Genomic DNA, 139,349 nt, shown 5'->3' with positions numbered 1-139,349 from the left:
ATTGTTACAGAAACTCCTATTTCTGCACGAGTCTTGCCCAAATACCTTCATAGAGTCTTACTATGATTACTATAAATGTTATTTTTCATATTTAAAGAATTCAGTAAATAAAATTAAAGAAATTGTACAAAGTTGAACAAATTTAATAACAGTGAAATAATTTTTAAAATCAAATATGTTCAACCTAACTAACTGATTATGTCTCGATTATCTACTAAACTTATTTGAATTTGCTTTGTATATGATTGGGATGGGACATTTATAGAAATTTCTGTATTGTTTGTGAGTAAAATGAGGAAAGTTACGAATCTAACTTCAGCTTTACTTTTAGAAAAACTAAAATGAAGGTTTTGAATTTAGTGGGGTTCGTTCGGCGATTAAAAATTTATCAAAACGATTAATAACAAGCATGCGGAAAGAGGAAAACTATCCGGATCCAGATATGCAGAATATGCCGACTGTAATATATATATATGTCGCATGGATATGATAAAAGTGGGGATTTAATCAATTCAGTAAAGATGTTAAAATGACAATTCTATAGTCATTTTCCTAAAAAATAAGTGATTTGATCAAATCTCTAAACTGGTTTCGTGAAATGACAAAAAACGAATCAACAAAGTAAGAAGTACTTATAAGAAAATATAGAGATTTATTTACGCCAAGTATATTTATTTTTGTAAATCTTCGCCATCGGACGAAGATTTACAAAAATATTTCTAAAGTATCGTCACCAGGGGGTAGCTTTTCTCATCTACATTTTACCAGCGCCTATTTCGTTGTAGATAAAAGCCGAAACGACCCCAAGAAGGTATGATGGAAGAATAGAAGACGTCCGTATATCACCAGTAACTGTTTTTTAAAAATGTTTATATTTTTAATTACTTTATATCTGTGTTTTTAAAGGAATGTTTGGCGGCCAGTAGCCTCAAAAGAAAGGTCAGTCGCCAAAAATGTAATGTCCAGAACACAATAAATGGTGGTTCCTTATTTTGGGAAGGACTTTGTCTTCAAATAATTAATATTTATTTTTATTGAAACGCGTTGTAGATTTGTGGCACCTGGAGTTACAGAGGACGTTATTTTTTTACAGGCACATCTATTTGTTTATCACTGAGTGCAAAACAAATAGATGTGCCTGTAAAAAAAATGTCGTCCTCTGTAACTCCAGGTGCCACAAATCTACAACGTGTTTCAATAAAAATAAATATACTTGGCGTAAATAAATCTCTATCTTTTCTTATAAGTACTTCTTACTTTGTTGATTCGTTTTTTGTCATTTCACGAAACCAGTTTAGAGATTTGATCAAATCACTTATTTTTTAGGGAAATGACACTATAGAATTGTCATTTTAACACGTTCAGTGAATTGATCAAATCCCCACTCGTATCAATCCCTGCGATATATATATAACTACTGTGAGAACTAAGAATATTCTAAAATTTAAATAAAATTATATAATTAATTTAGGCTCATAGCAATATTTTATAACTTGAAGGAAAGACAAAATCGTATTAAACTAAAGCATCTCTCCTTTCTGTAAACCAGCAGGATGATCTATTTTCTTATTATTCTCTCTAATAAAGTTCATACATTTTGGATTTTCTGTTTTCTTCTCTCAATGTTTGATGGCATGTATGATATTCTGCACCGCAATTCTGGGCGAAATGCTTAAATTTTAGGCATTTGAAACATTGATTCGATGGAAGGAAGTCTAAGATTCTACACCAAGTCCACTGTAAGTTCACCTTCACCTCTTTGAGGAGAAAACACCCGAGGTCGGGAGAGACCTCTGCGACAGTGGCGTAGCGTAGTGGGGGCGGCACTTATAGGGGACGGGAAAATTTCACTATAATTACTAATATCTTGTAAAAATACCTAAATAAGGGGGCGGCGAAATTTTCCTCTGCTCCGGGCGGCTGACACCCACGCTACGCCACTGCTCTGCGTCTCAAGAAACGAGAATAGTACTACGCTGTTCAATTGGAAAGAGCACCCAAATCTTCTGCAAAAATGCGTAATTGGAATATAACTCGGAAACCCGGCTGTTCTGCTCATAAATGGCATCCAGGTGCTCGACGGATTTAGGAACCAAGAAAATCTTGATTAGTGGGCACCTTTTTTTTCGAGATACCCTAGAGTAAACCGGAAACCTTACAGACGGCATTGCATAAAATTCCCATATCTTTCACCTTTCCATTTTTGCTTTATGACAAATTAGTAATTCGCGAACAAATGGTCTATTGAATTGAATACGTTCATTTCAGCTTGACTTTCATAAATGTAAAATTTTGTGCAGTTTATGCATAAAAAAACTAATTATTATTTATGTTAGCGTCATAGGATTAAGTTTAAAGTTACAGTTACGTAACTCATCGTGAATGGGCCTTTATTCCGTACCATTAATCCTAAGGCGATACTTACAATATCGTTTTAACTGTGAATGAAACCCAAAGGAAATTTATATCTTAAAAAAATGCGCACGGACATTATTAATATAAATATTCAAATCTAAATTAATTTTCATATACACACATGTATTGTATTTATGTACTAAATAAAAAATATCTTTAAATTAATTTCATTCTAGTTTGCAAATTTCACTTTGCGGTGGTGCTAAGAACTTTGAACGAAGGCGCTTGATATCCACAGAGCAACTTGATTTACATGACATTAAAATTAACGAAAATATGAAATATTTTCATACATTTTTATTTATTTTTGTAAACTATATAAAACTGTCGTAAAACATACCAGTGAATGTCACGAGTTGGCCTGAGTATTTACAATAATGAAACCACAACACAGAGAACAATGCTCTAGCTGAAGTTGAGAGATTATTAAAATGGGTAACCTGTAATATTGTTTTAGGATGTTAAAAATAATTCATGCAAAATTTGGTGAAAATATATTTAATCGTATTTAATGTGTAAATTTGTCGGCAACTTTTGAAAAAAAAATTCTTCTATAAAGAGTTTTCAGAATAAGTCGATTGGTTAAACTAATTAAAGAAAGCTGTTTATTACCGAAATACAAATAAACGAAGAATGTTCTGAGGTTTAAAGATTTTATTATTCGAATGTTCAAACCGAATAATTGTTTATATTTGGATTTTTTTCTAATCTAAGTTTTTAAAAATTCTGTTTGTATCCGATTGAGTTGGAATATTTATCGAAATTGCTCTATTGTTTAAAAGTAAAATTCGAACTTATCGTGATAAAAATTTCAGTATCTAAGTTTTGTTTTCCTAGAAGCAAAGCTAACATCAAGGTTTTTCATTTTAATACGTAGTTGTTTATGAAATAACAATATATCAATACGATTAAAAAAAAATAAAAAAACTGAAAATAATTAATTCCTTATCGGTTTTTTATCTTTCTTTGATTTATTATCATTTCCACGAATTTATTCACTCCTTTTACATGTAAAATTGTACTTTACTGAAGACAAAGAACAATCAGTAATAAAGGAAAATTCCACCGAGTTATAATTATCATTCTCAATGCTTTACTTTATATTTTTACAAATTTTCTTATTTTCTAGCATATTTAAGAGTGCGTTATAAATCGTCACGTTAAGCCAGTGTTTTCATACAGCTTAATATTCATTAAATATTACCTCAATTACTGTTATACTGATAGCTATTTAAGATGAAAAGAATGTTTACTCAGGAAAGTGACCAGTTTTTAAAATTTAAAACTTTTTATATCCTATAAATTTCCTATTTTAAATATTCGTTTAGCTCATAAACACGTCGTTTATTGAAAATAATTTCTTTTATTAAAACATTTTCATTCGTAAAGATTTTTATAAATATTTATTTCTTGCAAACAGAATTCAAATATAAATTACAACATTAATGTACTGTAAGTACTTATAATTCTCGAATAAATCTTGCAAAATCGAGGAAAATTATATATTGCAGTAATCGAAGAAAATAATAGTAGCACTTTACTGCTGCTATTATTTTCTTCGATTACTGCAAAATTGAGGAAAATAATAATTACACTTTAGTTGCTGTAGTGTGATGTTTATTTCGTAAGATTGGCAGACTGTAGATCACGCGCTGTGTAACTCTGATGCTTATTGGCATTTGTCCGTGCCTATTCTTTTAACAGTAATATACACACAGATAGAGCATTATTACGTACCACTTTGAAAAGTGCTGGGCAAAACGAGTATTAATCATGTTTCTGTCAACTTTTCAAATTCTTTTAAGTTTAGTTGTTATTTCTCTTGCGTTGATTTCTACACTAGTGAAGAAATGGAGAAGCGGGAAACAACGGAAAAACGATTCGAGTTTAATATCGTATGGAAAGTCTTCATCTGTGTCTGGAAGTAAGTAAATGTTTGAAAGTTTTCGTTATTATTTTCGTTAACAATCGACAATATTAAAAAGATAAGAACGAATTTTAGTTATAAACATTTTTGCGTATAATCAAAATTTACTTTCACTTTCCCGGCAATATTATATTTAACAGAGAAAAACTATAAAATGCCAAAAAGTGATCCCATAAGGCTTTTACATTTTTCGACTCGGAGCACATTGAAACATAGAGAAATGCATAAACATTCCGGTTTGTTTTTTGTGTGTAAACACTTTAGTGTATGCGCGGGTCTGCGTGGCACGAATTTGTTCATTAGGTTCCAAACTAATAAGTTTCACCAATTCAAAAATTTCAGAATCTTTCAGCTATAAAATTTTTTTGCTTATTGGCGAGTTTCTAAAATTTCGCAGAGAGATTTTCGTGTTTGGTGAATTTATGCTAATGAATTTTAATAGTTACAGGTTGAGAGTATGGAGAGATAAAAACTCGAGTGTCGTATCTGGTCGAACGTAACGAAGGTTTTATTCGTTGTTGGCATTTGAAATTTATTTTTATGAAACTTATCTGTAACCTCATAAAAAGTTTTTGCCGTTTAATAATAATTAAAGAAATAAAACGTTTTTTTGAAAAATAACATATAACAGACGGCGCCGAAGGCACATTTTAAGAGCCGCCGCAAACTACAGGAAGCGAGAGCTAGCGTACGCTCAGTCGCGCTCTCAAGCCCCGCCTTTTTTCCCATGATGCTATGGGCCATTTTTGCTAGGTGAGCTATTCGGGCACGAAGCAGCCGCAAACTACCCAACGTTTGCTCGCGTGACGTAGTCCACATGACCTGGATTCCACAGATGTGGATTGGCTATAGAATAAAGATTTTATTACAACCTATACTTGTAATCAGTCAGTTTTCGTTCCGAACTTTGAAACAGCGTGGGAAAAATATGCCTAGTAGTCAAGCCTAACTAGGCTTAAGCCTATTTATAAATAGCTATTTACTATTTTAATATACAACGTTTATACCATTTTCTTTTCAATACTGAATGTATTGAGGGGTCCGCTATGGGTACCTCTCTATAGTCGAAGTCGGCTAGATCGGTCAATCCGATCGCATCCACGAACAGGGTCGTCGTGACGTTGAGTGGTGTATTCTCGAATCGAAAAAAAAGTCTGAATGCCGTTATTACGTGTTTATTTACAGCTAAGTACAATTATATATACCGAAAGTATAACAATGTCGATCGTGGAGACAATGGTCGGAGCGCACGAGGTGGACGTCCGAACCGAAGCACGTCGAGCCCAAAAGTGGTTAGCCTCGACCCTGACGTCACGCCGGTTGGGGACGGTGGTCAGTCGCAGTGTTGCCGACCTGCCGCAGTATTAATCATGTAATTTACCGTACATCGATAAAATTCTATTATTTTTTTTTCGACGTGTGGCATGTTTATGTAGTCATCCATTTTCCCCTGCTCTCTCTTGCTAGCGTAATGCTCTTGTTGTTGAATTCTGTGAACAACGAGAGTACTCTGGTATCGCTACTCTAGCAAAGGAAAAACCACGTGAGCAAGAATAGAGGGGCGGAGCCTTTGACGTCATCGGTTGTGCTAGGGCACGTTTGCTATCATTTTGCTCTCGCAAAGTGCTAGTTTTGCGGCGGCTCTAACGTTGTTAGGAAAGTTAAGCAACTGGTTGCTTGAGTTTTAACGTTCGGTTTGAGTTTCTAATGCTTAATTCACGATTTTTTTTAGTAATTTTAATGCATCTGAGATTTATCTATGTAAAAGTGGTTTTTATATTCTTATTTTATAAAGTATTAATACTATTATTCTTGTATTTTTTGCATTAAAACCAATTCTTATTGCTTATTCCATAGAGATTTAACACGTGTTTCATACTTGAAAATACAAAAACTTTTTTTTGATTTATTAATTTTTCTGTTGTTTCCTGACATGAAACAGGATTTTAGACTTATTTAAACTAGTTCAGTAACGCTGTATCAGCGTGTAGTCGGAACGAAGCCGCTCGCACCTTTATTTTCTAGATTATGAGGGGAAAAAGAAAGAAAAAATCATTTGTTCTAAACAATATATTTGATTTCTATTGGATCATTTAAAGCTACAAATATAAGGTCAGAATAAGCCATTAATTAATTGCTATACCAACGTCTCCCGAAATTCTGGCTTTCACTATGGGCCTTGGACTTACAGATTGACTCGTAGCGACTTTTATTGTAACTCTCTAAAAATACTGAGTCAGTTATTTTTTTCACTCGACTCAATATAACATAGGTAAGACCGATAGCTGTCCCTTTTTTTCACTATATCTATTTCGATTTTTGGAAGAGTTAATCCTTGTGATTTATGTATAGTCATCGAGTATGCTAAGGTAAGAGAAAACTGTCTACGAGATCGCAATATACTGCCATCGTTCGAAGAGCGTATCATGGGGATTATTGGAAACAGATTACCATAGATAAAAGGTCCCCGATAGCTATCGAATTCCACTAAAATAATCGAAGGAAGAGCTGGAGAGCGAGTATTAGGAGCATATATAATGTAGCGTATAGTTCCTAGTGAACCATTGACGAGACCTCCTTGCACCCATAAGTTGACTCTCGGCATGATTCTGGCGCTAACTGAGAGATTCAAATACTCGGAGAGACCAGGAGCCGAGTCATCTGCGGACGAAGGCGTAGCAATATCTAGAGTGTTTTCAGATGCTATATAACCAAGAGGGCATCCAGTTGACTGCAAGTAGTTTTCGTTGCTTTGTTTAACTCGCTCGTTTGTTGAATATAGCTCTACTGCCGTTTGGAACTGATCAAGTTCATCTCTGGATAAATAGGCTCGATTTCTTGTCGTCAGAATGTTCAGATCTATATCAGAGAAATCACCCGAAGCTAGATGTTGTAACACATCTGTGAAGGAACTGTCTGCGCTATTTTGTCTATGAGAATTACTAAGTTTAATGAACATCTCAAAAGAATCAAATGCGAATGTAATGTAATGTCCCAACAAGGTCCCAACAAGGTAGGGACCTTGTTGGGACATTACATTATAAAAAACACGCTCATCTTTCTCGGGGTTTATCTCTCTCAATCTTCTCTCGATCATGTAAAGCATTCTTGCACCAATCATTGATATTTCATCGATGATGATGAATTTGAGCAACTTCATCTCAATCTGAAATCTCTGCGCAGCTTCTCCATTTAGAGATCGAAATTTCGTACTAACGATAGGAAGACGAAGAAGAGAATGGATCGTAAAGCCATCAATATTGATCGCTGCTGCTCCACGTTTTAAAAAGAAGACTTGTTTAAACTTATTATTCTATAAAGATTCTTTATATTTGTTGTGTATCTATTGTTAGCGATAACATTTACCTTTCAAAATTACCGTTTTAATGCTTGTGATATTTTCCGATCACTAGATAACGCTTCTACACGAGCGTGCAGTAAGTGACTAACACTAGACTTCGTGCATTCATTGTCAACGTTATAACTCTAGAATGAATTTTCCGATTTTGATGAAATCTTCTAAGACGACACACCATCGCTCATGGATGAACTGATAAAATTTCAACTGTCAAAAATGATCCATACTGACGAAAAACGCGATCTTCGTTTTGACCTCTGTCTCCAGTTCTACAAAAACAGATCATTTTTGAGAGTTGAAATTTTAACCAGTTCATCCTTGAGTGATGCCAAGTCGTCCTAGAAGATTACATCAAGATCGGACAACTCATTTTAGAGTTATAATGCTGACAAGGAATGCACGAAGTCAAGTATTAGTCGTCTTTTCGTTCCGACAACTACAAGCCGTATGTTATTTTTCAATTTAGTTAATTTTCTTATATTTGGTTAATGGTTTAACTATGTAGTTGAGTTTCTTTATGTAGTATTTTCCGGAATTAGTTATTTTTGTGATACTGTACTTAGACATTCGTATCCAGCTAATTTTCAGCATTGTTTAGGTGTTATCTGTTATTATTCTCTTCCAACAGGCTCGTTTTTTTCGTTAACACGTATGAAATACTCATAAGTGGAAAAGCAGCAGCACAAATTATTGTTCGAGAATTGTTCATTTTATAAATCATCTCACCATAAGCAAATGATTGGCAGATACTCGTATGCCGCGTGAATGCTGGACAAGTAATAAGCACTTAGCCAAATAATTTGCCGAATACCGAACACGTGGATGCACTTTAATAAATCGTGTAACTGACTTGTCAGTTAACTGGTTTTTATTTCTTTATTTTCTAATGTTACTATCATGCTCATTCGACGTAAATAAAATAGTAATAAATTATAGAGATTTTAACTCGTACAATCCGAGCATTCAAATTACTACAAATTTCTAGCGCAATCTGCCAATTTTTAAAGACTTTTATTATTCTTAATCTTCTTGTTTCATTTACATTACAGTGTTTTTATAACAATACGTTTACTATTAGTCTTAACAAAATGCCCAGCTTCACAGTAATATATTATTTATATGGGATATCATATTCGTACGAGAATGAAGTGGACAAACATTCTTGTGGCAGCCACTCAAAGTAACACGTTGTGATAAGTGACTATTCTGCCGATTTTAACGAAATTTTTCATATTAATAGAAATAATAAAGTGACGGGTTGTGACGGAGGCCGAAGTTTCAAATTCGACGTCGACCGGTACATATAAGAAGTTGAATGCCATTCCCCAGTTAAGTGAAAGAGAAAATTTCGCTTGGTAATAACGCAAAAGAAATATCAGGCGTTGACCCGTGTTCGGAATACGGTGAACCTCGTGCAAATTTTTTTGAACACAATTTTTTTTTCATTTTTTCGAAAAGATAATCATGTATATATTAATTAACCTATAACAGCTTAACGTATTATCTCCAGCACAACATTTATAATGTAATTTAAAGCGGTTTCGGAAGAAAGGTAAAAAGATGCTACTCATGCAGAGTGGCAACTCGCTTAAACTTTTCCCATCCGTTATAATGTAAAACGGGTTCGCGAGCCGTTACTTCGCTTCAATCAAAAACAAAGCGCTTCTAGTTTACTGAAGTGTCTACAATACAAACAAACACAATTTAGCAGTGAACTTATAAAATATCCAGTAATTATTCGAAAATATTCATTATGCATATTCTAACATGGTGAATGAAACTTATTTTAATAAATCGAACATAACAAAAAAAAAAATTTATGAAATACGATACATAGATATTAGGCTGAAATTTTAAATAACAGAAAGCTATAAATTAACATTGTCTTCTCATTTTCTGTCTGTCATCCTTGATTTCGAGAAGAGGGTGAAATATATGAAAGACGAGACCAGAGATGGAAACCGTCGGGCGACCCTGAATAACTATATACAAATATTCGTTCAAAATCAAAAGTCGTGTTACTTCAATTCAAATATTTTCCCCCGAAAAGGTTTTAAGTTGATGACCGGTCCGACTCTAATGTTCAATTGAAAGTATGATGTACGAGAGCAACCCACTACTAATTTGTGACGTATAGCGTATATTTCAATCTAAATAAATTAAGAATATGATGAAAAATTGCAGACCGATATTTTGACCACGTCACAATAAATAATTGCTAGCTATAGTTTAAAAAAATTTTTATAACAAATATTATTCTTCCAGAATGTGAAGACAATGGTCAGGAGCTGAAAATGAATCTTCCCTCTATGTCCTTTTTACCAATTTCGTGGAACATTTTATTCTGTCAACGTAACAAACAATACCACAATTCTGACATGGGCATATGTATGTCATTAATATTTTATTGGGTATTTTGACTGTTTATAAATATCTAAATATTTCTCGTATCTTTACAGTTTTTTTAAATTTAATAGCTGGACTCTCTATGCTATTCCCAAACGAGAAAGTTGCCTGCTTAAACATTTTTGGATATAAAGTAATTTTTTTCTTACATCCAGAATCTGCAAAGGTAATAAAACATACCTAGTTATGCAATATATTCATTACAAATGGAAATATACAGTATTACGTTTTGTAGGAAGTGTTAAGAAGCAACAGTTTAATCAATAAGGATTTTTTTTATGACTATTTAAAGCCACTTCTTGGAGACAACAGTCTTCTGTACAGGTAATGCATTATTTGATATTGAGTTTAAATATCGTTGTTTACAGTTTTCTGAATTTAATTAAGTTCTGGCGATAATTGGAGAAGAAGAAGAAGAATATTTAGCTCCACATTTTCAGCTTCGGAATGTGAAAGATGATCAAAATGTATTTATGGAGCATTCAAACGTCTTAGTGGAAAAACTGAAACAATTGCAGGAAAATGAAATATTCGATGTCCTGGAATGGACGAAATCTTGCACTCTCGATATAATTGCAGGTATTATTGTCTAATGTAAAATATTTAATTGAGAATCATAAATATCAATTTGTTCATACGTAAATATTAAATAAAATATTTATTTTGTTCACTTATTGCTCATCACGTAGAACAAATATGAAATGAATTTAAAAAAATTATATATATATATGTTACTGCTAGAAAAGTAAGCTACTGAACTTCCCTGAACAAAACCAACAACAAACGAAGTCAAGAATTCAAACAGTTTTTTAACACATACACGTTACACGATAAATACGGACTTAGTCGCGTGATATTCTGACACACAGGACGACTTTTCTTCTGGTGTAGCCGCCATTTTTATTAACTGTCCCTGTCTGGCGACAGTAGTTAGAACTAAAGCTGATTATAGGCTAAAAGGAAACAGTACTGTTTTCTTTTCATGTGAATGTAGTGTTTCCTGCGGGGTTTTCCCGAAACTGATTATCATTTTGAAACGACGTATATTTATTTATTTAAAAAATATAAATATCAATTTATTTTTACGTAGACATAGCTGTAGGAGTTTCTCTACATTCTCAGACTAAGAACGATCAAGAATATGTGTCTACAATACACAGGTAAGGAAAATTCGCTTCCAGATATATTTCTTTATTTTTTAAATAATATTTACAAATGTAATATCTATATTAAATAATATAATGCTACTTTTTATCTGATGAAATTTTTAAAATGTACAATTGAACTTCAGTAGAAAGTATATGAAGCATTCTTGGGAGAAGCCGAGGGCTCGGGGGGTAAATGTTTTAAGCCCTTCGTTCGGCATCGAGGATGGTAGATCCTCGATCAGCGTCACTGGATGGCTGGATCCCAGCGACGAGGGAGCGGATTAGCCGACAGGATTCGTTCTCCGAAATAAGACAGGTCGACAGGCTAACAAAGAACAAATATTTAATAAACTAACATAAAACATACAATACAGTAAGCTAATACACTACGAGTTGGTCTACCTTTCATATGTGACATGATGTTCCGATATTATTTCTATTCAGTCTATACGACGGTATCAGATAGACATTTAAGCCTTATATCTACGTCTAACTTAAAATCTAAGTTGACAGAGAGAGAGAGAGTTTATATAATATTAGCAAACAGAATACCCCGTTAGGTGTTTGTCGGATGGCGATGCCTTCGGGACGGTCGGTTGACGTTCCGTGAAGACGACGAGTGTGAGGTCCAGCAGGGAGTCGGTCTTCTTCGGCGATCGGGTGCGAGCCCTTTATATACGCGTTGCGCGTGATGATTGACTCGGATAACATTGATTTGATGTGTTCTAAGTTTGACTGGTGTCCGGGGTTTGCCGATATGAGCTATCAAGAACCGGACGATCGGCGAATTGTGGATATTTTCTATCCGTTATCGTGGCTCGTCGTACCGCATAATTTCGTCAGTTTGACAGTTTCTCATCATTAATAATCGAATGTTTGGACTAAGGTTGTAACAGAAGTACAAACATCGTAATAATCGTTGACTCGAAGGGATATTTGATCGGTTTTATCTATCGGAATATCGAGAGAAAAAGGATGTGTGGGTTGTTCCTACTCCAACATTATAATTAAGTTAACAAGCTAATTAACTCTAACTTTTCTAGATCTTCACAATTCTAAATTTTGATTGTTGATCAATCAACCGAATATTAAAAGTATGTAACTTATGAATGAAGTGTTATTGCTATATGTTCTGATTATAATAATGAGATGTTAGAACAATGTGTAGAAAGAAGCCTAAAGGGAATTACGTTTCTAACGAATCAAATGTGTCAAGCAAGTACGTATTAAAAAGTTTAAAATCAATTTAATTACAATAATAATGTTTTAAAAGTAGACTTCGCATATTTCGTTCACACGGGAGACAATATGTAACATAAACGACTAAAGTGTGACAGATCAACTTTTTGAAATGCATACCGTTGTAATAATAAATAACTAGTATTTATCCATCTTTTTGTTTTTCTCCTGTTGCCTCAATACTAAAGGAGAAGTCTTTATGACAGCAAACACTTAACGTTGAAATATTTAATTAAAATATAAAAATATACAATCGAGCAACTTATTTCTAATAATCCTCAAAAATAAATTAATTACAATATGAAATAACTGCAAAGTTTCCTCGCATTTTTTGAACACGAAAATAAGAAAATAACTGTTACACAAATTTATGACTTAAAGCAGGGATGGGCAACCTTTTTCTATGTAAGGGCAGCATTTTAAGACTTTTGAACTGATGCGGGCCTCATACACGAGAAAGAGAGGAAAAAAAAAATGTTGGTAAATCAGAATTATTTATTCATATATAATTATAAATTAGCATAGGTATACTTAATTTAGCTTCTGGAACTGATGTAAACGTAATATATTGGAAATATTTGGTTAAATATTCGTCACTGCTAGTTTTAAATTAGTTTCCATGTGTCTGTTAGCCGGTTTCTTGTTTTAATTTTTACTAAATTCATTGCGGGAAAAACTATTCACATACATAAGTTGTAAAAATAATGTTTGAATTTTTGCTGCATACTTCCTTAAGCTGGGAAATTCATATATTTATTCACATTTTATGCGTCGCGGGCTGCATGCGGCCCGGGGGCCGCAGGTTGCCCATCCCTGACTTAAAGTAAATTTTATATATTTTAAATTATTTCAATTTAATATATTTCTATTATTATACACGAAACATACTGTGTTAAAATTTATGTAGATTTAATAGTTGACGGTACTTTATTTCTTATCCAAGCTATAAATTTGAATAAACCATTTTTTATATAATAATAATTTCTATTAAAATTTAGAATTCTGAAATATTTTCCTGAATTACTACTAAATCCAATGTACTGGCTTTCCCCAATTTCCTTCATGAGTAAAATGGGGAAAAATTACAAAAAAGACATTGAAATAATTCATCGTTTTGACAAAAAGGTAAACTCAACTGGACAATGGAATTTTTGTTTTTTGATTTAAGTAATTAATGATTTAATTTAATGCGTAGGTGTTCGAAAGAAGAAAAGAAAATTCTGTAAAAGAAATGCGAGAGCAATATTCCTTAAACAAAGAAACACGATATGAAGAGGAACCAAAGACGAAAACAAAACAGCGTATTATCGATTCACTGTTGGATCTTCATTTCAAACAAGGTTTACTGTCGGAAGAAGACGTTATCAGAGATATGGAAGGCGCTATTTTCGCGGTAGGCATAATTTACCAAAGGTATAATCGGAAATAATTATATAACCGTGCACGCATGTATTTCAATGATATTATTTTTATTATTCTGAAGTAACGCTTTTGTAAACAACGTATTGAAATATAAGTAATTCCACAAACAGTTAACTCGGCGACAAAAATTATAACTAAAGTATAACGTAAAACCTATTTCAAGAATAATCATAATTACTTTCTTGTAATTGGAAATTGTATTTAAGACGTTTGTGAAATCATCGCATTTCATTTATAATTAATTATTATAGTTAATATTATTTGTAATTTCGGATTAGTTTATAATTTTTAAACATGGGAAAAATTTGTAGTTTTGAAATCTGAATTTTGTCCTTTTACATTTTTATTATGTGAAATATCATTGGAAGAAATCTCAGATATGAAACAAAAGGTTTATTTATTATTGTATATAACTGTAGGAGAGGTATAATTTTGACGATTCAAAAATGTGTATCTATTAGAGGTTTTTAAACATTCCGAAGCAGATTATTACATATAATTAAAGCTGGAAATTCGGATGAAAAACGACAGTCGTACCTTATCTTTTCGACTTCATATCTGGTCGATATCGAATGCGGTTTTCACTATTTAGTATGTAAAATAGTACTTTGTAAATTTGTAACTCCGTTCTTTGGTAACAATTATCTGTTATCAAATTATCTTCTCGAGTATTAGTTAATCAAATTTCTTTTATAAACACGATTGAAATTATTCGAAGCAAGTATTATCTGAGACGATGACCGAAAAATTTTGTAATCCGGAATAATTCGAATTCGTAATTCCCGAAAACGTCGTAAATATACGTCGTTACATTACGATATGAAGTGGGTTGTCGTTAGTCGAGACAATTCAAGCTGGCCGATGAGTACTTTGATTTTTCGAACGACTAATTTAACGTTTATTTCGTGCATCGATCGAAGACGTTTTGTTCGTGAAATTAATCTGATAATATCGAATGTGGTGAAAAGAATTTTTAGTTTAATCGAAGATCAAAAACTTCGTTTGCAAAGGCGTGCATGTATAGCATTCTATTCTGTTAACTATGTTTAAATTATAAACAGAATTGTTATAATGAATTATTTAGAATTTTATTCACCTTCTTTGCTTGAAACGCTTTTGTAATCTCTTTCTATTTACGTCGAATTTCATATGCTTCTATGTACTGTACAGTAGATTACTAACACTTCACCAGGGCCACCCCTAGCTTTTGCGGGGCCCGGGGCAAATCTGAAATTGCGGAGCTCTTTCTAAAAATAAACTAAGTATTAATAAAAAACACACTAATAATTAAAATACTGTAATTAACGTTAACTGTTCAAAAATTTTATTAAACAAAATTGCGGAAATTATAAACAAAAAACAGAAATTAATATGTTTGTGTTTATTTATCTTTATCTTAATTTTTTATGACCCTTTCGCACTATTTCATGTAATAGTAATTTTGCGGGCTTTTATTTCAGCAAATTCTTTTATTAAATCATCGAAATTTAATTTTTCACGTATTTCCTATTCAATAGATAAAAGTGTGAGATTTGTTAACCGTTCCTGTGACGTTAAAAATTATTTACGAACAACAATCAGTTTTAATTTAGAAAAACTTCGTTCTGCCGATGCTGTTGAAATCGGAATTGTTAATAATATTCTTAAACTAATGGCCAGATTTGGAAAAGAGTCGTGCATATTTCTTAGCATATTCAAGCACTGTACTGGTGTTGTATTTTCACCATTTTTAATCTAAATCCTGCAAAACTTTTTAAGTTGGTCGTCTTCTATTGTTCGTAATAGTGGAATATTGCAAAGAAAACCGAAAATATTAATATGCTTTTCAATTTGTTCAAATCTTCCTTGTAATAAAGATATGGCTTGATCTGCTTGAATTGCTAAGAAATAATTTCTGTAGAAGTTTCTTTCTGGATCATTTACACATTAATCTGCTCTTGCTCCTTCATAATCAAATAAACGTTTACGTTTTCTTATTCTTACGGTTTTTAATTTGTTTGAAATATCAGTTTTTTCGCAAATATTATTTGCTTTCATTTTAGATTTTAAAAAACCATTTCTTCTAAATTCTTCAAAAAAATCTATTAACCTTTTTAAAAGCTTAATTACTAAACTCAAATCACAATTAGGTGATTGTACAGTTTTACTTACTGTATCGACTGTCAATAATAATTCGTATCAAATAATGTAGATAAAACAAATTCAAAATTAATTGCATAATGAATAAGGAATCTGTTTCACTTTTCACACTAGAATCCTCTGTCACGTCATTTAATTCTTCGAATGCTGTTATAATTTTGTCTAAATCAAATCTAACTGTCTTCACAGAATTTATTCGGCATTAAAATAGCCCATTTGTGAGCAGACGTGGAAAATGGTGTATATAGCCTTGAAAGTGTTCCAAAAAATGTCATAGCCATAGGAACCGAAGAAGCCATATCACCTATTAATAAATTTAAATTGTGCGCAGAACATGACACAAAAAATGCTGTCGGATCGTTTCCAAAATCCTTGCTTGCACGCCTTTTCTCTTGCCCACCATGTTAGCCCCATTGTCATAAGCTTGTCCACGGCAATCGTCCAAAGAAATATTTAAAGTTACATAATTCAAATTTAATAATTCGTAATACATAATTTAAAGTGACAAAGTTAATTACATAATTCCTCTGATAAATCAAACCCTGTACTTTTTGGCATAGGAGAAAAACCGATAAAATAATCATTAATTTCAACTTCATTTCGTTTTTGTTCTACAATTCGAACAATGACAGGCAATTGTTCAATACGACTTTTATCGGTAGTACAGTCTAACTGTACTGCATAATATTTACTTTTTTTATTATTTCATTTTTAACTTTGTTTGCCAACAGACTAATTATCTCATTTTGGATTCGCCAACCTAAATAATGATCGATTGTTTCTTTATCTTTGATACGTCTTATATGTTCTGCCATTCTTGCGTCGAATTTTGAAATTAATTCACTTAAACCTAAAAATTTACCATTATTTTTTGTAAAGATTGTCTGATTCGTTCCACGAAGTGCATCGTTGTTTTTAGCTGAATATTGTATACAAAATTTAATCTTTCTAAGAACTTCACGCCAATGTTTTGCATCTGAATTTAATTGTTTTTGATGAAAATCGTTAATTATTTGTTCTTTTCGCAACCTATTTTTAGCTCCGTAAAATCTTTAAGTGATTTTCTGTGTGGCAACGATAATTCACGTTCATTTAAGCGAGTTCCAAGGTGCTTCCAGTCAGAAACGCCTTCATTTACTAATGCTAAAGATGATCTTGACAATTGGTTAGGACATAAATAGCAGTAAAAACAAAATACTTTATCTTTTAGTTTTGAATTGAGAAGCCATTTAAATGTACTTTTGTATAATAAGATACATTAAATTTTCTACCTCGTTCATCTATGGGAAAATCGTAATTTGTTACTTGAACAATTCTTTTATTAATTAATAATAATCTAATTTTCTCAGAAGGATGAGATGGCCATGTTTCAGGATCGTCTTCCAATATAGTTAATAATTCTTTAGTTTCCTTGTTTGCGCTAAGAAAAAATCTTCTTTACCTTCATCATTTATAGCTCCATTTTCATTCAGTAATGAAGGCAATTCTTTGTATGTAGTTTGTAACTCTTTGTTTTGTACACTAGTGCTAGCTATAGCCAGGTCATTTTCTTCGTTATCAGTTTTAAAATATTTTAAAAGACTATCTTTTTGACGACTAAATCTCTTTTATTTTCGGCCCGTTTTCTTTTCTGGTTACCATTTAAATAATTTCTATTTTTATCACGATCTCTACTCGTACTCATTGCTAATGTTCTAAATCTTAGAAAAAATAGAAAATAAAACTTGAAATAAAAAATGAATAGAAACACAGAAATTAAACAAGTAAAACGGAAAAACCGTATTTGGGACAAGACTATGTCTCGGAGACTCACTACTAAGCGGAATCACTTTGATGCTCAAGGTGGGTCTCGTTCTCATTCTCCGATCTTCTTTGGTATCGCTGGTTTTGAGCGCGATCGTTTTAACTTCGTCGGCCACGACCACGATGCATTTTCTGTGAAATTAACCTATCCAATGTCGAAATTTCTCTCCGTTGCGTTGAATTTTTGTCGATGCCTAACGAAAATTTCCCTGTGAACATCACATGAACTATGTATTTGTGTCATGTGCTGAGATTTATATATTCTCTTTTATGTTTTTTGAAAAATTAGCACTGAGGAGGGGTAGGTTGAATATACCAACCCGAAATGCATATGTCATTTTTTAAGAAATAAAGAAAGTTCCTAACTTAAAGTTTGCTGTGAGATCGTCTACCAAAAACCTTTGGATTACAGAGACGAATGATATACATAGAAAATTTCCCGTTTTTGAAAACATAAATGTGGCTATTGTATCGTCAGAAATTATTTTTTTATTTTGCATAAACAATATTCAGTTTAATTCCTATTATAACGTCATCGGATGTAACGACAACTTTAATGTAACGTCTTTAGTGGCGTGGCTACAATCTGTACGCGGCACGTTTCGCTGCTAGGAGGAATTGGTGTGGATTGCGTCCTACATTTTCCGTGATGTCCAGGTTGACCTCGACCACGTGTTCTGCGTTTTTGTTCTGCCGGTAAAAATTAACTGAGAAACTAATCCAGGCAAATAATTTACTTTATTTGGATCGGCTACGCGATATACTCTGAGCCAAATTGCAACTCCTGACATATATATACTCCTTCATACCTCTAAGCTGGTAACACAGGCCGGCAGTATGATTTTATAAACAAGACATAGTCTTGTCAAAAATAATATAATAATTGGAAAATTTGAAAAACTTACTTGTGTCAGTAAAGTTCCAATCCCAAGTTTTAAAGTTATTAAAACTATAACGACGCTTTTCTCTATTGTTTTACAGTAACGGAATGGTGAACACCTTACGGTGCTTAAATTATAACATTTTAGTGAATGTAAAATGTTTTTTAAAATGTTTCCGTATTCACGGTCTAAAATAGTACACAGATTCCTTATAACACAACAACAACAACAACAAATTTGAACTTCAATTTCTCCACTAGCGAGCAACACTCAGGCACCCGACAATTAATTTAATAATTACAACACCGGTACTTTATTAGCCACACAGCTACACACTGGTCAGCATTGACCGGACACACTAAAGGGAATGCACAATTTCTCTCTCTCTAGGCGGAAAGATCTCACCCGAATTCTTAAGTCTACAGTTACATAACACACCTGACACGTGTGACAGAGCTGTGGACTGTACATCAACGCTAGATAATATAAACACACCTGACACGTGCTACAATTCTGTTTAATCGCATATCGAACTTAACAGTAAATTTAAAAAAGTACCATTAAGCAGCATAAATTTGTTCAATTAAAACATTTATTAGCTTACAATACGTGTAGGGATAATGTTGTCATAAATATCTACGGTATCCATCATAATCCTTCTGTTTACGAAACTAGAGAACTAGAAGTAACGATAATGTTCTCGCCTTCGTAACGTCTTTTCGTCCTTTTCTCCTTTCGCGCCGAAACCAACTGTCGTCTTGCCTCACTTCTCCCATTACTTGACCCTCTCTCTCGTTCTCGTCTCTATCGCAACCTCTTGTAAATTTATTGTCTTAACGGTTAAGGAATGTTCCTCGTCTAAACCCCACATTCGGCCATCCTGACAGCTGACATCGTCCTCGATGTCCCCATCTGACCGGTCCTAACCTTAAAACTTAATTTTAAAGTATAATTCTATGTTGAAATACAAGTTGTTACATTTTAATTATAAAGCATTATTCTGCATCCTCTTAAGCGCGGGGCCCGGAGCGGTTGCCCCAGTTGCCCAGCCCTAGGAACGGCCCTGCACTTCACTGCTTTGTAAATTAGGCTTAATCTCAATAATTACGTTTTCCGCGAGAAGTAACAGTTGGATCCATCTTTCCTTCTATTAATATTTTTTTCGATTCCATCCATCAATGCCTGTATTTCGGAAAAAGTGAAATGACGCCTATTTTCCTCTCATCCATTGTCTCATCGAAACTCGTGACAAAAACAATTCGCGCCATTTGAAATTTCCTGCACAATTTTCTTATTGGACGAATCAGCATACTCTCAAAATCAGATAATTGATATTTTGTCGTAAATGATACGAACAGCTACGTGTATTGCAAATGCGATATGTGGCAAATTTTGTCGTATTTCACTATATCTCAAGAATACGACGTTAAAAATAACCCTTTCCTGAATACGGGCCTAGTATTATATTTGGACATTGATGATAATCTACTTTTATATTAACATAAGTAACCTGTCGAAGCTAAATTATACAATTTGTAAATTGAGGATGTTGTGTGTCATTGTGTTTCTTTGTATACAGTTTGAAAGCTTCAAACTTGTTTTTTAAATTTAGCCAGTAGATGCGCGGCAATCACTTTATTTTGGATTGTGAAGTGGTTCACATGAATATGAAAGAAGCGCGGTATTTATGTATGTCGTATCCTAATTTTACAAGTTTATTATGTTTATTTTACTGCAAATGTACATCATATAGAGAGTAATTTCACGTTTAATTTAAATTTTAATATTAGGGTTACGATACAACCGCCCACGCTATGTCATGGACTCTTTATTTCCTAGGAAGATTCCACGAAGTACAAGAGAAAGTGTATCTAGAATTGCAAGAAACTTTCGAAAATGATATGAACAGGGATATTACTATCGATGACCTGACCAAAATGACGTACCTAGAATGCGTAATTAAGGTAACATTTTAATGTTTTTAAATACACTCAAAGATCAGTTTCATATATTAGAATTTTCAGGAGTCGATGAGAATTTATCCTCCTTTCCTTTTATTGGAAGAAAAAATCCTTCGGAAATGAAAATAGGTAAATTCTGAACATCTTGCAGTTTGTTTTCAAATAATAATATTTTATATTTGTTATTGACTCGAAGCATTAAATCGTTGTCATCGAAATAGGTAATTACGTGTTGCCTGCCCATTCGACTCTTGTCATAAATATCTACGGTATCCATCATAATCCTTCTGTTTACGAAAATCCGGAAGTGTTCGATCCAGACCGTTTCTTACCCGAAAACTATAAAAATCTCCATCCTTATGCATTTCTGGCATTTTCTGCCGGTCCCCGAAATTGTCTCGGTAAGTGGTTAATGAATAAATACAACAAGTAAAACGGCAAAGCCGTATTTGGGACAAGACTATGTCTCGGAGACTCGCTACGAAGCGGGATCGCTTTGACGCTCAAAGCGGGTCACGTTCTCATTCTGTAATCTCTTTTTGTCTCGCTAATTTTGAGCGCAATCGTTCAAATTTCGCAGTCCGCGACTACGAGGTCGTCCACGATGCATTTTCGGTGAAATTAACCTATCCAATTTCGGTTCTCGACCCCCAGAGTATCTACAAGTCTGCTTTTTTTCTGCGCGCATGATTTTGGCATTTAATACTTTGTACCAAATTGCAACTCCTGACGTACTTTTTCATACCTCTAAGCCGTGACGGCAGTGCGATTTTATAAACAAGACATAGTCTTGTCAAAAACAAAAGAATTATTTCATTTGAATGATTATTTACAGGAGGTAAACTTGGCATGATTAAAACGAAGATAGTTTTGGCAAATGTTCTTCGAAATTTTAAAGTTTACTCTTTGGACCCTCAAGATAAGATCGTTACTTCTTTTGAAGGTCTTTTGACCCCAATATCAGGTATAAGAATGTATGTAAAAAAAAGATGTATGTTGTAAGATATGAAATAACATGGACGTTGAGGTAATTTTTATGACAAATACATATAAACATAAGCGTATATCATATAATCTAGACGACTGCATTTATAAACTGTATCGAAATGATTCTACCTATTATTGAACTTTACTCATAAATTGTAATTCATATTTTTATAGATAAAAACGATGAGAATAAAAATGTATTATGATTATTGTTATTAAATCTGCTTTACGATAATGCAATAAACAGCAAAAAAATAGTAATTTATTTATTTATCACATTGAACATCTCTCATATTTAATTTTACGTAAATTGAACTGTTGTTAACGATCTGTTGTTCGTATTTACGTGTATTGTATGAAATGGGCCGAACACATCATTAATTCATTAACTGAATCATCTATGTTGGATACAAGATATTTGTATTTCATTTTAATATTTTTCTGATATGCTATAGAATGAAAATTATACGAATCCAAATTTAATAGAGATATTTTAAATATTTGACTAATTAATATGTACCTTTTATTCACAAACACACTATGATTATGTATGGCAGAGAGTTCGATAAACCCTACTCGCCTTTCATATAAAATGTATACAATTGCCAAAGAAAAAGGTTCAAAAACTTAACACTATACTATATCTTAAAGGAGTAAAATTTGTACTCTATAAGTGAGATATAATATTAGTACGAAATTACAAGTACAGAACATCAAATGTATAAATAGATTTGATGTTCTGTACTTCAAAACTAAGTCACAGTGAGAAGAAAAATAAAAACACTGATGTAACGAAGTAAAATTAAAGCAGGAAACTCATTTTTTAGCATTTAGCATTTAGTTTATATGGATCCACAGAGTGAAATGTCTTGATTGTAATAAAGATAGTATCTGTAAAAACGTAAAGAATGTAAGATAATCATCATTATCTTAGCATAAGTTAGGCATCATCACTATTTTTTCCTTCCATCTCATCAGGGATTTTTCCATTAGCTCTTCGATTAAAGGACACTAATTTAAAATAGAACAGTATCTTAATAAAATAATGTAAAAGATAAAAATTACTTCGAAAGAAACTCTTATCTTAAAAACCGATGGAGTCATAAAAATCAGTCTTTTACTTATTTGTACTATACAGGGTGGGCCAGCGAAAACGAAACGGCAGAGTGTTCGTGTTCGTCCAAGCAAATCGCTCGGACAAGTCGATTTTATTCTCGAGGGGACATCTTATGCAAAAAAGTTTTTGCGAATCTGAATATTAACTAAACAAACATTTTTTTTCGAAATAAATGTTTGTTTAGTTAATACAAAATAAATGAGTTTTTAAAATTTTTTGTTGTCTGTTGTATTCAGAATCGCAAAAACTTTATTGCAAAAGATGTCCCCTCGAGAATAAAATCGACCTGTCCGAGCGATTTGCTTGGACGAACACACACACTCTGCCGTTTCGTTTTCGTTGGCCCACCCTGTATATTAGTACACAGAAAATTAATCTCCACTTTTTTCTGACATTTGTAGGGTATTTTCGAATTAAATTAATCTCCACTCTTATCAGACAAGGTATTTTTGAAAAATATCAAAAAATTTTTTGTAATAATTTAACAAAATTAGCTCGATTTAAAAAAACAGGTTATTTGGACTCGTGGCAAGATCTTATGTGAAAAAAGAATTATTGGAAGAGGATGGTGTGGTTTACAGACTTCCATGTACCCGTGAAACTCCTAATTTTTACGTAGGGGAAACGAAAAGGAAACTACAAGTAAGGTTGTCCGAACACCTAGCTTCGATACGTCTTAAAAGTAATACTTCTCCAGTGTCCTTACATTGTCGGGCTAATAGTTGTTCTATCGATATTAATAATATTAAAATATTACATCGGGAAAAAATGTAATCAAGCGGAAATTTAAAGAACATTACGCAATCATTATGCAAACAAGCATAATGAATTTGAATAATGGTGTGATTACCACGGAACGCTGGGACAGCTTAATCGGATATAAAGATTGTACGCGAAGTGTTTGCTGTGTGGATGATGTTTCTGTTGCTGTTGGACGACTTGTATCAAGGTTTTTTTGTGAAAAGCCCTACTGAGCAGGCCGTCAGCGGCAAAAATGCATTTGGGGTAAAGTAACATGAATAAAATTTCTCTCTAAGGTTTACCTGTTTGCCTTACATCTTTTAGTTTTAACTCGTGTTTGTTTTTAAATTAAGTAAACAGATTAGAGTTTTATAAAATTTCTAGCCTCCGTATATCAGAAAAGAGTGGAGATTAATTTTCCGTGTACTAATATATAGTACAAATAAGTAAAAGAATAGTATCTATTTACGTAAATCGACCTCGTATACGAAGTTCCCTGAAAATCAATTACGACCTGCGCATTGTCTGAACAGGCCTGTACTTGAACAAGAAACGCTTATTTTTATATGAGGTTATGCTCGTTGACATATTGCTAGTATGATAAGAGCACTGCTGCAGAAATGGCGTTAAAGTTTTCTGAGCATCCACTGTATTCACCCTACAAATCCTGTCTGTGATTTGGGTTTTTTTCGGGAACTAAAAGAGCCTTTACGTGGTCAATAAATTCCATTGACAAATGTCACTCTTTCTTGCAGTGAAACTCTCTAGAAGGTATCCTGCTGTACTGTACATAAACTGAGACTATGTGAAGGGCCATAATAAGGTCATAAGTGCAAACTAATTCGTTTCTATTTATTTATTAGTTGGTTTTGGATGGTCTGATAAACATTGTAATACAGCAAAGAAAAAAGAAAATAATATGTTTGAACCGGAATTTTTAACGATTTTTCCCTAATTATTTTTCTTCCCATTGTCTAGAAAATTCGAAAAAAACAACATCGCTGGGAAATTTATAGCGCTTTTTTTTTAAATGTAAACATTCACCCATCCAGGCACTCACTCTCATACTGCAAGACTTAAAGTTTACAATTAATGTTGGAATTTATCACTTTATTTTGGTCCAGGGAACACGTTTAACCTCCACACCGGCTACAATACCCTTTACCTCCAATAACACTTAGTCACATGACGTAGATTACCAAGACAAATCTATAAAAGTCCGTTCGTTCCTCCCCTCAGGAGAGTCACTCATCAAAAGCCCATCCACGACATACAAGAACTTCCAGGAGTCTACAAACCGCCGTACCTTTTCCTTTCTATTAGAGAAAGAAAAGAATCATTTTTGTTTTTAGATCTAGCTGCAGAGACTGTATAATATAGTTAATAAAGAAAAATAATTTAGTTTTATACTATACAAATTTATCTTCTTACGTATAGACTTTGTTTTTGTAGTTCTTTCAATACTATGGACGAGTATGTATATGATAGTCACAGTTTTTGATAGTGCCGCATTTATATCCTCGCTAATATAAAAAGTGAAGGTTATTTTTCATCTTAAAATAAATGTCTCGTTCAGAGAATGAGGACTTTATCCGATAAGATTCTATAAACTTGAAAAAACGATAATTCAATTATTTTCTTCTCCGAAGGTTGATTGGTGACTGGTCAGCCAAGCTTGACTATTCGCGTACAAAATATATAAAAAATAATCTTTAAATCGAGGAAAACTTTAACACATATTGTATGAATGCAAATATGCAATATAGCACGAATATAACAAAACTTACGAGGGCCGGCTCAATGGGTGAGGCCACTATCTTAACTGGCAAAATCAAAACGGGCGATTTTCAACCGAGAAATAACAATAAATAACAATAAAACTGATGAGCCGATTCAGATGAGGTCGTATATATCTACTCTAAAGATTATAAATAGTTGATACAATACTGGCAGAGGTAGAAGTGCTGACATTTCTGTACAGCGGAATACTTTGAACATTGCTTGCCTTTTCTTTTGAAACTCTATTTTCCTTGGACAGTGAAAGTGCATAAGTCAGTTACACAAATCGGTTCCTTTCGAAAAACGCAAAATCTTCTAATAAAATATTAGTAGTATGTATATGACAACCTCTGGAATAATTTGTTAAAAGTTTTACTTTTTATAGCTTTTATTCCAGACTTTGTCACCGTTTTGAGGGAAAGACATCGAGCAGGTTCAAAAATACAACGGATTCTGAGATAATTTGCATTCCAGAATCGGTCACATACATTGACACTACATTTATTTTTGATGCCCCTTCGGATATACTTTTCTGCGCGATTTGAACGACCGTTTCCGGAATAAATCGTATTTAAATAAATATATATATATATATATATATACAAGAACTAATATTTTATTTATTTAAAAGATTTTTATATATTTTTAATATTTTTATATATATAAGAGAACTAATATTTATATAACTTTAATATTTTATATATATATATATATTTTTATGAATTATCTTTTATATATTTTTTTTCTTATATAAAATAGAACTAATATTTTTATATAACTTTGTTAAGAGATCGCTGGCGCCATCTGTTAGACACATCGTGATAATGTATGTTTTGTTTAAATAAGCAACAACAACAATCCTCTCTCTCTTTTATTTTGAATAAAGAACATTTAAAATAAAAATTACAATAATATTAAAAATGTATTGAAAAAAATGACTATGAAAAAATAGAATAATGAGCATTAGATTTTTTTTTTTTTTTTAACTCTTTCTGCCCTGTGGGCACTAAGAGGGCCTTCTTTTAGTAGGCCGATTATGGGTTCGGCCAGGCCTACAATGGGGCGACCGGGTGGTGAGGGACGGGGCCCGACATATCCGAACGGACCACCCCCCGAAAAATACGTGGGGATTATTCGACCCGTTCGGATTCGATCCCGGGTCCCCCAGAGCGGTAGGCTGCCACCTTTACCGCTCGGCCATCCGGCCGTCTAGTGAGCATTAGATAAAGTATCTATTCTATTACTTAAAATATATTTATCATCATAAAATGGTGAAATAGAGATTTTATTTTGAAATTGGGTCGTGATTACGTGATTTTTACTTATGATCTGAGTTTGAATACGAAGTTGTTTTTTAAATAGAATAGCTTTATAAAGGTCATGATGAAAAGTCGATTTAACAACCGATTTATTTATGCCTTTTGCCGTTTTTTCCTCATAGCACTCTCCAGAAATCGAATACTTTTTAGCTTTTAAACCTACAAATTCTGATCTTGCTAATGATTTTGCTTCATCTTTGAGGAATCTGAATTCGTTTTTATTGTTTTCGCTGTATAACGAATGGTCTAGAGCAGGGATAAGCAACCTGCGGCCCGCATTAGTATATTGTGCGGCCCGCGTCGCACAAAACATTACAAAACAATAAAATGGTCTATAAAAGACATTAAAATACCGACATCTGCTTGTCTGTAATCGTACTAAATACCAAGAACCCGCTTCGTGTATATATTTGACACAGCTAGAGACAGCCCTTGGGTTGATTCATTTTTGCGTTTTTAAGGGGTGCTAGAATTGTTTACAAATGCAGATGTATTGTACTTTCGTAGACTGTCCATAAGCCCTTGACTCTTTTTCGAGACAAAATGAAACTCGAGGGAGTAATGTGCATTCGTAAACAATTCTATTACTCCTTAAAGACGCAAAAATAAGCCAATCCAAGGGCCAACTCTAATTGTAAGGTATCTGGCAATTTAACCCCGACTTCACTCGATACTTCATATTGAGCTGTAAAGTTTTACCAACGCGAAGTGGAATTACAACTGACGGGGCCCAGTCTTTCAGAGGAGAGCGACGCCTTTTAATTGGTATTCTCTCGAATAAATTAGCACAAAACAAAAATTCAAATGATTTATTTAGCCTATTTTCCATTGTGTTTTGCACGTGGAAAATTTATGTGCTAAGAAAATTAATATGAAACATGTTACGGATATAGTAGTATCCACAGTGAACTTTCTGAGAGGTGGCGCATTGAACCATTGTCAGTTTAAAGAATTTTTGTCTGATATTGATACTGAATATAATGACGTTGTTTATTTTACTGACGTCAGATGATTAAGCAAATCTTCACTTTTACAAAGATTTTACAATCTCTTACCGGAAATAAAATTATTTATGGAAATGAAAGGAAAACCTGTTAAAGAACCTTCAGACTGCAAATGGCTGACAGATCTTGTGTTTTTCGTTGATATTACAACGCATTTGTCAGAATTAAATATAAAAAAGCAAGGAAAAAAAATCTTATTATATCTGAATTTATAACGTTTATAAAAGCGTTTATATCCAAGCCCAAATTATGGAGCACGCAATTGCGTAACAAAAATTGTCACTTTCTCCCTACTTTATTACAACGCACCGAACCTACAAATTATTTTAAATATGTAGTGAAAGTCGAAGAACTAGAACAAGAATATAAAAAAAGATTCGAAAAATTTCTTAGTCGAGAAGACGAAATACGGATAATTACGGCACCTTTTTCAGTAAAGATAGAAAACGTACCAAATGAACTGCAATTGGAGTAAATAGACTCGCAAAGTAATTTACATTTGAAAGATACTTTTAAAGAAAAAATTTGGTAGATTTTTATAAAACTTTTATCAAAGAAAATCAACTTTTTAACTTTAAAAAGGTTGCCCATCCCTGGTCAAGTAGACGACCTTTTCCCCTTCGGATTTGTGCGGCACTTCCAAAAGTGACCTTTTTACTCTTTCGACTAAGTCGCGAACGTCAGAGTCGGTTCTCCCCTCGCGACCGGGTATCATTTGTTCATTTCCACCTCGTCGTGATCTACCGCGCATGCCAATTAGCGTGAGACTGAATTTGTTACTCGATGTAGTGTAATGAGAAGGTCACCTTAACGCAGGGGTCCGAACCGAACCAACCCACGCACATCCTTTTTTACCGATTTTGTCACTGATAAAGCCGATCAGATTATTCACCGACAGATCAATTACCGTATTACTAAGGTTGCGAGACAAATCTTGATTTTAAGTCATCTCCAACCATTTATTCCGAATGTTTGACAGTTGTTATCAATTTTATGAGGTAAAATGAGTAACAATACCGGAAAGACAAAGTAATAAATTTGACGAAATGTTCGATTTCTGACACTTAGTATAAACAACACTCGGACGAAGCGAACTTAGAAGATAGTACATTACGAATTGCATCAGAATTTCCCCGGACAAACTGGTATATAAAGGGGTCGGATACGGACCTCATATAAATTAGGTATATTATAATATGTAATTATTTTATTTAATTAATCTTATATATTAATAATATATAAATTGCAGATTATTAGCAATATTATAATTTTTTTAAACTTTTATTTGTATTAAATTCATTTATATGTTTTATTTAATATGTTATTATATTAGTTTATTATTAAATTGAAAATTTTATTTTATTACAGAAAGTTTTAAAATTATAACGGTTTGTTTGGAATTTCCTTTGTACTTTTAAATGAGAGATTTAAACGTTATTGGTCAGACAAGTTATGACGTGGAAGAAGTTATGTTCACGTGACTGGGGAGAGGTCGAATCTCGTTCACGTCATTATAAAGATATTATATTCTTTCGTAAATGTTTCAAATGATTTATTTTTTAACAAACGAATAAGCTATTATGTGTTTGTATTAAAGTATATCAAAAACGTGTTGATTTATTATATTTTCGATATAAATGTTGTTTTTGATATAAATACTTTAATTATTTAAACATGAAATTAGCTCTATAATTATGATAACTTTGTTTTATTGTTATTTTGTAAGAATGTAAGCAAATTTCTTATAAAAAATAAATTTTATTTAAGACTTTTCGAAATACGTTTAAATAATTCAAAATTTTTGCGATAGATGGCGGTCATTAAACTCACAGAAAGATTCAAAAAGTACTTTTATAAATTCTATTTTAAACGAAAGATGGCGTTGCACTTTGAACCAAAAAAATTCAAGCTTGCATATGAAATATTATTTTCGTGCAACGTAGTTTTAGTCAAATATTTGATGTTATATTAATTGAAATACATTTTTAACATTTATTAATTATTTTTATTATATATATACAGTCAAACCTGTTTTTATGCGCTCTTTTTATGTGCGATTTTTATTTGTGCGATTTTTTTAATGCGAATTTTTAATTTATGCGGTTTTTTTTGTGCGATTTTTAATTTGTGCGGTATAGTTGGCGACTAGTCTCGTGCGATTCGTCATGTCTCACGTTGACTTATTATAGCTAAATAAACTTATTATAGCATAAATGCACTTATTATAGTAATATTATTGCACGAATATGCGAAAAATGAAATAATTTACTTTTTAAGTCAACAAAACACCACCTGGACAAAAATATGTAAAACAGACGATAGACCAGACGATGCAGTCAAGTGCTGACATCTATTGTCAATAAATTCTATTTCGTACGGTTTTGAGTTATTTTCTACGTGAGACTTTTTTTATGCGGTCCCTGTTGACCGCATAAAAAAAATATTTTTTAATTGTGTTGCGAAAACTATTATTTACAGCCATTCGTGAAGTTTCGTGAGATTTTTTTAATGCGTTTTTTTTAATGCGGTCCCTATCCCCCGCATAAAAACAGGTTTGACTGTATATATATATATATAATTGTTTAAATATAAAAATACCATCAGATGAGCCCGGTGTTGCTCTGGAAAAAAATAACAATAGCAGAGATTACGATTATTAGATTATTTTATACTTCTAATTTTTTTACTATATTATATTATAGTATTTGATTTATATTTACGAACGTTGTCTTACGCAAGGGTATATCACACAGAGTGCCCAATCTAACACATTAAAAATTCTGTAAATTGTGTACAGTGGAGGAATAAAGAATTTTTAAAATGTGTAACATTGGTCATTCGGTGTGATAAACTCTTATGTAAGATAACCTTTATAGTTATATAGCCGATGCTACCCGTTTTCATCGGATGCAAAACTTATGTCTTCTCGTTTCCGAGACTGATTAAAGAATTTTTAAATGGGCCTGAAAATATATTCGGTTCTTTGCAAAACGCAAAAAAAAAAAAAAACGCATCTAAAATAGTACAGTAAAGCCGAGTTGTTCAAGATAATCCACTCTCCCTCTCCCCCGGGGGGGGGGAAATTTCAAAAAATCCTTTCTTAGTGTACGTTTTCATGATGTACCCTAACTGTGTACCGCATTTCAACTTTCAAATTATAATCGTTTGGGCTCTGCGCTTATTAATATTATTATTTGTAACCCATCTGTATTATATCATAAGATTACGTCCTGTTACCTACAAATCTTACCAGCTTTGCAACTCATTTCTATCGTTATTTTATCTACCCTGTTTTAATAGCAGGATAAGCATCATCACATTTAATCATTTTCAATGACTCCATTTAGTCTTTGCGAAGGACTGTGAATTTTTATTTAATATTTTTCGCCCTCGTATTATTTGAGTGTTGAGCAATGGTGAAGTCGTTGAGAGAAGTTGGTTGATTTATTCCGTTACAAACGACGCTGTTTTTTGCTATTGTTGTATTTTATTTGATAATTTGTCCGGTGTTAGTGACTGGCCCAAAAAAGGCTATTCTGACTGGGGAAATCTTCCAAGACTTTTCGAGCATTGTGCACGAGAAGTCTGTAAATCATAGAAATGCTTTTAAAGAGCATGGAAAGAATTGAATATACGATTAAAACAGGGGAAAAAAAACTATTGACGCTGAATATCGACGAATTATGGATATAGAAATTTAGCATCGGAAAGTAGTCAAGTATAGATGCGTTAAAACCTTTACGATTTTAACTTTGCGAAATCTATGATGCATTATTCCAAATAATATTGATAGAAGACGTCAACAGAAATGCAGAAACTAAAGTTAAAGCAAAAAAGTTAGCAAAAAAATTAATAAAAACAAAAAATTGCAAGATTATGTGCGGTGTAATTCTCTGGCATGGTATTTTATTTGAAATAAATTCAGACTCGAAGCTATTGCAATCTGTATCTATAAATTTGTCAGATTGTGTAAGGATGTTATCAGAAACCATACAAAAAGTGAAAAGTTATTGACAACCTGGATACAATCGGATGGAAATTGCTGCTGATGAGATTGCAGAGGATCTCGAATGCAGTACAGAATTTCCTGCCGAAACTGAAGTTAGAGCCAGAAGGAAAAAAGCATCAATTTGACTATGAAGAAGCAAATGGCTATAGTAATATTAATAATTTAAGTTAATTTGGTACTAGAGTTAGGCGTTATGCGCCATCTCTTACTATAGCCATTTGCTAGCCCGATAATTCGGCAGTTGTTGGTCTTTATATATAACGGGTTAGTTGTTGTTTATTTATATGAAGAAGCTGTCGATGAACCCGTAACAGAAGAGAGTAAATTTAAAATAAATTTTTCAATTATAGTCTGGACATTATCCTTAATTCTCTGAATAAACGATTCTTCTGGAAACCCATAGCGAAAATTTTCAGTATTTATATGACATTTTAAAACTCAACGATTTAGATGAGAAAACGCTAGAAAATTATTGTACCAGTCGCCAGTCGATACTTTCGGTCGAAAATGAATCAGATATAAATGCAGATGATTTTCAAAAAGAATTACGTGATATATCCCGAATACTACCATATTCTATGAAACCTTTGGATGTTTAAATAATTTGTGCCAAAATGACTTGATTACTTTGTATCCGAATACTGTCGTAGCTCTGAGAACTTTATTAACACTCCCTGTCTCTGTAGCTAGTGGGGATAGAAGTTTTTTCCAAATTAAGATTAATAAAACACTATTTAAAAAGTTCAATAAGCCAAGCAAAACTTAGAAATCTACTGTTAATTTCAATTGAATCTACATCATTGGCTCTACTCTAGATTACACATCGCTAATTAACAAATTCGCTAAATTTAAAGGCAAAAGGGTAAAACTATAGTAGATTGTTATGGTTGGTTGATACTTGATATCATTATTTTAAAGTAGTTTATATTTTCAAAATAAAAATTGTATTCGTACAATTCATGCAGATTCTTTAAATCACAATCGTAGGTTATTTTAAGAAAATCTATGGCACGACCCTGAGAGCCGGTTCAGGTAAATCCCAAGGGTCGCCGATAATGGTTGTTATTGTCAATCAGTGGCGTGCCGTCATTGGAAGCAGTGGAAGCGCCGCATCCACCTTCCAATGACCTTCCCTTGTATTTTTTAAAATATAAATTTTGATATTTTAACGTAATTTGAATTAATTAAAATTAATACAGTAGAGCATCGATTATCCGACTTAATTGGGGACTGGAGTTGGTCGGATAACAGAAATGTCGGATAACTGAAAAGTCGGATAACCGAAAAATATGAAAAAATACATTATTAGTATAGTGTATTAGACCTGGTTTAAATACTAGCATCCCTTTCATGGTCGAGCCAGTGCTGTCAGCTAAAACACGCAAAAATTTAACAAATATAATATTAAAGCAGCCAAGACATAACCAAATATTGTAGTGCCACATCACTAGCGGACATTTGAATTTGCCGACTAGAACGCGGTCGGTTAATCGGGAGTCGGATAATCGATGCTCTACTGTATTTTATATAACTGCATTATGTATCTTATTAAAAAATTTTATACTATATGTGAAAAAAACGATAAGATTGCTATTGTATATTCGAATGTCAGTGGCGGAATGGAAGCGCTTCCGAGACAGCTTCCACGGCGAGAATAACCGAATGGTGTAAAGCAGCCAGAGAGCATTGGCGCATGCGCTTTACAGAGCACCGACCTTAGCCGGTTTAGCTGGTGGAAACTACACACGCGTAACGCTTCCAACGATTCTATCCCTTAGCCACTGGGTAGGGAACTATCTGACCAAGTGAATTGTTTAAGATATAAAAAATAAGAGTATTCAATGTTATTTTTATGTACGTTTTATTGCAAAGTTATATTTGATTATAATTTTCTTTTAATTATACTGTAATTATATTGACAGATTTTCAGACATAAAATCTTTAGAATTTTTATCACTTTTAGATGTTTTTCATAATATTAAAATTATTAACAATTTTTCTGAGCGTGTTTTAATTCTTTAAGTTAAATAAATTTTATGGGAAATTTTTTGATTTATGTAAATTACGTAGCGAATCGCAATATTAATATTCGTGTCCGGACTATATCGACGAGTAACTCTTAGACATAAAACATATAATTAATGTCGATCCGAACAAAGACGTACTAAAAGAATTATATCATTTAATATCATTAATTTTTACGGTACCATCTACCGGTGGGTCTGTCGAGCGCAGTTTTTCGACCACGGAGCGAATTCATACATTGGCCAGGAACACTCGATCGGAGGACAAATTGTGGTCGCTAGCGTTGCTTTCGATATAAAAAGTGCTTTTAAATACGTCGATGAAGTCGACGGCCAGCGACTTTTATGATAAAGTAATTAACGACTTTGCGGAAAAAATCGCCGAATAGAGTTAACTTTTTAAAATTTTTTATAAACTTTTCTGTCATTGTTTGTATCGTATCAATTTCTATTATGCATGTATTATTTGTATTTTAGAACTAAAATACATAAATTGTTTATTTTTGTCATTTCCAGTAACCGTTTAAAACTTTTATGGAAATGTGATGACCCGTCACGAAAAACACAAAAAAACGGTTAATTTAAAGAAAAATTTATTAGTTTAAAAAAACATAGGTAAAAGTCGCTTTTAATCGGACACCTATTGTTTATATCAAATTGCCAGGCAGAAACCATAAATCGCGGAAGGAAGTCGTCCTGTGATCGGTGGAAGATCGAATTCGTCTTCGATTTTGACTTTTCTCACTTTCCAGGTAAGAGTCTCGTTACTAAACGTAACGAGGGACCAACCACTCGGGAAGCGTGATTGAGGGAAACGACCAATCAAAATGGATGAAAGAAAGAACGGAGATTGATACAATCTCCGACAATCGAGGACACCTGGCTTTCGGTTAACGTTCCGAATAACCAAAACGCCGTGTATCAACGCGCAAAAAAAGAAAAAAAAACAATTTCTCGTCTATTGTGCCAACCCATGCCACTTCGGACTTAGACCGTGTCCCCGACTCCAACGGACGAAGTCTTCCCGTGCCTTACAGACTCGTCAACGCCACTGTCCCGGGGCCACCAAAGATCCACCATCAAACGATCCACCATCATCGATCGACCATCAAAAAACCACATCGACGCTCAGGACGTCCGAACGGCCGATTGTCCTAAAGCAAACTATTTTGTACATAGTGTATGTTTATTTTATGTTAAAATAAACGGTTTTTGTCAGATACTTGTCGTCTTTGTCTCTACAGCCACCACCCATGTACGAATGGACCCTAGACCATTACTGACGCGCAATTAACTGATTGCCCCTGGAAGTCGGCTTCTTACAGAAACACAGCTTCCCTATCATCAAATGTCACGGCACGCCACTTTTAAAGCTAATTTTCTTTAAACCGCATGGCAACCCTCTTATTCGTCTCGCCATAATTTTAAGTTTTATTCAGCTAATGCATGCAAGTAAAAATATCAAAAATTGGTAAACTTTAACGAAAATATAACAAGTCTGTTCTGTTACAATACAATTGTAACGAACTGACAATATTGCTTCTGACGCACTTTGTATATAAAACGCGCAATATCATCGAATTGCTTAGCGGTTTGTCACTCGGGCGGATGGTGGAAATCCGGATCCAATCCGGACTGGTCGAAAACCCCAGGAATTTTTAAGGGTTAATCCGTTCGGATATGTAGTATTTCGTTTCTCATCATTCGTATCTCTTTATGGACCCGGCCGAATTCGTAATTGGCTTGCTCAAAACAGATCAGTGCCCATAGAATGAAAATAATTTACTTTTTTAAAAAAATTAATTGTTATTTAGAAGCTCGCAAATAATTTATTATTATCATTATTTATTTTATTAGTATTAGTAAGCTTTTATTTAAAAAATATTTTTAAATATAATAAAAAAATTTTTTTAATGTTTTGCAGAACAGTTGGCAACACTGATGATAACACGTTTACTTACGAAAAGATTCTGTTTAGTGTTTGATGTGGAATATGCCACGTTAATGTTAAAGAATTGAAATATTTTTATTCGTATTTAAAGACATTTTATCAATAGCAATTTTAAATATCAGATAGAGGAATTTTATAAATATTTATAAAAATAAGAATATGTTGTCGAGTGGAAAGTTAGTATTATGTGTTGAGATGATATGAATCAATTTGCTTGTTCTGTGAGTAAACATGCCAAAGTAAGAATATTTTATTATTTTCAAATATAAATTTTACTTTTTTATTTCTATAGAGCTGGCATAATCTTCTGACTAAAATGTGTTTTCTGTGTACATAAATGGGGTGAGAAACACTGAGTGATTTCATCCTTCTAAATGAATTTATTATGCACTTTATGGTATGTGGAATTTACATACAAATAAAGCTATGTAATTTTGTATAAAATAGAATGTTTTGAAATATTTGACAACTGCGGGAAACTGATATTTTGATAAACAGGTTATCTACTGTTTTTTAGTTACTTAGAAGGTAATTAGGTGAAATGTGATGAGTGGAGGTGATTCCGGAGCAGTCTGGGTGGGAGGAACAGTTGGCATCACTTTGAAGCTTTGTACACTGAGAGAAAAACTTTTTGATTTGCAAGCTGTGAGTTTTGTCTTTTTGGTTAATGTTACCTTAGATAGCCAAGATGGCGGCTCGTCTCTAATTCCAGCAAGGAAGCAATGGGACGCACGTTCTAACCTAACCTATTCTAATAATTTGGTTGCTAATAATGATGGTAATTTATTAGAATAGGTTAGGTTAGGTTAGAATGTGTGTCCCATTGCTTCCTTGCTGGAATTAGAAATGAGCCGCCATCTTGGCTACCTAAGGTAACATTAACCAAAAAGACAAAACTCACAGCTTGCAAATCAAAAAGTTTTTCTCTCAGTGTACAAAGCTTCAAAGTGATGCCAACTGTTCCTCCCCACCCAGACTGCTCCGGAATTAGTTCTTGCTGGAATTAGAGACGAGCCACTATGGAGAGCCTTGACGTTCAATCCACGTATAGTTGTGCACTTTGGTGCCCACTGTTGCTCACGCCTCAGTGCACGGGTGGCAGGTAAGCACCCTGCTCCTGATTATGTGACCTCGAAGCCGGCGTAATCGCGTGGGCTTGACGGGAAAGTGGAAATGCTAATTTTGTCGGGGGGGGGAAAAATGTGCAAAAGTGCACTTCCCCATCTGAATTGCTCTGGAATCTCCATCATTTGTCACATTTCACCTAATTACTCCCTAAGTAAGTAAAAAAACGGTAGATATCCTTTCCTTAACTCGTACCAATATTTCTGTAAATTTGTTGTTTAATGTACTGTATGTTAATCAACAAGACCTGAGCTATATGATTGTGCTTAATTATTGCCAATTTTGGTTTTGTCAGACTCACAATTGAAACATTAAAATAAAAAAAAATTGTTCTTTTCCAAACTGTATTGAACCTAATGTAATTTAATTTTAATAACTCTGTTAATGGTTGTAATATTTTCAGATTATCTGTCTTCTGATTTTCCATACAGAATTTATAGGCTATGTTTTGTTTCTTCAGATGGTTTGCAACATTTCATATGAGTAATTGCTGCACCATTGATCAGGTTGTGGATGTGTGACTTTTTTGGGTCATTGAAATGTTTATATTTGAGGATTGTGTTATCTTGAAAATGGGTTTTTAGGACAATACAGTCTTCAAATCTCTCAAATACTTTCTTTCAAGGAACATCTTCAACCTATATACTACCCTTGGTATATTGTGAGAGTCTGACTCATTCAAATCTAGATTCCAATACAGTAAAACCTTGTCAGATAATTAAAAACATTGTGTAATTCGAAGTCAAGTCTAGTCCCTAGCCAAGAGAATAGGATTTTACATATATTTTAGTTTGGATAATTAGAAATATGCATACAATGAAATTCCAAGTCATTATCTGGTGATTTGCAAAAATACTGTTTAATTCAAAAACTTCCACTTGTTTATGAGGAAAGTTTCCATGTCCAAGTGGCATTTTTCACTTTCAGTTTTACCAATTATACATTGTTGATTTATTAAATGCCTATTCAAGGTTGTTTGGACATCATATAGTGCTACCAATGAAGAGAGAATTTTTTTATGGAAGAAATCTGTTTAGCATTTGATTATTTTGGACATTTTTCACAAAAATCTGTTGTTTCAATAATTCCAAAGTCAATTAAATACATGTGCGTATTTATGATAGAATTCATACTTATAGCATTAGTCCTTAATAGAGCTTGTTTTCATTAGTTCACATGATTTTCGTAATCTCAAAGTCAAGGTGGTGAATTCTTCACAGAACTAGCCATGGGTCCTCTAGATGAAATTTGTAGGTAATTCTTATTGAAACACTTAAGCTTCTTTCATACATTATTTTCAGGTCTTTGTTTGAATGTAGTTTGGTTACGTTTTCATCAAGTATACGCCAACTGATGGTTTTTTCAAAATAATTTAAATTACTAAGTAATAACTTGTAATATTAACACATTTTTAACTAAATGACTGAAATTATATGAGATAATGTATAACTTTATTCAAGAATTACAAAAATTTTAAAATTTTATCAAACTCATCAACATTTTTTAATTTTCCATCTACTTTAAAATTCAGATCAGTTTTTATATTTACAAAGGGACTGTAATCATAACAAGGGAGGCTAAAATCATAAAAAACATAATAAACAGCTTTTCCTTTAAAGAAAATATAATGTCAATCAAGTTATTTCAAATAAGTATCCATCTGCTTGTACTGGTTCCATTACAGCCATGACACACTAGGTGATTTTTGTGGGAGACACGTTGCTGTACAACAGAAAAATCTTGGCCAGTGGGAGAGCAGTGGTCAGGGAGTCAAATTGCTTTAACTTTTGGGAGACAGAAAGTCTCCCATTGCTGGCTGTAACCAATAAGTGTGCATAGATTTTGTTTATGACACAAAAATAAAAATGGAAGACGGTCACTCGTCGATGGTTGATAGGACACAATGTTTAATTTCATTAATTCAGTTGTGAGAACCAATTTACGGTATAATCACACAATTAAAGAATAACACGACAAGGTACTCAAAGATACATGCTTTTGTGCCAATAGCAAAAATTTACGATTACCGGGTAAGATATGTCAATTATATGACTCTGGCAAGTTGTCTCCTCATGTGTCTGGACATTGCTGAACGTCAACAGGTTTTTATCGCTCGGAGACACATCTCTGGGGCAAGAAATCGCCTAGTGTGTCACAGCCTTTACTTGAGTAGAAAGCTATTTGCTGTTCATCTAACCTCCTCTTATTTCATGCACTGTAGTGAGGATCTATCCTTATTTTGTATCTTGTTTGCATTTTAGTAAAATTTTGAAAAGAATTATTGTAGAAAAACCATTATAAGATTTAGATATTTTGTTTTCATTATCAATATTGTTGTGTTGTTGGAAGCATTTTATAGAAAATCTGATAAAATAGCCTTTTGTAAAGTTGCTTATCATGAAATGATCACCACTTGTTTAAGAAGTAATATTTTACAGGTACTTTTCTGTTGACTATATCATTTATAATAATTTATTTTTTTTAACTGAATAGAAAAATTTATATATTGAATAAAAAAATTGTCGTTTGTAGTTGATCTTTTTGATAATTAGTACAATATAAGATGTAGAATAATAGTTTCTTTTTTTAAGTCAAACAAGTAAAATCAATTGCCATAACTTAAATATAATTAGTCAAAGTATATAGTTACAACATTTTAATTAAACATGTAATTATAGCTAATGATGATTATATTTATAGTTTTAATAGGAGCATTTTACTAGGTTATACTGTATGTTATAATAATTATCATTATACTAGAGCTATTATACTAGATAATATTTTGCTTCAGATTTCCTTTGCAATCCAATGCCAGTATTCCACTTAATAACAGTAAACTCTGTTTATTATAATCATAAATATTGTGGGCTGTAACAAGGTTTAAAAATTAATTTTTTCAGTCCAGAAGTATGGAAAAATACTTACATTCAGAGTCAAGTTTGTTCAAAGCAAGTTTAACAGGAATGTGTCCATAAATGTTGAAAATCATTTTAATAGAATAAGAGTTAAAAGTACCTACAGGGAGGACCAGGATGAGCAATTACTCCTATTGAGATTTGTTTTATTCTTTCATTTTTCTTTGCTTTTTCAAATTATAGTCTGTGCATAATGAGATTGCTTGACTAGTTTTCCTTTAAGCCCTATATAGGTGCTATATTATTTGGAAGACCATGTTTTATGGGGTAGTTTGAGTTTTGCTTGTTCTTCACGTATATTTATTATTTAGTCGTAGATGAATGTAAGCAGAAGCAAACTTGTTTAAGGAACATGATTTTAATGAATCAATTGATTGACTATTTGATATAAATTGTGTATATGATACAAAATCCTAACAGATACTTGTGTTGAGTAATTGGAATGTGAATTGTTAATAATAAATGTTAGTTTTAGAAATGTTTGTAAATAAATACTTTCATGAATTTACTATCTGATATTAAAAAGAAACTATATATCATATAGTTTCTCAAAAATAAGTGTATCATATTAATGCAAGATGATTAAGTTTCTATATATCCTTCACTTCAATATATACAAATGATTCTCAGCAATAAGGTGTATGTGTTTCTATATATCATTGCTAGTTAGATCACAACATGTATAAATTTTGGGGATACTATAGATTACCACCTATGAAATTTTGGGACTATGAGTATATATCTGAACTGAGGGGACCAAGATGAGTTCAACAATACCCTACTTTTGGACCGGAGACGAAAAATAAGAAAGTTATTCTTTTTTCAGTGATTGTGCAATGATTGGGAGTCACGTCGCTCTCTCTGCTAATCCTATTGCGTGTTTGACAGGCAGTCCGGCAAGTCAGCCATATATACCTTCAGCAGAGGCAGATGTTGATCCATGAGCATACCGATCGTCTGCAGTTGGAGTTAAGTCTTTTTTGCACACCCTCGGGGCCATAGGCCCCGAGGGTGTGTGAAGTCGGCTAGTGCGGACACCTTAGTCGCAGTCAGCTAGTGCTACGCGCTGCTTTCACAGCTTGTCCAACAAACCTACCCCCGGCGGGAGATGACCGTAGTCAGATGTCATGGTTTGCAGACTTTACCGCAAGATGGTGGTACTAGCAACTACGGTGCCGTCTGCATAATAGCATTAAAAAAGTATGATGACTTTTTTATTTTTGTCTCTGGTCCAAAAGTAGGGTACCGTCGAACTCGTCTCAGTCCCCTGAGTTCAAATATATACTCAAAGTCCCGAAATTACATAGGTGGTAATCTATAGTACAGCTTAAATTTTAATATGTACTTTTATATTAGAAAATATCAAATTCTCTACAGAAATATTTTTGAGAATGTTAGCAAAATTATTATAACTGTACTATCTAAATCAGTGATTTCTGAAATGGACACTACCGCCACTTTGAGGGCATTAGAAGACTCGAGGGACTCTGGAAGACAAGAAGCATTAGTGATGTTGGAAGGCAAGGGGCAGTAGTTCCTTGTCTTCCAACACCACTGTCGCTTCTTTACCTTTATATAAACCGAACAAAATACTCTAGAGAAAAAATTTACATACTAGCTATATAATAATTGCTTTCTTAAGTGCAGTATATTCCATTAAAGCAACATTAACTTGTCAGTACTTATAATTGTATAAATATATAATTTCAAGCTGTAGTGTTGTTTATCCCAGTTGTACAGGATCAATTGCAAAAATGAGAATGTCAGGAGTTAATTACAGTCTTTGTCATTTAATACTTGCTACTGAATTACTAGTAGATCATATCAAAACTGTTAAAGATGGGTGAAGGCAGATTTAAATTGTAGAATAGGTCTTTTGTATATATCCATATGTTTTAAGACACTATAAGTTAAAAATCATGTTTCTAATATAATATATAAAGTATAAATATTTATATTGTTTTAATTAAATGTTTAAAATATAAATTTTTTTAAATTTCAGATTTGTTATGATCTTTTGAATTATTATGGAAGATAAAAAGGAAATGTAATTATTTATTTATTTACGTCTATTTGTTGATAGTTATTTAGTTTAAATTGCATCTTTTCATAAATATCTAACTTAATTCAAAGAATTCCATTCACTAAATTTTACAAACATAAACATACAGTAACAGTTCAAAGTTAATTAATATACGAAAATTATCAAAGTAGTCCAGTGTATTTTGACAGTACTGTAATGCTGTGCTGTCAAAATAAGAAGTACTATAGTTTCAAAAACTTAGCAAGAGGTATTAGGCACCATTTCTTATTAAAATTTAATAAAAGATGGTTCCCTAATGCTTACATCTAGTTTCAAATTATTAGAATTTAATAATTAATAGTAGCAGTGAAGTTGCCCTATTTAAATTCAGTAATCATTTGATTTCATTATAAAATATCAGGCTTTGAGATTGTCTGTGTGTGTATATATATACACCGTACTGGGCTGAAGCTATGGTAGGCCAAATGTGCAACATTGATAAGATGCATTTATCAAATCATGAAAAAGGACCTCCCATGGTGTTTTATCATGGTTGAAGCATTATTTTTTGGCTGCAATTCAAATTTCACTTACCAGTAGACAGTGTTTCTATTATCTCTTGTTTTTGGTAACATGGATATTGGCCAGCCTGTCATCAGTAAGGTGTGAATTATGTCTTTTTACAACATTGAGACAATTCAATTCAGTAATTGTTCACGTGGAAAAAAAGTCTAGCACTCGCTGCATCTACCAATATAACTCAAAAGAACATGATAATGAACATAACATTGAATTGTAAAAACTAACATATTTAGTAGCTTTTGTTCTTAACCTATCCTGTGTTGAAATTTTTCTCCGTTGCATGTGGCCACCATGTTGAATTTTCGTCAATGTTAAGCCTAGCAAAAATTTTACGTTTTTTTAAAAAATAATCATGGCTTTGTATCATCTGAAATTATTTTTTTATCTTTCACAAACAAAATAGATATATTAATAAATGTAATATCCAAAAAAATTATATTTTGGAAGTTAGTTTTAATATAAAAATTATAACGATTAGTGACATCTAGTTCCAAAAACGTACCGATACTGTAACGGGATATCTCGGGTCAAACACTCGAGGTCAGAGGTCGTGGCTCTGAGAATTATCAGGAATAACACAAGACAGGTTAAGGAGTGAGGATGCATCGGAATGACATTATTTTGTCACACACAATGAGTGCTATATGCCTACATGCCAAGAACTTAAATTGGCTTATTGCATTTGAAAATTTTCTGTTCTTAACATTTCCTATTTCAGCAGCTATTCAAAATGCTCCCTGTGTGGTTATAACTTCAAAAAGTAACTAAACGTTTGCTTATTCGAACGTTATTCTTAAAATTTAGTAGATTTACCTGCATTTAAAGGAAAATAATTATTTATTAAATTACAATTTTAAAGTAGAAAAATATTTTAATCTACTTTGTAAAACTAAATATTAAAGAAAAAGTTTGCCGTTTCATCAAAGTAGAATGGCAAGTCACGCAAATACAATCCCACCGTACATCTGTTAAGTTTTTTTTAACGTTAATAACTTACTGAATAACGTTAATAAATTTGCAAAGAATACAAAATTAAGTCTAATCTAACATGCCAAATTTAAAATATCCTAATGCAATTTGAGATGTAATGAATTAATACATTTTGTGGGTAACTAATGCCATCTTGGAACAAAACAAATGCAAAAACAATTAAAGTAATCCGGGACTTCCGAAAGAAAAGAAGAGGCCCGGAGCAGGACCTGAACCCACAAGTCCTGTAGGAGTTGCAGGTTATTTAGATCCATTATTTTTCGAGACAATGCTATCGTCAGATCTAATACTCAAATATTAATATTTTTGAACGAAAACATGAAATCAAGGAAAACTTTGAAACAATTTCAAAAAAATACTTTTCCTAGAAGTTTTTAAACTGTTTTATGACATGACAAATTTTTTTAAATTGTAAATATAGAAGAATTATCATATACGTCACAGAACATTTCCTTACCATTTTTCTCTATTTACAGTGTTATTTGTCTGTTTGGCAATTTTTAAATAGTAAATTTTGTTGTATTCTTGAACCATTTTACTGTTAATATTATAAAATACGTATGAAGCATAGAAAAACAATAAAGGAAATAAATGTCTTATGAGAAATTAAATGAATTGAAATTTTCCAAATGTTCCTTTTTGTTAATTTTTTCAATCATTTTTCTCTGTTTAGGGTGTCATTCGTCCATTTGGCAAGACAAATTTGCCATTTTTTTCTTCTGTGCTATATGAAATGAAACCAATTTTAAAACAAATGAAAGTAAGTAGAAATTTTATTTTTTCATAAATAGAATTTATTTTTATTCTTTTTTTATTATGAAATGAGTTTTACATAGATATGTTGAATTTTTAGTGGTTTTTTAGGATTAATTTCAAGATTATCTGTGTGAATTTTCTAATCTTGTAAAAATCAGCAAAAAAAAAACACAAAAAACTAATGATTACAGTCCTAGAAAACTAAAAAAGCATGTAACTAAAATATGTGATCTACGTGTGATTTTCTTTTAATTTGGAGCATTGACAAATAAAATTTATTAATGCAAGTTCAAATATATATGGTGGCAGTTTTTGCTGTATAATCTTTAATGTTTTCTTATAAATCCCATCTAGAATGAATAATTTTAATTAATTGCATATGAGAATGAAACTATGCACATGATTTGTATACAAAGATTGAGTCAAATGACATGACAAAACAATGTGCTTGCTAAGTTATGGTTTCTTGATTGCATTGACATTTGTTTAATTGCTGTTTGAGAGATATTACATGTAACTGAATATAATTTGGGTACATACAACAATTTAGATAACTAAATTGCAATGGCAGAGTTTTTCATATAAAAAAATATGCATAAATTTTCCAAAATATAATTCTACTGAGACTAATAACCTAAGTTTTGTCTTACACAGTCTGTTTTAATCAGGATACAAAGATTAATTTGTTCAAAATGCTTTAATCACACTTGTTATTGCAGCAGTGCATTTCAGGATTGAAAAAACCCATAGCCTGAAGAAGAATGGGTTAGATTCCTTGATAAATAAAACAATGTTGTTCTGTGAAAATTGTTCTTTTTGGGACCAAAATCACCTGTCATTGATTAACTATTTAGTTGTACAGAATAAATTATAGGCAGTCATGCATATGTACTTTGCATATAAGTATTGTAACACACCAAAATAGAGGTAAAATTTATTTTGTAAAAAATGAAACTTGTTTAGGTTACAATGAGACACTTTTTTGTATAACCAACATCTCCTCCTTCAGTTCTAACTGAAGAATGCTCCCAAACTCTGGCCTTTTGTAGTCATACTATTTAGTCTTCTGGCTGAAAGGATTGATATCTGTCTTTCTAACCAGAGGACTAAATAGTAAGTACTTTGAATCTTTTAGCTTTAAAATACTGATGCTTAGAATGGGTTACAAATACTGTACATTTAGAACTCCAATTATCTTAACTGATTAATCAAATATCCAGTTATCAGTACCATATTACCATTACTTCCTTTTCTCTTTCCCTCTGATGTCACATTTCAATTCTCTGTTTTGCTGTGACAGATTCAAAAGATCAGTAAGATGCTAATTACACATTGATACATACATAAATAAATAAATACAGTACATATACAGTACTGTGTTACTATTCTGTAATTTCATTTTTTACATGTTAATCCACTTATCAGAATCACCTACAGAACAAATTTGGGTAATTGGATTTCTTCTGTATTTTGAAATGGCTGAACTCATGACACTTATAAAAAGTATTCACTGAAACTACAACATTAGTTTTATTCATAATCATTATTTATATAAAATAAATGCTGTAATTATCAATCATTGTTGCCTTCTTAATGTTTTATAATTAATTTATTTAAAATCCTATGTGTATATATCTTTCAGGGAAAAAGAATAACATGGCTTGGTATTTTTAATCTTATCTGTGCAGGAGTTCTCTTAATGTGGTGCAAGTCTACAAACAGTATGGGTAAGAAATTTTATGATTTGATTATAGCAGGGGGGTCACAAAACTACGGCTTGCCGGCTGGATCTGGGCCACCGCCGCACTGTTCCACAAATGAGCTAAAATATAATTATTTCTATGGAAATATCATAGATTGTAGATGAACTTGCTATGTAGAAAAAATTAAAATAAGTGTAAGTAAAAGTGCCAAAATTGATCCAATCTAATTTTTGCATTTGACAGTAATATAATTTTTAAGAAAATCAGTGAAATGAAAAATTTGGCAATGTTTTCAACTATGGATATCAGAGCTCTTTTGTGTAAGTACCTGCAATGAAGTTTTTAGAAGTAGCAATTACGAGGTTGCTGCAGCGATCGTCTTTGTGTATTGGTAAATAAATATGTAGGTTGTTGTTATTTTGTATGTATTCAGTATACTATATTGAACAAAATGGTTATGCGGTCCACACTCCTCATTCTCTCAGTTATCCGGCCCGCCGTGCAAAAAGTTTGGTGACCCCTGGATTATAGGAAAAATAAAATAAATTTCTTACACTAATTCAGTTAATACTATATTTTTATTTTATAATTGTTTGTAAATTTATAATGGATTTCTTAAAATTAAAAAAGTGTGCACTGAATTAGTAGGCATAATTCAAATTTCAATTTTTATCTATTTTATTTTGAATGACTTTAAATGAGAATTTATAATGATGAACCAACAAGCTGCTAAATTTGAGATTATCAATAGTGTATTTAGTTGAAATGTTAATCTTGATTTAGATCATCTTTAACTAGTACAATAAATAGAATATAATAATTATTAATTTAAAAATTAATTCTAAAAATACTCATTAGCATTACATCTTGATTATGTTATAATGCTGGGCAGATGTCAAAGGAAGATGGCTCATTTATTAGTCAAGAATGGGGAATAATACATTTTTCTAAACTTTGTAAAATAAATGGAATAGTATTAATGAATATTTTTAGAAATGAATTAATTTTTAAATTAAAAACTGTTTTATTCTCTTTATTCTAGTTGAAGGTGACCTAATTCAAGGTTTAAAACATTTAGAATTAAATATATTTTTTTGGTAATTTCAAATTTAGCAGTTTAGTTACACATATCTAAAAGCCTTTTACCGGTGTGCGTATCATCACTCTAAACCAATTAGTTACAAACGTTTAAGAACCTTAACAGTTCTTCTTCAGGTAATGATCCCCTAACGGAATGCGCTTCGATTCTACGTTGTGAAGAAATAATGCTATTAATGAAGGTAATTGCGTTAACTACAAGGACGAGATAACTCTATCGACGGCATGGCAGGCCCTACTAGGTAAAACAATAAATTAGAGCATGGCAAGCGTAGCGCACAAGTCCAGTTTGACGTCATCAGGACGGGACAGTGTTCCGGTTCGTATTTCTTCACAACGTAGAATCGAAGCGCATTCCATTAGGGGATCATTACCTGAAGAAGAACCGTTAAGGTTCGAAAATGTTTGTAACTAATTGGTTTAGAGTGATGATACGCACACCGGTAAAAGGCTTTTAGATACGTGTAACTGTACTGTTCTCTGGTGTAGTTATTATAACATTTAGCAGTTTGTTTATTTTGTTGTTACAATGATGCCAAGTGACAGTGAACAGTGAGAAAGGGGGACACCTGGGATTTTTCAATCACTCAGATTTGATCTTGAGATCTCCATAGTGGTAGGCTGATGCCTTAACTACCTGGACCATTATGTACACCCAATTTCAAAAGATTATAATATAGGTATATAGGTGTAAGGCTGTGCATCATTCAATCATCTACATACAACCTTATGCAGCAGCAAAAAAGTTTACTTCCTTGGGTATTACATGACCCACTATACTACAGTCTAGCCACTTTCAAAGCCTTTATTAGAAGGGCACACACTCCCACTGTAAAGTACTATTTTTAGTATCTTAGGAAACCGACACTAATTGCGGTCGGTAAAACTTCTGTTAACCTAATGGGTACTTTACGCGGATTCGAGATTAGTTTGCTAGGCCTGGGCTTTTAAGCGTGCACCGAAAAATTTACTAATAATAACGATAAATATCAAGTCAAAGCAAAAAGTTCAAATATATTTAATTAGTAACAAGAATTTACTATGTACAAATGTCTATAATTCAAACAAAATTTATTAACGAAATTCAACAAGTCAACCCGACAATAAACTCAGCTACTTAACTTAACTGAATATTAATTTCCCTTTGAAAATTTGACAAATCAAATACTTAGAAACTATGAACAAAATCTCTTACTAATTAAACGTCTATCCGTCACCTCACTATACGAAGAACCTATTTCCTCAATCCTTTCGATGTCGTCAAATCGAACTCCTCTTTAACACCTTGGATCGTCCAATTATCAATATGGACTTCTATCAGAAAACACTTCGCTTTCGAATTCACCTCGATTTGGAATTCACCTCCCCCTTTCTTCAGTTAACGTATGGGTTTTATGCTGTGAGGTGACTTCACACTTCAGCTGGGTTACTCCCGTTATTTACATACTTAGTTCGTTAACATTAATTTTTTTCCTGGAAGCTTTAATTTTCCGACAAAAGCTTATAAACCGTTTACAAAGTATTTATCATAATTTTCTGGGATGTTAAGATGGTTTAGTAAGTATTTCCTTACTAGCGAGTGTGGGGACTCCCCCCTCCATTTTTTTTCTGTGGACCATTTACTTCCGCTGGGCAGCGCAAGTGCACGAGATTTTTCCTACGGCGCTTATTTTTTTTTCGTGAGTTGTTTTGTAAAGTACTTTTTTTTTAGTAGCTTAGGAAACCGACTATAATTACGGTCGATGAAACTTTCGTTAACCTAACGAGTACTTTACGCGGATTCGAGATTAGTTTGCCAGGCCTGGGCTTTTAAGCGTGCACCGAAAAATTAGTAATAATAACGATAAATATCAAGTCAGATCAAGTCAAATCAAGTCAAGTCAAATATATTTAATTAGCAACTAGAACGTACTACGTACAAATGTCAATACGCCAAACAAAATTTATTAACGAAAATCAACAAGTCAACCCAACAATAAACTCAGCTACTTAGCTTAACTTAATAGTAATTCCCCTTGAAATTCGACAGATCAAATACTTAGAAACTATGAACAAAATCTCTTACTAATTAAACGTCTATCTGTCACCTCACTATACGAAGAAAACTATTTCCTCAATCCTTTCGATATCGTCAAATCGTCAATCGAACTCCTCTTTAACACCTTGGATCGTCCAATTATCAATCTGGACTTCTATCAGAAAATACTTCGCTTTCGAATCTACCTCGCTCTCACAGTCGCCTCGATTTGGAATTCACTCGGTTTGGAAATCACCTCTCCTTCTTCGGTTAACGTACGGGTTTTATACTGTGAGGTGACGTCACACTTGAGCTGGGTTACTCCTCTTATTTACATACTTAGTTGCTAACATTAACTTTCTGTTCTGGCAGCTTTAAGGTTCCGACAAAGCTTATAAACCGTTTACAAAATATTTATCATAATTTTCTGGGATGTTTAAGACAGTTTATCAAGTATTTCTCTACTAGTGATTGTGGGGACTCCCCCTCCATTTTTTTTTCTGCGCACTGTTACTTCCACTGGGCAGCGCAAGTGCGCAAGATTTTTCCTACGGCGCTTATTTCTCCGTGAGTTGTTTTATCTTCATTTTTCATTACTAACAAGAGACTGGTGGGGAACCTTCGTACTAAATAAACATAAACCCCAAACAAAAGATAATAAAACGGAAAAATAATAATAAAATAAAAATAATGCTCTGACTCAGTTTCTTACACCACTGCCTTGATATCATCAGGAAACACTTGGGAAGAATCTTGGTTATTATCATAGAATTAAATAATCATTCATTGACAACTACTGGAACATTCTAGCAGACTATAGTGTGTCTGAATTTATCAACTACTATAGGAAAAGAATCCTACAGTTGATAAACTTTTGTGGAATGGTAAAGACAGTAAATTCTTTGAGAATTCAGAGCATCTACACTGTACCCATCACAGATGACAGGATAGCACACAACTTGGTATATTGCACAATCCTTTACTTCATGGTTAAAGGAACATAAGTATGCTGTTAAGAAATCACTCTTTTCTATACAGCCCTGGCTGCTTATGGACAGTTTAGTCAGGTTTTGTTGGGAAGAAGCTAAGGTCTCCATGCATATCAGAAACAAAGACTAAAGAAAAAACTGAAATTCATTATATATTTAGTGGTTATGATCTGTATCTACAATTATAATAGAGCATGCTGTAATCAATTTAGCATGTAAACAGCTTCATACCTTTTATCTTGCACCTTAATGCTCATTCCTGAATTATTATAATTTTTGAAAATGGGTTTATGTTGGTTGAATAATTTCTTAAAATGCACAGTATTTTTCCTTAAATTTAGTGCTAGTTTTACATTTGCCTGTTGTTTTTTAACCAGGTGCAGAGAAAACAGGATTATGTTAAAATAATAATAATATCTAAAATCAGCATCACAATATTACATTGATTCTATGTAAATCACGTCTTCTTAAAAGTGACTGACTAAAAAATTTGAGATAACAAAGTTAAATGTAATGATTCATGCATTTAAACTAAAGATAATAGAATGAAAAGCTAATAGGCCCCAAACCAGTTCTGGCCAGAAAATAAATTTAACAATAAGAGTTAACAATAACAATAAGAGTTTGTTTCATTGGACAGATTTGAATATGTGGTGATTATATTTTTAAGTTAAATTTATTTGTTTAGTAAAAGTATTTATTTAGTAAAATTGTTTAGTAAAAGTAATTGTTTAGTAAAAGTATTTATTTGTTTAGTAAAAGTTTGTTTCATTTGTGATTATATTTTTAAGTTAAATTTGTTTTCTGGCCAGAACTGGTACTATACTGGCCAAAACTGGTACATCTACCCTAGTATTTGTTAGGATTGGGTATAAGAAAGCTGATAAACTAATATCCAATAATTAATTTGAATTGTTAGATGTGATCTTACTAAATCGCAGCCATTAATACAAAAATTGGGAGAAATCAAGATTTGACCAACACCATATCATGCTTTAGCTGACTGTTTTCTAGAATCATTTCCATTTATTCATTTGACAAAATTTGGTGGAGTCGAGAATTAGACAGAAATTTATATCCACAGTTGCCAGACTGGCTTGCGAGTCTCATGTGGCTCTCTAGATCCTTATTGCAGCTCCCACATACTTATACAATTTCTTTTTATGAAATAGGTACATACTACTTACACATATATAATATTTCGTAAGTTTTCTCTAGTAAACTCTAGCTGCTATGTATAGTAGTAAGAGTGGTTTGTGCAGTAAGTTTTGAATTTTTAACTTAGGAAAGTAATTATTAAAAAGATCTCAAGATTTTTAGTTAGTTGTTATTTAATTTTAGTTTACAAAAGCCATCATATATACCTAAAGAGAATTTTTAAACTGCTGCTGTAAATATACGACTTTCAATTATAAAGCTGAAGTTTGTTAAATTAGTTTTTGAATATAAACATTAAACATTATTGCATCAGTTAATATAATTATTTTATTACATGTAGTTTTAATATAATAATTTTTGTTTCTTTTTAGGGCTTGAAGCTTATACATATCTAATATTATTTGACTTATTAAGGTATGTTGGCAACTTTTATTAATAAAAATTATAACAATATCGATAAATTTTAATAAATTAGATAATATCAATTAACTTATTTACGTTATTAAACATTAATACTTTTACAAATATTGCACTTTAAAAATTTGAAGTGCAACCTAAATTATGTTTTGGTTTAATGATTACAATTCTGCTAATATAGCAAAAGTCTACAAAGGACACTTTGAAACCAAAAAACTCTGTTGTAGAGAGGTGTATGCTTGAGAGGTTTCCTGAAAAGTACCTTTAAATAAAGCATTCTTTAAATGTAGATGTATTTTTATTTATAAACATATAATATGCATACCACACAGAAAATAGTAATATGACACATTACGGTAAAAATGAATTATCATAAGAGGGTCGGTATTAATTTTTTTTTTAAGTTTAGTTATGTTTGTTTTTTAGATTGATTATAGCAATCTGCTACGTGGCCAAAATTACACTTACCACAGAGCTATCAAGAGCACTTAGATATACTGAGCAGGCTTATCAGCCATTTTGGATTCATTTATTGTATTAGTCACCATAGAGAATGCACATGCTATTGTAATTTTTGGTCAAATTGTATTATAAAGCATTTAGTTTATTTAAATATGCATTGCATGCTGTATATTTATAGCAATAGATCTACTGGAATAGATAGAAAGCATTATTTTCGATATTTAAAAGGAAAATTAGAAAGCTTGGAAGATAGTGAGTTGTTTAGTCAGGGTTTTGAGAAATGTCCCACAATATACATTTATGATTGTGCTTTGTACTGTTTGTATTTGATTTGAAATTTTGAATTATACCTTGATCCAAAAATTAAAAGAGTAAAGTGACATTTAGAGGCAGAAACAAAATTTTTACATTTATTAGCTGGATATATACAACATTGTCAAAGAACAAAAGCACTTCTATTTTGATGCAACATTCTTCTGTTTAGGTATATTCCAGCCGCTCTGTCATAATTTCTCTTGCCATCTCAGCCTTCATTTGATTTCCATTTACTTTCAAATTTTGTGATGTTTGTACTTTTTGAAACATTTTGTTCTGGCAGTATTTCCAATTACCAGGTGTTCCTTGCATTCTCCATTCATACTTGCACAACTGTTAGTCATTACTTTGCTACCATAACATAATTCATTATTGAAATACAAGGTTTTTTAAGGGAGAACATGAAACACCAGTTTTGTTTTGTCTGCATCCAAAATATTTTCTGAAGACTGACTAATGATAATGGAAGAAAGCTTAGTTCATTGCCTTTCACTGTACATTCAACTTCCAACAATTCACAAAAAGAATTGAATTTGATATGTTGCTTTTGAAATTTTTTAAGCTTTCCATTGGAGGCTTTTCAGTCTATGGTACCTAATTTAGATGTAAATTGTAATGCTGGCTTGTATGATTAGCTTTGATACAAGAACATCCTGGTTTCTGGCTTCCAGAACCATTCTATGATCACTTTGTCAATGTGACCTTTATTTCTATAATGCAAATTTTGGATTTTCTGCTTGTCATTACAGGGCCATAATGAAGAGCTCTTTAGTTGGGTGTAACTAGCTGAAGCTGGTCAATATAGGCCAGGGGTGGCCAACTTTTGTGCACATAAGATCTACTTTTTATCGTAAAAGTGTGTCGCGATCGACTTGTTGTCATAGGCATAGTCTAAGTGGGAGGGGAAGTGTGAAATACATACTATGTTTATACACTGTGTTTCAGTACGAAGTGCACTCACTGCTTATGAGTCGAGTCATAACTGCATGCATACAGTTGAGTTCGGTTACAAATATAATACATTAAGTCAAGACATCGCTAGCGATCGACCAAAATTGGCTTGGCGATCGACCGGTCGATCGCAATCGACTTGTTGGCCACCCCTGATATAGGCTATAGGCCAGAAGTGTTCCTAATATGTTTTTATTTTTGGCTGTCGTAACAAGTAGTTTGAGTTCCCCTTTATTTAAATATGGTACCAAATTTCATTTGTTTTCAAGAAAAATGGATTCATTAATGTATAATTCTAATGGCTAGAATTACAGAATTTTTAAAAATATATTTCAATTAAGTTTTGTGAGCTGTTAATTAGCTTATATCATCTTTAATATCAATTTAAAAGAGGTATTAATAACACTGACATTCTTCTAGTCTTAATACCTGTAAAATTGATTAAGATTTAAAAATGTTAATGTTGCATTATTATATATGATGTTATATTATTAAATCTGTGTGTATTAAGTGGTTTTATTTAAATTCAGTCTTTGAATAATGATAATAATGAACAATTTTATATGTTTTGAGTGTTTAATTTTTTTTAAGCATATATTGTTCGGTAAATGCTACTTTTCTATTAGTAAATAACATTTCTAGCTCACAACATAAATTGAGTATAATTGATTAGCCTAATGAATGCGGCTATAATAAATTAAAGGACTTATCATTACCTGATATGATAAGCTCTTCAATTTATTATAGCCATATTCATTAGGCTAATCAATTTATACTCTATACTTTTCTATTTCTAAAAAAACTAAATTTATGCAAAACACTACCTTTCAGTGGCTTTAAAGCATCTCCAAATAACAATCCCCATTAAAATTTGGCAAACTCAAACATCATATTTGAAACGGGATTCAAATACATGATTTGTGAAATAGAAACAGTTAAGTTTACTTTAACATTTCTGTCTGCCAGATCAAATGATGAGCACAAACTTTAACAAAATCCATTTGTGCATTTTAGTAAAGGATCAATATAAAGAAAAAACGGAAAAGTTTTAAAGAAATTGTCTTTATTTTATTATTTATTGTAACTGAATTCATTATTTTAAAAAATCAAAAATAATTTATTTGAAACAACAATTAAAATGGTTTTTGTTTTTTAGTCTTTTTACAAGTCTACTCAGTCTTTGGTCAGAAGAACAGAAACCAAATTCTATATTCACTTTTGGGTAATAATTTAAAATTTCTCTCAACTTTTGTCAAATTATTCTTTATTTTAATTAAATTTTAAAATATTTTTAGTTATGAAAGGTTTGAAGTACTTGCCGTGTTTGCATCAACTATACTTGCCCAATTAAGTTCTTTATTTATTATAAAACAGAGGTAAGAGTTTCTGTTTTGAGAGAGGTCTTTTTATTTTCTTCTCTCTAAACTTTAATTAAATTTATTTATTTTCTTATACCACAGTATAGAAAGATTACTTCAACCACCAGAGATCCATACGTAAGTATTTTTTACACATCAATTTATACTCTATACTTTTCTATTTTTAAACAAACTGAATTTATGCGAAACACTACCTTTCTGTGGCTTCAAAGCATCCCCAAATAACAATCCCTATTGAATATCTTCCGGCAATTATTGTTGCATTTATTTGTCATCTGATTGTAATGTACGGAATTTATTACATTTGAATTGAATTATTACAAATGTATATTGTATATATACACTATTTGTAACTACATGTAAATTATTTTATAATTATTTGTATATAATTACAAAATAGCTTATATTTGGACAATGTACAATTTATTTATTTACTCTAAACTTTAGCAATCAGTTTATTCATTGAAATAATAATTTTCAGTTCTGATTCTCAAGTATTATTTTAAATGACAAGTTTTATTTTTGAAATTGTGTGATGTAAGGTTACTTCTTCTCGCACTAATTAATTCAATTTAAGTTCAAATGTTGAGAAAACTGAACATTTCTGCTAACACAAAACTTTTGCGGCAGATTGTATACAATATAGTAATATAAATACTAATGACTTATTAAACACTAGTTTTATAGTGTATTTCGAAGACTCGTGGCAAGTTTTTCACCAATTATCTTTATTTAGTTGAGTTGATCAACTCAACTAAATAACGATAATTGGTGAAAAACTTGCCACGAGTCTTCGAAATACACTATAAAACTAGTGTTTAATAAGTCAGAAATACGGAAAAGGACACGGTTTCATAAAATAAAATAAATATTAATATCAAAAGTTCTCTCTCTCCAACCTTTGCATAAGCTTTAAATGTAAATTGGATTTGAGATTATAATAATAAATATAACTTATCAATTCAGAATTAATTAAATGCCAAAAATTGTCAAAAATATCAAGATTAATTGGACAAATTAATAGCTTAATAATTATAATGGGTTATGAAATGAAAATCTTGTTGTTACAGCCCTGTTATGTATTGCAAGAAATACTTTATAGTTAATAAACATCCAAGATTTGACTTGAATAATATTCAAAACTCCTTGTTGGTATCACCAACTGAATTCATTTGACCATCCTGTAGAATCTGACTTAAAGGCATGTTATGTCTATAATGTTGAAAAGTTTAATGATTAGTAAATTGAAATTAGTTTCGTTAAATTTTTAATAAGTTTGAAAAAATATTCGAGTAGAAATTGAACTTGTAACTTTTGCCTAATGTGCAAGTGTGTTGCCAGTTACCACATACTTGAATGCTATAACTGGTAATGCAAATTTTAAGAGTTTTTATTTAAACACTATTAATAAGTGAATTTCTATTCAAATGCTTTTCAGGGGAAGATATCTTCCAGCAATTATTGTTGCATTTATTTGTCATCTGATTGTAACATACGGAATGAACAATCGTGCTTTCAACGATACTATTGGAGCTTCAACTTCGAGCTGGTTGCAGGAACACGTAGCTGAAATTAGTCAAAGGTATTTATATAAATTTTATGAATGAATTATTTTTATACTATAAAAATCGCTTAAAAAATATTAAATTAACAGCATTGTTTAATTGTTGATTGTGGTCATTTTGTAATATGTGTGTATCCAAATGGCCAATTGCCGACACATGGTTAGTCGTGGGTTCACACCTTGCCAACAGGCTGGCCATTTGGAGTTTTCCAGGCTTTCTTCACATTAGTAACACCTTAATAGGTGCCATCTTCTAATAGAAAGTCCTCCGAGGAGACATCCTCCCTCGATAATTGCTCATGTATTGCCAAACAAACAAACATAATGTATGCATTATGAATATTACATTAAGTGTATTCTTGATGAATTTTTAGATGCATAGGAACAAACTTTGTCATGGTATTATTTAAATGACTTTCAAGATATAAAAAGAACAAATATTTTAGTTGCTGTAAAGAACAGATATTTAGAAGTCATAATTCTGTTTTATTTAAAAATAAAATGATAAATTACAAGTAATTTAATATATGTACAAAAATGTACTTATAAAGGGAGGAGGATCAGAAGTGGAAATGCACTTAAAATGTAGGGTTCAGTGTTTAATAAACCCTGGATTACTAGATGTAGATGGGCTTTTGTTTCTTTGTAATATGAACATAAATGTTAGAACATATGGTATATACTGTTAATTGTAATCCCTAGCATATACAAAATATTAATAATTTATACTTTTCAAAATTTTTTCATAAATATAATTAATAAAGTCAAAAAAATACTGAACTCAATACTCAAATACTGACCCTTCCATGAAAATCCTTCCGACTTGACTCATGGCTAGTGCAAATGTTAGAAACAGATTACAGTGGTATATATCATATGTTCTAATGTTTAAATCTATTTTACAAAGAAATGAAAAGCCATCTACACCTAGCAATGTAGGATTTTATTACATTTGCCAAATGGTACATTTTAAGCTCCATTCTGTCTGTAAAGAGTACTTCTAATCTTCCCCTTGTTAGTTTTTTTTTTTTTTTTTTGCAATATATAGTGAAACATCTATATAGTGCCTTCCTAAATAAGGTCCCTCTCATAAAGCACCAATGAGTACTTGTGAATGGATCTTCATATTAGAAAACTTTAGTATTAAGTTTATAATTTTTCATTGCATATGGTGTTATCATCAAATATGCCACTTGCATAAGTTTGAATTTAAGAGTTTGAATCATTCCTATTGTTTGAAGTTATTCAGTTTTGGAGATGGTGCCAAATAAAGTTTTGGCTATTTGCTCGAGAAGATTGCAAAGATAATTAATATTATTTCACTAATAAAATCAAGAATAAAGAATTACAAATTCTGAAATGACAATTTCAAAACAAAATCAGTCAGTCAGTCTAGCAGAGAAGATGGTTCTTTGAAATTTATTGAGGTTGTTTTTCGGTCTATGGTGTTCAGCAATATATAATTTTCATTGCATAAATGTTATAATCTTATCAAATAGTTACTTTTTAATATTAAATTTTAACCTTTTTCTTCATATACTTGAGATTTTGGTTTATTTTCCTAGAAATAAGACAGAAGTTTCTCATTATTTTTTGTTTTACACACAATGCGTAATAATAATCATCCTTTAACAATACGGTAGAGCATCGATTATCCGACTTAATTGGGGACTGGGGTTGGTCGGATAACCGAAAAGTATGAAAAAATACATTATTAGTATAGTGTATTAAGCCTGGTTTAAATACTAACCTCCCTTTCATGGTCGAGCCAGTGCTGCCAGCCAAAACATGCAAAAATTTAACAAAAATAATAATAAAGTAGCCAAGACATAACCAAACATTGTAGCGCCACATCACTAGCAGACATTTAAATTTGCCGATTAGAACGCGGTCGGATAATCGATGTTTTACTGTAATTCAATACGAACAAAAAGTTTTGCTAATTTTAAAATCTGAAATGCTGCATCATCATTTTTTTAAATCATGTGAATCATAATATTGTTCATATTGAAGTATTGAAAATCATTTTGATTATTGCCATTAATGATTTTATGCAACTAGCAGCATTCATTTGGCGATAATTTTAATATAATTAGCCATTCATTTTTGATGTAATTATGTAAATAAGAATAATTCAAATTTTGATTATTTAATAATATATACTATGGCTACATTAATAAAAATTTAACTATTTTAGTATGTGTCATATTTTACCTGGACTCAGCACAATGTTGTTACCAAGAGTTAATCCTTTTGTGTTGCTTGGATGGGCGAGTGCCATAGTACTGTTTACAGCACTTCTGCTTATCGAATTATAGTAAGTTTTTTGATATTTGAATGTTTGATGTAATGAATACTGTAAAGTTAGAAATAGATATATTATTGTTTCTATTCAAAGATGTAATTGATAAATTTCAACAAATGCTTCCTATTAATTCCTATTAACAATTTTTTTCAAATATATTTTAGTGGTGTATCAAATTCTACATATTTAATATATTAAATACAAGACAAATTGAGAAAATTAGTGTGTAATCACTATTTACTTCACATTATTTCTGGGTAGAGTTAGTTAATCCAGTTTAATTGTTTTATTCTAGAATAATAATTGAAATTCACTTGAATGAACCTGTCTTTATTACAATATCATTAACATTTATGAATATTTTTTGTTGAAAATTAGATTGTAATAGGCAAATAATGTGATAATTATAGGGTAAAAGAATTCTGATTATCTTAAAATTGTTACTGTTTTGACTTTTCCTAGGTAAAAATAGTTTGTTAGTAATTATATTCTACAGACTTAATTATCAAAAGACATACTAAAAGTATATTTTTTGACAAATTTGTAGATAATAAATTATATTTTCCCCCTTGTTTCCATTAATTTTTAGAGTACTGTATAAATTTATATACAGTGTACATTTTAAAGTATATTCTGTTTAGAGTTATTTTAATAGTTTCTTTTCAACTATTTACAATTGTTAATTAGCTTAGTTACAGAATATTTTTTGTAAAAGTATAATGCACTGGAAATCTGATCTGTCAGGCAAACTTTATGAAAAATCAATTTCTTTTAATTCAGATGTTTGAGATTTTTAAAATTTGTTTTTCTTTTCGTAAAAGAAAAAGTGTGTCTAATTCTCTCAACTGTTTTCAGAAATATAGTTTCTGAACAAATTCTTTCATCTAAATTCAGAAAATATACCTATATCATGCATGATCATAAATCAATGGCCATTTAATCTGTGTATTAGTTTTTTATGGCTAAAAGTAAGAAGTTTTCCTTAGCCTAAGAGTAAGCACATGCCCTGATGGATGGACATGACAGACAGAGTGAACAGAAAAATCCACTTGCATTATAAGCTGTGGACATGCATGCACTAAATGGGAGGATGGATGTGTTGTGGGTGGAAATTAGTCTCACATTTTTGGAGGCAACATTTCTGCTTGTTTGCCTCAAATTGTCAAGTCACTAATCAAAATGCCAGCTGTCAAAATCTGCACTCTATTTATTAACAGAAATCACTTTTTTTTTTTAGAGAGAAATGCTGTCATTTGTGTCCATTTCTTTTATTAGTTTCAGTTTTATTTGTTGAAAAAACAATGTAGATATACAACTTTCATTTCCTAGGGCAAAAGTACAAAGAATTATTACAGCATCCTCTTTCAATAATAGGCAACTCTCTACCGCTAATTTTTCGTGGACATTACTCATATCCAAAAAAAAAATCTTGTTTGAATACTTTCAGTCTTACTCTACATTCTGTTTGGTCAGTTTAGTCCATTCGCCCGAGTACATGCTTACCTTAATAGTCCAAATATGTCTTGAACAAATAATAAATGCGACAGTGTCAATGAGTTATACATATATCAAAATTAAAAACAAATTTAATACTACTAAAAACACTATCTGTAAGTAATTTTGATATTATTCAAACATCAAAATAGTAATATATATTTTAGTGTTGTTGATCTAAGATCCGATATTAAGGACTTTTGTAGATAAATGAAAATCAGGTAACAAGAAACTAGTTTGTTTCTAGTATCATTTATTAATATTTGTAACAAGACAGTCCTGAATATTATAATTTTAACATTAGCCTGCTTAAATACAGAGGAAAAGTCCTCTTGGGAGTGAATGTCAGGTACATTCAATGTATAATTTTTTCTTATTGAGATCCTAAGAAACAAAAGGGCTGATTGTTGACAATCGTTATCTTAATTTCATCACTCTTACAGGATAGTCTTTAAAAGACCAATGACACAATTGGGAAATTAACAATTGTTTGCCATATAATTTTAAAAATACTGTATTGATGTTGCTGATTTCAAAGTTTGTTAATCATTCAAGATCTAGTTTCATTAAAAAATTCTATATTATCCTTGAACAGTTTTAAAAATTGCTTTGTTTTTATCATTTCATTATGAAACAAATGATGGAATTTGTTTAAAAATAGTAATTTCACTTATAAACTGAATTTTTAATTATTATTAGGAAAAGAATAATGTCATAAATTATAACAGTTAATTTTTATTTTCACATTCAAAATTTTAGTCAATGTATTATCATTGCATTGATATTTGTTCCTCTGAATAGTTATATGTTTGAAGATTAAGACTGATTTAAGAAAACTATTTTTCAAAAGATCTTTGATATAGTTTTAACATTGCATTACAATAATATATTTTTAAAATAAAAGTATTTTCGAAAAGGTTTGAGTGAAGAATTATAGTAAAGCATATCATCATCTTGCTTACTTTTCTAGTATTAGAATAAGTCCTTAGTTGATAAAATTACTCAAAGTCTATTTTTACGTTATTCATAGTACATCCTTTATCAGAAAAGTTCCAGAACAAAGCTTGTAAAAAATAGAAAATTGCAATTATGAAGTAATGATCCTTGCTCCTGACAAAGTAGCCCCCTCAGCTATCTGTACACAATTGCCAATGTTTCTAGATGTCTTGGAAGTAAGCAGAGAAAGCTTCAAGTCTGATGTTTGTTAGCTCATTTGTCTCAGTCTGGATATCTTGACTAAACATCCCTTTCAGTTGCAACCCTTTGTCAGAAAAGTGTGATCTTTCTTGTTTCCACAAGTAAAAAAAGCAACTGACATTTTGTCAAGATATTGCAGACATCCAATGGACTGTCACAAATGAGCTAACAAGCATCATATCTGAAGCTTTCTCTGCTTGCTTCCAAGACCTCCAGAAACGTTGGCAATTGTGTATTAGATAGCTGAGGGGACTACTTTGCCAGGACTGAGACTCATTATTTGGTAATTGCAATTTTCTATTTTTTACAAGCTTTGTTCTGAAACTTTTCTGACAAAGGGTGTAATAACAATGCACTATATGATAAAAATTAAAGATTTAGAAAAAAGAAAAACAAATGGTGATTTAGACACTGTAATTAGTAGTTTTTGTCTAAGGTATAAGCAAAACTCTGCATAAGTCAGAAAGTGTTTTGTCTGTGATTGAAGTTTAAAGCAATCACAAGGTACCAAATGTGATTTTTTGCAAGTATGTACCTCCCGGCAAGGCCGACATTATGACGAAGTCGGAAATTTGATCTATGCACCGAGATATTCGAGGTCAAAGTTTACCATGTAAAGTCTAAGGGTCAATTGCTAGTTGTAAGCTGGTTGCGTGTTACATGTCAAACGAGTTTCTGATTGCTGTCAATTTATATCAAACTCTACAACAATTTTTGTTTAGAATTAGATAAGTTTTTTCTCACAGTTTTCCTCTTCTAAGCCACAGAATTCCATGTTATTTTCCTAGAAAACACCTAGTTTTCTATCATAAAATGACACCAGAAATGTAGATTGAGTCTAAAATTTTTGTAGCCTGGTGATGAAATCTCTTGGTACTATTAGAGAAGTGAATTTTTAATTTTCAAAGATCTATTATTTCCTACTTTATCTCATGGACAGGTCTTCATCAAATGGTATAGTATTGTCTAAAGTATTCTATAAACTAAGCATTTAAATATTTGTTACAATATTTTCATTTTAAAACAAATATTAATCTTAAAAATATCCCAATTATTCTATTGTTTATATATTTACAGTAGTTATCATCTTGCCGATGCTGTTGCTGCTATTTTTATCGCTATTATGGTTGTTGTAACTATGTTTCCTATGAGTATATATAGTGGAAGAACTTTATTGCAGGTAAAGACATTATATTTTATAGTACAGTATTTTCAGGTATTAATTAATAAATAATTAAATATTTATATATTTACTTTGTTACAGACAACTCCACCTCATATTGTTGGACAGTTAGACAAATGTCTTAGAGAAGCATCAACTCTAGATGGCGTTTTGGAATTTAGAAATGAACACTTCTGGACAATTGCATTTGGGAACCTGGTAAGAAATAAACTAAACTTTTCTAAAGGTAGGAGGTTAAGCTGCCATCTCATGATAATTTTAATTTAGAATTTCTGGAAGAAAAGAATTGGCCTGGAATGGGATTCTTACAGCTACCTGGATCTCTGTCCAATCTTTGTTTCCAGAACTATTAATTCAGATATAACCATACAGATCACTCATGACACCATCTAGGGATGACTTAAAGCCCACAGCCTTTCTCCATGGCATTCAACCAGCTATTGCTTTTACCTGGTGTGTTTGTGTGTATACAAATATACTCCACAAACCCAAAGCAATAGCTGGCTGACATCATGGAAGAGGACCTTGGGTGTGTAAGTCATTCCCAGTCAGTGCCATGTAGCAACCTATATAGTTATATCTAAATTAATAGTTCTGAAAGCAAAGATCAGATGAAGGTCAGGGCAACACAACTACACGATAAGCAGAAGTTGTGGGTTAAAATACCACTGCTGGCCAATTCTTTCGTCTAAGAATTATAAATTAAAATTATTTTCAGTCTAATGAGAATTAGAGAATTATTTTTGAATTAATGTCGTAAAGAGAAATTTAAAAAATTTTTTTACTTTTAACTTTTACTCTAGAAAAATAGTGTGAATAAATTTCAAAGTGGTCAAGGCTTATTTAATTATGAAATATTTGAAAAATACAATATGTTTAAAAAAATTAAATTATGCATTTGCATATCTACTGAAAATGTTTTAATGACCTTGACTTCTTTCAAGCTGTGTTGGGATTGTGTCTGAAATTTTGTCGTGAATTAAATTATCTTTTCCCATTCAAGTGATGACATTTTACACTTTAAAAGTAATATAAAAGTGGCCTCAGCATTCAGAGTTTTCAATGTTTTATGATAAGTGGGTGTATAATTTGCTATTTAAAAAAAATTTAATATGCAATGATTGATATGAAAATTTTTTCATATAATTATGTGAAAAAATCTTGTTCATTTGTGTCATTCTTCATTAATAACCAAAAGGAATCAATTCAAGACATTATGATAACATTTAAAATGCATTATCTACACCAGTGTTTCTCAAACTTTTTGGTCCGCGACCCCCCTTTTGCACTTAAAAATTTCAAAGGACCCCCGAAGAATGAGTAAGTGTAGAAAAACATCCCGGAAGGAGGGGGTTAATTTAAATTCAGGAGGAGTGAATTTCTTTTGTTTAATTAATGTATCCCATGTTGAATTTTTTCTCCATTGCATGTCATTTTGGGTTGAATTTTCGTCAATGTTAAGACTAACGAAATTTTTTTAAAAAATTATTTCTTTATTTTTCACAAACAAAATAAATATATTGAAAAATATAAAAACAAAAAAATTATATTTCGGAAGTTAATCTAGTCTCAAAATGTTTCGATTCAGCACAACACAGTCCTCAGAAAAATAAGCAAAACTTACCACTCACAATGGGGAAAAAATTCATTCAAATACTGGCGCGTCCTTAAGTACCCTCTCATGGTCGCTCCAGCGCTGCCAGCTAAAAACACATATCAACTAAAATAATATTGGAGTAGCCCAAGACATAGCCAAATATTGCAGCACCACAGCACTAGCAGAAATTTGAATTTGCCGACTGAAAAGCTTTCGGTTGATCGGTTTTTGAATAATCGACGCTCTACTGTATTTCTAACTTGACTTGCCACTTGCGTACAGATGCAACGCTGATAGCAAACACTGTTCCAAATGACAACGTTGTTCTATCATAGTTTAGGCTGAGAGTGGAACTCGGGGGGGATTCCCCAATAGCGCACAAATTTACAGTTGAATCTGATGTGGTCAACCAATTAAATTTTGTGAAAAATGGACCAATATTTAACTTGGCACTCTTGAATACCCTTAAAATCATATTTTGTGCTTGCTGGTAACATCGTATTAAGTAATTTTTTTCTATTCAAATGCCACCATTTCACTGGTCAGATAGAAATGGAGGCCTGTTGCAGCAAGGGGTTGATTTGACTGAGAGAATAGTTGTTCACCTCCTCCTGAATGAAATGATGGTCCCTGAAAAGTTTCATTGCATTCACTCAATGTTGAAATTTGTAAACAATAAACTAATATCTAATATATGAAGAAGGAAGCATGAAGTATAACTATTATTCAAATAGTTATCATCAGACTTTTACAAATGTAGTTCTTAAATTAATTTTAGAATTTAAAAAAACAATCAAACTATAAAAATGTTGAAAAACTGGGAATTTAAGATAATTAAAATTTCCAGTTTTTCAGAATTTGTATGGATATGGTTAAAAATTTTAATTTTGTTTGTACCTTTTCAAAAGAGAGTCTATATATATATGAATAATTTTATTTTCAGAGTGGTTCTGTTCATGTTCGGATAAGAAGAGATGCCAACGAACAATTAGTATTGGCACATTTGGTCGATAGACTTTCCAATCTTGTGTCAGATCTAACAATTCAGGTAAGTGTAGTATTAGTTTTGAAAATATACTAAAACAATGGATAATATAAAGTGCTAATTTTCCTTATAGAATAGTAGGAAACTTCTACTAAAATTCCCTACAATTTCCACTCACTTTGCCCACTACAGTTTATTCATGACAAAAATTTTAATAATATGTCTTCATCTGTCTAATTCCAAATGAGGATTCTGTAACAAATTAAGCTCAGATCACATTTGAAATGCATTTCCATACTCAAATTAATTGGGTGAAGAAACTGTTTGATTCAAATTGCATAAAAACTTTGCTACCAGGTTTTCTGCATCAAAATCAAGGGACAGTCTCTCTTGGATCAACCTGCGCTTGCTTTACTCCCTCTTCACTTCCTTCCTCACTCCACCTCCCGCCCCTGCTTGCTTTGCTTCACCTTGCTCACTTGTTCAAAAATTCTGTGACCATTCATTGGTTTCTCATGTAATTTCTGTTTTTTTGTGATGAAAAAGTGTCGTGATGATTTTAAGCTTTTTATTTGAGATGCTCATCTACAGTGCCGTAACTAGCCATTCTGTGCCCTGTGCAAGAATCTGCATTTAGGCCCCTTAATTAATTAGGTTTGGGAAATTAATAAAACAAATATATGCATTTTGGGCCCCCTTTCCAAGTGGGTCCTGTGCGGGTGCATCTGTTTCACCTGACTAGTTACAGCACTGCTCATCTACCAAAGTAACTTATTAATCTTAATAAATTACTTTTGGTAGATGAACATTTCAATTTTAATAAAACTGCACACTTCCATTTAAAATATCAGATCTCAACCATTTTTTTCAATTAGTTCCAGGAAGAATACATTTATGTGTTTGATAAATGTAGGAAATCTTGAAGATGTTAGGGGTTAGGGAAAAGAACATAGCAGAAGAAAAATCTTTTATCGGACTAATAATTTATAATTCAACAGCTACACACTGATGAGTAGAAGTGAAGACTAGCAAGCTGTATCAGTTTGATGATGATCTTTTTATATATTGTTGACTTGCACACTGCACATGTAAGAAATAAGGTTTTGCTTAACTTGGTGTGTCTACCAAATCTGTCTGTAAGGATAAATAGAAAATTATTTAGGATTTATTAGTGGGATGTGATTTCCAAAATTGGTACTAATGCCCCTGGGAGCAGTAGAAGACTCAATGGAATTCTGGGAGACAGGGGGGGATAAAAATTTATGACATTCAAACAGATGTTTCAAAAATTGATTTTTATAGTGTTTGACTTTATAGGGGGGTGTCAAAATAAAGTACACACTGCAACTGTATGAATTGAATGAATTAAACACATACAGTGTTTGTGCAATGCAGCGAGTCTCATGCCCAGTTACATAGTCTCGTTGTATGTATATCCTTTCATGAAGACCCGAGTCAGTCATTGTGCACTTGTTGGTTTTGTATGCACAGATCTTTTTTGTTTGTTTTTGATGTGTGTGCATGCAATTACTATTTCTATTATGAACTTGTAGTGCTCTCCAAGTGGTATGGCTGCAATATCCTAACATGTTAGTTTGCTATGCATTGTAATTTAATTTTGGTATTATTACTTCATATTTTCTTCTTTTTGTGTAGAATTTTGGCACTGAGTATTGGAGAAATTAATTTAAATATTATGTTAGCACAGCTTTCAGATGATGACAGTATTAAAAGGAACTACTAATTATTCTAATAATATCATAATGAACTGATCAAAGTTGTCAAAATGAAAGAAAAAGCTGAAATATTTCAGCTCTTTCTTTCATTTTGACATGTTTAAAGTTTTGTGAATACAGTGAAAACTGCTTATGCGACTACCTACTTTTGACAGGCACCTGTCAAAACGGGCAAAAATTTCTGCACAGAATAGTTTATACATAGAGACCTCATATAAGTTACCCATATTAAATGACCACCTGTGTAATGCGACTGCGGGCAGCAATTTTTGGACAAAACAACATACAACAACTGCAATAAACGACCACTTCTGCGAATATATCTATTCTAAACCCTTGTTCAAACCCATCTTGGGCACTTCTCCCACTCTTGAAATTAGTTGCAGGTGTTAATTGATTAGTCTAGCTACAAAGAAAACTCATTTCTGTTTTTCGTTTTTCCAACATTTTCAAACAGAGATGTGAAGTGCTGTCGTTTGAAGGTCATACTAAAGTTATTAGAGAAAGTGAAAATGGCTTATCACAGTGGAGATTAGCAGAGAAATTTAACTGTGGGAAAATGCAAATTTTCAAAATTTGCAACAGAAATCAATACTGGAAGAATGGGAAAGCAATGGAAACAAGGATAGCAAACAAAAAAGAAAGCAGCAAATGAAGAGATAAGAAAATTGATATGAAAGTGGTTTCAAAAGGCAAGTGCTAAACGGATTCCTTTGAGTGGACCAATTGTTCAGGCAAATGGACGCAAATTTGCAGAAAAATTAGGCATTTCGTCGTTTTGCTCCAGCAATGAATGGCTGGAAAGTTTCCAGAAGTGTCATAACATTGTTTATCGTACCTTGTATGGTGAAAGTGGTGATGTCAATCAAGTTAATGTAGAAGATTGGAAACAGCGTGTTCTTTCAATGATAGATGGATATGATTTTTGCTGTGTCTATAACACAGACGAAACAGGACTTTTTTCATGCCATTCTGGCTAAAACTTTAATCGAAAAGGGAAAGAAGTGTTCGGGAGGCAAGATGGTGAAAGAACGCCAGCCAGTAATGTTTTGCTATAATGAATTAGGAGAGAAAGAAGCAGCATTGGTCATTTCTAAGTCACTTCAACCTAGATGCTTTAAAAGGTATTGACATCGCAACTTTGGGCATGACCTGGAAAGCCAACTCCAGAACTTGAATGACAGCAGACATTTTTCAAGAATGGATAGAAAAATTAAATAAAAAAATGAGGAACCAAAACAGGAAAATTTTACTTTTTCTGCACACCCCAAGATTTCACTTTTGAATGTTGAATTGAAATTCCTTCCGCCGGTGGCTCGTAGTGAGCCACCTTCAACCATTGGATCAGGACATTTAAGATACTATACAGAAAAGAACTTGTAAAATTTTTGCTTGTTTGGATGGAAAGTGCTGAAAGTGCAACACAACTTGCTAAACAACTGACTGTTTTGTATGCATTTAAATGGATTAAAAATGTCTGAAAGGAAGTAAATTCTGAAACAATCAGCAAATGTTTTAGAAGGTGTGGCTTTTTTTCCCGATGCTGCAGATGCTCTGGATGCTGAAAATATTTTAGAATCAGAACTTCAAGTGCTTTATGCTGCTGCACAAATTAATGACATTATAGCTATTGAAGATGTTCAGTGTTTTGAAGGTTTGGATGATGACTGGGATCAACTTATGGTTGGGGAAAAGACTAATCTACAACAGTTACAAACAACAGAAGACGATGACGACGCTGTTGATAATGAAGAACAAAGTGATGTTTGTATTGAACCTTTTCCACTATCAGAGATGCTTTTCACAATTTCAAGATTGAAAGCAACATTTGTCAATCTTGAAAGACCACGTCTTTTGGAAAGCATAGATTTAATTGAAAATGAGCTTGATGAAGTTATCCTAAAGCAAAAGTTGAAACAGTTTAGACAGACTAAGGTAACGGAATTTTTTAATATGCATATGTAAATATGTATTGTCTAGCCCAGGGGTGGCCAACGGTTTTTGCCCCCAGGCCCAATTGAAGAGAGAAATTTTTTCACGGGCCGAACGAAATATTAAAATTAAATCGTGTTAAATACAAATACGCCGACCCGGGCGGCAGGTCAGGTTTGTTCGAACAGAAGTTCCTGACGCATGCGCAATGTCATTTTACAATGCGAAGAAACGTACAAGCAAAAACAGGTCGACAGGCAAGCGGCGCTCGCTGTGCATCACACGTCAGCATAAACAGAGTAACATGGCAGAATAGCAGAAGAGTTTCAGTCAGTGTGGGGTCTTTCGTTCTTCAAATAGTGTAAATTTATAGCAGATGAATACAAAAGTTGTAAGTCTCTACAATGGAATTTTTTTTTAAATGAAGTATTGCGAATCATCCATTCGACCAATTATTGCAAGTTAAGTAGCTAATATTGAAAAATTAATCGCAGGCCGTATGTTGGCCACCCCTGGTCTAGCCTGTAAATTTAATTTATTAAATTTTCTGTTCTAAATTAATTGTATGGTGTTGTATTTTACACAAATTTAAATACAGGTACAGTACATGCACCTACATACAAGAGTACATACTGTATCCTTACTGTCAACGTATTGTACTGTAGACATATATTTCTTGATGTATAAAATATTGTACACGGTACAATTAATCAGCCGATCTCATCGTTAAATAAATAAATAAATTTTATCAATTTATTTATTTATTTTTGAAGCTCATATACAGTACATGTGCAATAAATAGTTTCTGTATCAACCTACCTTATTTCCACAATATTTTTAGAAAAATAATATCCAAGTAATTTTTGCATGCAAAATATTCAAAAAACAATAAATGCATTAACACAAAAATCGGTTTTACAGGCAACCTTCCTTTTTCAATTCCGCCATTGTCATTGGACAATCACGGAATGTAATGAAATCTTATTATGAGAAAAAATATTAATTAATAATAAAATGATTTTATTAATTTTTCTTATTGTACTTAAGAAAATATTTAAAAAATACAGTATTTTTGAAGTTAAAATAAGATTAAACGAACGAAAACCAAAAGTAAAGTAATGGAGAGAGACCCTGCAGTTGTATATCGATGACAATAATACACGTAACTGAGGAGCAAACGAAGAGAAACAACTTGATTTATAATACACATTTTCTTTTTTCCAAGATAATTAATTCGAGAAGATGCAAGTACTGTATTAATTTTTAAAATATTGGTATTAAATCTGTCATAAAATTACGACGACTCCTGCAAATCGAGTTATTCGATAAGAAAAAATACAATACCAATATAGCTGTATTGTTGAAAAAAAATCGCTTATAAATGCTCACCTCGAGTTTTGTTTAGTAGAAATGGCTGAAAAGTGTGCAAAATACGTATGGAAATACGATATTACACCACTACCTGTACTGGACGACCACCTGTCTAAAAGACCACTTTTTGAAGAAACCGTGGGTGGTCGCTATAGACAGGGTTTACTGTATTTTGTTTCAGTATAATAATTAAATTGTTGCTAATTGCTTCTTCGCATAGTAAGGTGCTGGTTGAAAGAATCTAACAATATAATAATTAGAGGAATAAGAGTTTATTGTCTTATCCCAACTGCAAATAGTCAAATGGCACAATTTAAGGATACTGCTTTGTTGGACAAGTTGGGTGTGGAAAAATCACTCTCAGTGCATTAGATTCATACTTAATTTTCCAGAAACTTCTTAATGTAATTTTTTGTTCATAAAATTAAATTTTAAGTGTCTAACTACTATCTCAACATTTCCCAACTAAAACATTATTTGAATAGTACATAGCTTCCCATAAAATCAGTCAGTCAAGATTTAACATGGCTCAATCCCAAAACTCAAAATTTTAAGTATAAATCAAAAGTTCTCTCTTGCTTCTTCACTCTCCTTACACAGTGAAACAAGAGAAATATTTCTTATTTTCAAGTATAATTTTCCTACCTGTAATATAGAAAATATTAAAAATGGAGTTACTGATGTCTTAAATATTACTTTTAATACAAATGGAAAAGCTTTAGGGAGTGCTAGGTTCAGCCTACTCACTTAATAACCCTAGTATCCCAGGCAGCACTAATATTTGACTTCATATACAAAAAATATTTAGTAGTAACTAACTTTTAGATTCCATTAACAAACTTTATAAATTGTTATAAATATTAATTTAACAATTATAAAAAGGTGCCTTTATAACTGTACATTATTCACAGTTCCTGGCTTCACCAGACTTTTTACAGCACAAATAAGTACTGCTGACTATATATATCAAACACATTGTTTTCTGATGTTTTCAATGCCCAGCCTCAGGCACTTCCAAATAAAACATCATAAATAGAATGGCATAACCTCACAACTAAAAAATACAAGTTACTTTCTTGATCTTGTTTATGGATCCAAAATATAAACACCTAGTAACTCACCAATGTTATTAATTTCTATACTCTTCATCATTTCGGCAGGTTTTCTTTCTTCTAGTATGAAGCTAAAAATAGCAATATTTGTCGGATATAATCATTCACTTTTATAACCGCTTGAAAAGGGTTTTTCGGACGAATAAACCAAAATGTTATGCCCTTTGAATCCGACGTTTACCCTAGTTCGGGAATTATTCAGAAGACGATTTAATTCTCAGATGTTTTATTTAAATGCATTTTGGATCGGAATTCTTGCCGATCCCTGTTCGGTAAAAGGTATCATCTGTGACGGAGCCTATGCAGATATTTTGGACTCTTCAAAATCAATCACAGTAACACGAAGGGGACAACATTTTGATTTACTTGTCCGAAAAACCCTTTTAAGTAGTTATAAAAGTGAAATCTTTTGTTCTGTTTTTATTGCTTGACATACTTGACTAGTAACAGTAATCAGCTAGTCATCTTTGGGTTTTCTGAATACACAAGTGTCTTGCTGTATAGAATGATTGTGTAATTCTTCTGTTATGGCTTCTTGCAATGTGTCAAGGATCACAATTTGATAATCTTCCAGCTAATTCAGATTCTTGATTTAATAAATAACGTTATTCTGTACGTAGTGTTTTGACTTACCAATTATTTCAGTTGTCAGTGTTGGATTATTTGGTAATTCACCATCTTTAAAATACTTGTATAAATATCTGAAAGTTTCTACGACTCCCTTTCTTAGTGGACTTTTCTTCCAGTAAACAACCAGTAATAGTCCGATTGAACGCTAACATAGTAACACATATTTAGTTTCTAATTTATAATTAGTAGAATATCCTACTGATTAAATGGAATTTGAAAATTCACAGACATACACTGGTCTCTAGTTTTCTTCTTAGTAGGTGGGTCTTGAAGAATTATCATGATAAAGTTATTCTTGAACTGATATTTAGGTCTTCTAAATATTTCATTAATAATGTTAGACCAAGTTTATCACTGAGAACATTGTAATATTTTAGTGGAAGTTCTTTTTTATCTAACTTGCTACCTCTTAGTGACATCTTTATCTGAAGTAAATAACTTGAAGGAAAACCCTCCAAATGTTATTAAGATTTTTGAATTTTTCAGACTTCTTTAATAAGAATTGATTTTATTATAAACAAATGTCTACAAATGTCTGGTTTTCAAACTTTGTATAACTGTATAGTTTCCCCACATAAATTCTTCTGTATTCTCATTACTATGATATTTTCTGCCAAAAAGTTCTTGGCTACTTTTACCTTGTTAAGACAGTAGAATAAATCTAATCAAATCTCAAAATTTAATTCATGACCAAAAATTGATGACTTGATTGAGCCATCGAAGTACAATACGGCAATGTTTATCTAATACCACTCTGACTATTGTAAACATAAAAATGTCATTCCAAAACATGTATAAAGCCACTGACATTAAAATCTGGCTTACCCGAGATCACCTGTTCTTTACGAATACATTACTGGGATCATGTGCTTGGAGGAGATTTATGGAATTTCTTCCCAACAGATGTTGATTCTCCGACGACAACGATAGTATTTGGTCTCGATCAAATGACCCGTTTGTTACGGCCGAGATAAACATTCGTTTGGCAGTTGATGCCGTTTTTCTTCGAGACCGAAGTACAGAGGAAAACTTGGCATCTGCACAGGGACCAGGATTCCTATAGCATTGGTACTAACTTACATGGCCTAAATGTAAAGTAGAGCTTGCACCAGAATTTTATAAGGCCTGATTTGTAGTCAGAAAATTCAATCTAAATATATTAGAGTTGTCATCTTCGTCTTTGTTTTGAGCATATCGTGTGAAATTGCACCAGTTACATCAAAGAATTTGGCCGTAATGACAGAACATTTGTATTAAAATATTTTTCCTAATTTGAGTGTTCAAAAATCATTATAGATACTGGAAAATGGACTTTTCCATGCATTCCTCATAAAATTCTGGCCTAAATTGAGAATGTTCAATGGGAAGCGCAATGGCACATAAAATTAGCCATCTTGGATTTGTCTCAAGATGGCCGACAGACACAGACATAAGGTACATTCGAAAAGTTAACAAAATAAGAATAACGATGATTTATTCTTGTTTAACTCGTTCGACTTTACGAACTTACCCTATGTCGAACAAGAATAGTGTCATCGTTATTCTTATTTCATTAGTTATAAACGAATCGTTCGAAAAGTCTAAATGGCTATTTCTAAAATTGAAGATACGAATGTTGCTAGTGCAGCCTTATCCAAAATATTATTCTCAGATTGCTTCGGGTGACCAGTTATTTCAATCATTTCACCTTTTAATTCACAATTTAAACACTCGAGTAGATTTTAAAACATCGATATCATCAGGTGCCATTTTCTTAACGAAGTAAACCAACACTTTCCTTTGTGAGCTTCGTTAAGGTTTCGTTCAAAACGTCATCAGCGCAGAGCATGTGCACTGAGCAAAACTACTACTTTTTGAATGATTCGTTACTAACGCATTTAACTCGTTTGACTTTACGAACATACCCATAGTAAGTTCTTCCCTCCTCATCTGAGTATTATACAAAGTCTCCAAAAAGTTTTTATTTTAACTAAAATTATTTTCTACTAAAAACTAATATAGTTTGAATTAAATAATAAAATGTTCTTTTATCTTCTTGTTTAGGTATTTAAAGACGAGTGGGCCTGGAGTACGACGACGCTGCAGATCTTAAATGAATCGGCATTGAAATTTCCGCCGCTGTCGTCGTCCGCCCAATCGACCGTTTCTCTTAACGGTCGGGCCACCGATCCGTCGGCCGGCAATGCTCTCCGGCCCGCCCGTGCCGCCTCTACTCTCGGACGTTTCGACTAATAGGATATTCGGCTCCGACCCCCGTCTCGGACAGTTTTCCCCGCCCTATTATCCTTCGACGGGTCTGGCGTCGAATCTGGCGGAGACTTACAGAACTCCAAATGGTACGTATCTGGGTTCGGTGGCCAGATCATCTCCGTTGCCCGGCATCGTTCCGTCTTACGTACCAGAAAAGAATGCCGTCGGTGCCACTGCCACCAAGATTATTAGTTGATGAGTTCCCAGACTAATTAGTTAAGATGGGAGTAAATTTAGTCAAAGGGAACGGTTAACTATGAAAGTTGTAAAGAGCGGAAATTAAATTTTTCTCTTTATTTTGGAAGGCGTATTTAGAATTTCCAGAAATTTTTTTGATGAAACACTGAAGCTGGTACTTGTCTCAATTGGAAGAATTTGAAACTTTTGCCGTCAAAAGACGGGAACATTATCTGTAACTCGATTGCTTCCGCATTAAGAACGAGAGAAAAATCTTGGAAGAGATTTTTATAAAATTAATGTTTTGATATGTACATTTATTATGTAAAGGAATAATTAAAATGATTTATGTTCTTAAGGCTTGTTGAGGCTTCAATTATTTTGTATTCAAAATGGCAATTACAAGAATTAGGTTAGTGTCAGATTAAGCATTTATTATACATAACGAATGCGACAGGTCTGGCCAACCACGTCTGGTTAAAACCAGTTTGAGTTACTCTGTCTCTGTATAGCTAATATAATTTTATTTAGAAATTTGTGAATTGTCACAGGCATAACATAGAATGTGCCATTTTAAAATTTGTATATCATTTGCATTTAACAGGTAAGGATCTGAATAAGGGTCACTAATGCCAATAAAAAAAAATCCAGCAACGTTGAGAGTTAAGCAGTGAGTTGCTTAACTTTGCAGCATTTAAAACTGTGAGGTATCGCCTGTTATGATATTTTATTATTAAAAACTTTTAACACTTTTATTATAAACTGACAAAAAAGCTTAATTTTGAGGGTAGGGACGGGTTTTATAAAAAGTCGTAAATGCTAACGACGAGTAAAATTGTCATTAAGTCCGACCCTACTTGGATACGACACATGACTCCCGTCTATCTCCCCACCATTGACCTTTAACCACTGAAATTTAATAGCATCAATCCCCTAATACACAAACCTCCCTGCAAAATTTTCAGAAATTTTTGACAAAAAGCATGGAAGTTATTAAGCTTCAGACAGGGTGAACAAAATCGTGCCCCCCACTAACATCCGCGCGCACAGAAATTACCCCAAAATGTTTCTGCATTTCTGGTATACCTAAAATCGACCACATTGCTTCCGTCAATTTGTTTCTCACAGATGTCCAATGTGTGTTGGTTCACCATAAGTTGTTTTTTTACTTTCCCTGGGCTACATATACAACACGTACTATAAATTGGAATTGTGTCGCTGAGTTTTTTATTGCAAATCTTTACATTTCGAGATAACCCAAAAAAAAAAAAAGAAAAAAATTGTGTGTGTCTCTAGTTGTTTAATATCTCTGCATGGGGTAAAAATTAAGAAATGAAATTTGGTATTGTAGCTTGTGTATGACAGGTATTGATACTATTAAATTTTGGTGATTAGAGCTCAAGGGGTGAGTGGATACAATACGTGACCCACCTTTATCTCGGACTTAATGAAAATTTTGCTCGTTAGCATGTACAATATTTTATAAAACATCTCTACCCTCAAAATTAAACATTTGCCATTTTATTTAAAATATTTGTTATAACATATGGCACTATGCACAATTTTAACTTTGTGATGGTGTGTCTTTGTGTTCTTTGCTAGAAAAATGACTTTACTCAGAATTTTTTAGCAACATAACTACAATATACATCAAGAATGCCCAGTATTTAAGAGGAAAGTAAACTTTTATAAAGATGTTATGCTGAGTTGTTAAATTTGGAAAAAAATTGCCATTGTAATTTAGAGTATTTAATTAATTAGGTTCCAAAAAATTTATCAAATTATCATGGGTTATACCTAGGCCCACAACAGCCAGGCAGTGAGAGAGCCCAACATATTCAGATAATCCACCAATGAAAGTTTAATGAACTGTTGAAAGAAAAAAACAATTTTTAGTCTTCCAAGGATTTTTTAAAATGAGTTATAAAATTTGCCATGTGACTTCACTTTATTACATTTGTCTACATAACACAACCATAAGTACTAGAAGAGACATGTATATTAAGCTAACAAACCTAGTAAAATTTGAGAATTTTCTTCATGTGAAAGACCCAAACCTTTGTCAGAAGTCAATGCAAGGGCTGTTAGTCTACAACTCCTAGACAAAAAATTAGAATATTCACCTAACTGAAAGTTTAGTGTACATTTTCTCACGAACAACACACGGTACGAAACTTTTTTCGACACTACATAAACAGTGCTTATGTATATTTATTATATCCATTAATCAGACAAATTAACTTATGTTTTTTTGTTACAAATGGAAATGAAATGACAAAAAAATAGAATAACCGTTTGACCACGACAGAAAATTAGAACATTAGCTAAATGTGGGTTAAATATAGGAAATACAACAAAATAAACTTAATATTTTGTGATGTTGCCATTTGCCATAATTACTGTTTGCAATCTGTTGGGCATGATGCAGGTTAATACTTCACATTTATTTCCAGTGATGCAGTTCCAAATGTGTCAAACGAACATCACTAGTTCCTCTTTAAAAGTTGGACACTGTTCATTAAGTTGTCCTTTTGTGACTCCCCACAAATTTTCAATGGGGTTTAAGTCTGGGGAATTGCTTGACCAAGGTAGGAATGCAATCTTTCGTTCTTGTAACCAACGTATCATTGACTTTGTGGTATGAAAGGACGCCAACGTTCTCTGTGCTTGTTGAAATAGAAATGTTTCCTCAACTACAATCCTCTAGCAATTGGTATCAGTAAACATGTCTCTAAGATGTCTTGATATGTCTCTAACATGCATTGACACATTCCCAAAGATTGCACAGCTCTCCTACACCGTTAGTATTTGTGCATCCCCAGATCGTGATGGATGATGCAAACTTCACAACTCTCTACAGTGCTTTTTGAAGGTTCTTTGATTGTTCTCCATACACGTGGGCCTTGGTCACCACAGGAGAGATTAAACGGATTCGTTGCCGAGGAGAACGTTATTCCAATAGTCTTCTCCCCGTATGAGCCTCTCTCTGCACCATCCGACGTGCACTTGTTGTTGCTTTTTAGTTAGATGGCTTTGTCTCGAGAACAGACAGTTAAAGTGCAAGTCGTGCAACCTTTGGCATGTGGTTTGGCTACTAACATTCACTCCAGTTGCTCTCCATTTTACATGCAAGTGTTTAAAGCTTTTAAAGTGATTTTGCATGACAATCCTTCTCAAGTTTCTCTCATTCCTCACAGTCGTTGCTTGTTTACATCCACATTTCTGGCATTTGTTAGTTAAAACTTGAACATGGTTTTGTTGTTTCAGTATTCTAGAGACTGTTAGCTGAGAGCACTACATAATTTGCAATTTCTTTTTGTGTTCTTCCTGCTTTGTGCAAGGCTATGATAGTGTTTTTAGTTCTGTCACTGATGTTGCACTTACGCCCCATGTTGTACCGTTATACTGCTCTGCTCAGCAATATGCAAATTTGCATTGCAATTTAGTTTTTTTTATGGCTGTTTTTTCTAACATTCTAATTTTTTGTCTAGGAGTTGTAGAAGAATAGGTAACTCAAGCATTACATAAGAAATATTACAAAAAATTATGATGGATCTTTTCCAACCAGAAACAAATGCCGGAGGAAAGCTTACAGATGCGAATTGTTTATTTGAACAATATCACTGCACTGGAACACCTGGTTCAAGCATTTAAGTATGGCCCCATGTTTGCCCCAAAGTCAAGAAGAATTAGTCCAGATATCCTCGTACCAAACATTGAAAAATTATTAACAGGTGTGAAGGAAGCTCAGAGACTTCTTCAGATGGTGGGTGGTTTTCAACACGATAAGCAATGGATACAATAACAGATCAACTATGGAAAACCATGTATAAAAGCAAAGAGGAAACGTCTCGCACTTATTAAGTTGGATAAAAACATAAATATAATTTTATTGAAAAGATTCACTTATGTGTCATTACTAGAACAGTATATAGGATCCACAGAGTTGCAGACAGATAGAAGATGGGTTTGTGGTCTCAAAATAGAGTTGCCACATTTACCTGCACAAGCCTGGCTAGATACTTGAATTTAAACTATGCCACAGTGTTTTCTCCACAAATACCAAGGCTTTTTACCTTCACCAAAATGGACAAACCAGGCAAACAATTATGCCCTATTCTAGACAATATATAGATATGTCTATGAATTGTTTAGAATATGGGTAAGCTCTAAGAATCAATTCACATAAGTCCCCTTTCAGGCAACTTATGTGAATTGATTCTTAGAGCTTTAGAATGAAAAGTATTGGACAATTTAGGGCTGTAAGTTATACTAAATACACAGTACATAGATGATGTCTTAATTATTTGGAGATCCAAACCTAACATAAATAATGTATTAAGGGAATTCAGTCACAATCAATACTGTCCAACTAGGAAAGGTTGAGAAGTAAAAGACAATTGTAGATAATCAGCCAAACTTGTGGAACTTTTAATCATTTATTCAATTTTCATTCTCTTTATCACAATAATATCAATAGATTTATATTACTTTATTGGCTTTTTCTATTAGACAGATTACTAGTAGTAAAAAAGTAAAACACAGATTACATTGAACAGTATATAATAAGTATTATATAAAAAGTTTATCTATAGAAAACATTATAAAAAGTTGTCAAGGGCTTTTGCTCAACTTTCCTGGCATTCTAACAGGAGGTTAAGGAGACCTTTTTTTTTTTTTTTTTTTTTTTTGTAACTCTTTCCGCCCAGTGGGCACTAAGAGGGCCTCATATAGCAAGCCCATTATGAGTTCGGCCAGGCCCACAATGGGGTGGCCGGGTGGTGAGGGACGGGGACCGACATATCCGGACGGACCACCCCCCGAAAATTTCCTGGGGATAATTCGACCCGTCCGGCTTCGATCCCGGGTCCCCCTGGGCGGCAGGCTGCTAACCTTGACCGCTCGGCCATCCGGCCACAAGGAGACCCTTAGAAAGTCCAATAATTTTCAATTATACTATGATATAAAATATAAGTAATAACAATAGCTTAAAGTGGCTATTGAATTATGATAAAAATTTCCATTTAAAAAAAAAAAAAAAAAAAATAAAATGGAGATTTTTAAGTTTAAAGAACACTATGACATTAGCTCGAAGTTAAAACTGTATGGCACCATCCATTATGAGATGTTATTAAAAGATAAATTTATATTATTACCAAAGGCAAAAACAAGCTTATTTTTGAGGGTAGAGACAAGTTTTCAAATGCCAATAATGTGTAAAATTTTCATTAAGTTTGACCCCACTTGAAATATGACAGGATCTCCTCTATCTCCTCACACTCTCGACCTTTAACCACCAAAATTTAACAGCATCGATGCTCCTTATATACAGTTTATTGTGCCAAATTTCATTTTTTAATCTTTACCCCAATCCGAGATATTAAATGAAACAGATTCCAACACACACACACGGAAACGTTCCTCCCTTCTTTTTGAATCATTTGGGTTCAGGGGGTCTCAAATCATTGAGATTTGCAAAAAACTCAGAGGGTCAAATCTCACTTCATTACAATACTTTCCTGTGTTATGTTATAACAGCTAGGAGAGTAAAAGGCAAAAATTTCTAGCCCAAGCTGACAACTGCTTCCAAAGAAGGATTCTCCAGAAGGCTGGGATTTAAGGGGAAATAGTTCTGGAGATTAATTGACAGATCTACCGAATAAATTTCTTAACTGAATAGTCTAAAAATCAAAAATTTGTATAACTTTTAAATTATGTAATACAATTCCAAATCTGAAGAAATCATAATTGAGTCCAGAGACAAAGTTTTGAAGCCCGAAGGGGTGGCAGTCTACCTATGTGAAGTCTTCACAGGGAGAACAATTAGATGGACTTTAAACAAAAATTTTATAAATTATGCAATATTTTTCGATTTATTTATTGTGTCATATATCATACCAATATTTTCCTGAAAACTATTGGTATGAATTTCTAAAGTATTGATAGGGTTTTGAACGTATTGAAGTAACAACAGCGACCAGAATTGTCCATTCAACAAACTCATTTACAAAGTTTAACATTTTATTACAACCGAAGGAAATCCTACTTAAATAACATTTAGATCGGCATTTGAAGCTGTTTCTATTAAAATTATTTCAATACGTTTGATCTCAATTTCAATAATCTTTGCATAATGAAAAGCACTACGGAATAGAAACAGATGGTTTGCATATTCTCTAAATCCGAATCTTAGAAAGTTCTTTTTATGGAGACATCTTGATGACATCAATCAACTCGAGACTTCAGAGGAACTTCAAGTTGTCAAGTGTAAAATCTTTGTTATTCCAAATATCCTCCTTAAAGTGTGATTTCACTTGAAGACTTTGAGATAAGATTGAGGATGAACATAGCTTTTGAAGCCATGTTTATTACAAATTTGTATATTTGAGTGTTGTATTGTTCAATTGTAATAAAGCATCTCCCAGAGGAGAACTCGGGATCGAATCAGGTTTTAAACGCCTTTGAACTGTGCCAGACGGCTGGGTAGCCAGAGCGTTTAAGGCTTCGGTCATCCGTCCATCAAATCCAGTACAATTTAAGGAATTGATGCAACACATGGGCAATTTTCCAAAAGGGGAATTGTTTATGGGAAATGGGCATGCGGTGTTAGGCGTGTGAATAAAATGCAGAAAAACTACGCTGGTGAGGTACGACCAACTACAGGTACCAGTTCAATTGTTGCGACTGGTTTTGATCACTTTCGTAAATACATTTTGTCAACCGAAACTTTGCTTGCCGACTCCATTGTGGGTCGGATCTATTTATAACGGGCAAAACAGCTTAAACGTGTTTGTCCCACATTCAAAAACCATACAGCTTACCGTTAAATTATGTTTTCCAAACAATTTTATAGTAGTAACTTTATGTAAGTATATAATTCGACGAAACAAATAAACAACACATAAATACACATATAAATAATAGTAAATGATTGAAAAATTAATTTTCTTTTGTTTACTACAAAGAGTGCAGATTTATATTCTGGCATCATACTACACTTATTACACGAGAATTATCTATTGTATGTGTTAATGGATTCTAGGAACTGTGACGTATACACCAGCCACAAAACGTGACATACATGGGAGATCTTACTGCATACATTAAATTTAAACTAAATTAAATTAAAACTAGAATCGTCCGTTTATAGTCGCCATTTTGATCCTTGCTCGGAGCATTTGTTGATATAACTAATTTTAACTTTAAAGATTCCCAAAATTTGAAAATCAAGAAGAATCATATTCTATTATGATAAATCAACTGCGCAGCTCTCAATTGATAGAGCAGTTTTCGTAAGATATTTTGAAACGTGCACTCTTAAATTAATTAGTTTTGCTAACAGAAAGGAAAATAACAAAAGATATGAGGTCTGTTAATAAATGAAAAGCAATTTTTTCTATATTATATTTTCAGAAAGCAACAATCGAAGAGAGAAAGTGCGTGCTCGAGTGCCATTAATCACTTTGTACAAGTACGGCCAATTTTAGTTCGATAAGGACTACGCCAGTTATATAATTTACTTTATTCTTAAAATTGAGTTAATCATTCTTGCACGATAGTACTTTTTCAGCAAATAAATTTAACGCAATTAAGATAATTTGACACAAACAATGAATATAACTGCATATTTAACAGAAGATCTCATTTTTATAGTAATAAATCCATTTTTAGCCGTTGAATTCGTCTCTAAATTGATGTATTTTCAACATTCTTCATCCATGCTGAGTGATCATCTACCCTTCAACATTTACGAGATTTGTCATCATGCACGAAGGACGAGCAATACGCCAAACGAATTGATATTTGAATCCGATTCGAATTTGAACCCGGATCCTTACGAGTAACTTAATAAAATTGTTAAGTAAGCAGTGTATAAATGATGAGGAATTTCTTCTTTCAGCAATTAATTTATATTGTTTCCAAGCAATTCACTCGTATAATTCCTCGAGCTTTTGCACAGCTCCTCAAATAATTCATTTGTATTATCGTATTTTATTGCATATCGTTCAGCCGAAGACGCTTCAGCACAGCCTTTGGTAACCGAACCCAAAGTTTTTATTACTATATTACGAGTTTTAGAAAGCAAAAACTAGAATACACGAGGGAAAATAAAGGAATTTAAAAGAAGCAATTTACCATTAAAATATGCAGCATGAGTACATGCAAACTCTGCTTAGCTATATCAAAATTATATGTCGTACAATACGATTTTCCTGAGCACTTTACTATTGTTTCCTTATTAATTGATTCTTCGACATTAAATATGAATGTTTTTTAAATGTAAATGCTCGCCTGTAGGCTGTACCTTGAAGAAATTACTACCCAATTTCTATACACAATGATTGCCGGTTCTTCGGTGAGAATTACATTTGCAACGATCTTTCTGCCCGATTCTTTCAGTAACAATTATTATTTAATGTTACTCTTCTGATTACTATAAACAGGCCCTGTCATAGAGGAACTAGCGAGACCATTTAGCACGAGACTTACATTTACGAGGGCCTTAAATACACGTGTTTTAAATTAGCTATTTCATTTCATTTCATTTAAATTAGCTATTTCATTTCATTTGTGTTTTCAAGGGGCCCCCAAAGGTAAGTGGTCCGGATCTCTTGACAAAATACAATGATCCTAAACAATACTTTTACAAATTTACGTGTCTAGAAATTTAAAAATTACTGTTTTTATAATGCAGATACTTCGAAATGGGTTGCCCAAAATTTAGTTATCCGCGTTTATTTGTGAATACGAATGGTAAAGCGAGCTCAGAACAGTATTCTTTAAAGATTTGTGTGGAATGTGTTCATTGCAAAAATATACTGCCGTTGAACTACCAGAAATTTAGTCTTGGACCTCCCTGTAAACACCCGAAAGGTTCACTAGAGCCTCGTCGTTTCCAGCGGCATCAAAAATTGCTTACAAAAAGATATGCCTCTAAAAATTTAGTGAACGTTTAAAAAGTGTATATTATAAAGAAAAAACTTATTTGAGGATCTTATTGTCTTTTTAATATAAAATAACACTTTTGCATAAAAGGCCTCATAAGAAATTTGCACCAGGACCTCAAAGAAACATAATCCGCTACTGCCCGTATATTGCAGCCAAAGTAAGTTGATTGATAAACATTTTAAAAGACGGCCGGATGGCCGAGCGGTAAAGGTAAATGGCCGAGCGGGTCCCCCAGAGCGGTAGGCTGCCGCCTACCGCTCTGGGGGACCCGGGATCAAATCCGAGCGGGTCGAATAATCCCCAGGAATTTTTCGGGGGGTGGTCCGTTCGGATATATCGGGCCTCGTCCCTCACCACCCGGTCGCCCCATTGTGGGCCTGGCCGAACCCATAATGGGCCTACTAAAAGAGGCCCTCTTAGTGCCCACAGGGCGGAAAGAGTTAAAAAAAAAAAAAACATTTTAAAAACAATTCTTTCGAGCGAACACGCGGAATATTATTTCGAAATATTGATTCGTATCAGTATGAATCACTAAAGAATCCATAAATTGCAATACTGATGATGTCGAGTTTTTGAATCATTTAAAAAATATGACTACATCAATGACGAAATTCCCGTATTGCTTTCCTCTTTGCAAGTGTCTTCATTTTGTAAATTCAGTTTAAAATTTTTAAACGTATTATATTTAAGTGAAATATATTAAAAATTAAATTTCGAAGTGAAACGTGATCGGAAATAAATTAAAATAGCTCAATACCATATTTTATACAAGTAATTCACTAATGCAGTAATTAGTTTCAAAGTGTGCCGAATGAAAAAACCATCTCAACAATTAATTGAAGGATTTTCCGCAATTTTGAATGGTTCTTTGGGCAACCCTAAGTAATGAGTTAATATTTTAACTTATAAAAATCACGTTTCACACGACGAATTACCTTTAAATTCCATTATTGCAGACATCGAATCCTCCTCAGCTTCATTACTCTTGACATCTTCTGAGAATAAAATGGTACAACAGAGAACTGATAATTAATTTTAAAAATAAAATGGAAGAAAATGTATTTAAGTGTATTAAATAAATGTCCTTAACGAAGACGAAACAAAACATGCTTAATGCTATTAACGTAGATACCAAACAAATTTAATGTTATTTCAATAATTAAAATAGACTTATTAACTTTTGATTAAAATTTGAAACTTTAATCGTAATTTTAATGAAGTTAAGTCGTTTATTATTTTAATAAGGTTAAAACTTCATTAAATTTAAATAATAAGAGATAGATACGAACATATATGCAAATTAGAGATTTGCTATTGTGAACGATCAGGATATTTTATGGATTAATATTTCGAAACAATTGAAAACAGTATCAACTACATGCTTCGTCAGCTCCACTGTCTTATATATATATATATTATATATATATATGGTTAATGTTACCTATGGTAGCGAACATGGCGGCTCGTCTCTGAAACAGCGGGGACGCACGTTCTAACCTAACCTATTCTAATAAATTTACCATAATTATTAACAACCAAATTATTATAATAGGGTAATTTATTAGAATAGGTCAGGTTAGGTTAGAACGTGCGTCCCCGCTGTTTCTGAGACGAGCCGCCACGTTCGCTACCATAGGTAACATTAACCATATATACATATAGTACCCACAAAAGATCCTTGTGAGAAGTTATTCTGTATGTTCCCTTCCTTACCATTCCTCGCACAAATTTTAAATTAAAGTTCTTCTAGACATCATCTTCCATGTCGATAGTTGGAAATCACTGAAAACATGTCGAGGATTGCTTTGTATTCAACTGTTAAGAGCTGAGAAAAATTTTTCAACTCTCGCTACAATGATAAAACCCTCATACATTGTTTACTTTATTAAACAAAAACAAACAAGATCTTCGCTCCAGGATCTTCTCGATCCAGTTAGAGAAAAACTCGAAGACAGATGGAAAATAAAAGTCGATTCACACGACGACAATAGCCTGTTTCACAATTCTTTCGAGACAACTGAAAATACTAGGGCACGTCACGCTTAGGTGTCCCGGGGTTATAATGCCCCTACGCAAATCCACGTGTTAAAACAGTATGAAGTTTGCATACGTAAAGAAAATCGTGTGTGTCCAGTGTCAATACGAAAGGCTGCAGCCCGTGGATCCGCCCCTGTAAATCAATTTTATTGTTCTATCGAATGCGGTACATTTACTAGTCACACCACTTCTTTCCAGAAATACAGTAGGTGGCTTAACTGAAGAGATGCAAACATCTTTGCCCTAAATTTCTGAATGCCCTCGAATAGGAGTTATAGTATAAAACATTTAATTTCTACACACTCGTCTCCTGTTGCAAAGTAATAAACCCCAGCCTTGAAAATCCTCGGGTCTTCGGATAAACCCGTTTTAAAAATTACCCGGGTCACAGATTAGTAACGCATCTGTGACCCGTTTAATCGGGAAATCGATATATAATTATTTTAAATTGTAATCTCTATTGGTCGAATGAATTGGCTTTGTAAACGTATACAAAAATTTGACCAATAGGATGATTTCGTCACAAAATCGAAGAACCAATCGGTTGAGAGATAGAAAATTTAAAATCTAACCACGTGGTATTTGTTTTGGTTTCGTATATCATATTTATTTATTTATTGTAATTATTCTTTAAAATACAAGTATTTAAAATTTCGATACTTTTTTCCATAAATTTGATATTTTAATTAGAAAACTTTATTTTAAGTACGAGATGAGAATAATTCTCTTTAGTACAGAGCTCGTTAACCTTTTTTGTTGTTAAAAAAGGATATTTATGGAAAGTTTCACTTGGTAAATGTAGCAGTTTGCAGCAATATTTACTTAATGTATAACAACAACATGATGTACAGTACACTAAATAAGTCTTCGTTGCTTGAACTTAAATGAATTTCTATTCTACTTTATTATTTTTTAATTCCGCATTAATTAATATTAAAATTAAAATATTCTAATTAATTAATTAATTAAACATTATTTTAAAATATCTAGGTTTTATCATTATTTAAATAGAACTGATTCAATGAATGTCCACTCCCAAAACTGGACAATGGAGTTGACTATAATTAGTACACTGTATAGGGTCAATACCTGAAACACTTAATATTTCCACCATTTTTTCTTCTCTTCACTTATATATTCAATAGAGGTATCTTATCTAAATACAAAAAGCAGCAATTAAATGTTGACTTAAAACATATTTTTATTTAATTTACATCTATAATTGCAAATTAAACATTCTTTTGTGATAAATTTGTCTGCTAAATCTCCTAAGAGTTGTTTTTATATATGTATATATAATAAAAGCATAGTATACAGTGGAGTGATGCTGCGCATAAAAAAATATATGTAAAATATTTAAAATTTCAGTTTAAATTGAATTTGAACAGAATTTTTTACATTTACTCCTAAATAAGTTAAATTTTATGTTGCACTCTCGTGTTCTTTACTCTCTGCTTCTAGACTATACAAAAAATGAAGAAGACGACTCCCAAAATGAATTTTCGTCTGTTAAGTGTGGCCTCTGAGGAGATCGCACCGTATTAGATCTGCATTTAATCCATCATCCAATGAATTTATCATCAAAATATTCTATAACAGAAAGATTTGGAATACAATCTCATGCATAGCAAATCTATAGTCTCTGTACAGGTACATACAAATAATTATAGTATCGTCTCTTTAAATATGTATATTCTACAGTATATAAATTACTAAACAGATTAAATATAATATATATATATATATATAAATAGCTTAATTCATCAATTAATCAAATTGTTTTGATATAAAGTAATTTTTTGGCTAGAATTAATACCCAAAGCACTGGAAATACCCATGTTTTTGCAAATAGGCCAAATGATCTGCTGGACTTGTCAGGCTATATTAAGGCTAGTTTAATAATTAGATATAAAGTAATTTGATGATTAGAGGTAGGTGGTTAGGCTGCCATCGTGTGTCAAATTACCTTATATCTAATTAATAAACTAGCCTTAGTATAGCTCAAAGAATCCAGTGATCATTTGGCATTAATTAATAATCGGGTTATTGGATTTGTTTTTCACATTTGTTTAAACTGTAAATAAAATAAATTCAAGTAACATTCACCATGGAAGTCAGCCTACTTGATCTGAGGAACACAAGATTGAATCTGGGTGATTGAAGAACCCCCAGGAAGTTTTCGAGACGGCCTGTTCCAAATATATTAGATCCTTTTCCTCGTCACCTGGCCACTCCCATTGTGGGTCTAACCGGATCCACGACGAACACGATTACGGCGGTCTCTTATGCAGAAAGGGTAGAAAGAGACAGAAATAAAAACAAACAATTGTTCCAGTGTTAGTACTTTAAATGTTTATAAGATGTTCAATGAGGTATATAGACTCAAATCCAGAAAAGCTTTCAAATCTCTTGCCCCTCAGAAAGCTCAACAGATCCTCAAGGACGGCAAGATCAAAAAGGTAAGTCACAGGACTGATCAAAATTGGTAATATTGTAACTTTTAAATTTTGTTTTCAACTACAAAGTTATATTAATAATAATTTTAGAGCTTTAAATGTTATTTCATAGAGGATCCATAAAGTCTCTACACATGAGATTGTGTCCTTGTCTCCCAATTAGAAACATTCAGTGATAGACTGGACTTAAAGGATACTATTCTATATCAAGTCTAAGTCCACACTTGATAATTTGTTTTAAGCATTGCAATATTTTTTATCATGTAATAATTTACAAGATAAAAATTGGAATCAGGACTGTCTAATGACTTCCAACTATAAAAATAGAAGATGATGCCCAGAAGAATACAGAAATTTGTATGGAAAATAAAGAGCAGTATAGAGATAATTTCTAATTTGTATGTACAGGGAATTTGCTAGTCATTCTATATAAAATAAACGTTCAAAAGTTAAAGTTATAGAAAAATTCAATATTTAATTCTTCAATGTTTTTTGCAGAAATAAATAAATACTAAAGCCAACCGTTCTAAGTAACCCGATAGCATACGGCAATGGTTGGCTTTAGTAGAGTTGTTTGTGAATAAATAAATTACGTGTTACTTTAATTAATTTTTATAAAAATCCATTTGTTAATTAAAAAAAAATATATTTAAATAATGTAAAAGAAAATTTAACTATTCTAATTTATATACTTTGAATGAATTAAAAGATTCTCTCACCAATAAATATTAGTTCATATTAAAAAAAATTCCAAAAAATACATAAAATATATTTAAATATACAAGTTTTTTTACACCAAAAATTTTAATACAATTTATGTACATTAAAATTTAAAAACATTTTTATATACTTTATTGCTTATTAAAATTACCAAATGTTTCTGCCGAATCAATACGCAGACAATTAAAATTTCAAACTTTGGATTTCCCTAACAAATATTTGTTTATACAAATTTGAATTTTTATCATTTTCAATTTTAAAGTATTTTGTGAATAAAATTAAATATTGATATATTTAAATATAAATTTAATTTATAAAATAGTTTCTAGTTCTACCGAATAAACGGAAATTTCGAATTAGAGACTAATTTTTTTGTTTTAATTAAATTTTTACGTATTATAAATTAAAACATTTAATTTAATTTTAATATTTTTATTTTTATAATAATGTCTATAACATTTTATAAATTGGATATTTCAAAGATTGTTTTTTGTTCAAGTACATTAGAACCTCCCTATAACACGGTAGATAAGTTCCGTGTTATACGAATCCGTGTTATACGAATCCGTGTTGTACGAGTCACTTAAATACACGAGCCAATCACAGCCCGTGTGCCGGGCTGTGATTGGCTCGTGTATTTAAGTGACTCGTACAACACGGATTCGTATAACACGGAACTTATCTACCGTGTTATAGGGGGGGTCTACTGTATAAAAAATGATTCCATTCAATCATATCGAAAATCATTTTTTATATTAAAACTGACAAACCAATTTTTAATGAATCAAAAACACAAAAAAATACACATTTTGGCTCAATATTTTCAACTAAAGGAATGTTTGTAGCTGTTTTCGGGAATTTACTATATTTGTAACATCTACAAAAGGATTTAATTCTTCAGATTAAAGATATGCAGTTTAAAATATAATAATTGTATTTTAACCTGCTTAATGTAGTTTAAAATATTATATATATATATAATAGGATAGCAAATTATTATTATTAAAAAATAATAATAATTATGTAGCAAAATAGTACTTCGGAGTGGTCGGAAAATCTTTATGCTCTAAAAATTGGTTTGAGTTATTGTTATTATGTTCTTTCTTTGTGTTTTAATAGTTAAATGGAACGATAAATTACACTATTTTGTTTATTGCACGTTTTGATATTGGTTAAGAATTTTTAATCGTGATATAAATGTTGAAATAAAACAATATTTACCATATTTATAGTTTGATAGAGCTTTTTAATGGAAGCTTTTGGAGAATTATACAATGCTAAGCATTCTTTTACTTTAATATATAAATATACAGTGTGAATTTGTGTCATCCATTACTAGAAGTAATAAATAATCATACCATAACCCATACATTTCAGTTCAGGGTTTTGTTCATACATTACAATATTTCCACTTTCATCGTCATCAGATATTCATCTAACAAGTATTTATAACATCCGTCGTCCTGATGTACTCAACAACAATCTAGAGCTAACTGAGCATCGTACCCTATTTACACAACAACAAACAACAATAACAAAAGCACCAAAAGTACACATTCTTCTTTCAGGGCTTCACCATTTACAAATTAACTCCTTGCATTCAGTTTTCTCGGTACTTTTTTTGTTTTCAACATCGTTTTGTAGAAATTTTCAACTAAAATTTTATCGTGAATTAATTATTTTAATATTAAAAAGTATAATCGTAAAATTTGTAAATAAATCGTACATATATACATATGTATGTATAGACGACTATCTCCTAATTAGTTGTCTCTTAAGAAGTAAACAGCAATAAGGCTATACGTTAGAAAAAAGATGGAAAAATTTCCAATGTGTTTGCTTATTTTTACTTTTTTCCCTTTTTAAAAATACTTATATCTTTTCTTTTTATTGAAATGCCATACTCAATTTACTCTACAAGGCAACAATACTAGCCAGATACTGGTCAAATCACTGCTTGTTTCTGTAAAAATGTACATTTTTAATGAATGAATAATTCTCTGCATCTATTTACATATCATATGTAGCACAGTTAAAATAAAATTTTCACTTTATACATAATAGCAATAATAAAAATATGATGATACAATAACAAAAAAAAATAAAGAAACATTCCAAATGTCAATTTTTTTAAATTGATGGGCAGCAGGTATTTTGAAGACGATAATTGTTCTCATAGAGAATATTCACCTTTTATTTTTTTGACTTGGCACATAAGTACACATGCAAGCATATTTCTGATTAGTGGATCATGATGTGATTTAATGAGTATTTGGTAATTATGAATTAAAAATGTGTATAAAGGAAGCATTAGTTATAAGCATTGTTAATGGCAGAACATTTTAATTGCTTTGAAGAAAGAAAACTCCCTATATTTAGTAATATTTTACTCCGAATTTTAGGAACAAAATGTACATCAACGAAAGCTTGAAACGTGGACAGAATTTCGAGGAATTTCACGACAAAGTTACGCCATTTCTGCGATATAATGCTTCGAATAGTCCGACGATAACATTCGTTAACTCGGTATCTAGCAATGATTCGAATTGTTGCATCATTTCTATAGTTTGCATTATAAATAACCATACAGTTTTGTTATTTCTGTCTTAAGAAAATTATATTTGTACCGCAAGTTATATAATTATATATAAACAATGATTAATTGTTAAAAAATTCAACAACATTACATAGTCTTTTAATATTTTATTTCTGAAATGGCAATTCTTTATCGTGCAATTCTCTAGAAACGTCCACTTTTTGAGCTCGATCAAACGATGCGCAATTTTATCCTATGACTCGGGTTATGTCTTTTTAAAATTTATGCAAATTAGCATCTCGATCGTAAACAATAGTTGAATTTTATCTATTCCTAATCAAGATTTTGCAAAGGAAGATAACTTCTAAGCTTGTTAAAAAAATTATTTGAAGATAAATTTAGGTTTCCCCCCTTTTTTGGATTGCTGCCCTTTTAAAATAGCTGTAACGGGAACACAGTAAATAAAAAATATGATAGAGACCAGTATAAAACATTAAGCAAAACACCAATTTATAAGTATAATTCCATGAATATAAACTGATAGTACTAATATACAATTATTTTTGTTTACTTCATTTTATGCCATTTTCAAGCATTCTTTTTTTAAAAGTCCATTTTCTTTTCTTTTTTTTTTAATGATGTAATTACATACAAAACGAGGCATGCGATAATGATTTTAAATGAGCATTTTGATCCATTTACATTTTTTTTGAACAATTTTTGAACTTTATTTACGAAAATAAGGTAAGATTTTCGAACTCAATACATATATCACAATAGTAATAAATAGACTTTAAAGAAAGAATATTCAAAAATTACAATTCTGTACACTCGTGTGTTTATGTAATGATTTCAATATTATGACTGGTTGCTGCTGCCATTTTGTGAGCAAACTTATAAATTAAATGAGAATATACAAATTATAACAAACTGTAATGTTTTCTTTGGCATTTTATATATATAATATATATATAAATACATATATTTATATATATATTTTTACACTATAAAATATTTATTTTCAATTTTGGGAATATAATAATAATAATAATATAATATAATAATAATAATAATAATAATATTAATAATAATAATAATAATAACAGAAAAATAAGCAGAACTATTTACAAAAACATCTCGTGACTTTTTTGTGTGACCGGCAAACTCACAGTTATTTTGTTTAATTCTTGCAACGTTGGCAAGATATGCTCCTTATATGTGTGTGTGTATGTATATATATATATATATTTATATATAGGAATTATAAAAAATAATGTTTCTGATAGGAAACTTCTGCATTAATTTACTCTTCTGATTATACTACAAAATTGTATATATTCATATATAGATGTATAGTATAACCAGAATGATGTATTTCTTTAATAAAATTAAGGGAATTTTGTCGATACAACAAATTTGTAACAAAAATTTTAAAGGCAATTTTGATCTATGTTGTTTTCTTTATATATATATATATATATATACTTTATATTGGCAGTATTTACGATTTTTTTTTTTTTGGAGATCAAAGAAATTTCGCTAGCCGAGTTCTATTGAAACTAAATCTGTTCTGTACTTTCCGTCAATGTTTTCTATCAACGTAATTAGTTTTTATTAATTTTTTAATTGAATATCCTTCCATTAAATGTAAAATTAGGAAAATTAAAATCATCTATTACTTTGAAATTTTTTTTTAAACTTAGAAGAAGGTTTCCTTCAGAATTTTTAATTATGGGATTTTTGACAACTGAATTCAGCACAGGAGGTGTATGCTTGGACATTAATAATGATTATACAAGTACATTGCTGCACAGTGTTGACCTTGACAGACACTGACTGCATTTATTATTTTTTGTTTAAAAACTTTATCGATTCTGTGCAAATTGGGACAGCACCATAACAAAATAGTTAACTTTGCTAATGTAATGGTAGACATTTGCCTATATGTTTAAAGAAATACAATAAAGGGGGAATCCTGCTGTTTGATGTAGAATATGTACAGTATACAAGATGTATATGTACAATTTATGGATATATTGTATTCTGAAACTAACTAGTTCAAATAAGATTAGTGTTCTCACAAAAGATCGTATTAATCTTTTGTCCTTTCGCTTATCGGCAACACATTTGCTGATACTAGTTTGTTGCGTGACAGTATGAACCCAATTGTTAATAGTATGCTACTATAAAATAAATATACAATTCCACTAGACTCACAAACAGTTGTCATTATGTACATTTTACACATCATTGCCATTTTGGTTGACTTCTTTGGCTCATTTTTAAGTATTGCAATACTGCATTCCACTCCGTGATATAACTTTTAACAGAAGCTCGTCGGTTGCTTCGGAATAATCTTCGTTGGATTTAGTAATTGCACTAAATAGGCAGCGAGAGCCTGCTTTCTCTTGCAGACGTGTCGTGAGCTATTTTTATTTAACTGGAAAAACTTAAGAAATTTATCTTTTCCGTCGAATCACACATACATCGGAAAGAATGATTTCGTAGATATCAACTCCTATGGTTTTGTGCTAGAGATGCACATTAACAGAGCATTTTTAAAAATAGTAATAGAAAACCAGTGATAGGTAGAGCAGGAAATTGTGCAGCTTGCTTCCAACAAGTCGAAGCAAACAGGTACTTTGAAGATGGCCAAAAATTTTTTATAACTTCTGACATTGGAATTTAAGACCATAATCCTTGAAGATATATGTATTTATTTCGAGGAAAACATAAATAACAAAATGTTTGTGTAAGGATTGTTTTCTATTGGTCCCATTAGCCTTATCTGATATTTACCGACATATTTGACAGCAGACCCATTGACAGTCGAAATTTTTGCAAATAGTTTTACTTCTCAAATATCATATAAACAAGTCTCCTATTATTACATTATATATTACATTTTATTTATTTATTTTTAATTTTAATAATTTTAAATAGATTCTTCAAGAAAATAGACTCATCTCTTTGAAAATTTATATTAAATTTTTTGTTTTTTTTAAGTTTAAAAATGCCAAAAGAAAAGAAAAAATGCTTCGTTTTCAATGAGGAAATCCAAATGAATATATAATAAATAAACGGCTGAACATCTTAAATTATGAAACTTCAATTCCTGTCAGTAACTCATCTGTATTGAATAACATTAGTGTTTTTTTTTCTTTTCATTATTATTTTCATTTTTTATGTGGTGGTTTTAAATATATTTCAAACAGTTAACTTGTTTCAAAGGATTAAAAATACCTTTAGTCTTAAAAATGGATGATATCACAATTTTTTTCAGTTTTCAAATAACAAATTTTTATGAAAATGATTTTTTATTTATATATTTATGGTTGCGTTGATGTGAGAAAGTGTGTTTCACAACCGTTGTAAAAGTTGTGAAGTTGGGCATTTCTGATACTGTCATCACCTGAGACAATTGACTGGAGTTTCAGTCAGATGACCACTTAAATCTAGTATAATATAAATTTTTGTTTTTTGCATTACAAAAAGAGCAGTCAGGACATAACTGGTGTCACGTGTTCTCTTTCCTCACTAAAATAATCACTTTTATAGTAGTTACCAGTCTGACATGATTGGATGGAATCGGATGTATTAGAAGAAAGTGACCTCATCAATTCTTCCGCACTCACGGGAGCCATTTTTACGCTGGGTGGCGAAAGTGGAGATAATAAATCAAAGTCATATAAGGATAGGTCGATATCTCCGAATATTTCGTCTTCGCTATTCCCTGATGATGACAAGCTACCAGAAGTAGGACTTGTACTGCCAGAAACAGGAACAGAAATAGGGTTTGCACTCTGATTCTGTGCATTGACTGATATAGCTGTTGTAGGAAGAGGAGTAAGGGTGTGCAATGTCTCTTGATTCAATATTGGATCTCCCGAAAAACAACCATTATGGCCAGTATCGAATTGATTTTCGGATGTTTGAGTCCCGTTGTAAGTTACACCCGAACCGTTGTTTATGACGTTATTTGCAGACGAATTAAAATTCAGCACTGAACTCCAGTTCAAACTCGTTAATCTGTCACCTTCTTCATTCCAGGAGGCACCAGAATCAACGCGGTCATACAAAGTTCTCACAAATGGTGTCATCCTACCAGATGACGAGTCTACGTTCACTAGGTAACGATCGTAGTCCGAACAATAAGGATTACTATTGTTGCTATTGTAATTATTTTCCGTAACCATGCTCATAGACATAACCGAGGGCAGGATGAGAGAGGATGTGCATTTGTTGTACGCATTGCAATCATGAGTTACTGAAACAGTTCCCTGACTGCCACCTCCTTCAGGTACTCCATTCAGCATACCCAAAGGGGAATTAAGAGAGATGGGCGGAAGAAACAAGGAACTACTAGGGCCATACGTAAACTTAACTCCATCTTTCTCCATTTCTTTTTCAATGCAACGAATTGTGTTTCGAATGAGCACAGACCTCAGCAAGTCGGGATCGGGCATCTGACGGAATCTGTTGAGCTTACAGACACTAATATTAAAAATTGACTGCCTTTGTACAGTAGGATGGTTTTCTTGTGTTTCAGCCTCAGAATCTTCATCTTGGTCAAACTTTCGTTTGATGCCGCGCATCTGAGGATCACAAAGCATGGCCCCTACATCAATACAGATAGGTTCGTAATTCTGAAAAAATAAATAAATAAATTATAAATGTATGTATATATAAATACACGTAGAATAAATAGACGAATGCATGAAATAAATGTTACGAATGCATTTCATACATGCATCTGTTTAATCTACATTACATTAAAGTTCAAAATGATTCATAAAGCATTGAAGACTTTTTTAATTGAATTTAAGAAGCAGTTAAGCGACTACATCAACTTGAACATACACGTATCGTGTATTGAAATTTTCACTTTTTTCAATGTATTCAGAAACACGAGTTCATTTCCCTATTTATATACAAATAGTATATATGGATATTATGAAACTGTACTATATGAACTATTTCTGCTTAAAAAAACTTTTTTGTCAATATTAATTGGATATGTAGTGTCCAAAAAGTCTGGAATCATATGTCGCCAATGCTAATTTTGCATATTTTATGGGTCCTAGACAAGTTGGTGAACTCAATCCTTTTCAATAGAAGGTGTTAATAATATTACAAATTAATTCTTTAACCAATTTTGACTAAAGAATTTCTAAAACAACTACTAGAAGATAAAACTCTGCTATTTTTTGGACACAGTAAATTTCAATTTATTATGATTCTTGTTAAAGAATATTGTAATCAGAAAAAAAATTATATCAATTAAAAAAAAGTATTTGAAGGAATTAAATAATCTACAATTAATAAGAAAATAATCTAAAAATACAAAACTGGTTTTAACGTAGAAGACAAATGTGTGTTTACATGAAATATACTTAAACAATTTTGAAACTTTGTATTAATTTCTTTCTTAGAAGCAACACATCTGAATACAAATACAGAATGTTTGTTCTGTCAATTTTAATAGTAATTATTGTTTTATTGGAGGACTTCCAAATAAAAACCTATTAACACTACATAAAATTCTGTTCAAGTAGTTTAATAATTGTTTTGTTACAATGTTGCTCATAATGATAATGTAATGAATTTATTAAAACAAAAGAAATTTGTAATTTAAAATGAATGATGAAATCCTTTTGCTCGAATGCTGATAGCATTACAGTTTTATAGAAGTTTTAAAGTTCTTGAGCTATATCTCTAGCTTTGATTTTTTCAATACGGACATATAAATTACAATGGAGATGGTTAGTACAGTTGAGCATAAAGATTTCTGTTAAAAATCAAAAGAATCTACATGAGACTGAAGCTAAATCACTCTGGCTTATTAATTACAGGCTACCCATTTCATGTAACTGTATTTAAAATAATAATTTATGGGTTAATGTTACCTATGGTTCCAAGATGGCGGCTCGTCTGATTCCAGCAAGGAAACAATGGGGACGCACGTTCTAACCTAACCTATTCTAATAATTTTGTTGGTAGTAATTATGGTAATTTATTAGAATAGGTTAGATTAGGTTAGAACGTGCATCCCCACTGTTTCCCTTCTTCTATTTGCTGGAATCAGAGATGAGCCACCATCTTGGAACCATAGGTACCATTAACCAATTTATGTAGTTTTACTTAAGGAATGAAATAAACTTAAAATATAGGTAATAAAAAATGGATTTTTTACAGCTAAAATTTCATAATTGTTACGTATTTCAATTCCATCAAACATTATCTGAATAAAATTTGTTATCACAACATATGAATACATGTAAAAATAGTTTATGTTTAAGCTGCATGATCTCCTTTGACTGTTTAGCTCTATTAATTCTTAAAGCAGATAGCCGTAAGGATCTAACGATATAGTCGTAACAAGGGCATCCATGTAAAAATAAATTATACAGGAAGAATAATGACTTTTATGTAGAAAATAGAATAAAAATATTTACTATGAGCATTAAAATCAAGGAATGAAATGCTTATTGAGAAAATATTATGAGTAACAATCCATAATAGATTTGATAATTAACAGAAAGCAATTATGAATACAAATGTACAGAATGGCCATAAAGTTTCTTTGCATATTAGTAAAAAATAAAGTTTATTCGCCATATAAAAAATTAAAAATTTGTATGGCATTTTTTTTAAAAGCTCTTTCTCCATGCCTATCATAGATTCAACCAGGCCTACAATCGGGATTGCTAAGTGCCAAGGGATGGAATTCAACAACTAGATCAAAACAGCTTTGAAAATTTTGTGAGTCTCGTCGGGGATCAAACATAGATCCGTTAGTGTACCTAATACCTCTGCTATTGAACTTTCATACTTTTTCTTAGAGTTCTTTTTGCAAAAATAGCCAAAATTCTGAAGTTGCACAAAAACAAGATTAATGAAATAAAATATATTTATCTATATGTTTGATTTCATAAAATGCAAAGTAAATGTGTTCGTTTACTCTTTATAAAAATACCAGATAATGAAGATTAGTTGTCCAAAACATTCATTCATTACAACTGAATATACGTGGATAATCCTAATATTTGAAGGAACTCGGCGATCCAATAGCAGAGCTGCGACAAACAGTTTTGGCTCTCGAGGCAAACCTTATACCCGGTGACCTAAGCACATGTCCATTTTTGCCTCCCTTACTTGTGCTGCTGTCCAATAGATATTGATTGATTGCTTCCAATAGAAATTTTTTTTTATTTCAATTATGATTCTGCTCAGAATTACAAATTCATAGACTATCAAAATTTATTTATAGCAAGATTTCAATAAAACACTTAGATCATATGTAGATTATATTTGATACTTAATAGGAAAATAATGTAATTTAAATTATAATTAATATAATTGTATCATATAAAAATAGAGTATAGTTCAAAATATAATTATGTATCTCTACTGATTCACAGAATAGCATCATGTGTTATCAATATTTTAGCTAATTGCAAATAATTTTTTGTGTTAACTTCATAATTATTAACTTTTCACAGCTATTAAGTTATCAAGAATGAGCATAGATAACGTTGAATGTTTCATTTATTTTACAAAGAATAATCAATTTAAAAATCTTTTTCTTTAATTATTTTCTATTTTTTTATTCATTAAATGACCTCCAGATGTCAGCACTTTTATTTTCAGCATGTATCAAGCTTAGTGGCAAGTTAAAGAGCTAAATGACATTGAGTTAAATCCAAGAATAAAATTTTGTGCAAGTTCTTTAATAGTGTAGAAAAAATGTTTATGTTTTGGCGAAATTTATCTAAAATTTTTACACTGAACATATTTTTTTTGTTTATTTAAAAATTATTATTCAAATAACTAATACTTTATCAAATTATCTTGCTTTCATTATAGAATTCAGAGGAACATATGCATATAGGGTTGCCAGATGTCCCGGTTTTCCAGGATTGTCTCGGATAGTTTCCAACTGCCATCTAGTGACGGGATAAATTTATTCTAAAAAATGTCCCTACAATGATGTAACTTTTTCTTTTTTTCCACATTTTAAACATATTTCTATCACTGGCTGAGTAAAAACACTCATCTATTGCATTTCCTGCAAATGAAGTGTTTGGTATCTTTCAGGAAGAACTCATTTTGTCCTCGATTTTATCCCAAATATCTAGCAGTCCTATATGACAATGTTAAATTTGTGAGAACCCGAACGGGGGTCGACTGGGAGATCCGAATGTGGGGTATCGATTGAGAAATTAAAGATCTTCTTTTCAGACAGAAATAGGAGGAATTGAATGTCTCGATTGAACAATGGAAGTTTTTTTTGTAAACTATTTAAACAACAGAAAAGACTAAAGTCATGGAAAACGCAGCTGGAGAGGAGTCGTATTCAGTTGCAATGTTGACCTCTCCTGCATCCTTCATTGGGTTTCGAATCGTCACCAGGTGACGATGAGAGACCAATAGGGACTTTGGATGAGAAACTTATAAAACCCTGCGTTTCGAGGACATTTGGAGTTCTTAGTTTCCAGTTGTTGATGCTCGTCATCAGGATTTGCCACCATGTGGACCAACATTGACCAACTAGTCGATGCCCGAAACTAATCATCACTCCTGGAGACATCGTATTTCTCCTAGATTCACTCTTCTCCTGAACTTTCGATTCGAAACTGTGCCACACACCCAGGGGCCATCCACCGAAACGTACATCGTCGAGGGACAGAGAAAATTTCAGACCGAACGTTGGACACTCAACCAAAAAGAAGGAAAAAATAACTTTTTATTCGCTCCCAGAGTTAGGTTTTATCCAAACTTTGAAGAAAATTGTAAGAAACTTCTATTTTTATTTAACGGTTTTAAGATGGAAAACCTGTCTTAGTGAGTCTTTCCACTCCTACACGACTGTGCGACCACTCGACCGTCGTGACATCTTTCCACCCAATCGGCTAAACCTCGCAAATTTGTTCACATTTTTATATATTCATTCACTCCATTTAAACATTAATTAATTAAAAACAGGAATACAAATAAGAGAACTCTGTTTCAAATCTTGTGTTACTCACTAATGGGCACATCAACAATAAGTTTCTTATAAGCAAATGATATGACATGTTACTGATACACACAAAATTTGTGTGTGTATCAAATATTGTGTATGCCAAATCATACTAGGAATGAGAATAAGCTTGCTTTGGAAGCTCTAATATAAATCCAGTTTAAACTGCTTCAGTTGGAATGAAAATAGTACAGAAGGGTCAAGCACTTTCATGGTTTACAACCATCATCAGATGCTTAGTCTCCTGTTATGCCAATAGCAACAGGAATACGTTATGCATTTCGTGTGATAAAACTCAATAAGACCATTCATTAAACAAGTTCGTATCATATGACATCATCAATATGTATGTGTCGCTACTAGCATAACTCGAGACTAAATACCAAATAGTCAATAAGAGAAAATTACTTATTGACTCCTCATGATGAATATAAAGTCAAAGTGATTGAATTTTCAGCAAAGCTTTTGTTTTCATAATAAGCAGTTTGAATTAGAATGATAGTAAATTCAAGTAACCATGTTCAAGTTTTATATTTAATACTTAAAGATGGATAATATATCATTTCATTCAATTAATTATTAAAAATTTCCAGATTAGAATTGTGCAAATTAAATTAATTACCGAACCCCAATTTTGAAAATCGATAATAAAAAAACCGAGGACGTGAAAAATAATCGTCACGAAGAATTCAGGTGCACGGCATTTACATTATTTTGTTGGGCAATCTTTCCTCTATATTTATAAATCTCGTTGCTTTAAAAAGTTTCAATTTGATGCCGTATTTTACACGAGAGTCGGAAAGAAGTTTAATTTTATTATTTAATCTTTCAATTATATGCAATTAACAAATTAGGAACTAAAATGTAATAAAAAGTTTTTAATAATGAATGTTAAGATGATAATTTTATTATGATATAAATAATTTTTAATTATATTAATTAAATATTAATATAATATATAACCTACTCTATTAAAACATAATTATTTATACGATGAAAATAACATTTAATTATAATTTGTGTCTTAATTTAATCACGAGTGTTTTAACTTTTACGAATTAAACTGTTTTTTTGTTCTTAAAAATCTAGTTTTTTAGTGTAATTTTAAAAAATTAACATTTAATGAATATCGGTTATCTTAACATTACATTGACCCGAAACTTCCACGTGTATTATATTTTATTATCTAATTTATACTATGAAAAATATTTTATTAGAGATCAGATTTGATAATTAAATTTATCATTCTAGTTCGAAACCTTTTTAAAGTTAAAAATTTTTTCTGAGCAGTCTAGACTCTCGCAAATCACTCGCTATAATTTCTTACATTTGTATGTCGATTATTAAATAGTTCATCTATTATTTATCTTTCTTACACAAGTTTTTTAGTGCCATAGGATGGAAGGAGAAACTCTAGCATGTGGAATTTACTATTCATGACATAATGGGTTCAGCAAACTCACAATGAGCAGTGAAAATGGTTGAGTAGAGAGAAATTCACTATGGCCAAGCCATCAGAAAGGTTCAATCAGACTCAAATATAGGTCCCTTCGAGCAATGGAATAGTGTCTTAGCACCTCGGACATTCAACTATCTCTTATTCAAATTAAAATATTTTAAGTTATACAGAAATTATTTTTACTGCAATACAGAGCTATATTAAATTGTATGTGGATAAACAACAAAAAAAAAACACATACTTAAATGATAAAAATAAAAATAGAGAATGCAGTAACTAGTTATTATCTTTTGTCATGTTTTTCTCAAAAATAATAGTAATAATAATTTTAAATTATAAGTATATAATTATTTTCTTTTAAAATAAATGAAATGCATCTAAAGTAATGTAATCTTCATTCTAAAATTTATTCTAAATTGTAAAATTAACATCAAACATTGAACTTATTAACAACTAAAAGTTATGTACAGTATATATATATATGTATGCATATATAAATAATGTTTTTGAAGGACATCCTGTATAACTATTACTCAGTTTAGCTGAATGAATTTTCTCCAAATTTAATTTTAAATAATTTTTAATAAAATTAATAATCATTATCCAATTTATTTTACAAATCAGATATATAATACGCAAAGAATGAGTTTTTAAAGAAGCGAAATATCTCCCAAGTAATCACCGACGCTCATTAAATACAGATATAATCTTAATACGATAATAAGCGAGTGAAAAACGAGAGTCGAAAAATGCTAACTTAATCCGAATACAAAAAATTATGTACACAAAAATGCGTATGCTTTTTTTTTATTAAAAACCTGAAAACTAAATCGTCTTTAATGCCATTTTAACCAACCGAAACAGAATTTTAAGTATTGGCAGAATCAATGTTCTTTTTACTGACTATTCCCCGCGTAGAATATATAAAGCATTAACACCAAAGTTTAGAAGTATTAAAACAACATACTAATTTATTGCATTATAATATATGCAATTTTATGAACTACACTGCTTAACAAACTTTACTGATTAATCAAAACATTAAGAATATTACAATTTTTTCTGAATATAACATATAACAGTAAAATAATGCATTTTATAATTATAACAAACTTAATATTTTATGATTAGTAATACTAAAATGAAAGGATATGTAGAAATGCATTCTCTATTATCAAATGGAAGTATCATTAATATCAAGCTCGTCACGAAAATCCAATGAAAGTCTATATCTTATCGGACGTTGTAATTATGCGTTGTTTTAAAAAATTAACCATAAATCTTACATTTTTATTATCAAAAAATTTTGTAGTTCAATTTTTTTAATTTAAAGCTTTAATTTTAAGTATATATTACAGACGCAAATAGAGTATTTATCACTAATAGTACATAGAAACATCAATTCCTCAGAAATTAATTATGGCATATTGCAATTCTCGTTTATCAGAGGCGATTCATTTTTTATTTGAGTAGCCTATGGCCAATGTCACTTATTCTTTGTCCTAGTTATTGACTCTGGAAAGTCAAACAGAATGATTTCCTACTTCAAAACTCATTTCATTTAATTTTCTTTTCTGTTTATAAATATCACTAGTTTTAATTTCAATTTTTGAAAATAGAGAAGAACTTTGACATCTGCAAGAGATACCAATAAATTAAACTTGCGCCGCCTTAAATTTGGATTCGGAAAAGAATCGTAAATATTTTTATTACAGAAAATATTTATTAATTAATTAAAATATTTTCGTACGTAGGATCATAAGTAAAATTTTAAAAGGTATGTATTGACAAGTAAATGTATAAGTTGACAAAAATTCTATCATAGTGAACAGCTGTAAAAAAATTAATAATAATATACAGTTTTAAAATATTTTATTTAATGATAAGTTTATCATAAAATAGATTAAACTTTATGTTCTTGTAAGAAACACATTCACTTCTAGTCGATGCGATTTTTGCATCGCGACCTTCATTACGATGTGCCGACGATGCGATTTTGCATCGTCCTTATGCTGGAATTTTTCAGTAAATGGTGCACACGTTATTCTTCTGATGTTATTTATTACTATCTGGAAGTATGAGAAACATTTTTATTACCTGTTTCTTAGTTTTCCAGTGAAATATTTAATTATAGTAGTTTTTTTTACTTATTACATTTGAACGCATAGATACAGATTTTTATTTAATTTCTAGGACTATTTTCTGTAATTTTGTATGTTTTATTTGCTTATATAAAATATATTTCGAGTTGAGTAAATATATTTTCATTTGCTTTTTTAAGTCAATGCTATTGTTATTATCACCCAATTCAATACTGAGTGTGTGTCTCACTATAAAGTTATTTTAGAGTAAGTAGAAACATAAGATAAAATGTTAAATTCTGCATTATAATATCAAACGAGTAACAATGTATGTACTGTATATTGTACGTTTTTTTAAAATACTGCGTAAAATAATGTGTTTTGACTTCTTTACAGTATTTAAACGACGGATAAAATAAATTAAGAAACCTTATGAGATTTTTCAAATTCAAATGCGTTTATATTTTAAATTTGAATTTACAATATAACAGCATCCAAAAGCAAAGTGCCGGATTGTTGTTTTTATATACGGAATACCAGAACAGAGCACTCCAAACAACAATTCCACTAAAATCTGACAAATTCGGCCACGAAACTAGATTCAAACCTATAATCTAGCAAACTAGAAACGATACTTAAAATTATCCTGCTGCTAGATTCTGTGTCGTATTTGAAAACATTAATGATAAATAATATTCCTTAATTTGTTAAATTTTATTCTATTTTTGTTATTTAATAATTGATACGTTTGAATATTAACAGTTTCTTAAATATTCATTTAAATAACAAAAAGTTACTTTAATATTTATAGATATGAATATGTATTTTACTGCTTATGACAACAGATTTTAAAATTTCTAGAGTAGGTAATGGTTTACGCATATTTAAAAATACACAAATTATTGATCCATTACTTAGTTGTTTTATACTTTAAACTAAACATTAATCCTTCTGTAAGTATAAATCTGCTTTTACAATTTACTTTCATGTGAAGAAAAATTCATTTTTAAAATTAATGCTTATGCTGAATAAGTGCCAAGTTGTAAAAATAGGATTCATATCTCATATTTTTAAAGAAAAAACTAGAAAAAACTTTTTTTTATATATATTCTAAACTCTTCTGTTTATCAAAATATTGATTATTTAAACAAATAATTATCAATTTATACAAAATTAAGTTGTCGTATGCTAAATAAATAAGTTAATTCGTTATAATTTTATTTAAAAAAAAACTAATATTAATGTCTTTATTGATGTTTTAAGTAATAATTTTTGTAATATATCCAATGCCAATGCACAATATAAAGCACAAATATAGATTATTTGATATTTTTGTATCAGTTAACGGCAATGTTAATTAATAGTCCTCGTTAAAAAAGTCATTTTACGTCATTATGAATGACACAAAAACCTAGAACAAAAAAATTATATTAAATTACTTTCTTATAAATTGAATATTTTTAAGAAATTTATATATAATTTTATATTTTAACTTAAAAAAAAAATTAAGATAATGTAACTATATACAGTATATTTTATAAAAATAAAAAAAAACAGTTTGCATATTAAGAAAGGTCAAACAAATCTGGCAAGTTTTCGAGGCATTATTATAATTCTATACTTTTTTTACTGAAAATATTTCTGTACAAATATAGAATTGGTTATAATATGGAATCATAACTAACTTTGGTAATGAACTGTTGTGAAATGTTATAATAAACTTAGTAATTATGATACAGCCTGTAGTTATCTTATCAGTGGATTAGTCAGCGTCGGACAAAGAATTATTATTTAGAACGTTCTCACTATACGATTACACAAATCTATAAAAATTATAAATGCTTTCGTTACAATAAAATTCAATATACAAATAATTAAATAAGATATACTTTATGCTTTTCCCGAAAGTTATCATTCTAATTACTTACATAAATTTATAAACGTTTTTCTAAATAAACCGATACAGATTTGCCGACAAGATACTTATCGATAATTCTCGGGCTAAATAAACGATCGAAATCGAAAATTAAACAGTCATTTGCATGCTTTTGATATCGCGTTTAAAAACTTTATATAAAATAAAGTCGCTTGTTAGACTTAAAACATAGTTAAACAATTAATCTATTTAGTATTCTTTGTTATCGAAACATTGAAAATAGAATAATTAACTGTTTTATATGTTAAAACTGTAAATATTAGCCTTTGTGAAGCAATTCTGATACTTTGTATTTTATTAAAACAATGTCAATATTCATTCAATCCACTATTGACAAAACAGGCCTTCAGTATGTCACTCAGGCAGAAACTTAGAATTGGGTCAACCCATACATTGTACTACCTATACAGAATTCTGCTAGAATATATTAGAATATAGAATTTCTCTTAATTCTTTACACTGAAAATCTGTTTATATACGAATACATTTCTAATATAAAAAAAAAAGGAAATAGCAATAATCGACGGATAAATAATGTAATTAATTAATCTATAATTATTTCGTATTTACCGTCGTGTCATACTTTATGTTTAATTATTTAAAAATCAATTATTTTTTTTTATAAGTAGGAAAATATCGGATCAAGATTAATTTGATTCACGTAAAACCGCTTCGTCCACTTGAAAATAATTTTTTATATCTACAGTTTAATTGATTAAAGTAGTCTAAAATCCTTCAGAAACGAATGATAGATGGCATAAAGTTTTATTTTTTATTTTTATATTTCATTTTTTTTATGATCCATTTATTTTGTTTCTATTTTATATTGTTCTTTACTTTTTTTTATATTTTATTTTGAAATTTTTCAATTATAATTTTTCTTCTTTATTGTGATCATTTTGCATTATCCCTTCTATTATTTTTTAATGTTTCCTTTACAATACTTTAATTTATAATATATATCTAACAAAAATAAATATTTTCTATTAAACTTTTATTATTTTAGTTTGCATCTTTGATTTCCTTATGTGATTGGAAACCATTTTAACTCAATCATATGTGAAGATATAATCTTAAAAGAAATATGGATATATCTTTAATCAAGAAATTTTATTTTATTAATCTCCAAAATAAAGTGATATTAAAGTAAAATTGCTATTTTTTTTATTATGCAATAAATATGTAATTAATCATATTGCAAAGATTATGTGATAAGATTAAAAAAGTTAAAATTCTATACTGATAAAATTTCTTTTCTACTTTTTTTTAAATTTTAATCCTGCAAACATTAAAAGGGCCTTTTCTTTTTCGTGCCCATCGTGGCTTGGTATGAAATCACTCACCATCCACTCTGCCCATTGGTTGATTAGGCATTTTGCACCCATTGGCAATGTGGAAAATGAATAGTGACGGATGGGGCTTGATATATCTGGGGCAAACCATCTGTGAAAATTTTTGAGGATCTGAGCCAACTCAAAGCGGATTCTTCAGAATGACAGACTGAGCACCTTCACTATCTCAAGCATCTGGTCAGCTGATAAAGACCAAAAATTTATTAACTAAAATAATAAAGGAGTGATGAGGGATAATGCCTGGATATAAGTTTTAGTCAAATCATAGACAAAAATTTTTGAAGATTCAGGTCCTTCAGTATGGCTGGTTGACACTTTTGCCATCAATATGTAAACTGATGAAGTTAAAATCCAACTTTATTACTTTTACAAAAGGAATTAGGACGTGAATGAAATACATTTAAACCTAATTTTCCTTTCAATACAAAATAAGTTAAAATAATATTGGAATCATTAGTAGCTCTTTATTATTAAAGTATGAAACTGTACTGTATATAACATTTTCTAAAACTTATTTGCAAAGAGCAAACTCTAATTTAAATGAAAAGAGCTGAAAAACAATAGAACCTCGATTATCCAAAGTAATGTGAACTGATGCTACCTTGGATAACTGAAATTTTGGATAAAACAGGCAGCCATAGCCAATTCAGATTGGAAATTACAAATTTAAAAGATTTATACGGCATACCACTTTTAAGTCTCTTTTTATACCTTAATGCATTTAATCATATATAAGAATAACAATTTTTACATCATTTATTATACAGCTAATACACATACATTTATACTAGGAAGAGATATTATTTTCTTAGTCTTCCTAAGAACGGTAGGAGTTGGGTCAGATTGTAGGACTACAACCTCTCCCACACGGTAGTCCTACAACATACATTTATTCTTAAAACTATTGTATGCCACATTTTAATGTGAATGGTTTATCTCATATTGAAGTTAAATGATAAAAGATAATAGAAAAAAATCATTTTGTAAAGAAGAGAGACTAACAAATCCAGATCAAATAACCCATAAAAACTTTTGAAGATCTCACCAAGCTCAAATCTAATCTCCCAGAACAGCAGGCTAGTGCCATTTGGATGGTTGGCTGGCTGAATCAGTAATCATCTTGGCCATGTGTTTTCAGTATTCACACATTTTAGAATTGCCTTCTAATTACAGAAATGGCTATATACAATATATATATGTATATGTATAAAAAGCACTTTGTTTTAATTAAATGCAAGTTTATTTTATATGATACTAAATCTTATATTAAACAATTCACAGAATAAGTTATATTCTTTTTGAGACAAGATAAATCAATTATCCAAATCAGGAAATACTACCGTCATAAATCTTTCCAAAAACAATTTTAAACAGCAATTGGCCAGTAATCAATGTAATAAAATTGTAATAAAATCATAATAAATGAAATTTTTTGGCTTACTTATGGAGCCTTCAGGTTTATCTGCTGAAAGTAGAATAAAATCACTACCATTCATTGAAATGAATTTTTTCTTCTTTAAAGATTTGGGGCCGTCCATAAATTACGTAAGGTATTTTGGGGTGGGTGGGGAGGTCAAGGATTTCTTACGATTTCTTATTCGGGGTAGGGGGTAATAGATCTCATCTTACGTAATATTCTTACTTTTTGATCTCTTGGGGGATGGAGTTTTGAATTTGGCTTCAATTTGGCGATTTCTATTAACAATGCTCGTTGTACTAATGCCATCAGGTATGACATGATAGAATAATAAAACACTAGCAGACACATTTTTTTTATCATGGGAGAAAGGCCGTGTAGTGGTTTCTCTCTGTTTTTTATATTAGAATAAGTGCACCACTCCTATGGGTGTATAACATTAAGAATACGTAAACCAAAATACATTATACAAAGTAAACATAAAATTAGTATTCAGTTTTTAGTGAAAACTAAAATGTAAAACTAGAAATTAGAAATAGTCTTATCTTCCATTTTTTTAACATAATTGTAAAAAGCATCAAACAGTGGCTTCTGAACATTCTTATCGAGTGGATATGGCCAACCGAAACAAAGCGTAAAGATTTCTAATTTCAGAATAAGTCTATCTTGATCATAAATTGGAAATGATAGATCATATGGTCGACGGAGTCTAGGTTTTCTGTAGAGCAAAAGCAAGAGGCAGTTTCTGCCGGGTTATACATGCTCAGTAAGTAGTTGAGCAGTAGCAAACGTTAAATCTCTAAATGATGATGAGAACCCGCATTCAACACTAGGGAAATAAAGTCTTGTTATTCTACCAGTTTTACTGCTCAACCATTGTTGATTCCACTTTTGCATAACGTTGTCATGAATATAATTTTTAAGGCTACTGCATGAGAGAGGGATGCGAGTGTAGTCCAAGTCAGTGTCCTTTGCAACTGACTTAGCCTCAAAGTTGGCTTTTTCATTTCCTAGTATGTCAGTATGGCCATGAACATACATAAAAGTTATCTTATTTACAAGATTTTTTAATATGGTGCCAGATATATGCAATTTTATTGCTATTGAATTGGGATTTAGTAGAGCTTTCAGGACAGACTGAGAATCACTGTAAATGTTGATAGACAGAGTTTTGTTTGGTAGGGAAGTGGCCCACTGAACAGTTTGGTAGACAGCATCTTCTTCAGCTTGATATGTGGGGGTATCTTCTAACATATTTTGGGCAAAATATATCAGTTTGGAGGAAGATACAGATATTTTAGCAGACATGAAGGGACCCATCTGTGTAGATATTAATGTCTGCATGGTTATCCATGGAGGAAGCAGATGACACCCAATGTACCCTGGAGATAACCTTGTTTACAGGGTGATGATCAGAGATAGGGTAATTGCAATATGGTAGCATATGAACAGCCATAGATAGGAGTAGAGACTGTTGTTGAGCTTTGATGTTTGTAGTTTTGATGTGGTCATTCAGAACCTTTTCTACAATACATAGTGGCAAAGGAAGGAGCTCTGCTAGAATCAGAGAGGCATAAGTAGAAACAGTTCTGCAGCACTTTGAAATTCTGATGGGAAACTGTCTTTGAAGAGAGAGTAATTTACTTGCTACTGAATTTTCACTAGTTACATGACCCCAGCTAAAGGCCGCATAAAGTAGCATTGGTTGTACTGTCTCATTATATAGAGTTTTATAAGCTTTATGATTTAGTCCCCAGGTGCACCTAGCACATTTTAGCAGCATGTAGTTTATTTTCTTGGCCTTAGCCAAGATGTAATCAATATGGCAATGGAATATGGTCTCTCTCTATTCTCTCTTGTTTTATTTTGTATGACATTTCTGTTTACACGTGCACTAGCTAGTCGATCTGTCAAAGTTTTTTGCGTCCTTTTGTGAAAATTAAAATTAATATAATTATATATTTTGGACCTAAGGTTTTCAGGATTTCATTAAAAATATTTATTTTTGTTAAAATCTTTCTATAAAATTATGCCTAAATATTACATAAGATAGGGAAGGGAAGGGGAATCAAAGAAACTATTACGGTTCCTTACACGAGGGTGGGTGGGGGTCTATAATGGCCGAAACCCCCCTTATGTAATTTATGGATGGCCCCTTCCTTGAATTTATTCTAAACATATAAATTACATAATTCACTTAATATAAATTATTATAAACATGACTGTTTAACATAGTTAACATATCCTATATTAAATCTTATCTAAAATTCACATCAAGATCATCTATCTAATCTAAAAATGTGGTCTAAATATCTTAAGGAGAGTTATCTGCATAAATTATACATGATACAATTATTTCTAAGGAATTTAAAACACTCAAATTTATGAGATGCAAAATTAGTTGTATTTAAAAACTTCTTTTAATGCAAAATATATATAAATAATAATCTTATCTTACATATATGAAGTTTAATATTTCATATCTCATTCTTCCATAGTTTATTTCTTAAGGATCAAAACAGGGTCTGGCAATCTCACAAATAAGTTTCAAGTAGTATATGATATAGTAGTATATATGTTCCTTTCAAAAGTTACAATGTTACATGAAATTATGCAAGAGAAATTGTAATAGAATAATCCAAAAAAATTTCATTTTTCTAGTTTAATATCGACATTTCTTCTGTAGTAGAAATGATAACTGCAATGGTTTATCTATAAATAATTGTTTTATATATAATATAGTTTCAAATTATTAACTATTTAATATAAATGTCATAGTTATACTAATGAATCTTTAAAATATACAGTTTGTAGTTTTAAATACTGAAAGTTTAGAACTGAAGATAAGCTAATTTTAAATAAGAAATACAAAATATGTTTAAGAATTTTAAAAATAAACTGATTTACTATACATTGCATAAGAATGAATGCCTTAGAAGGCTTAGATGATGACTGAAACTATATATAATAGCAATTATTTCTGTATAATTTATAATAGTTTATTTCTGTAGCATTTTACATATACTCATAGTTTAAAAAAAATCTTCAAAAGATGATAAACAGGAAGAAATAATGTTTAATTGTTTTAATCTAATCATCAATTAATGAAATACTAAAATTCAATTCAATTTATATTATGAGACATGCTTGAGTTGATCTAATCACATACATTTATATAAAAAACAAACCATAAATGGACTGAAATTATAAATTTGCAATTAATGTATACATTAAGTTTGTTTTTGCAAATATTATCAAAGTTATGATTTTATAACAAAGGTTATACATATAATTCCTTGCATTTCTTTTGTTCAATTAACTCTGAAATAAAGTTTTATTATAGTACTCTTAATGCACTTATTTCTTTAATTTTAAAACTTTTTTTATAAAATTATTCTGAAAAAAATGTTTTTCAGTAAATAACTCAGTGTTTTTCGACCAGGTTGCGTGTCACGGCACCACGATTGGGGTGTCACAAAGTTTAGGGCCGATAATAAAAGTAGATTTAAAAAACAATAGCGAGACTATTATTTTACATGTAGGTAATTCGACAAAATTCAATGGACTTAAATTTTGATTTTTAACACGTAGAAATGCATTTTTTGCATTAAAATGCTACTTCAAACTGCCGATTTTTAAAATCTTTCTTCTCGGGGAGAGAGTCCCCTCCCCGGACCCCACCCCAGCATTGCGCGTAATATTCGTTTTTGCAAAAGGTTCATCTGGCCCATTAACCTCCCCTTATTTAGATTCTAGATCCGCCACTGGTCAAGGGTGTCGCGATTTTTTATTTTTCAATCAGGGGTGCCACTCAATGAAAAAGGTTGAAAAACACTGAAATAACTCAAAAGAACTTTTCATCATCTAATACTGGAATGTGACTTTTGCAGCATTCCCAATATAAAGGCTGTTTTCATATTTAAATAATGAAATTTACAATGAAATATCTTTAATTTATACTAATTTCATGTTGTATCTATTCAGTCAAATGAATTTATTCTGAATACCTGAATTACTTTTTCACTTAAAAGTGTGAAATTAATATAATTTGTTTTCACATGGATACTGAAATGAAACCTCCAATGAAAATATTTTAGTACCATGATAAAACTTTGTTCACATTTTGTGCCTTCAAATACCATATTTAATTTTCAAAAAATACTACTTGCATTTTGTTTTGTTGGAATAACTATGAAGTATGTTTCCTATTCTTATCGAAAATTCTCTAAGTTATAACATGACATTCCAACATTTTTTAATGTGACTCAAAGATATGGTTCATAATCCTTATAGATTATGAATCATATTCCTGAATAGAAAATATTACTATAGTGAATCATGATTGTCATTCTTTCTAATATTCACTAGTGTAACTAGACTTCATACAACCTTGCAATGTGAGGGTTTAGGTGGTCCAAAAACCCTGCACTGCTTGAATGTTCTTAAAAATTATATTAATATTTTAAAATTTACATATATTATTATCAAGAAAAGGCATTAATTAATGTGTTTTTTATTCATTATAAAGAAAGACTTGAAAAATTTCTGATTAATTGTATTTTTATGTTTATAACCATGATAGTGTATAATCCATAGTATGTTCCTAGAACAAAAAAAAAGCTGGCAATGTTGTTGCTAGACTTTCCCAGCAATCTTTGTTCTCATCTCTAATAATTGCTACCATTACCTTCATATGTCTTCAGATTGGTTAGGGAAATATTGAGAGAGTTGGGACCATATATCCTAAACCAATGGTGTAATTTTCCTATAAATTTCTATATTTTCTTCTTATATACAAGTCTCCTTGTAAAATTTCATAAGTTTTTGACAAAAGGCACAGGAGTTATTAAGCTGTTACTGCATGTGTGGGGTGCATCTGCACAGTAACATCTGTATATACAGAAAAAACCCCAACTTTTTTTTTTGCCTTCTCAACATTTCAAGGTTCCAAGTCTATAAATGTAAAAATCTTGAGGGAGTCATTTTTTGATCAGTTGCCATATTTTTCCTCTTATATAACAGCCAGGAAAATAATAAAACCTCTACATACCCTGCCTCACTGTCTGTGGGAGAATCTGTTGTTCCATAGGTGTGAATTTGTAATCACGATTTAAAATCAGTATATAAACTGTCTCTTTGCATAATTCACATACTCTCTTTAAAATTGTCTTTTAAATAGCTAAATTACAGGTTATTTGCACAAAAATACAGTACATTTCTTGTTTAAGAGAGCTATAGAAGAAAGATCATTCAGTAAAGTTGAAATTAATTAAAAGTTATATGCAAAACAGTATAAAACAAAGAATGAAAGATACGCTAGCTATTGAAAATGTAACAGCTCAGACAGAGTTAGATAAAATAGTATCTAATTTTGTTCACCGAAAGGTTAAACTGAAATTTGGTTGTATTTTATTAGCTTTTTGTTTAATGTTATTGTAATAAAGTTTGAAAACAATAATAAATATATTCATCAATTTGTTATTGTAAAAATTATTATTGGTCTAGTTGTATATTGATATCATTTTACCTTTATTAACTTATTTTTTAACTCAAATTGTTTGAATTGTAGTAATTTTTGGGAAATTTATTAGTTTTTTTGGAGAATATTGTGTGTAATATTCTCCAATAAGGATGTATAGAAAGCTTATAAAGTCAAACCAAACTGTGACTAAAAGATTTTGCAGGGAGTGTCAAAATTATAGTTATACCACCGCTACGTAAGCCAGATACTATTGTTTTATGATAATTTATATAAAATTTTGCCGACCAAAACATTTTTATTTTCATTAGTTTGATTATATTGACATCAATTTTGAAAGTTGAATTATTCTGAAAAATGACAATAATTTAGATAAAATAATAACATAAAAAACACACTGTTTTTAGAATTATTTTCCAGTTCATTAAAAAATTAATTAAATTCATTATTTTATGTTAATTTTTGATAAAGACAGTTATTTCTTTATGGAAATTTAATATATGTAGCTTCAGTTATGAGTGATAATTCTAAATATAGAAGTAAATCTCAACTAAAGAGGAGTATAACTGATGACTATACAAAAATATATAATTATTAAAAAGCAAAAATCTTAATAGATTTCTATTTCTTATACAAATTAAAAAATTTTATAACACCGCATTTCGTGCATTGAAAATTTTTTATATTAATAATAATTTCTATTCAATGAGTTAAAGATGACCTTTAATATAGAAAAATATTTGTCTGCAAATAAAATAGTTTTACTGATAAGAGACAGGTATTTGATATTTATCTAAAAACCAGTTTGAAATAACAGAAAATTTATCTTGTCTCAGTTAAGAAAGTATAATTTCATTTATAATACAATGTCTGGAATGAATTTCTTTGAGTATTAGCACTAATGTAAATGATGCTTCCTAGTAATAATACAATAAAAACAAGATTATGGGATTTAAGCTGTTATTCTTTATAGAAATACAACAGTTCTCTTATCAGTTTGCAATCAGTAGAAACTAGTTGGATGTGATTTGAAAATCAAGAATATGATCAATCATATATTAACAACATCTTTATTGCAAACAACAATGAAGTATTTTATGAGTCATATAATGAGACATATCTATTATGTTGTTTGAAAGAATTTTTCTAATATAGATATTAGTTTTCTTGTGTCTTAATATAAGTTTCCATATACAATGATTATTGATACCAGGAGCTTGCTAATTTAATGGTGCCATAAAGTACATCCACCGCATACTTTCACTGGTGTGATGATTATTGGCATAGTTAAGTAACATCACCTAAATTTGCATGTTTCCACATGCAAATAAACTGACACCAATATTCAATGCATGTGGAGGAAGTAGGGAGGAGTAATAACAATCTATTATTATGAAACAGATTACCTGATGAGATATATATTATGATGCATGTGTACAGTACATATGAACATGCAAGCATAAGTGAAAAAGTGTTTACAAATACATTCAACTGAATGACATTTACATACTGTCTATCATATTCTGTAGCTTTTTAATCCTGTATGTGTTGATAAAAGCAAAATATAAATGGTTAAGTCAGTACTGTTAATAAAATGTTAACAATTAAATATTGCAGTGGAGATACTCTATTCTATAATTAATTTTTTTTTAATTTTTGATGACCAAAAGAAGGAATCATCATTGTCAGAATAGTTTCTTCTGTACCAATAGTTTTTGGAGGAAGACTTTCTTACTTGTTCCCTTATTACTATTTTTAGAAAATAGTTTTAATAAAATTGTATCCTCCTGATCTTCCTCCTCCTTGTCAATAAGATAATTAACAACATAGCTAAGGTAAAACTGCCAAACAGCTTTAACGTAACAATGTATCTAAAAAACAATTGGTTTTCTGCCATATTGTCATTCAGCTTGATGCGAAAACTAGAGGATGCACTAAAATGTACTGCTAGCACCGAGCACTCGAAGTAGTTTGTCATCTCGAACGTGCTATTAGTACGAGCCTTATCTTACCTTTATTGGCTTTAGACGTAAATAAGGAATTATACAATGAAGACAATTTAATAGATTATTATTCTAGTCAAAAAATACAGCATAGTTATATTTAATTCTCAGAAAAATATACTGATTAATGACGAAGAATGAGTCCGTTTTGGAAGTATAAAATATTCTTGATATTGATTTGAATCGAGAAATGTAAGCACATTTATTTCTGCTTTACTTTAATTAATTTATTAGAAGTTTTATAAGTGTAAATGAGAAATTAGTAAATTTACATATAAATGACATAGTGAAAATTGTAATTAACTATTAGATAAATTTCTATTCATTCATATAGTTAAAAATGTTATTTAATACCTTATGTTAATTTTGAAATACTTTTACCGTTTTACACGAACTTAGATGTATCATTTAGAGAGACGTATGAAAATTTTAATCGTTTCTTTAATTAAAATTAATTCTCGACAGACTGTATTTAAAGAATAAAAATAAACTTTTATCTCAACACAAATTCATAAATACTACAGTTGTTGATTGTATTTAATATAAAGAAAAAAAATATTTTAATTATTAAACTTTTTATTTTTCATTCAAATAAAAATTATAACTATTATATTTTATAGATTATATATTTATTGTATGCCTATGTTTGTATATAAAAATATTTGATAATTAAATAACCTACTTCTTTCAGTTACAAAAATAGTGGCACAATTTACACAATATATAAATAGAGTTACACTTCAGAGCTTTTCCAAGTCTGAAGATTTTTACTTACAAATTTTAGTCGTTAGAAATTTTTGAACTAATATTCATTCAAAAATTCTAATAATTTGAGAAAATACTGATTTATTTTATACTTAAATATATTTCGATAATTTTCTTTATATAATGAGGATTAATTTAGTATTTAATATGCAAAACCCATTCGTCGAAACTATTCTAATTAAATTTTTAAATTATTTTAAACACTTAAATCCAAATGCTTTCAAAGCCTCTCTGACTCATCTTCAAAGGGTCAGAAAGGCTCCTTTTTTTAGAAGCAATTAATTTTATAAAGAAACAAATTAGTAATTAAATTAATTAATTAATCCCTAAAGATAAACCAGAATGGCTCGAAAGTATTTTGATTTTAATTATTTAAATGTTATTCCAGTTCTTGTATAGTTTAAGTTTGAATTAGTTATGTAAGTTTTGTAAAGAGTGAATTTTAGATATATGAGCTGGGTAGCTATAAAATATTGTCGTTGATTCAATAAGTGTTTATATTAAACAGTATTTATCTACTTATTGAATGGATGTAGACATTGATAGGTGTATGGATATTAATATGTGGATTTCATTTTGGATCTTCAATCCAAAAGTAAGATCTAGACTCTAGAACAATTCAACTTTTTGAAGAATTAACTAATTATTATTTAAGTACAGTGATTATTCATAACAGGATTTTTATGCCCAGAACTTGAATAATAAGCTGTGAGCATAAGCTAAGCTTTTACAATAATTATAATATTAAGAAAAATTACAATTATATGCATTAGAATAAAGTGTGTATGGTTAGAAAAGAACATGGCATTAATGTGCTCAATTTCAACCCATTAATTTTGGGTATTGGCTTCATGCAAACTAATTTGACAATTTCAATCTGAGAAACCAAAACATTGAAGCAATTGCATCAAAAATATTTATTACTAAAAATAAAGCCAAAGAATATAATATAAAATTTGCATTTGTTATATAATATAGCTCCAAAATAAATTGTATGTAATATTCATATGTATATTTGCTTGTAGTCAGTGCATATACTTTGCAGATCAGATTGCTTGAATCATATGCTAATATGTTTTTTTGTTTTAGAGAATAAAGATACTAGAAATCTAATCTTAAAAAAACCAAACATGTACCAATTATGTTTTGATGCAGCAATATAGTGCATTGACTTGGCATTTAACCATTCTTTCCTAATATAAAGTTGGCCAATTTCTATAAATATAACTGCTGGCATATAAAATAAATTAAGAGACATGCAAAAATATTTTTTGTATTGAAGAAAATATATTTAAAGACAAAAGAGAAGGAACATGGTATAAGTTTTATAAAAACTTTCATGATATTTCAAACAAATTAGTTTAAAAATGCCAAATTACAAAATTTCCTCTTGTTACAAAAACACGTGATCTTAAAAAATACATGAATATTTTTGACACATTTTATAATAAATTTTAAATTCACAAATTCTCAACAGTGGTCCTTGAAGTTTAATATAATAAGTAGTGCATTAATTTAAAGGGAATAAATTAATAATTTAAAATATGTCAGCAGCGAGTTAGCTATTTATTGGTTGATTGAAAAACAAAACAAGGTTTTTCAATTGCAATTCTTAATTTAAACAAAGAAGTATGGATTTAAATAAAAAAACATAACAGATATAGTTCAGTTTTGCAGACAAAAATAAATACTTCATTTAGAAATGTAAGCAATACTCGATATATGTAAAATACCAAAGTGAAAACTGTCTTTTCAATTTAACTTTAATATTTTAGAATACCCGAGGCCACACTCACATCTGTCTTCGCAAAGATGGTTGAAAGACAATTGTCATAGTAATCAGATATTGCTACAGAAAATGTTTAGCCTAAAGTAGAAGAATTTACTACGTTTCAATTCTGAAGTCACTACATATATTGGGCTGACGTCATTATTATGTGGACCAATGATGTATACTAAGATAACAGACATTTGTCATCTTACATTCTGATTGTAATGGTGCGCTAAATTGTTGAATCCATTTGAGACCATCTTTACCACAGCGCCGTAACTAGCCTTTTATGCGCCCGGTGCAAGCATCTGTAACTACGCCCCAAAACTATGACCCAAAACTTGGTCCAGGTCGTTTCTGCACTGCCCAGGGTCTACACCCTGTGCCTGGGCACCGCTGGCACCACCCTAGTTATGGCACTGACCGCAAATTCTGAACATAACAGGATTTGTAGTTAAGGATGTTTGTTGCAAACATTACTTAAATTTTCTCTTTAAAGTTTTTCTTTTATTTTAATGATTTACTTTATAAATTAGGGGTATTTTTGTCTAAAAAAAATTAAAATATAACTGAAGTTGAAATACAGTAACAAAACATTAATATTTTATACTATCAAAGTTGTACCTAACTAGCTACACACTCACTCCATCCATAAAACACACAACCATTTTCAAAATGGTTATTAAACCAAAGGTGGCAAATTATGGCTTGTATTCCAATAGTGGTACATTTGAAGAATTCATCAGGCAAACAATACGTCATATGATTTCACTTATTTTTCACTACATACAATAATAATAATAGATTATTATAATTATCAACTTTTCATTAAGAAATATTCCAAAGAATTCAAAGAAGTCATTCCAATGAAATAGCATAAATGACATCAAAACTATTTGACTTCTAAGTTTATTATTAAGTTTCTTAACTAAGTTTCAACTTATGTTTACTTCAGCTTTTTTTATTCCGATTTTATATTCTGTTTGATTTATTATTCAATTTTTTTAATTTATTCTAATTAAATTTATTTTATTTGTTCAAATTATGACTAATCACAAATTTTTCAAACTTATCTTCACTCTGCTTTATTGGAAAACCTCATACAGCAACAATTAACATATCGAACTTCAGCTCTAGTACTTTTGAGCTTTACTAGTACTTAGCTCATCTTCAGGAGTAAAAGATTACTTCAGATGTGAAATAATACATTTAAAATATTCTTCTATTCCTGAAGATTAGCTAAGAAAAGCTTGACTACTGTAATAAGGAAAAAGTTTATAATATGTTAAATATGACATGAAATTCTTTAGCAAAGCAGAATAAAAATATATTTATTCAACATCTATGCTTCAACATACATACATTTTCATTAAAGGTAAATATGCTTTTTTTAATGCATATCCACAAAAGTTCATCATCCTTGCAACAATGTATTGATATCATTTATATGCAATATAAAAATAATAAATAATTTTCATACTGACTCAATTAAAACTTATCACAGTCTATTCAGAGAGATGGAAAAGATCATTAATGTTCTTTAAAGAATTTAAATTTGGAAGTTTAAATACTTTTAATTTAAAATGCCACTATAGGATATGCCACCTATCAACATAAAAACAACATTATCTTTTATTACTTCTGATATTAAAGTTGATATTTTTATCAGCAAATGCTTAAACATAAGATATTGAATTTAACTTGTTCTCTTTTTTAAAATAATTTATGCTGTTGTTTTAATTTGGAAATAAATTTAGACAAAATATACAAGTATAATAAAATAAATCTAAAATTTATTTATTTTTTATCAAGCTTTTGGATCTTATATAAAATGCAAACTAATCAAATTTTAATCACATTTATTGATCACTAATCAATACTGATAGTCTAGAAGTGAATAACTTGGGAATTCCAAGAATCTTATGCAAATCGGTATAAATTTTGATTTTCTCTTGTCTGGAAGAAAATTATTTTCAACTATGTCAATGACATGCATAAAATTACATAATAGCATGTAATATGTCTCATGCTGTAGTGATATTTCTATTTTGCGTAGTATTTTCCCACACTAAGTATGGACAAGAACACACATTAACCCATGGCCAGGTCCTTAGGCTTTCAGGTATTTTGGATCTCCTCTGGCATTTCAATCTGTAGTCCAATCAGTGATCTGGCTACAGATCGGCCCAAATCTGCACCCCCATGCAGAGATGCAGATTGGGCAAAGACAGATTGACATCACAACCCTGACACGTGCACTATGGGTCCAGTCTTTGCCCCATTGTCTAAAAACAAACTTCAACAGACTACAAGCATGCCTTGCAACTTTTCAGTTTTTTTTTACATAATGACTGCTTCTTTAGCATATGACTATACAAAAGGGATTGTAGGGATTACATTATAGAATCCCTACAATCCCTTTTCACCTACCATTTATAAAAACATTTAATGATTTTTGTATATTTTTGTATATATATTTTTTTATATATGACTCACAATTTCATCTTCCCAGGCTGCAGGTCCACTTGTTTCTCAGGCCCTACCTAGGCACATGCCTACTGTACCTAATGGTTAAAACAGTCTGTGCTAATGTGCTGGATCTTAATTGTATATCACTTTGCAACAAAACTACAACAGCAGTAGGCAATAAAACAAAACAGAATAAATTGTTAGAAAATTCAAACATTCCATCCTCTGTTGTCTGACATTTTTTTTTCTTATAATCTCAAATTTTATGGCTATACATCCACAAAGCCAAATATTATCGGACTAGAAAATACTACTAATTTAATAGATAATTTGGCATTAGAAGTAGGCATTAGGTGCCATCTCTTGTTAAATTGTTAGTAAAGATGTTTGTTTAATCTCAAATTTTCCCAAAAAAATGTCAGAAATTTCAAATAGATTATAACAGTTCAAATATAGAATTTTCTAATAAATGTTCTGCTTCATTCCTTTATATATGGAGACTAATAAACATGGCTCTATTCTTATTCTGCAAAAGTCTATAATTCTATAAATTCTACTGAAGCACCACAGGCAGGTGCAACAGGTGCAGAGGAACAGAACCCAGGACAAAAAGGGCCCTGAAATGGGATGAAAAAATTTATCAGTATTATATTTTCATTTTCAAATTTTAAATTTTGCTTTTGTGGAACCGATTCCATAACACTTTTAGTCAAAGCTAAAAATGAAAATCGTGCAAGAAGCACATGAAAAGTTAGTTATGGTACTGTCTATAGGTATTATGTTATATCTTCAAAGAGTAGAATCTAGACCATTATGAATAGTTAAAATGATTTTTTTAAGCTTAAATGTAAACTCCAGAGCAATTTTGAACATAGACCATCTCTAAAGTGAACACAAGTAAAATAGCGAAGCCAGTTTTAGGACGAGACTACGTCTCGGAAAACGTGAGCAATGCATGCACAAATCTCGCACTCGCACCTGTTTGTAGAAACAGTCTCAGCATTTCGTATTTTCTTTTGACCCAGTTCTCGGTCCCCCGACAACTTACAAGTCTGGTTTATTTTACGTGCGCATGATTTTGGCATCAAATACTCTGTCCCAAATTGCAACTCCTGACATGTACTCCTTCAAACCTCTAAGGTGTGCAGCCATTGACAGCAGTGTGGTTTTGGAGATGAGACAGTCTCATCAAAAACATGAAATACAAAATTTGTGTCAGCACGTATTATTTAAATGTGCAGAAAAATTCAGATTTAAACGGTTTCAAGCCAGAAATGATTACACAACAATGTTTTTTCCAGAAATGATTTAAAACCATTTAAAACTTTAAGCTGTTATAAGTCATTCTGTAGAATGAAACTGTTCAAATTAAAATTTTTTTTACCATTTTCTGTTAAAATAATTTTTGATTTTGCATGGTTTTTCTATTGGAAAGAAGCTGTGATGCTTGAATCATACAGGAACTTTATGCATTTTAACTCTGATAAAGCATTTTAATTATTCATTACAGTTAGTTCCTTGCAATTTAAGAAAATCTGACAGATCCAAGTAGGCCTATATGGACATTCTTCATAATTATTACATATTACTTCTTTTTGTCAAGCAAGAAACATATACAGCTTAAAGTTCTCTCAAAATTTATTGCATATTATGTCAATATTTTTTTCTTAAGTTATCATTATGCTTTTAATATATCAAACCATCTCACACAGGAAATAAAAAAATTTCTATAAAAAAATTAGCACCAAATTCACCCCTATGGTATTTTAGACCTGATTTCTAGATCTTAAAAAGTATGTTTTATTGAGGAAATGTTACTTATTTTGCAGTCTTGAAAGACAGTATCAAACTGCATGTGGGAAGTATCATAGTGTATCAATTATAATTCTATTAACTTTCATACTATTGCCTTCAGGTTTTACACCTTCATATCGAGTAGTATCCCTGTATCCAGGACTGGCTCAATGGGATATGACACTCCTAGAGCCTGATCATTTTTTTATTTTAAATTTTTAAGCTTTATAAATTTTACAAAAAGAGCATATTTAAAAAATCTTACAAAAAATTAAATTTACAAACTTTCATTTGCAAAATTTTTTATGATATTGGTGCCTCAAACCATTTCTAAGCAGTGCCTCATGCCTAAGCCTGTCTGTATTGTTAAGGTCTTTATATAGCACGAGTGTCTTGTGCAAATAAAATGTTTGTGGCTTACAGTGCCTAAAGTGCCAGATTAGTAAATTTTGGTACTCATTTTTTTCACGTAAGTGTCTTCTGTGTGTCCTAAAATGTTACCAAACCAGATTTGGTTGCATTTGGATGGACTGTTAAGTAATCCTTTCCTATCAACGACGTCTAGAGAGAGACTGCTAAATATCTCTCTAGACATCGCTGATGGGGATATTTTAATTACAGTCACTCAGTATTTACAATTTTAAATAATTACAGCTTTGAAGGAACTGTAGGTTCATACAAATAAGTTGTATTCTTTCCCACTTGTGTTTAATACCTTTAATTAAATTTCCAAGGAGGAGATTGTTGTTTTAAGAAGTATTAAAAGTAATCAATATTCATTTTTTGTAGGCCTATATATTTTTATTTTATTTTTTAACAGCCATAATTATTAAATATCTTTATAAAATTGTGACATTGATATATCAAAAATAAGAGAGATCTTAGTCTTTGCTATCTTAACATAATAGCGTAGAGAAATTTATAAACGTTGTTGGATAATTTATAGAAGCAAAACTACTCTTCTGAGAATTGTTAACAAAAAAAGTTGAAGACTTGGATGCATTAAGTCATTCAAGCTGAAAATGATATACTAGTTGATCGTAATTAAAAGTTGTCCAATTTAGTGTTTCTGCAATGGAAATCATTTATCAGGAAGTAATTTGGTTATTTGTAAAAGAGAAAAATATTTAAAAAATTTTTCTTTCTCTTATAAATTCTAAAACTCGTATGATGAGAAATAACACATTATTACAGTCCGAGCTGAGTTTTTAAAATGTATAAAGAATAGAGAATAGATAATAAAATCGTTATTTTCATTTAATATTCTATTCAACTGCACAAAATTTTGCCAGTAATCATGTAATTTATAAATATAAAAGCTTGCACTCTCACTATAACCAGCTGTTATAATAATAGATATTTAATTATCACTGTGATATTATTATTTAATAGATCTTATCCTAATAATAATATTAATTCAAGTTACTTTCTAAAAGGTGTCGAATGAGTCACATCTGCAAAGTGCATACATAAAACACTGCTGAAGTTTACTGTATTTAAACTAGTTTGCAAAGTATTAAACTTGCTTAGAAAATTATAACTTCATCAAGCAAACTGTTTCACAGAAGTATGATTTTCATAAAAAAAAAAGGATTTAATAATGAATGTAATGGAGATAATAAAATACTGTAAATCATGACCTGTAGTATCCATTTGATAACAGAGATTTCTGCAGAATTTCTTATATTATTTGCCATTAACTTAAGTACTCAGAAAATGCTCTCTAATGAACTTACTTTTCAAGGGACATGAAGTTCCTTCAAAATTCAGGCAGTTGAAAAACCTAACATTTTGGGAAAAATCAAATTACCTGCTCAAAAATTAGATATAAGTGAATTTATTGGTTCATTAGTCTTTTCATTACTGAAAGAAATACAGAAGTTCTCATTATAAATTCAGTTTCTGATCCCCAACAAAATGACCATATTGATACAACAACAATTGTACAGTACATGATAACGTTCCTCCATATCTTTCCATTACATTAAAGAAATACTTCATGCTTCACATTTTACACAGTTAAAATTTTGTTCATCATTTCATACATTACTGTTATGATCATTTACATATTTTATTAAATAATTTATGAAATCATAAACCATATAGCAGACATTACTCTCTTTTGACAGGTTCAAGCTATTTTTTATTTTGCAGAACATTAGAAATTGTTTTTCTTCATAAATAAATGTATTTTTCATCACGGTCACAAAAATTCTTCATACGAAATGACATCAAAACAACATTATACTTTTTGTTTTGGAACAGAACATAAAATATTCTATGTTCTGTTCCAAAGCAAAAAGTCATTCTGTGATTTCAATGCACGAAGAAGTCCATTAGACAGAGGAAAGTACTAGCAAATTCTAATTAAAAATTGAAAATTTATAGAGAAACATTGATTAGCAATGTTCTGGTAGTTTCCCATTATTTTTCATCAGCTCCATTACAATTTTATATGAAATTTGAATAAATGACTTTTGTTGTTTTAAGCTTTTCTAACTGTTCTTCAAACTTTCTGCTGATTACATCTATTGCATTATATAATTTTAGCTATACTGAACTTGACATTATCAGTTAAGTTTCAATTACATTTGATGTAATAACCTCAAAAATCTTTTATCTGATGGCACTTCTCTGTGAAATAAACTGCTAAAGTAAAACCCCTCATTTGACCTAGTATTGATATATAATACATAAATCAGCTGTTCTTTTGTGCAATTCTTATCATTCTTTTGGATTATTATCCAGAACAATGGTAAGAACCACAGCATGATTTAGCATCATAAAATAAATATAAAAATATAGATTTTAAACTTATTTTTCAATGTTCTAGAGAATGTTTTTCATGCTAAAACTTTTCTTAATGCAATAAGAGCATTAAGAGTTTTGTAGAATAAGCAAGGACAAAGCTACCGGGTTCTTGCCTCCACAATGTCAGCAAATTTCGGTGAATAGTCGGCAAAATCTCAACACACAAAAAAATAATAAGAGAAATATGGCTGTGTAAAGAAGCGGCACGAAGACTGGTAAGAATGGAGAGGAAAACCAGGTTTCTTGACTGGCTTTTTGTATGAACTATTGATATTAGGCAGCAAAATCAGCCACCATGCCACCTCAATGATAAATGTCTAAATACAGCCCTGAAAATAAGAATACCAAACTGGCTATCAGAAACAGAAAAATCTAAGATTCTAATAATTTTTTCATCATACAGTGATTACTCTCAGCTTTAAATTGAAATTTCGACATTCATAAAGTAATGCATTATAGTACTGAAAGAATAAAATACTTTTTACTTATTTATTTAATTTTGATACAAAATCATCATATTTGTGGTTTCTATATATTATCAACATCCAATAATTTATGAAATTATGAATAAATGAAAACTTACTTATGTATCCTTTACTTAATTTCTGAAATTTCTAGTAGAGATCAATTTAATGTAAAATTTATATCATTAACACTAGTATCATTCTTTAAGAATAAGTTAAAATTTATTGTTATATTCAATAAAGCTTACTGTTAAGCTCTATAGTAAAAAATAACTAATTATCATATTAAAACTTATAATTTCAAAGTTGTTATATACTAAATCAAAGATAATTATTCTGAAAGTTTTTACTTAGTGATGCTTTTAAAAGAATTTCAGTTTGAAAAATGTTAGGAATTTAGAATTATTTGAATCTATTGAAAACAGATACCTTACATTCTTTAATGAAAGATTTCACTTATATCATAATCAAGTCTAAATTCTCTATTGTCATGGAAACATATTAGTCTCAACAGGGAAAGGAACGTCATGTAAGATTTAGTTCGGCGAGTCCTTATCTGCCGAATATCAATTCCATGTTAAGAAACGAACTTAATAATTTGTTATTTGAATTAATATATTGTATTATATAATGCATTTAAAAAAGTACAAAATTAAAATATATGTTTATAAATGAGTACAAAGAAAAGATTGCGAACCGGGACGACATAAAATATACTAAATATAAACTGTCATTGAGCAGATAACATACATAAAGTGTGTCAATTGAAAAGAGATTTTAATACTACATGAGAACAACTCTTTAGATTCATATAGCTTTGGTTACCATATAAAATTATATTACAATTTCAGTAGTTGATACCTATCAATAAATCCTTCAAATGAACATAAGGAATAATAATAATAATATAACAGGTCTGTAATTTGAAAATTAAAGACCTGTTGAGTTATTATATGCATTATATGCAGACCTGTAAATTCCTCTGTTGTCCATCTATTTGTCCTTTTTTAATCTTAAGAACAGAATTAGACAGATGAAAATAGAGTCCGGATATGGAAAGCTGGAACTGGAGGCCCTGATTAATTTTTAAATTAAAATATGATTAAAAAATTGAAGCCTGGCATTGTGACAATGTCACAATAAATAATTAAGATTTTTTCCTTTTGAAACCATAGAAATCTCTTCATTTATAACTGAATTAGAAGATACACAGCTGAAACTTATGACTATTTCTACATTGTAATTTAAGAATCTTCATAACAATTACACAGAAATTAGTATTAATTTAAGAAATTAAATGCCAAACAAGCAAAACCATAAAGTTTTGAAATTTCTATCTACACAGATTTTTATATGAAGTTACATATATTATTTTTTATTATTGCATATAAAATTAAAACTAAAATTACCTATTTTCCATGTTTATACTCTATTTGCTTTCAAAATATGATCATGAGCATCCAGTATTTTTATGAAAGCATCAATGATCTTAATAATAAAACACTTGTTAAGAAAACTCCTCAAACATAAATCCAATTTAAACTGCTCTAGGCACAAAAGCATTTTAAAAAACCCAATACTCTTGGACTTTATTTACTTATCATGAGTCAAACACTCCTGATAAGTAAATATATAAGTAAGACAATGATTGCATCTAGTAATGATCCATATTTATTTATTTTTTTATTTAATTTACAAACATCACTTCTTAAATGAAAAAGTTTGAATAAACTATTGTTTCTGTCATTTAAAAATTGGTTTAAACTAATGGATAGCTTGAAAAGAGAAGTACGTCCGATTGTAGCATGTTTATCAGATATTTCTACTTAGAATGGTATCAATATGGTATCCAAATGGAAAACTTAAAGTCAACCAGGTTGTCTAAGGAGAAATGAATCAGCCCAGGATGAAACCCCAATAGAAATTCTTGAAATTAGGTAAGATTTTCACATAACGAAATATAGAAGAATTAAGGAATGTTAATTATATACCATAACTTATATGTTAAACACGTTCCAGAAAGTAATATTTCCCAACTTCTTTACGCAGTATTCTTCATGAAATTTAAGATGGGCTTAGAAGATGCATTATAGTGTAATATTACTAAATTATAGTTATTTAAAGATTTTTTTTAATAATAACAGTTATAGCATAAGATGAGAATGTTAATGTTCAAATCTTTGAGAGTACTTTATGTCAACTTAAATTACTTTTCCAGCATCATTTATTTAATATTGTAAATGATTCTTGTAGCATGTATGAAATAATGGAAATGAATTGTGTTAGCATCAAATTAATGTATATTAATTCAACAATATTAGAGGAAAATAAAAAAGAAAATAATTAAAGAAAATTATGAGGTAAATTCAGATTCATTCAATAATTATAACCATCATAAAAATCATATTTCACAAAATTAATATAAAAGCAGAACAAAAATAAATTCTTACATAAGATTTACAGGATCAAAAATGCACATACTTTAAGTTGCAAAAATCAACTTATAAAACACAATATCAAAAACTTTAATTGAAATATTTCAAAGCAATAATTTCCTAGTAAATTCTACCTAATGGCAACATAAAAACAACTAGAAAATTTCAAACTGGATTAATTACATAGCTTGTTCACATTTTTTCACATACAGTAAAATTTCATTGCATATACTGTACAGGGGAAAGGTCATTAGATCAAGGCTATGAGCAAATTGTTCAGATAGATATACAAAAAGACAATATTTTTAAACATTTTTTCTATTACACATAAATTTAACATCTTTGTGAAACAAAAGTAGCAGATTTATATGATTTAGAACTGCAATTACATTATGGGTGAGTTTAATGCAAGTGAATTGTTGCATCGTTCTATAAAAATCAATAATTATTATTAATTTTTTTATTAATAAAAATTTCTGTTTTGATAAATTTATTTAAAACTTTATGCAAAAATTTCACACTTTAATAGGTAATATATCAATTAAATGGAACAAATTAATCTTTTCTTAGTGTTTAATTATAGAACAAATATTTTGTGTAGCCCCATAGGTACTTTCTTATTTCTTGTTTTGGATTTAATGTCAGTTGTTAAATGATACCATTTATTAACCATGTTTTAACTTTCCCTTTCAAAATATCATTAACACTTCTCTATGCCTTGTTTCTTGACAAGAAAATAATGGGTATAGATGATTATTAGACAGTATTGCCCATTCATCTAAAGATAACCTTTGATGAAAGGGAGTCCCCATCCCATCTGCTTTTTACATCAGCTCCAATTGGCCTATGGCATTCATTGTGGTCAATAGTGTGGCCCAATTCATTTTGCTTGTTTTTAGTGTGCCAGACTTCCACCTGAACATATAGAATTTTTCTTACTGAGCAACAGCCTGTACTAGATATGAAAACTTTTTATGCTCTCTGCCAGTATGGCATATTTGCACATTCTGACTGAAAAATAGCCTTGGGCTTACATATACAATAGGTCTTTCCTGCTTCCATATTTGTAATTTGATACAAAATGAATGAGCCATGAAATTTCATGGCTGTGTTGCTCATTCAAATTGTTTCTAGTTAGCTAGTATTTTGTTTAGTTATATTAATTAATATACTAATATATACTACATTAAAATGATTAATATGCAAGCACTTAGAACAATGAACCAATTTTATATTACAAATTTATATTTCATTAAAGAATTAAATTTACTGTGAGACATAAAAGATCTGTTTGTTTATTTTGCTGAAAAGCTAAAAAATTCAAATCTTTTGATTAGATCACAAAAATAAGCATTACAGGTGATATGACTAATCATAATATTTTGCCCATAACGGGCAGATCTAACCTGCAATGGACTGCAACAGAAGAATGGGAAAATAAGGTCTTGACTTGTACTATCCATCAAAGAGGTCTTATTTAGATAAGAATTCAAATCTGCAAACTAATTATCATAAAGATGTCTTAGAGAGGTATTAACAGGCAGATTATAGACACTAACAAGTGCCCAATTCACATACAACAGGTCAAGAACTGTCTTATAGATTCAAAAATATCTTAAAAATCACTTTAATAAGTCTCAATCTTGTTTAAATGTCCAAGCATACTCACCCACAGGAAACACAGAGAACACGTGTCAGGGGTCCATGATCTTGGGGGTCATGGCAAAGGCCCATAATGTAAAAACCACTATGAAATCAAAATTTGTCAAGGGCCCATAATTCTTAAGGATATAAGAATTATGGACCCCTGACAAATTTTATACCCAAGGATCTCATAATGCAACACATTACTAGCCATATCTCAAAACATCTTCATTAAATCTATTAATATAATGTCAACTTTACTCTTTAATTAAAATCTTTACAAACTAATTGCTTTAACAGAATAAATTTTACCATTATAAAATTTGGTATCTAAGCAAAATTTTTCAGACAATGAAATAAATATTTTATAAAACTTTGATTTTTTATTATATAGTTTATATATATTCTGTAAAAATAAAAATATTACATTTTCATTATAAACTATAAGTATGCATATATATATTATTAAATGAAAATTAATTTTTTCAAAGTAATGGAAGTGTCTCAACTATTAATTAATTTAATAAATACAATGCTGAACCAATAAAATAAATATTTGTAATAGCTACCATTTTCTGCAATTCTAGTTCATTACAATAATTGTGAAATATATCGAAAGATTGCTATTCTAGCATAATTTATAAATTTTATTATTGATAAGAATTATCATCATCATCATAAATGAATTTTTATTATGTATAATGTTATGTTTTTCCAGTTGAGACTTCCATTAAATTATATTCATTTACATATCAATATTTTATGTTTAAAATATTTAAGATTCAATATCAATATAGAACAAAAGTTACACTTAAATGTAATCTTACAACTTTTCATTCTTAATAATGATAACGTAATAGTTATATAACAACGGATTAACAACTAAATAGTCTGAATTTCTTCCTATACTGTATTTCTGTTTTTTGATTAACAATTTCAGATAAAATTTATTTATAAATATTTACTTTAAATATCTAAATTTAAAATATTTCAAACATTCTAATTTTTCATTAATTAAATGTTTTCATTTCCTTATACAAAGTTTTGCAATGAAACACCAACTAAATATACAGTTATATCTATGTCTACACATTTCCATATATTCCTCTTTACTCCTAAACAGGTTAACATTGTTTAATTTAGGGGGAGGTGGCCCTAGTGGTCTATTCGATTATCATATTGACATCATCTGTAGCGGTGACATCCAGTCAACATAGTACACGTATTTCGTACCTGAAGCTGTCCATTAATTCTTGATACCAGTTTATTAAAGTTTGTTATTAAAATGCTTTTATTTAATTACTCAATTTTTATTTCCATATCTGATTTAAACAAACATTTTAAACTTATTTAATTTTGAAAAATACACTCCATAATTAAATGTACAGTACTCCTTTATCAAACAACTTCCACATAGTAATAGATTTAGTCATAACTTGTCCATAAATTTATAATTTATCCAATATAAAGTTTTAGTTATAACTTTGACTTTAATATATGTTATTATGATATAAAATATATTCAGTTTATTCAAAAATTAATTATAATTTTACTTTCAAACTTCAATTCTCTTCTAATTTTACAACTAAGATTTGACCTACTACTGCAACAAGACTTATTAGTATACAATGCTTCAATTAATATAAAACTCACAAAGAATGTTTTTTACTTCATGGAAAATTTTGTAATAAATGTATAACTTACAAATGATATTAACTACTTTTAATTTAAACATTTTTAAATATATAATCAATAAGGTATAGAAAGAGATCAAACTATTTGTAATTCTTGAAAATGTTTCTAATATAACAGATAAAGTCTACAACAAACCTCTTCAATATGCTAATTTAATGAGAAAGGAAAAGCGCAATCAAATCTTAATGAAATTAATACTTTATTAATTAATTCACAGATATTATAATTCCCATTATGAATACTTCATGCAGTCAATAATTTATTTACCACAATAATCATTAATAATTAACTTTTTCTGTAAGGACAGCAGAGCATTCCCAAAATTGGATATTTATTTATATTAACACATAGCTCAACATAACAACTAGAAAGATTCCATTTGTCCATAAAATAAAACTAAATTCTCCATCGCCAATAAACAAACATTTGAATATACAGTATTTTCAACTAGAAATTTCTTGATTTTTACGACTAAGGCCTACGCTTGTGGAAGGTTATGTTAGACGTCATGAAGACCAACCCAAAACAACACCAAAGAGTTGTTTACACTTCATGCTCGTCCTTAAAGATATGTATACTCCAATGCATTTCGGTGATCTGATATTTAGTAGTCCTGCCTTAATTTCTAAGTGATAAGATGCAACGTTTCGATATCAAAGTTTTGTTAAGAGACATTAAGTTTATCTCTTATCGAGTAACTTTTGTTATTGCCATTAATCGTGTGACATTTAAACATCAGGAATCGAAAGTTAGTAAACAAGAATTTAACTGTATTGTTTAAAAGTTTGTTTTTCTTCTTCATAACGCAGCATATTCTGTAGAGGAATATCTAAAAATCAATAACGTCTAATTAATGATATATAAGGTTTTTTCAAGTTAACTGTACACAAGTTGTAATTGAACATGGTATGGATTTATATACGATAAATATAGGTTATGATAATTTTTCTTATTTTTTTCCCCACTTGGAAATGATGTAGAGTATGATAACTGTACTCTACCATACTGTATTACGTTATAGTTTACTGTACTTTGTTATACAGTGACATACTTTTAGTGTTTCACTATAAAACTACCATACCATGCAATGCCAAAAGCATGCTGTAGTATTTTAAATCTGCGTTTAAAAGTTGCCAGACGGCCCGTATTCTTATAAATTTTTTTTGTTTTTATTTTCTAATTTATATTATGTCGCTTAACTGCTTCATATTAAAATAGCTTCATTATCATCAAAGATAATTTTTTTTAAAAAAAAAGAAAACATTTTTAATAATAATATATTAATTTTGTATAAAATTATAAAAGTTTTAAATGTTGCCATAGTCTACCCTTTTTTTAAAAAAACAAAACTTGGCAACACTTTCAATAATAATAAATTAGTTAATCAACTGAAATGATTAAAAATTATGTATATAAATAAATAAACTACTTTGTCATTTTTTAAATTATAAATTAATTTTAACTTTTTATTTAAAATAATAATAATAATAATAGAAATAATTTTGTATGTTTTGAAAAATTTTATTTGCGCGAATTTTTACCGGGAATGGGATGTCGGACAGGTAAAATTATACAATGGGTTACGTATGTGTGTCTTAGGTTCCAGCCTAATGGCTCAGAAAGGTGTAGATGGATAGAACGGGGGAGGCGAAATGACGACGTCATCGCTAGATACCTGTACATAGTTGTAATCAGCATCGGAAAGTAGGTCAGGCGGACAAACAGATCTGCCAAGGGGGGAAGCCTCGTGGTTACGCGAATATTTTAAAAAGTTGGATTGTTTACGACGAGAAACACGTTTGCTATATTATAAAACCCACGAATTATAATTTTTAAAAGTCAACATTTTAAAAATATACTTATTTACGTCGGCAGTGCATACTAAGTAAGCTAGTTAGCGAGCGACTTTTGCCGACATTTAAATTTATTCGCATTATAAAATGTAAATTGGTACAAAATTTAAGCCATTCGGCTAACTTTGCAAGTTATAAAATCGATTGAAACGTGATTAAAATCTTATCGCGAAATTTAAATTAGAAAATGGAATTTTTATTTTATTTTTTTTTAATAATTTTTTCTTTTTATTTTGTTTTAGAATGTTTATATATTTTTTTAAATATATTTTTTCATGTTGAGTAAATTCGGAAAGGCACGATAATTTAACATTTATTATTATTATTATTATTTTTTAAATTAAAATATTCGAGACGAAGGTCAAACGTCAGCAGGAAACATAAAAATAAAATATTAGCATTAATAAGCGAAAACGTGTCGCCAGAAATGAAATTTTCGGCGGAAATATTAAAAAAAATTTGAAAAAAGTTCGAATTTGGCGCCGGACTACCGCTCGGCAGATGTCGCCTCGTCGCGAGAACCTCCATTTTACCCTAAAAAAATTTCACTTTCTAGCAACGAAAAACCTCCAAAACTCCAATAGACAGTAAACTGGGACGTAAATAGTTTTTTTTGTAATCGAAAACTTTAAACACGGGTTCGAAATAAGGAACAGATTAACGCGATTGAAAGAAACTAAATACAAAACGAAATAAGAAAAAAATAAAATAAAAATAAAAAGAGAGAGGAAGGTGTTGTAAAATATAGTTGTGTTCTTTTTTACTGTTATATAAGTTTTATATTTTGCAGTTGTTGTGTATTACCTAGTGTTCTTGTCTTTTTATTTATAGTTTTTGTTTATTTATTTTTTAATATTTTAGTAGTTTATCTAGTTTTTATTTTTAGTAGTATTATGGTATTAAATCTTTATAAGCTTGGAAGCGACTGATCTGAATGTCTCATTGATTCTTATGATATATGTTATGTTTTCGTTTTCTTTAGTATTTTGTCTTATGTCAGTTTGATTTCTTATTGTTACTTTTTTTGTTTTATCGTTTTTTTTTTGATCGTTTTTATAAGATTTGATAGTAGTTAGAGTTTAATTGTAGTTAAGTATATTAATGGTAAATATGGTTAGGTTATTATTAAGTACAGTAGGGTTGTATTATTATTTCTTTGTTTGTTTCTAAGTTTTATTTTTAATTTTGTATTTTTATTAGTCTAATTTAATTGTAATATATTATTTGTTAGTTAATTTGTTCTTATTTTAGTATTTGTTATATATGTTAAGTGTGTTTTAGTAACGTTGTGTGTATGATATCTGGAGATTTATAGCACTGATAGGTAACACTTGGGGGGGGGGCGCTTGGGACGTAAATAGTTTTTTTTGTAATCGAAAACTTTAAACACGGGTTCGAAATAAGGAACAGATTAACGCGATTGAAAGAAACTAAATACAAAACGAAATAAGAAAAAAATAAAATAAAAATAAAAAGAGAGAGGAAGGTGTTGTAAAATATAGAAAATTCGGTAAACCGGGAACCGCGCATCGATTTCGAATTTACGAATTAATTTTTGAATAAAACAAAGTACGGGGAGACGTCGGCCTAACAAACGAGCGAGCGAGTCGCGGTAGAGCCGGGGCGCCCGTCCTTATACCGCGGTCGGTTGCCATTGGCAACGGTGCGTCGGGAAGGGAGAGCGAAGGGGGGAAGCCGGGAATCGATCAGGCCGGCGCGCGTCTAGGCCTCGAACATGGCCTGCCTCTACTTATAGAGCGGTCTCCCATCGCATCGATCGAAAGCCAACTTCTTCGTCCACCTTCTAATAAAATATTTGGATATTATGTAAAACAGATAAACCAATTTTCCAATTAACACTCTTCTTCCCCTTTCTATGAAAAAACAAAACTTTTAACTTTAAAAATTATATTATAGGCCCTATATATGTAATTTATATTAATATTTAATTGTAGACTGGCCAAAGCCGAAAGTATCTCGACGATACTTAATAACAGTACTGTACTTTCGAATTTCCCAATTATAAGGTGGCGTTCGAATATTTGATAATTATTACATCAGTTTGAGAGGCCTCCTTATACGAGAAACGAGTGAGGAAGTACGCCGCGTCGCGTCGCGTCGAAGCGCTGGTTATCCAAAACTTTCTACCTTCGAAATCCCCCCGCACTTCCTCTAATAGCGAGCGATATGGCAAACAACTTGTATTTTTCCGATGTGGCAATCGATGTCGTTGCGTAAATCGGCGGATGCAACGACCTCCCGCTACGCGCGCGCGCCGACACTACGCGCGAAAGTACTAACGGCGCAAGTCCCCAACGTTTCTCGCGCGATTATCCGGGAAATTCGGCGGATTTTTAAGCTTACAACGACGCAATTGCGTTACAAGTACAAAAGCCCGGATGTTGACAAGACGTTTGCCAGCCTAAACTTGGCCTCGTGCCCCTCCGAATACTAAAATAAAAGTCGAGCGAATCAGCCGACTAACTGACTCGATCCCACTAAATCGTATATCTACGCGGAGGATTTCCTACCAATTTTTCTACCTGTTAAACGCCACAAATCCTCTAACTCTGTACATTTTGTTGGAAGTTTTGTTTAAGATTTTTAACTGTAAACGGGATGCGGTAAAAAGTGCTTCGTTCTGCGAAGCGACTTAAATATATATATATAAAAAAATCAGTGTTTAACGTAACAATAACAAGTTTTATTATATTTTAATGCATATTTTAGCCGCCATTTTGTAATTTTCGCTGTTCTAATTCATCGATGGATATAGACTGTGGGGGGGAGAACAATAAGCTCGATATGTCGTCGACATCGAATCTCATTCCGAAGACAGTTTTTGGGGTGTTGACATAACCCACTTTTTTTCCCCTCCCTCTGCCAGATCGCATGTTAAGTGGGTTGCCGAAATACTTTCTCACACGCTTGGCCCGTTCCGCTATTTAACGCATCAAACTGCTAATTCGAGAAAATTAGCCCCCTTCAAGCAATGTCGTAACGAATGTAAGACGGATTTCGGCATCGAATGCGTAATCCGGTATCGGGTGCATTCCAGATTTTCATGGAAAATCTAGGGATTTTAATAAACTTTTCCGCTATATTTTACAAGTCTAATTTAGGCTTGCTTTATCAACGCGAATTAACTTTCAGGTGTGTGTACATAATTCGTAAAATATTGAGCGAATTTCTCCTCCCAAAACGACGTAACTCGTTCGTAATTTATCGTTGTTATTACTTATTTATTTATTCTTGCTAAGGGGGGACGGAAAGGTTTATTGTTCTGCAGGGTCCCTGAAATTTTATAATGTGGGAATTACTCAAGGTCGCGAGGAACTACGAAAATAAATAAACAAACAAAACAGGTAATGAAAAGTTTAAGGCGACGTCTCGAACGAGCCACTTTCTTACATAATTTCCGGAAAGATTTCGCACTTCGAAATAAAATCGCCGCCATTACGAGTCTAGAAAGGTCTTTAAAATCACGAATCGCAATTGAAGGACACACTTTCTCAATGCCAGAAGGCTGGTGCTTGGCGTAAAGTATGCGCTGTGTTTGCGTGTGTGTGCCTGTGTGCTCGAGCGCGCTACTCGGAACTGTCGGCCTACGGAACGGGCCACACATCCAGAATTCGATCAAATGAGAATGGAAGGAGGAGTGATGACCTTTCTCGCTCTCTGGTATCTTTCTAGCACGTGTGATTCGCTTGGAGGAATGTTTTTGAAACGACCGCGTCCGATGCTATAGAGTGACGCGTGGAACGACGGGATTGGAAAACACTTAAGCAGCGCGAAAACGTCGGCAGTGGCAGGCGGAAAGGAGACGCGACGCGACGCGACATCGCCGCCGCCTAATGCTACGTTTTTAAGTGAGAGTAAACCGGTTATCCGACACGCGTCCAAATCCCGATCCTCCCACAACTTCCTAACCAAATTCTATACAAACAACATCTGATCATTACTAATCGCGCACGAACAAGATGGACTCTGAGCATTGGTAAGGTCGAGTTCATCTACGCATGTAAAAAAAAAACAAATCTCGCGTATTATACTAACAACATTTTTGTCAGGTTGTCATTTCGCACGCGCTTTTATTCTCTTTACGAACGTGTCCGTCGCGGGTGTCTGTCAGCACGTGCAGCAGCCACGTAAACACGTTCTACCCGCGTAAAACCTATACTCAGCTTTTATAAAATCGGAAAAGCGGGTCGATTTCTTTCGCGTCGAGCCTCGTTTGTCATTGTCGAGTGTATACTACGGCCGTCCGAACCGGAAGTCGGCAAAAATTCCCCGCCAAGTATCGAAATTCGGCGATAGCTTCCCCTCTCTTATTAGTAGGTGGAATTACCCCGGATACCCGTCGGCATTGGTCGTTGTCGAGCGTCGCAAGCGCCGCGACATTGTCGCGAGGGGAGTACTATAAACAGATTACTTTTATTGATGGTTTTTTTGGGGGGATGATGCGTGGAATATTATTTGGTCTGTTCCTAACAGAATCTAATAACTTTCGTATTTTATAAACGTATCGTCTGTAAAACGCGAAAACAGGAAAAGACGCGCCACCGTGCGATGCGGCGCGCTTCGAAATGCCAACGGGTCTCGCTCTACTTTTATAACATGAGTCGCATTTAAACGTTGGGCCGGCGCGATACGCGTGGGTGTCTCGTCGGCGCGGGCGGGCGCGCGCTCTCCCTCGCCGCGTACAACAGGTACGGTATTTCTGCGAAAACACATACGTCACACGGCCGAGTACCGATCGTGGCCGATAGAGGCGCCACTGTCAAATGCCGACATTATGTTATTTTTCTAGTTTAATTTCGTACTGGCGTAAACAGGGTGTTTCGATAGTTCCGTCTGAACTCGCTTGTTTGTCAATTCCTTTTTTTCGTCTGTTTATTTTTCCAGAAAAATTCGCAAAAAGAAAAAAAACCGAAAAATTTACGGCTTCCACGTCCGGTGTTAGGGGATTTCCACCATTCGACAGGGGAAAAATTCGAAAAGCGGGCGCAAACCCCGGCAGAAATCAATGGAAGGGCCTTAACCCTCAACTCGTAATTTCGGAATAAAAAAAATTTCGATCGGGCCCGCCAGTGAGACTTCATCGGCCCGGGACGATACTCGGACGCGTGTCACGTGGCACGGGATTAACACACTGTGGCAGAGGAGGTATACCGCAGAGGATTTCAGAGGTCTGAACGGAGGAAAAATAAGCAAAACGGGGGCATCGAGCGCCAAGTACAGTTTAAAATCCGCGGTCGGGCCGAGTTAGGGACAAGGCAAGCGATGACATATCCGTGAAACGCGGTTACTCAACAGGTGAGCGGCGATGTCTTAGGTAACGTGACACACAAACCCTACCCGCCGTCGACCACGAAAACAGCCACGCGAACTCCGACCTCTGACATGGCCGAGTGCGTGACCCCTGGAAAAAAGAATACCGCGTGACGGACAGACAACAGAGCGATAGAGAGAGAGAGTGAGAGAGAGGAGACTAGACGGCAAAACTTTGGACGAGCGGCTGAAAGAGACGAGGCGATTCTGCAATCGGGACGACAGCGAAAACTAGAAGGGAATATATAAATAACTTACCTCGAAATCAAATTGTGAAGCATCGACGTGACAAAATTCCACACCCATAACACATCGGCGTTGTCGTCTACAAACGGGACGAGGTGGTTCGACGAAAGAAGGTACATCAGCTGTACGCGTCGGCCGATACAAATGGCCTTTGAACGACTCACACACAGTCGCAAACAGAATCGGAAAGCCGGCAGGGGATGACGGGAGTTTCGAGGGACAGCGGATGACCTGGATACATGACGCAAGCCCGTGACGCCATCGGCTCTCTCACCCACTTTGGTGCAGCCGCTCCACCAATCACAATCGTCCTGGTTCTCGCCCGTAGAACTGGCAACGTGCCAGAGTCTGTGTGCGAGATCGGCGCCGCGAACGGATCGTCGTCGTCGGGTGTTGGAAAGAAACTTTTCCTCCTCTCTTCTAACGATTTAGCCGAGTTAACATCACCTGTTGATGAACGGCTCCGGGTCTTCTTCTTCTTCCTCTTTTCTTATTACGCTCCTACTTTTACTCCCGTCCGCGCTACACGATCTTCGCGTCGTTCGGCGCTCCACCGCGCTCTCCCTTATTAATTAATTAGC

At 31.3% G+C, this 139,349-nt stretch overlaps 3 protein-coding genes across 5 annotated transcripts; 2 read left to right on the top strand and 1 right to left on the bottom strand.

The window, feature by feature from the left end:
• The first annotated feature begins 4,260 nt into the window (after positions 1 to 4,260).
• Positions 4,261 to 21,770, top strand: LOC136973412 (cytochrome P450 4V2-like). Its single transcript, XM_067268135.1, has 12 exons — positions 4,261 to 4,339; positions 9,966 to 10,088; positions 10,160 to 10,272; positions 10,327 to 10,430; positions 10,494 to 10,685; positions 11,197 to 11,266; positions 13,492 to 13,618; positions 13,689 to 13,886; positions 20,529 to 20,702; positions 20,763 to 20,828; positions 20,921 to 21,100; positions 21,535 to 21,770. Exons 5-10 carry the CDS (start codon positions 10,580 to 10,582, stop codon positions 20,820 to 20,822), a joined length of 735 nt encoding a protein of 244 aa, XP_067124236.1. The 5' UTR covers positions 4,261 to 4,339; positions 9,966 to 10,088; positions 10,160 to 10,272; positions 10,327 to 10,430; positions 10,494 to 10,579; the 3' UTR covers positions 20,823 to 20,828; positions 20,921 to 21,100; positions 21,535 to 21,770.
• A 13,859-nt stretch (positions 21,771 to 35,629) lies between these two features.
• Positions 35,630 to 74,401, top strand: LOC136973400 (zinc transporter 6-like). The gene is made up of 14 exons (XM_067268123.1): positions 35,630 to 35,869; positions 41,673 to 41,718; positions 43,939 to 44,025; positions 45,664 to 45,748; positions 51,358 to 51,400; positions 54,288 to 54,353; positions 54,427 to 54,507; positions 54,592 to 54,627; positions 55,949 to 56,092; positions 58,272 to 58,391; positions 62,148 to 62,250; positions 62,335 to 62,451; positions 64,794 to 64,898; positions 73,660 to 74,401. Exons 2-14 carry the CDS (start codon positions 41,698 to 41,700, stop codon positions 73,846 to 73,848), a joined length of 1,197 nt encoding a protein of 398 aa, XP_067124224.1. The 5' UTR covers positions 35,630 to 35,869; positions 41,673 to 41,697; the 3' UTR covers positions 73,849 to 74,401.
• Positions 74,402 to 89,430: 15,029 nt separating this feature from the next.
• On the bottom strand, positions 89,431 to 139,018 carry LOC136973399 (SERTA domain-containing protein 2-like). 3 transcript variants are annotated; one of them, XM_067268121.1, is made up of 4 exons: positions 138,781 to 139,018; positions 129,673 to 129,880; positions 124,026 to 124,102; positions 89,431 to 95,387 (listed from the first exon to the last, which is right to left on the bottom strand). In XM_067268121.1, the coding sequence occupies exon 4, from the start codon at positions 95,352 to 95,354 to the stop codon at positions 94,242 to 94,244; it is 1,113 nt and encodes a 370-aa protein (XP_067124222.1). In that variant the 5' UTR covers positions 95,355 to 95,387; positions 124,026 to 124,102; positions 129,673 to 129,880; positions 138,781 to 139,018; the 3' UTR covers positions 89,431 to 94,241. The 3 variants fall into 3 exon arrangements, with proteins under 3 accessions (XP_067124222.1, XP_067124220.1, XP_067124223.1); XM_067268119.1 differs by lacking the exon at positions 124,026 to 124,102 and having other exon boundaries at positions 129,669 to 129,880; XM_067268122.1 differs by lacking the exons at positions 124,026 to 124,102; positions 129,673 to 129,880 and having other exon boundaries at positions 138,781 to 138,994.
• Between the last annotated feature and the right edge of the window lie 331 nt (positions 139,019 to 139,349).

This window comes from Centruroides vittatus, unplaced genomic scaffold (assembly GCF_030686945.1).
Source record: "Centruroides vittatus isolate TY-2023 unplaced genomic scaffold, ASM3068694v2 contig_3169, whole genome shotgun sequence".
Taxonomy (NCBI): domain Eukaryota; kingdom Metazoa; phylum Arthropoda; class Arachnida; order Scorpiones; family Buthidae; genus Centruroides; species Centruroides vittatus.
The sequence above is the reverse complement of the archived record's forward strand: the minus strand, read 5'-3'. Positions and strand labels throughout refer to the sequence as shown.

What these genes read in the sequence shown, in the direction of transcription:
- LOC136973412 (XM_067268135.1), top strand. Translation starts at nt 10,580, where the DNA reads ATGGAGCATTCAAACGTCTTAGTGGAAAAACTGAAACAATTGCAGGAA. An exon ending in CACTCTCGATATAATTGCAG is followed by an intron (nt 10,686 to 11,196) that starts GTATTATTGTCT and finishes ATTTTTACGTAG; the next exon opens with ACATAGCTGTAGGAGTTTCT. An exon ending in TATGTGTCTACAATACACAG is followed by an intron (nt 11,267 to 13,491) that starts GTAAGGAAAATT and finishes ATTAAAATTTAG; the next exon opens with AATTCTGAAATATTTTCCTG.
- LOC136973400 (XM_067268123.1), top strand. Translation starts at nt 41,698, where the DNA reads ATGGAAGATAAAAAGGAAATG. An exon ending in CAATTTTAAAACAAATGAAA is followed by an intron (nt 44,026 to 45,663) that starts GTAAGTAGAAAT and finishes TATATCTTTCAG; the next exon opens with GGAAAAAGAATAACATGGCT. An exon ending in ATATTATTTGACTTATTAAG is followed by an intron (nt 51,401 to 54,287) that starts GTATGTTGGCAA and finishes TTTGTTTTTTAG; the next exon opens with TCTTTTTACAAGTCTACTCA.
- LOC136973399 (XM_067268122.1), bottom strand. Translation starts at nt 138,828, where the DNA reads ATGGGTGTGGAATTTTGTCACGTCGATGCTTCACAATTTGATTTCGAG. An exon ending in CTTCACAATTTGATTTCGAG is followed by an intron (nt 95,388 to 138,780) that starts GTAAGTTATTTA and finishes TTATTTTTTCAG; the next exon opens with AATTACGAACCTATCTGTAT.